At 33.8% G+C, this 103,020-nt stretch overlaps 8 protein-coding genes and 1 long non-coding RNA gene across 13 annotated transcripts; 5 read left to right on the top strand and 4 right to left on the bottom strand.

Moving 5' to 3' along the window:
• Positions 1-11,287: 11,287 nt before the first annotated feature.
• On the bottom strand, positions 11,288-57,196 carry LOC144851101 (centromere protein L-like). Of its 3 annotated transcripts, none has more exons than XM_078708629.1 (11): positions 56,840-57,196; positions 55,571-55,727; positions 54,898-55,076; positions 54,403-54,493; positions 53,560-53,759; positions 52,936-53,023; positions 52,703-52,814; positions 52,480-52,582; positions 52,140-52,202; positions 51,630-51,719; positions 11,288-11,332 (listed from the first exon to the last, which is right to left on the bottom strand). In XM_078708629.1, exons 2-10 carry the CDS (start codon positions 55,725-55,727, stop codon positions 51,645-51,647), a joined length of 1,068 nt encoding a protein of 355 aa, XP_078564755.1. In that variant the 5' UTR covers positions 56,840-57,196; the 3' UTR covers positions 11,288-11,332; positions 51,630-51,644. The 3 variants fall into 3 exon arrangements, with proteins under 3 accessions (XP_078564755.1, XP_078564756.1, XP_078564754.1); XM_078708630.1 differs by lacking the exon at positions 11,288-11,332 and adding an exon at positions 49,057-49,310; XM_078708628.1 differs by lacking the exon at positions 11,288-11,332 and having other exon boundaries at positions 50,300-51,719.
• Positions 14,822-33,062, top strand: LOC144851092 (uncharacterized). Its single transcript, XM_078708616.1, has 20 exons — positions 14,822-15,187; positions 16,042-16,127; positions 16,825-16,868; positions 17,635-17,668; positions 18,275-18,298; positions 19,660-19,966; positions 20,338-20,730; positions 21,804-22,058; positions 22,305-22,436; positions 22,792-22,935; positions 23,228-23,359; positions 23,770-23,928; positions 25,383-25,691; positions 26,096-26,407; positions 26,618-26,875; positions 27,328-27,441; positions 27,806-28,036; positions 28,607-29,170; positions 29,504-29,576; positions 29,722-33,062. Exons 6-18 carry the CDS (start codon positions 19,738-19,740, stop codon positions 28,801-28,803), a joined length of 2,865 nt encoding a protein of 954 aa, XP_078564742.1. The 5' UTR covers positions 14,822-15,187; positions 16,042-16,127; positions 16,825-16,868; positions 17,635-17,668; positions 18,275-18,298; positions 19,660-19,737; the 3' UTR covers positions 28,804-29,170; positions 29,504-29,576; positions 29,722-33,062.
• On the top strand, positions 33,882-48,839 carry LOC144850296 (uncharacterized). Its single transcript, XM_078707544.1, has 22 exons — positions 33,882-33,927; positions 34,279-34,315; positions 34,602-35,018; positions 35,336-35,584; positions 37,506-37,640; positions 37,968-38,111; positions 38,750-38,881; positions 39,344-39,493; positions 39,809-40,120; positions 40,547-40,870; positions 41,168-41,539; positions 41,737-41,994; positions 42,259-42,390; positions 42,836-42,979; positions 44,424-44,564; positions 44,678-44,836; positions 45,087-45,395; positions 45,531-45,842; positions 46,008-46,259; positions 46,576-46,695; positions 47,341-47,577; positions 48,413-48,839. Exons 1-22 carry the CDS (start codon positions 33,913-33,915, stop codon positions 48,607-48,609), a joined length of 4,548 nt encoding a protein of 1,515 aa, XP_078563670.1. The 5' UTR covers positions 33,882-33,912; the 3' UTR covers positions 48,610-48,839.
• A 17-nt stretch (positions 57,197-57,213) lies between the features above and the next one.
• On the top strand, positions 57,214-62,229 carry LOC144851097 (RNA polymerase II subunit A C-terminal domain phosphatase-like). Of its 2 annotated transcripts, none has more exons than XM_078708625.1 (6): positions 57,214-57,438; positions 57,907-57,990; positions 58,276-58,366; positions 58,701-58,826; positions 59,834-60,084; positions 60,260-62,229. In XM_078708625.1, exons 2-6 carry the CDS (start codon positions 57,950-57,952, stop codon positions 61,929-61,931), a joined length of 2,181 nt encoding a protein of 726 aa, XP_078564751.1. In that variant the 5' UTR covers positions 57,214-57,438; positions 57,907-57,949; the 3' UTR covers positions 61,932-62,229. The 2 variants fall into 2 exon arrangements, with proteins under 2 accessions (XP_078564751.1, XP_078564750.1); XM_078708624.1 differs by lacking the exon at positions 57,214-57,438 and adding an exon at positions 57,555-57,589.
• Positions 62,230-64,208: 1,979 nt separating this feature from the next.
• Positions 64,209-67,310, bottom strand: LOC144851108 (small ribosomal subunit protein uS17m-like). Its single transcript, XM_078708640.1, has 2 exons — positions 67,170-67,310; positions 64,209-64,859 (listed from the first exon to the last, which is right to left on the bottom strand). Exons 1-2 carry the CDS (start codon positions 67,275-67,277, stop codon positions 64,602-64,604), a joined length of 366 nt encoding a protein of 121 aa, XP_078564766.1. The 5' UTR covers positions 67,278-67,310; the 3' UTR covers positions 64,209-64,601.
• Positions 67,311-67,913: 603 nt separating this feature from the next.
• Positions 67,914-70,976, top strand: LOC144850289 (uncharacterized). Its single transcript, XR_013614067.1, has 3 exons — positions 67,914-68,026; positions 69,599-69,736; positions 70,248-70,976. It is a non-coding gene; the product is annotated as an uncharacterized LOC144850289 (long non-coding RNA).
• LOC144849521 (sphingomyelin phosphodiesterase 3-like) lies at positions 70,975-81,844 on the bottom strand. Its single transcript, XM_078706454.1, has 8 exons — positions 81,627-81,844; positions 79,413-80,788; positions 76,955-77,030; positions 75,615-75,752; positions 73,751-73,904; positions 73,256-73,430; positions 72,180-72,355; positions 70,975-71,912 (listed from the first exon to the last, which is right to left on the bottom strand). Exons 2-8 carry the CDS (start codon positions 80,742-80,744, stop codon positions 71,858-71,860), a joined length of 2,106 nt encoding a protein of 701 aa, XP_078562580.1. The 5' UTR covers positions 80,745-80,788; positions 81,627-81,844; the 3' UTR covers positions 70,975-71,857.
• Positions 81,845-82,255: 411 nt separating this feature from the next.
• On the bottom strand, positions 82,256-87,931 carry LOC144851106 (derlin-1-like). Its single transcript, XM_078708637.1, has 7 exons — positions 87,428-87,931; positions 86,564-86,675; positions 86,369-86,433; positions 85,213-85,239; positions 84,837-84,985; positions 84,209-84,319; positions 82,256-83,664 (listed from the first exon to the last, which is right to left on the bottom strand). The coding sequence occupies exons 1-7, from the start codon at positions 87,584-87,586 to the stop codon at positions 83,532-83,534; spliced, it is 756 nt and encodes a 251-aa protein (XP_078564763.1). The 5' UTR covers positions 87,587-87,931; the 3' UTR covers positions 82,256-83,531.
• Positions 87,932-88,091: 160 nt separating this feature from the next.
• Positions 88,092-102,276, top strand: LOC144850758 (TBC1 domain family member 31-like). 2 transcript variants are annotated; one of them, XM_078708167.1, is made up of 22 exons: positions 88,092-88,223; positions 88,885-89,040; positions 89,761-89,876; positions 90,171-90,349; positions 91,031-91,179; positions 91,612-91,771; positions 92,101-92,301; positions 93,007-93,171; positions 93,348-93,430; positions 93,722-93,868; positions 94,278-94,411; positions 94,900-95,033; positions 95,809-95,988; positions 96,549-96,728; positions 97,343-97,548; positions 98,624-98,759; positions 99,201-99,293; positions 99,676-99,816; positions 100,363-100,479; positions 100,888-100,965; positions 101,195-101,306; positions 101,919-102,276. In XM_078708167.1, the coding sequence occupies exons 1-22, from the start codon at positions 88,147-88,149 to the stop codon at positions 102,026-102,028; spliced, it is 3,054 nt and encodes a 1,017-aa protein (XP_078564293.1). In that variant the 5' UTR covers positions 88,092-88,146; the 3' UTR covers positions 102,029-102,276. The 2 variants fall into 2 exon arrangements, with proteins under 2 accessions (XP_078564293.1, XP_078564294.1); XM_078708168.1 differs by having other exon boundaries at positions 101,195-101,310.
• The last annotated feature ends 744 nt before the right edge of the window (positions 102,277-103,020 follow it).

The following is a 103,020-nucleotide window of genomic DNA, read 5'->3' as shown; positions in this document are numbered from 1 at the left end:
CTGTTTTTTCTAAAGATTATTTATTAACACAACGTTTTTACAACGTCATAATAATCAAATTAATCATTAGCTTTGATGGATGAACACACTTCATATTGTTTTCAAAATATATCATAAACGTGCACAATGTCTTCCAGATGTTATAATTCACAACAACGCTTCACATACAATTTCTTTCAACGAATTGTTGGTCATTTCTCCTGTTAAGACGAGTGGAGATGTTTGTTGCAAAATGGATTTCACACAGGTAAGATGTATTTTACTCTTTTGTAAATTAGTTCAACTGAATGATCGCATTGTTCTCTCTAATTTAATACAACTCAATAAACTCAATATTTCGACAGTTTTAGCTTAAAATTATATTGTCTCACAAAATTAATCTCTACATTTTAGATCTCAATTAGACAACACTAAATATATAATGCAAGTTTTTATAGGAACAACCTCGAATGTTTCATTAATGTAAGCGTATTGAAGTATCAAACTAATTCGTATCTAACTTCTATAGTAACGAAACTGGTAAATTATAAATAAACCATAACGTGTTTACATTATTAACAGAATACTACTATAACTTGGAATGTTTCTTATCAATATCTCTTCAAGCACACTAACATGACGTAGTTTGGTCAATAGTCGTTGCAAATAGAAATCCCCCTAATAAAAACGGTTGTAATTATCTTTTTTGTTTCTATTTTAAAAATGCGTGTACGAAAGGAAATACATGCTTATCCTCTAAAAAAATGTAAATACCTGTTTCGAATTAACGTATATTTTTGGGTAATTACACTAAACCGATAGGAAAAAAGTACCCATAACAATCTAGAAAAATAACGGACAGTATGATAATCTAAGTAAATGCAGGCACTAAAACGTGGTTTCTACATAAGTGATTTGATCCATCACAACCGATGGTTTATTTGAACTGTCGCGTGTCAACTCACCTGTGTTCCGCTTCTACGTATTTACATTGCGTCACTAGTGGGAACTACGCTTAAAGATGTATTGTCCCCCAAAAACATGAAAATGAAGATTAATTAAATCAGACTTTGAATATGCTATTTTGTAGTTTTTATAAAGTTAATCACTTCCATAGAAAAAAAAAAAAATAAAATAATGTTTTCACCTATAAATTGACAAAATAAATGGTTAAATTCAACAAAAACTCTACTGGCTGGCAGCCAATCTGGCCATTTTTTGCTTTTAATTACAGTTTTACAGGTAACATTTTTTTTCGATCCAATTTTTGGTCAAAGTGGATAACTATTACGTTACATTAAAATGGCAGATTCAACAAAAAAATTGTTAAGAATTACTTTTTCAGGGGGACAATACATCTTTAATATTTCGCCATTGCCATTGCGGTAACTCGACAAGCGCAAAAAGAATACAAGCAATGTGTTTCTGATTTTTTTTCAGGTGTTGATTGCTGTACTACTTTTGAACAGTATTGGTAAGATCCTTTATATTGCCTTTTTATATGAAATGTGAACATTCCTACAAAATATAGATTCCTAAAGCAACAACTTAAGAACAATTCCCCCCATGATACGTCCAATCAAAACAGATGAATTTCGAACTATCGCTTTTGATTGATGAATTCGCTTGCGTTGCGGTTTAGCTCCAATGGGAATGGAAACGAATCTTTAGAAATAAGTCAGGGTACAACACGACAAGACACACCATATTGGGAGGGCACTTTTCCTACGTAAAGTTGCGTGCGTTGCAGCATATTGTATTCTGAAGCTTGGTTCCCACTGTAGGATACAACGCAAGGACATAAGCGCAACGTAAAGTGATTTAACCAATCACAATCAATGGATTATTCGAACCTCGTATTTTAATAATTCGCTTTCGTTTCGGCTTACGTCCTTGCGTTGCGTCCTAGTGGGAACCAAGCTTTGAAATTCTGTAATTTCATGAGAGCCGCATGATTGCCATCACCAATACGCTTCATCGTCGTTAGACATAGCGCGTTCTACTACTGCCATTTGTTCCTGTCGTGGGCCGGATGTGTCTGAAGTGGCCAGTGTAACTGTTTTTCAAATCATCCCGTATCTTTATTGTCTAGTATATCCGGTCTTCTAACGGGTTTCTTTACTTTCTTCTTTATTTGGCGCTAGTTTAACGAGTGTATTATTTGAGAGTCTTATTATTATTATTATTATTATTATTAGAAGACCGTACAAGTTTTAGTCTTCTTTTATTTATCTTTCAACTGCATTTTTTAAGATTTACTGTATTCTATAAATGTCTTTCTTTATTTGTAGCCAATGCCTATTTATATTTATTTTTATTATTTATTATTATTCTTTCATTCATTCATGTATTTTTAAATTTCTTTTTAAATTCTTAACTTGTTATTGTTAACTACATCAACAGTCATTTTTGTCTTGTTTAAAATACACAAGTAAACGTAAACAGAGCTGTATATGTGTTTCAATACATTTTTGTTATCAACAATTAACATACCTAGTGCAATTTGTATTTTATACAGTATGTATTTTTTTCTGAGATTACCAAGACATTTTCTCAATTACTTTGTTTATACAATTTTACTGTTGGTTTTTTTTGTAAAGGTACATCTGTTACCCAAACTGTTGGTAAGTACACGTCAGTTACTAATGCTATTTTGCTAAAACCTTGTTCGCACTGGACTTGAAAAATGGTAAATTTAACCACAGTAGCTTTAGCCAATGTCATCGAAAGATTTGACCATCGTTCGCACTATTTTCACAAAGTTAATTTCACAAAATTTAACCGTGATGTTAAAAACAACGATTGACTCAAATGTGTTAAACATGAGTAGGGCGTTCGCATTCGACTTTCTAGCCGCGTGGTTAGTTTTATCGAGAACATGGTAAGTTTTACTGTACTTGGTTTTAGGTCGTGTCCACAGATGGTTCTCGAATACACAATAATTTCAGCGTAATAAAAATGGCGATTTCAATGTACGTATCGCAGGAATATAATACTTAATAATAAATAGACACAATGATTTATGTAGTCAACAAAAATTAGCACCTTGGGAATTAGGCCTACTTCTGAAAAAGAAACTTGTCACAAAATGAGTCCAAATGTTAGATTTGGACTCATTTAAAAACAAACCCAATTTGTGTTTTGTATGTAACATTAGGTTTGAGGGATGGGGAAGAGGATGGGTACAAAGAGGAACAATTTTAAAATATATTCCTTATCCACTCAGTAATGAAATATTGTTTCATGTATGCCTATAAATAATATACCACTAAATACAGTAAAACATTTGCGATTTAATACTTTGTTAAAACTGTCCCTTAGTCGATTAAAAAAGTACATGTAACGATACACCACTACAACGTTTATTTTTTTATAAAATTTTTCATTAATACAACTGTTGATAAGCAACTGTCGGTAATAAAGTTTATTTGTATTAGTCACAGTATTAAACTGTATTTGTATAATGTGTTTATATATCTAACAGTACCCACACACACAGTAAGAAATTTACTGAATTTTACGGGTTTTTTGTGTTTTTATTCAACTTCAACTCCCACTAACATTTTTTACGCACTTTTTTCATTTTCTTGGGAGTAATTTTTCGCCAGATATGGTAACATTAGGATTTAAGTAAATACTTGATTTTGACCACTTTATTTTTTTGCCGAGATTGATTGGTGTCCATTTAACTAGAACTTCTTTACAATACACCCAGTCTAGCAATACTGTATAATATTAAAACTTGTTTATATATTTTAACAGGACCATCGTACTCGTATAATCCATGCGACTACACTCGCCATTCAAATTGGTATGTAAACCTAACTTGTGTGAAAGGCGAAGCACACGATGATGACGTTGTTATAAAAGGTTACACAATTGAGTATTGGCTCACCAAGTTACCAAGTCGCGTTTACAACATCACTGTCAACAAACCTATCTCGTCGCAATATACGGTCTTACTACATGTTAGCTATTACTACTCACATCAAGTCACAGTGTTGGTGAACTATGAATCTAACGGAACTGATGTGGTTGGATCAAGGAGCCCTCTACTGAATATATTGAAAGGTTTTCTGTTTATTTATTGCTATATTCATGCTTTCCTTTCACATGTACGTTCTTTATTAAAACATTATTTACTTTAAACTGTGTACATGTGCACACAATTTATATTTGATTGATTGATTTGACGTAACATGGATTTTTTTAAATAACGTGTATCTATATATAAATTATGGTTAATTCTGACATAGGCGAGCACAATGCAAAAACTTCGGTACAAATCTCCGACTTGGATATACCTTATCTATCTCAGATGTACCGCGAAACGTAGATTTGATAACATTAGTTTTCACATCGACGCTATTGTTCCACTTTTGTCTTTTATAACGACACAATTTAGCGTTACCTATCGAAATTTGTGGATATCACAGGGTTATTTTCACACACTCGCGCTGTTGTTCAACTTGCTTCCGGGTACGTCACTTCCGGCAAAATGGCCGTTGGTGGCGCCATTCAATATAAATAAAAAAATATTTTAGTGGTTCAAGGTATCGTGAACTACTGAAATTAATTTGTTTTAGATATTCAACTAATCAATTATATTGATTAAAGGCATTTACTTTACGTGAACTACAATTTGTTTTAGTAATTTAACTTTTATTGAAGACCTTTACTTTTATGTGAACTACAATGTGATTTTAGTGATTCAACTGAATCGTGAACTACAATTTATTTGTTTTAGATATTCAAATATCAATTATAAAGGCCTTTACTTTACGTGAAATACAATTTGTTTTAGTAATTTTACTAATTCCTAACCACCGATTGCTGTCAAGTGTCCATACATCATTACTGACAGGGGACGTAATCAATCATAATTGGTATACATTTCGCATCTTATCAAACTTATTTTCAGTACAGGTTCAAATCTCACACACACAAGACCGAATATAATAATTAGCCTATATTGTTCTCTATTCGTACATTTTTTAAACTCTAATTTGCTATATTACCCTGGAAGCGATATTTTTGGCGTATCTAATTTATGGACCACCATGAAACATCACAAAATAAACATACATTACTCATCAGTCATATTATGCATAGGTGTCACCCGGGCTTCAATTTCCAGAGGCGTTGGTCATGTTTTCGAGGACCATTCGGGTACACCCACTAGAGGGTGTGCGAGCGAAGCGAGCGAACCCTCTAGTATATAAAATATGTCCAATTTTGTTATTAGTATGTGTTATTATGTTTTATTATTTCTATTATACCTTTTCCCCAAGCTGTTCGTCTAAACAAATAAAAATATTTTCTATTATAGCACTTATTATTTGTCATAGCGCCCTCAATTAGACGCATTTTGCCATGATGCTCACCACCAACCCAAAATGATTAATTAATTAACTAGCAGCCCCCCGTGCTCCGCATGTTCTTTTTCTGCCTTCATGTGGTTATACTAATTCGCATGGGATGAGTGTAAGTATAATAAAAGCGCACTCTTCCCAGATAAAAGTACTGACAAATTAATTTTAAAAAAAAGAAATTGTCAAGAATGAAATTGTGTAGGCCTACTAATTACGGCCATTGATTTTGTTATACACTTCACTTTGAAATATAAGCTACAAAATTAAAGCATTATTGGATATGATACTTTTGATACTGAAAAATTGTGAATATTAATCTAGGGTGCGCGTCAGAAAGTGACAACGTGCAGGAGGGTCTGTCAATCAGTTGGCATTTTAAAACATTTCAATGATAACATACGAATTGGTAATTTATAGAATTGAGATGTATTGAAATAATATAACTGCACCTGCTTACGGACTTGAAATCAAAACAAAAGTGAAATTAGATGATGGACACTTATAACGAAAGAATAAATACCAGACTATATTGTTGAACATGAAAACAACTTACCTTCACAATTACGGAAAACATTAATCAATAATGTGTTTATGTTGTGTTTCTGCATGTATTTTTCATTCGATTTATGTCGACTTTTGTTTTATCTATATGTATCAAAATAATACACCACGAAAAACATCCACACTATATAGTTTGGTATCTTATACTTTCGTTAGTGTATGCGGGCATCAACTAATTTTGACTACCACCACCACCATGTGCCCTTTTTTGTGTTTATTTCAAGTCCGTAAGCAGCTTTAGTTTTATTATTCCAATACATCTTAATTCTATAAATTACCAATTCATATTTTATCATTGAAATGTTTAAAACTGCCGACTGAATAACAAAGTTCAACGTGCATGTCCTTTCTGATGCGCACCCATCATCATAACATTCACACAGCACAATTTTTCTTTAGCATCTTTTATTTTCGTAAAGTCTGAACAGTCTAAAGCAAAGTCTAAAGTTTCATATGCAGTATTGCCTTTATTTTTACAGATATTTAAAAGTGAAGGGATAGTATATAACAATGGCCGTAAATAGTTTCTTGATACAATTTGTTTTTATTTTAATAATTTGTACAGAGTACATTTGTCAGAGTGCGCTTTTATTATACTTACTCCTCCCATGCGAAGTATAACCACATATTAAGGCAGAAAAAGACTGTGCGGAGCACGGGTTACTGCTAGCCTATTAATACTACTAAATTAATCGCGTAATTTTACGTATTTTCCGAAACCGCTGAATGGTACGTGCTCACATTTTTTGGCACACTCATGTTTCTTGATGGGCCGCACACGATAGGCTATTATTACATTCCTGATCCTGAATTTTAAGGATAAACACTAAAAAAGGCAAAAAAATAACAGTAATTTTACGTCACATCGGCCATGTTTCGCGAGTTGTTACGTCACTTATCAATTACGCAACCTCTTATGTTATGTACCGTAATGGCCGGATCTACAAATAACACCCTGCCGAGCCACCAAATAAAACAGTGTTTAGTCTCATCAACAGTGATCCAACTCAGCTCTTAAACATTTATTTGTATGTTATTCTATGTTTTATTGTTAATTGATTTACATTTTCTTTAGAAAATACACCAGATATCACTGCGTTTAGCCCAGCTGATTCTTACGTGGTAAAAGAGGGAAAGAAAACTACGATGTCGTCGTACACACCCAAACATGAACAATTAAACGTCAATTATGGAGTCGGCTTATGGGTAGATGATAAAGGAACACATTTTGGGGAAAATGAATTGAATAACAAAAAAGCAACCACCACAGGAGTAGATAATTCTATTTTCACTACCGGTACAAAATTTTCGAAACCCAATCGTAACGATGATAATGTTGCATACGTTTTGAAATTTCCCGCTGATAATGTTCGTATTCGGAGAATCGGAGTAAAGTACATGTGGACAGAATTATATGGAATCAATGCGTCAATATCAATGGTATTTGTAGCACAACACGGTAAGTGCAGTTTACTTAATGGACTTATTTCAGGATACAGAGTCTAGTTAATGGCGTAGATAATGTGATATGTTAACATCTAAGCATTTAGTTAAAATTTATCTGATTTGAAGTAGGCCCTACTTGGAGTAAATTACCAAATGTGTCACTAACTGAATTTGGCCTCACCTATTCTGAATTATCTAGCCAGTAGGCCTATTGAAGCAACTAAATAATGAATTATTTAAATAAAACTATCAAGTACGTTCATATAAGTAGGCCTGTGTTTAAGATAAAAGACATTTTCGATTGTTATTTTCTAATTCGTAGCTCCGATCGTACAAGAGCACCGAACTATATCGACCAGTATTGGTGAATCTATTAAATTGGCTGTAACACTTGTTAGCATTGACAATACTATGTTACGATGGAAAAAAGATGGCAATATTGATATATCAGAATGGAACGGTATGAGTCACGTGACTATTGAGAATGTTCGAAGGAAGGATGATGGGATTTACGAATGTTACCTAGAGGGTAATCGAAACGAAGGAAAACACGCAATAATCCGAGTCATCGTTCGAGGTAAATCTTGTTTTTTTTAGAATGGTGTCGATTGACTGGTTTATTGCACCACAAAACGTTACAAATGAAGTCATAATCTTAAACAATCAACATTGTATTTGTATAAGATTTTGAAATAAAATAAACATCTTGCGAGATACCAGAAAATATTAAACATGACTCTAAAATTATATTTAAACGGAAATTAAAGCAATTCTTACTTTAGTTATATAATTATTTATTTTATTTATCTTATTTATGAAAAAGTGTAGTAATATTTAAATTTTAAAATATATAAATGGGATTGTTTTAACTTATTAAGTTCTTATTTTTAGGCCTGTGTTTAAGAAATTATTGCCCATAGTTGTAAAAAAAAATAGTTAATTATAATTTATGAAAAAGGGGCTGGACTTGATTAGTGTTTACACTATTTTCTAGCTCCTTCCTTATGTTTTAAAATTTAATATTATTTATCATATACAGTTGAAGTTGAAGTTGAAAGTGTTAACAACAAATTATTTCAGAGTGCCCGCACGGAAAGTGGTTCCCTCCAGACTGTGAGTTAGACTGCCCTGTATGTTACAATGGTGGTGTGTGTTCTGAATTTGGATCATGCGTCTGTCCTCCAGGATTTAAAGGCGATAACTGTGAACAAGGTAATGCAACAAAATGTACACACTTTACGTCCTTGCGTATTTTTCAGAAGTAAAGGACAAAATGTTTCAAAATACACGCTTTACATGATGGCCGTATGTTTTATGGGATAAACCAGTGAAATATTAAGAAAGAAAAGTCTTCTTTAATTATATTGAATTTGCGCAGAGAACAGCGAGATTAACACTATAACATAACATCGTACTTTTAGAACAAACAAAAACGAATGTGGTGTTGACATTTGAATCAAAAACCTGAATGACTATAATATACTCTTAACCATGAAAACAATAACTTTAAACAACTCCATAAAATAATAAAATGTGAGGTTGTCTGAAGCCAAACACCAATAAGTCCATTAGTTTGCCTACCATGCTGCTCGCTCTGCAAGTAATACATTTGGTGTAGATCTTTCTTGCTCAGTGAAAGTGTAATGTAGGCCTATTCCTGTTTTTGTTAAATAGCGTGTGGAATAGATTTATGGGGACAAGACTGTACAATTCATTGCAGTGAGCACAGCCCTGGATGCCAAAGTAACTTATACTGCCTGCCTGATCCATATGGATGCTCATGCTTCACGGGATATGACGGAATAGAGTGTGATCACGGTAATGTACTTTTACAAGGATATATTTTCATAAAATCACTAATATAAAGAAGTTTAGGCTTACTACTATTTAATTATGATAAAACAGGAAAATTATGATTAAAAACCAGCCTTATTGGCTAATATTTAATAGCAATACATACAAATAATAATGACTATGTATGAGCTGGATAGTGGGAATGAAAGACGGACTGCTTTGTTTAACTCGTCTTTCTCTCGTTAAACCGAATTCAAAACATCCATTTGTTAACCAAAATATTGAAATATTGAAATTCATTGAATGAAATGTTGAAATTCATTATTCTCTCCATCCAACGAATACAAAACATTTATTATTATTATTCACCTACTTTTATGCAATTTATCCATCGTAAATCATTGACGAACGCTAGGCCGGAAGCGATTTTTTTTTTTCGTACATACGTTGGGGGTTAGTTAATGATAGCCGAACTACTTCCTAAATATAACTTAAACTAATCCTCTAAATAATCTCTCTCAATATAAAGTAAAAAGAAGTTGCTCATGGGATTCGAACCCCACACATCGACATGTAAAGTCCATAGTTGTGTTATATATTATTTATATTTTATTTTTTTGTTTTGAGGAGCCTATTCACCACAAGCTTTGCTTTTTTTAGGCTCCTCCACTTTATATTTATATAGTTGTAAAGTGAAATAAATAACATTATGCTACACGCATACTATAATGGTTAAGGTTATGTCAAAGTGATAAATGACTTTAATGTTATAGAATTTACTATAGTTTTATCATAATTATGTACAATGGGTCAGCACATCAAAATAGAAGATCTTGATCCCTGGGTTCCATATACATTGATGACTATAGTAGAATTACATTAATCAAAATAGTCCGAAACATTGAATACTGAATTCGTGATGCTTATGGATGTAGGCCTACCAAGTAATAATGGTTTAGATAGGTCACATGTAAAGTAGACATATTATGTGAAATGTATGACATAATACAACATACTATTCATTTTAAGTACACCGGTCCTATACATAAATAAGTAGACTTTGATAGTTTAATTCATTCGACTACAAAAACGGCTCGACGGAAAGCGTTTGCATTAGATCAATTCTTACGTCACATCTCATCGATATGACTAATGAATATTCATGTTTATTTTGTGACGTTTCATGAGGGGTCCCTAACTTATTTACGAAAAGAAATAATATCGCGGCAGGGAAGCCAGGCCATTCTAAAAGGCACTGTTCCATAGGCGCAGAGTACAACAGTTGTAGTCAACAAGCTGATTTCGAACGCGGATTAGTCAACCAGTTCGCGCGGCAAAATTCTCAAAATGTTTTCCAAAAAAGCTGAAACGTGCATTAGTGTGCGTTAATTATCACCATTAGATATCACTTTTTTAGAGTTAATGCGTAAAATTATCCATTCATTTGTTAGAATAAAATCAAGTGTGCTGTAAAAGCATCTCAAGTTTCCGAACTCAACAATGGTTATTATTTTTTAATATTTTTGTTTAATCTTAGGATGCGACGCTGGTATGTATGGACCGGACTGCTTGCTTGAATGTCACTGTAACGAAACAAGCTGTAACCGAACAATTGGTTGTGATGACAATACAACATGTCACAGTGGATACACTGGAGAAAGTTGTTTGTGTAAGTAACACTGATAAACAAAATAGATGGACCTTGCCGGTGGGCCATGGGAAACACATTCATGTGACACATTTTTAAGCCTATACAATGTAATTCATCAATATACAAAATAGTTACATACAATATTTTTATGTTTTCTTTTCATAGATAGAGATCGGTACGAGGATTGCCCTGAGGGGTTCTATGACATAGAAAGAGAATGCACCAAAAGATGTCATTGCAAACATTCGTCAACTTGTAATCGTACCAGTGGAAGTTGCCCAGACGATGATCATTGCGCAGAAGGTTGGGCTGGCTTAGGTTGTCAACAGGGTAGGATATAGTTAAATATTGTCCTAAAATACTATTTATTTATTTACAACGTGTTAGGTGGTCTTAATACTTTTTAGTGAAGCTCAGCTTTGTCCAAAACAACATTTAAACAATCTACGGGTATCTCAAATACTGTGTTCCCCATATTGAGATGGTTAAGATACACGCTGGAAACGTTTACTTGTGTCGTTTACAAATACTGGAAGAAAATCAGGTATTTAAAACATTTAAGTATTACGTTATATAGTACGATTTTAAAATAGGAAAATATCATTTTAAACTAATATACAAACTATGTTCTAATATTAGTTTTATTTTATAAGATGGACAGCTTAACAATACTTGATTTTCAAACCCATGGCTTTATCTATTTCAGCCCTTCCAGCCCTAAGTGTTGCCCCATTTGTCGAAACGTCTAATAATAGCATCAACGTCTACTGGTTAAACTGGGCATTCAATAATGATTATGGCCGTGGAGTCGTTAATAGTTATCAATTACTGTTTTGGTCAAACAATACCAGTGATTTAAATGTTTTAAACATTACAAACGGTGTTGAAGCAATCGTATCTTGGACTCAAGTGGACTACTACATGGAATATTCCTTTGCGGTTAAAGTAGTTACAGAGATAGAACAACAATTATTTCTAGGAAAGGCAAGTCCTACGACAGATCACAAAATATGTAAGTAGTCCTAACTATAATAATAGTGAATACTTACATATGCTAAAAAGCTGTTAAGTGTTAAATATTAAACATAGTATACATGTAATAGTTATTTGAGTTACATTAAACTTTACAACTCTGGAAAACTGACATAAAGCGAATCCTATAAATTTAAATACTACAAAAGGTCCGCTTTCTGAATTAATATTTTGTATGCGAGTGTAATAATCTCTCGCTATTTAACGTGATGTTATTTCAATAGTGGGACGGTGGTTTTACGATTCCATGTAAATATCCTTTAATTTTAAAATCCATTCTCGAAATGTCATATGAATTTCTTTGAAACAACCAACAACCTCTAACAACCAGTTAATCATTCATATCTAGACCCACCGTCTTTACTCCGTCCACCATCGCTGCAGTCACGTGGCTCCTTGGGCGTCAACATTACTTGGGATGAATGGACGTACGCCTTTGACAAGGGCATTGGCAATGTAACAGCCTACGTCATTGAATGGTGGGATGCAGTGTCTGCAGCTGACGTCAGTGCCATCAGGTATACCGGTGATCCCTCAAAAGGAATACTTATTCCAAATATAACGTATGATTATATCTTGGTTGTCACCATCAGGACAGTGTATGCAGATGGCAGTGGCGAGAAAAAAGGAGAACCCAGTCCAGTTCTGGTCATTTTAAAAGGTTGGTAAAACGTTTTAGAATGCCTACAGAATGCTAATGCCTAATATTTTATTTTACTATGCTACATCTTTTAGATATTCTAACCACTGATTTATTCATTAGCAGAAAGTGATTAATTACAAAGAATACCTACAGTAATCCAATAAGTAATATATAGTACATAACTGTACGCAAATACAACATTACATAAAAACACTATTTGAATGATACAACATACAATCAATTTCTTTTCAGATAAATGCCCCTACGATTGGAAACTTTTTGAAGATACTTGTTATTTGTTAGATGGCAGTTTACTTAACTGGAATGACGCTAACGAATTCTGTCAAAAACAAAATGCATCTTTGGTGTCTATAACATCACAAAGCGAAAATGCATACATTAAACAGATGGCACAGGACAAATCGAATGATTGTATTTGGATTGGCCTGAATTTTCAGATCTTTTCTAGGAACTGGTATTGGACAACGGAAGAGATACTTGTGTATCAAAGTATGGAGATAATATTGTTTGTATAACAACTCGATGGAGCTTCATACATTAGATCACCTATTAAGGGACACTTTTCCGTGAAATGAATAAACGCCGATGTTTAATCTATATCGAGGTTACTTTTTTGGGTCCGAAGGTCTGATCTTAATAGAGGCTCTACTACAGACATATAATAATATAAATATTTACATTTTTATTGTGTAATCAGTAATTATTTTCCCCAGAAATTTCGGTCGAAATTACAGCTTATGTAAATATTACCTACTGTTCACGATAATGTAATTTTTTTTTAAACCTAGATTGGCAAGGAACACCAGACATCGCTTTGGGAGACTGCGCATATTTCAATACATCGAATGGCTTATGGTCAAATATGCTTTGTCAATCAAATAACACACTAATTTGCCAGAAAGGTAAATGTTACAGTTACTGCCCTTACTACTGCCGTAAGCGAACATATTATGTAAGCCTAGTTAGTTCGTACGAAGCACGCAACGACAGGATGTGCAGTACTGTAGGCGCAACGCAAGACACGGATTAACTGAACACTTGCTTTAGGTGCGCTTAAGTCCTTGCGTTACGTCCTGGTGGGAACCAAGCTGTAAACAAACACCTGCATTGCATAGTACCTTACATTCTTTTATTTACCTGAATTGTACAAGGTGATACTTTTCTTCCAAATATTTTGGATAGAGTAGTTATAATTATAGTACTTTGTTCTATTTCTAAATAGGTGTACAACATTTTGGCTGAGTAAGCTTTCCTTGACAAGGAATAACGTTTCTATAAGAATGATTAGTAGTTATAATACTTTGTTTATTTCTGAACTCTGCAAACTTATCTTTAAAAATAATATTTCTAGGTGTTCAACAATTTGGTTGCCTTGACGAAAGTTGGTATGGTTATAAAGACGAATGTTACAAGTACTTCAACAATCGTAAAACACATAATGAAGCCGCACAAAGCTGTCAAAGTTTCCGAAATGCTGACCTAGCTAGTATCAATTCTTTAGATGAAGATGAGTTTGTACAAACAATCATTCGAAACTTCTGCACGCACACGTGGCTTGGCCTGAACTACTCAAAAGAATTTGGTAAAATTTGAATATTTATATAGTCGATTGTATATTTTAGTTACTAGATTACAGTTAAATATACTTTCATCGCTATAATGCGTCGGGTAACAAGTGTGCATAAAAATTAATAAAAATGATTTGTAAAATTGAATAAAAAATTCTCAGTACTGTATCTCCACCTATGACTGTGTCTAGTGTCAAAAATCCGTAATACAGGTTCTCATGTGTTACACACATGCCTGTATCATAACATGTATAGGCTAATATCCAATGACCATACAGGTTTTATGTGTAATTGTTGTGATGATGATTTATCACAAAATGAGGTACTGGGCAAAATTAGATGCACTCCTGAGAATTATGTATTGATAGACTAATGTACACATGATTTACGGTGGAATTATTCTACAATTTTCTGGAAAATAAACGTTTACTCACATGCGTGTGTAATTATATTTTTCTACGGACCAGACGGATCATATATTACCATAAATAATCGTGTTAACAGATGTTATCAATAACGATATTATATAATATTTATTTTATGTATATTTCTGTACAGGTCTTCAATGGACTGATGGCACCGTTGTTGAGTATTTGATTAACGGACTTAATCAAACTGATATAGATGGCAAATGTGCAGCATACAGTCAGGATGGTCACATTTTTTCTTGGAATTTCATGAATTGTTCAACAGAAAATGCATATGTGTGTAAGGATATAAGAGGTAACAAACACATAACAAATCTCGCGTTCTGAACTATTTCTATCAAATGGGTAAACAATAGCCAACCTTGTTTAAATATAAAATTTATGTGTGTGTTTTTTTTTTCTTTCCACAGTTTAACTACCTATCTTTTTTCCAGCATTAACCATTTACTTCCACAGCAATTAACAAATGTCTCCCCACAGAATATCAACCTGTTATTACTAACTTCCAATTTTAATTTAATAAAGTAAGTATAAGTGTAAAGAATATAGGCTAAACAAGAATACACACAATTGAGGAATCGCATGGAAATATTAATAAGATGATCTTGGAAGTTATACCAGAATGCAATACCAGTTACAACATCGTGAAAATCATTAAGTGTGTTCGGTGGTATGCAATCCACATCGATTAGGTAAGCCTAGTTCATCCGATTATCGATACTGCAATTTATTTGTTCACATTATATGACGCATGGTAGATCCTACCTAGAACCTAACCTTCCCTTCCATGATACATACGTAACATGTTGAATTAGGGGATTTCCTATGATACTGCACATTGTACAATATTGAAAAAACAGAGACCGAGAATGAAAAAAAAAGAGGACTTAACGTTATATATGTGTACGGTATATATTGTGTTAAGGTTTGCATGGCGAAATCAAAGGTTGATATAAAGTTTGCGGTACACCACCAATATGCTTTGATCGTCCTCAGGAGTGGGAACGATCAAAGCATGATCGGAACGTCGAGAAACTATACAGTTCTTTTCAGAACTAATATACGTGGTGTACCGCAAACTTTATATATTAACTAAATGTATGGTATACAAACTAAAATTAAACTACTGTTAATACCTACAACATATACTAATAGTGTTACTAGTAAAACATTAGCGTAAATATCCACTAACAGTGCTCAAGGAACAAAACATCTATGCAAATAATATCAAAAAACTAAAAGCAGTGATTAAAATAACTAGTGTAATATTAAACAATGTTGTGTTACGCTAGTTGTTATCGGTCATTTTATCTCAGGATCACAGAGTTTTTTCTTACTGCAAACCTGTGCTAGTAGTATTTTGTAGTTTCACCAAGAGCTCACACGATAGGATACAGCGATAGAACAACGTAGAATGTTGATATAAAAAAAATACGTAGCCTATATACGTAAAATATGTTGTTCTTATTTTTTCCTTTAGGCCTACATTTAACTTTTAGCTGTTACATCAATGTATTTAATTATTGTTTGTTTCTTATCTTTTCAGTTGGTTTATGCTTGCAGTCAATATTGGTGCGATTCTATTTAAATCTACTGATGTAATTTCAATAATTCACCCTACCGATATAAAAGGTATTATTATCATTATTATCAAAAAAATCCCATACTGTATAAAAGAAAATGATAAAATATTGCAATGTATTCGTAATTTACGTGCAAAAAAGTGGAACATTGGATTTATAATAATAAATGGATATTTATTGCTGTGATAAAACCGAATGTACATAACATCGAAATGTAAAGAACAATATTGATTTGTTTTGCTAATAGTTATCGTGCTAGTATAGTTATCGTCCTAGTTACTTACTAATAATTTATTATTTATGAGTAGGCCTATACGAATACCAAATATAATGGCGTACTGCCAAGAACTGTCGAGATGCCCATTGCATGTTTACACAGTTCAAATTATATTTTTTGCGAATAATATTATTAAGTCCATGGCAACAGCACGTGCATTGCCTCATGTTTAGTTCAAATTAATATAATAATAATGATTATTAATTAAATTGGCTCTATTTTGGGTCACATGATTCTACATTATTCTTTTCCAAACAAAATCCATGGCAACAGCGCGTATTTATTGATACGGCAAAACCTAAAGATTAGTTTTGACATTGTGACCCGCCTTTACAAAATGATGTTGAAACAAAACATTATTAAAGTTGAACAATAGTTTCCAGATGTTACGATTCACAAGAAATGTTCGTATATAAAAGTTATTATTTCCAACAAATTATCAGATATTTTCTTTTTGGCAACATATGAGGAGTCTAGACGTTAATGCGGGGTTCCAATATGGACTTGGCACAGGTAAGATTTATGTTATTCAATTCAATTTCAATTTCTTTTATTTCGGAAATATCATCCATAATAATAAACTTATAAACAGAAAAAGAAAAATCGTAAACTTTAAACTTAAGTATATAGAATGCTTCTCCATCTACAATACATTTTGGAGTTATGGAGCATATGTTTGCAAACACAAGCAACAAGGATATTACCACTATTCAACATACGTTGCATGAAATAGGTAGATTATGTAGGCCTACTGTTTATCAGTAAAATTGAATAAAAGTTAATAAACATATTCTTTTCCAATTAAATACCACTTATGGGACCAAATTTGGTTCTTTGATTTTCTATAACCATTTTTTATAGTACTTAGTAATTGTAGTAATAATAGTAGGCCTTACTTTTAAGGGGGTCTTCAATTAGACAAGACCGTACTAGAAACAGTAGTATATCAATTTCATGGACAAGTAATGTTAGTTTACCTTTTAATGATGACGTAATCTAAATGTCTATATTGAGTTGTACAAATTAAATTATTTAGATTTTATTAAAATGCTTAAATCGTTTTGTTCAATAAATATACGACTATGTAAAGCAGAAAAAACTATTTACATTTTTATTACCTGAACACTAGCCTAGCGGTGTCACCACTCTATCAGACAGTGTATTAAAATTAGGCAAATATAACCGAGGAATGAGAGATTACTTATCTATAACACAAATTTACAAACTGACTGCAAGATGATTGATCTATTCATAGAATATATTTATTTTGTTTTGTTAGGTGTTGATTGTTATATTAATTTGGAAAAGTATTGGTAAGTTCCGTTGTTGTTTTATTGAATGAGCTACTGTACATGGAGCAATGATCCATGTTACTTTTGTTTAAACAATTTCCTATAAAGTGTAGGTCTCATGAATTAGATTTTCGGTGAGGCCTCTGAAATTTAAAGTAGGCAATAATTCTCACTTGATCCATCTGGGTTTGTTTGTTTGTATTTATTGCTATCCATAATATCCACAATACAATACATTATAATTTGAAATTAACAAATTATAAATTTATGGTATAGCAGAGGATAACCTTTTAAACTGGGAAGCTTGTTTCAGAAGGGGTCCTAAAACTATTTTCAGAATTGAATACCGTATCGTGTATTTTCATACGTTTACAATTTATACAAGTAGTTTTAACTATTAAAATAGTATATTTATATATCAACTGTTTCCGAGTTCGAATCTCGGTTGGGAGGCTTTTTTTTTATTCTCACAGATTTCCTTATCTTTATCGTTTAAAAATAAATACATTTTTCCATATATCACCGAGTGATTGTAGTGGAAAAAAGAAAGGTAGCGCAATTTTTTTCCTAAGACTGCGAAATGTGGCAACTTTCAATTTACGTACAAAATCTTTTTTTTTATGTAAGGTATATCTGCTTACCAGTCTAGTGGTAAGTTTACTTATATTATTTTAGTTTATTATTATTAAATGTCATAACTATTTACTAATTTATATTTTAAATATGTACCCGTATTGTCCCCATAAATATAATTATTAGAACATAATAATAAAATCAGACTTTATTCACTTACGTAGACAAAATTAATAATTATTTTACTTATAAAAACAAAGTTAAATTTAAACTAAAAACCCATTGTCTGAAAGACAATTTCACTTTTTTTCCGTTAAATTGGTTTTTTTGGTTAAATAATTGCTTTGATCAAATTTTTGGTCAGAAAAATGACTATCATGTGACATTAAAATAGCATTATTCAACAAGTTTAGTTTTATTAAACATATACAGTATATTTTTTTAGGGGAACAATATCTTTCAAATATTGGTAATTCAATATTGATCATTCCTTTATTTTGGATCTAGAAAATTTAGATCTCAGATATATCTGAGTTTTCTAGATCTGGAACACTCATATATAAAGATCTGAGTTTTTAGTTCAATTCTTCAACTAGAAAACTCAGATCATCAAATGGGTCGTTCTATTTATTTGAAATACTACAGTATTGTACGTTTTCTTACTAATAGTGTAACTTGCGACTTATTACCGTTATTAAATAATAACTTTTTATTTTTATTATTATAAATTACCGTTAAAATGTGTGCTTAGTATTTAGGCTTAGCCTAGCTGCTAAGCAAACTGAATTCAATTAGGCTCATCGTGTGGTCCGCGATCGCGATGTATCGGGAAGAGTTGACTTAGCCCTACTAGGCTAGAGGGATGCTGGTCAACTCGTACTGAAACTAACTGGTACCCAAGCCAACTCGTACCTAACTTAAATATTAATTAGAAAACGTATAATCAATATTAATACAATAATAGTGTAGTATTTCCAAATAATCTACCCTCTGATTAATAATGGAACGATCCAAATATCCATTTTCTGATCAGAGTTGAAGAATGGAACTAGAAAACTCAGATATATCTGATATCTGAGTTTTCTAGACACCCTAGTGAATACAAAATGTAAATTGTTTGGGTTACCCTGGGTAAAGAAATATTATTATTATAATAATAGGCCTACATAATAAATTATAAAATAAATGATAATAATAGTAGTAATAGTAGTAGTAATAGTAGTAGTAATAATAGTAGTAATAGTAGTAGTAATAATAGTAGTAATAGTATAGTATAGTGGTAGTATTAATAATAACTACTACACAATTAATGAGAGCATATTGTATGGAATTATGATTTTTTTTTTTTTTTTTCTTAATCAAAGACGTAGAAGCATCGCATGTCGCGATAGAATTTCTCAAATATGTAGTTTATTTATTGATTTCTTTTCATAAAACAGAACCATCGTACTCGTATAATCCATGCAACTACACTCGCTATTCAAATTGGTATGTAAACCTTACTTGTGACACTTGGAATGGTGAAGCACACGATGATAACGTTGAAGGTTACACAATTGAGTATTGGCTCACCAAGTTACCAAGTCGCGTTTACAACATCACTGTCAACAAACCTATCTCGTCACAATACGGTCTCACTGCATGTTAGCTATTACTACTCACATCAAGTCACAGTGTTGGTGAACTATGAATCTAACGGAACTGATGTGGTTGGATCAAGGAGCCCTCTACTGAATATATCGAAAGGTTTTCTGTTTATTTATTGCTATATTTGTGCTTTCCTCACTGTTCATATGTACGTTCAACATAAACAAAATTTGTTTACTTTATACATTTGATTGGTTGATTTTATGTAACCTGGATTTTGCATGTATATTCAAAAAATATGTCTAATTTTGTTATTTGTATTTGTTATTATGTCGTAAGTTTTATTATTTATATTTTTCCCAAGCTGTTCGTCTAAACAAATATTTTTTTATGCTTTAATTATCACCTATTATTTGTCCTATTTTAATAAAGCATAGCGCCATCAATTTGACGTATTTTGCCCAATTTTTCCGTATTATTATTGTATGTTATTCAATGTTGTATTGTTAATTGGCTTACATTTTCTTTAGAAAAAACACCAGATATCACTGCGTTTAGCGATAATGCATACGTGGTAAATCAGGTACACGACATTTGGGTGCGTTCGTATACACCCAAAGATGACAAATTAAACGTCTCTTATGGAGTAGGATTATGGGTAGACGATAACGGAACACATTTTGGAGAAAATGAACTTAACAACAGATATGTGGACCAGTTTAAAAAAGATGTTGTTGATGTTCCAGTAGACTCCATTTTCACCGAAGGTACAACACTTTTGAAATACGACCACGGCGTTGCCGATTCATACGGTTTAGCATTCCCCGACAGTGTTGGTGTTCGCAGAGTCGGAGTAAAATACATGAGGACAGAATTTAATGAAATTGTTGCGTCAACATCAATGGTATTTATAGCACAAAGTCGTAAGTGTACTTGTTTATTCAATTACCGTAGTACTAAACTTAACGGGTGAAATTAAATATTAATTTACATGATTGACATTATATCATGATGAAACCTTTCATTATTCACCTCATTCCATTATTTGTACCATTACACGAATATAAAACATTCATTATTTGTTTTATATAACATGTAAATAGATTCATTCAAATAAAAGGTAGGCCTAGGCCTAGCCAAGGCTTACATTTGATTTACATTGATTAAAGCAGTAACATTTGGTTTTTAATAATATTATATTAAATGGTATATTTATATGGACTTTATAAACACACCTACTGTAGTGTTAATTATGTCAACAAACGACCAAAAAATTCTAGGCCTAGCAAGGCAAAAACGCCTATGCTAGGCCTAGCCCAATACTAACAGGCCTAGGCCTAGTAGGCCTACTAGCTAGACTTAAAGGCAAAACTTCGACAGGAAGCTGGAACTCAACTAGGCTAATTGTTTTTTCAACGATTCCACGTCTTGTAGAGATGTTTCCATTAATAAATCAACATCCTACAAACGATCTAAAGCTAATTGAAATGCCTTTATGATCTAAATTAATACATACATATCTCTCCATAAATGTACTTCCATCGCGAAAAGCCAGTCATAAACATTCAAATCGCGGCGAAAGTACAAAATAGGTGGCACTGTTGTATTTCAAAAGCAATAGTATAAAACAAAATATTTTCCAAACGCGAAAAGATTTGTTTTTTCGTACACGAAAAAAAGGTACTATTAAACGATCGTTTAATAGTGCGTACTATTGCACGCCATGTGATCCACAATCGTCCAATCAAAAAATGACAGGAATTTATTTAGATGTTATATAAAATGCGATATGTTAAATGTAATTTGAGGTAGTAGCAGATATCGCCAAAACTATTAACTCGCCACGTCTGTTTATTATTCAACTTTGTATCATGAATTTTATAGCGGAAAATATTTAATTGACCTAAATTAATTAAATAAAACTATCAAGTACGTTCATATAAGTAGGCCTGTGTTTAAGATAAGACATTTTCGATTGTTATTTTCTAATTCGTAGCTCCGATCGTACAAGAGCACCGAACTATATCGACCAGTATTGGTGAATCTATTAAATTGGCTGTAACACTTGTTAGCATTGACAATACTATGTTACGATGGAAAAAAGATGGCAATATTGATATATCAGAATGGAACGGTATGAGTCACGTGACTATTGAGAATGTTCGAAGGAAGGATGACGGGATTTACGAATGTTACCGAGAGGGTAATCGAAACGAAGGAAAACATGCAATAATCCGAGTCATCGTTCGAGGTAAGTCTTTTTAGAGAATTGTCTATCGGAACTTAATTTACCAGGTGCGCCATACAATCATTACAAGATGTGTTACAAGCAATTCGGAAACATGGTCATATTCTTGAACAGGAAAGTGGAGTTTAAAAGTTAATTTTTTATTGTTATTGTAATTCTTTAACAAAATAACATTTCTTTGTAAAAGCAATCAGTATTGGTAATATAAAGTGCTTAGAAAGAAATAAACATTTGCATAACATATTTCAGAGTGTCCACGGGGAAAGTGGTTCCCTCCGGACTGTGAGTTAGACTGCCCTGTATGTTACAATGGTGGTGTGTGTTCTGAATTTGGATCATGCGTCTGTCCTCCAGGATTTAAAGGCGATAACTGTGAACAAGGTAATGAACTTTTATCAAATTTACTTTGAACCAAAATACTATTATTTCTAAAAGCAATTTGCGTCGATACGTTGTATCTGCGTTCTTGCGTTGCGTCCTTAGCGGGGGAAGCAAGCTTAAATGGCTACACAATTAAGAACTGCAACCTGTTCGGTAAGCTATGTTTCATGTAGATTTTAATTGCTCAGTAGATGTATAACTGCATGTTTTGTTTTATGAAGCATGTGGATATAATAATTGGGGACGAGACTGTACAATTGTTTGTAGCTCTACTTAGCCAAGAATTTTAATAACGAACTGGTAAACATTACATTGTATTGTTCAGAATGTAATACATTTCATACTATATGTATAGCATGTGGAATCAATAATTGGGGACGAGATTGTACAATTCTTTGTAGCACTGGCTCCCCTGGATGCCCACGTAAATTATACTGCCTGCCTGATCCATATGGATGCTCATGCTTCACGGGATATGAAGGGATAGAATGCAATAATGGTAATGTTACACTTCTTATAATTATATACTTTTTCAGATATGCCTACTAAAATATTTTACCCAAACGAGGCTCGACATTTTTATTTTAATTCAAACTTTATGTAACAATAAAAAAAAGGATAATTATAAATACATGTTTTATTTCCTAACAAACAATTAATATTCGTCACTGTGGTAGCTTAACATATTATAAAACAACACGTATTGTGTTGTTCAGAAGCATCTAAGAGAAGGCACGAAACTACAATAAAACTGGTTGTATTATTTCATTGTGACTCTTGTTCAAATTTAGAATGCGACGCTGGTATGTATGGACCAAACTGCTTGCTTAAATGTCACTGTGACGAAAATAGCTGTGACCGGTCACGTGGTTGTAATGTAGCTGCAACATGCCACAGTGGATACACTGGAGAAAGGTGTTTATGTAAGTCTGTTAGCGTAATTTTACTAACTGTAGAAAGGCAATAATTGATGAATCCTTGGCCTTCCATAGAATTATAACGTTTTTGATCTTCGGAGGGCTAACCACATGATGCCATTTTAACCAGTAACGTTCTTGTATTTGCATAGGCTATGTAATAATATATACTATACTAAAATATGTTTGTAGGTATGAATACTGTATTATAAACAACAAGGCCATATACATGGCTGCAGTTAGTGTTTACCGACCAACCGACCGACCGATCAACCGACCGAGATAGTGAGCTGTAGAGACTAAATAATGAAAACTTAATAGAAAAAACTCATTTAGTGCTGGGTTTGTTGGGCTAAAATAGTATAATTCATAAATACACACATGTATGTTTTATAATGTTTTTTTTTTGTTCTCAGATAGAAGTGAGGATGTTGATTGCCCTGATGGGTTCTATGGGCCAGAATGCACCAAAGTATGTCATTGTAAACATTCGTCAACTTGTAATCGTACCAGTGGAAGTTGCCCAGACGGTGATCATTGCGCAGAAGGTTGGGCTGGCTTAGGCTGTCAACAGGGTAGGACTTCGTATTCTTTTAAAATAAACATTGGTTTCTTTATCATATATGTCATGCCGACACAGCATAATGTTTTAAAGAAGATAAGCTTCTCTGTCCTAAAATGTAAACTTTTGTCTTTAAACTATAAAACAATCTACGAGTACTAAAAGTATTACTCAAAATGTATGAAGGTATTGAGAGGGTTTAAATATAAAGGCTGGAAACCTTAACACTTAATACATATTATGGTAGATACCTTCAGGTATTTCAAACGTTTAATATCATAAAAATACTGAATGTTTATAGGAGTGCGATGGTACACACAATTGCATGAGGCAAAAGATGAAATTCTATTTTTAAGAGGCGAAGCCGAGTAAAAATGTAATTTAATATGTCACCGAATGAAAGTATTTGTATCGTTGCACGATTACAAAACATTCACACACCTCTGTTATTTATGTCAATAACCGAAACACAATTCTAGACCTAGCCTGGGCCTTGTGTAGGAAGATTAGCAATACTTAAAAATCTTCAGGAAACTGAAACTGATCTAGGCTAATTCTGTTTTTTCCAACGATTCCACGTCTTATTTAATTATCAAAATCATACAAACGATCTAAAGGTAATTAAAGTGCTGTTTTTTGTTTAAAATAACATATATCGCTTTCTAAAAATGTTAGTTTCGATCGAGTGAACCGTTATTTTTTCGTACAAACAAAACTAAAAAGTTACACACGATCGCCAAATGACAAATATATCTAGGTGTGTTATAATAACAGTTTATTGCGGAAAACTATGTTAGGTACAGTAATTATCATGAATTAATTAAAGATGTATTGTCCCTTTGTCAAATTCCAAAAAAAAAAAAAAAAAGGATTTCGAAAAAAAGTGGGTCATTTTGAAGTATCATAATAGTTATTAACTTTCACCAAAAATTAGTCGAAAAAAAAATCATTTAACTGAAATACAGACGTTTTTTGGTTCAAAAAATAACTTTGACTTCCAGTCAAAGTTTTCGATCAAAACATATCTCATAATGCAACGCGCTTATTTGGCTACTCTGTATGCATAATCATAAAACTTCCTCGCGATCTGTGTAAAAACACCTTCTCAACCGTGACGAGTTGTAATTAATCCTAATTAGCATCATGCATAATGTATACTCATGGTTTGAAATCTTTGTTTACTTTCGCTCGCGACGATTTTCCAGACGAAATGTAATCAAATTAATTTAGCTGTTAATTACGTAAAATTGTTGTTTTTGGCTCGAATTTTCGACTTAATGTGAATAACTTTAATATTACTTTGATATGGCCAATTTAAATTTTGAATATTTTGACCTTCATTTTTTTGTGTTTCAAGGGACAATACATCTTTAAACGTTCATTCATTAAAATACAAACTTAGGCTGGTCAGCCTAGGCCAAAAAATAATTTATTTCCAAACCCATCACATGACTTTATCTATTTCAGCCCTTCCAGCTCTAAGTGATGCTCCATTTATCGAAACGTCTGGTAATAACATAAAAGCTTACTGGTCAAACTGGACACTAAATAATGATTATGGCCGAGGAATGGTTAAAAGTTATCAATTACTGTTTTGGTCAAACAACAATATCAGTGATTTAAGTATGCTAAACATTACAAACGGTGTTGAAGCAATCGTATCTTGGACTCAAATGAAGTACTATATAACATATAGTTTTGCGGTTAAAGTATTTACGGAAATAGATCAACAAAAATTCCTAGGAGAGGCAAGTCCTACGAAAGATCACAAAATATGTAAGTAATCTAACAATAACGACATCGTCAGTTAACAAGGCCATATGTTTACCGACCAACCAACCGACATAGTGAGCTGTAGAGTTATGTTGCACGCGACTAAAAATCTAAAATGATTTTTTAAAAGACGTATAGTATATAATTATTAGAGTTTAAGCATATAACTTTAGAACTGTGAATCCTATTTTGATTGATGTATCCTAAAAAAAATCCACTTTCGAAAATAATAATGTATGGAAGTGCTATATGCTAGTGCTAATGTATATAAATACAGTACCTCGCTGTTTAAAGTGACACTATGTCGTCACTGATGGGGGTGAGGTTATAAGTTTTTCCATTTTCGACATGTTATCTAAATTGTTTTGAAACATACATTTTACGACCAGTTAATTATTTATATTTAGATCCACCGTCTTTACTCCGTCCACCATCGCTGCAGTCACGTGGCTCCTTGGGCGTCAACATTACTTGGAATGAATGGACGTACGCCTTTGACAAGGGCATTGGCAATGTAACAGCCTACGTCGTTGAATGGTGGAATGCAGTGTCTGGCTATAACATCAGTACCATCACGTATACAGGTAATCCCTCAGAAGGAATACTTGTTCCAAATATACCGTATGATACTATCATGGTTGTCACCATCAGGACAGTGTATGCAAATGGCAGTGGTGAGCAAAAAGGAGAACCCAGTCCAGTTCTGGTCATTTTAAAAGGTTGGTCTAACTATTTTACTGTGCTCTCTTCTAACCACTCCAGTGGATTTACTCATCAGCAGAAAGTTATTATTACAAAGATTACTTAAAATAATTCAATGATAATATAAAATACTGTTGTACGTACGTAACTACATTACATTTGACACAATATTTAAAGAATGCAATACGATCAATTTAAAAGTAGGCCCACATTTAATTTCTTTTTAGATAACTGCCCCTACGATTGGAAACTATTCGAAGATACTTGTTATTTTGTAGATGGCAGTTTACTCAACTGGAATGGCGCTAACGCATTCTGTCAAAAACAAAATGCATCTTTGGTGTCTATAACATCGCAAAGCGAAAATGAATACATTAAACAGTTGGCACAGGACAAATCCTATGATTATATTTGGATTGGCCTGAGTTTCCAGAACTTTTCTAGGAACTGGTATTGGACTACGGAAGAGATACTTTTTTATCAAAGTATGTACAGTAGATTATATCATTTATATAGCTCGATGAAAATGAGCTTTATACTTTAGATCACCTATTAAGGGGACACTTTGAATTCTTTTCCGGTTAGTTATAAATAGGAACTTTAAAGTGCTGGAGAACGAAGCGATGTAAATGGTTTTTGTTTGGTTATCTCTTTATCTTATCATTTTTTGTGTAAAGCACTTATAAAACATTGTATTTAAGCGCTGCATAAGACTACCATTGTTATTATTATTATTATTTTCCGTTAAACGAAGAAGCGCCGATGTTTAATCTCTATCTAGGTCACTTTTGTAGACCCCTTAATATAGGCTCTACTACAGATCTATATAAAAAAATATTTATATTTGTATTGCGTAATCAAAATAGTTGTAATTATGTTTTTACAATTACAGTATTACGTAATGTTCACGAGAATGTAATTTATTTTTTCTACCTAGATTGGCAAGGAACACCAGACATCGCTTCGGGAGAGTGTGCATATTTTTACACATCGAATGGTTTTTGGTCAAATAGGCCTTGTCAATCAATTAACAGAGTAATGTGCGAGAAAGGTAAATGTTTTAGTTACTGCTCTTACTTACTACTGTGCCGTAAGCGAACACTTTCTGTAAGGCCTAGTTCCTATTTAGGACGCAACAAAATGCCATAGACGCAACGCAAATAATTGGCAATTACAAGCAACGGATTAATTAACCACTCGATAGCCATTGGTCAACTCTCTGCGTTAGGAGCGCGTACGTCCTTGCGTTGGTAACCAAGCTGTAGGCACCTGCATTTTATAGTAATCCCTTCTTTTATTTTACTTTACGTCACCTGAACAGTTTTTTTATTTTTTTTTTCGACAAGAAATAACGTTTCTATTTACTGAACTGTACAATGTGTAATTGTACAATGTACAATTTTATTTCTGAATAGGTGTTCAAAAATTTGGTTGCCTTGACGAAAGTTGGAATGGTTATAAAGACGAATGTTACAAATACTTCAACAATCGTACAACACATGATGAAGCCGCACAAAGTTGTCGACATTTCCGAAATGCTGACCTAGCTAGTATCCATTCTTTAGATGAAGATGAGTTTGTTGAAAGCATCATTCGAAACTTCAACAAGGACACATGGCTTGGCCTAACCTACTCAAAAGAATCTAGTAAAATGTGTATTATATTGATTAAGTTGTAATTGAATGTATTTTTAGTTACTATGTAGATTGCAGTTATTAGATTACAATGTAATAATTGCACGTTTACTCAACTGGATACTTCCATCGTTATACTCCGTTGGAGGGTAGTACTGTATCTCTACACATCACAATATTGTCTGTTATAGACGAAATCTACAATACATGTGTTTCACACACATACCTGTATCATATGAGGTTAGTTTATGGTTCAATGATGCAGATTGTATGTGTGATGCTTTATCACAAAATGAGCCACATACTAGACAAATTTAGATAAACTACTGAGAATTAGAGTTCACGGTAATTATATATTAACAAAAGGTGGAGTGACGTACACATATTTACGGTGGAATTATTCTATTTGTTTTTTTCAAAGTTCACTCACGTGCGTGCGTAAAATTTTATTTTCTGCGGACCAGACTAATGGGCCCATATATCACCATACATAATGGTATACTAGCCTAATAGATGGTATATCAATAGAATGTTATCAATAACGATATTCACATTATTTATGTTATGTATATTTGTTTACAGATCTTCAATGGACTGATGGCACCGTTGCTGGGTATTTGATTAACGGACTTAATCAAACTGATATAGATGGCAAATGTGCAGCATACAGTCAGGATGATCACATTTTGTCTTGGAAATTCATGGATTGTTCAACAAAAAATGCATATGTGTGTAAGGATATAAGAGGTAACAAACACATAACAAATCTCGCGTTCTGAACTATTTCTATCAAATGGGTAAACAATAGCCAACTTTTTAATATAACATGTATATGTTTTCCTTCCACAGTTTAACTACCTATCCTTTTTTCAGCATTAACAATATTTATTCCCACAGCATTAACTAAGAAAATTTCTCCCCACAGATCAACATGTTATTACTAATTTTCAATTTTAATTTAATAAACTAAGTATAAGTGTACAGAATATAGGCTAAACAAGATTACAAAAAGTAATGAGTAGTAGTAGTGAGTCGCATGGAAACAATAATATAACCTAGAGGAATTGGAAGTTACAGCACAATGCATGCAACAGGAAGAAAATCAGTAACTACAGTGGTCTTCATTATAATTCTCACAATGATTGGGTAAGCCTTTAAATAGCATTGGTTTAGTTTTTAGAGCCAATTTACACAGACGAGTGGTAACGTTAATACAAATATAGAATCCATGTTATTCCTTATGACCATTTACACACAACGCAACAAGAAATGTTCACTGAACACATTCTGAAATTTGGCAGTTGGCGTGCCAGTCGACTTGTACATATCAGTCGACATATAGTGGACGTGCAAGTCGAAAGTCCATATAAAGTGATTTTAGTTTACTTGTTGATATTGCTGCTATCACTGCTGCTTAAATCTACCAAGGAATCGTACTGATTTTTACAATGAAAATAACTTTACATTTTCCTTTTGTAGAATGGTCAACTAATGAAGAGGACATAACATTTGACTGATGGTATACACATCAAAATCCAAATGCTATTATGAGGTTAGTAATACTGTAGTTGCAACATCTAACGAGAAACTCACAAAACCTGCTTTCTTGCTTATTTATTATCTGTCATCCATCCAATATTGGTTGGTTAATGCTTTGCTATTTTATCTTACATTTGATCTCACTTTTATAATTGAAGGAATAATTGAAGCAAAGGAATAATTGAAAGTAGCTACTGAAAAATGACTATTAAAAGATGGATGCAATACTATTACTGATGTTCTAAACAGACCTGATCCTGACACACTGCACAAGAATATCTGGAAATAAATACCGACCGACAACAAAGGACTAGGTCATGGAAGCTACCAAGAATCTAAAACATTGAAAAGCTAAAGGAATTGACGCAATGTATGCAGATTTGTTGAAAGATGATGTGGTTACTTTGTCAAAGGTATTAACAAACATTCCACTTGCGTCAGACTGGACAAAAGGCCTCACTGTTAGGCTAGAAAGAACTTTGAAAAGGTGACAAATGGCAAGAAATAACTCTTCTTTTTATCACTAGTCAAGTATTCAGTTAACTACGTCCTGAATAAGTTAAAACAGACATGAAGAAAGAAAGACTTTTGGAAAATGCTCTGTATGAAGAGGATAGAGAAAAGTCTACTCAGATTGTAAATAATTCACAAAAATGACATTTTATGAATTTGTGGCATGAAACAATTGGAGAATGACCTTGGCGACCGATATCCAATATCTCAACACGTTAGCAAATTAAAAATGAATACAGTGAATCGAATTCAAAATATCTGGAGTATTCTAGGTGCTGGAATGTGTTTCGACTCAAAATAGTTTGGCACGCTGTTACATACTATAATACTTGAGCTCGAAAAGTTTACAGACAAAAATCGAAACGCCGAATTGATGATTAATTTTAAAAAAACACAATATAACTACAGATTTGTATTGAGCTCGTAGCCAACCTTTAATGATCTGGTTAAAAGCATACGTTATATAATGAAAGTAACGTAATTCTTAAGCGGTTGAATATTTGTGTACTAAACAGCGATATCAGTAATCGCTCCAACCTGCGTCCAGAATGCTCAACACACAAACATTATAGAATATTATTTCATTATAAGCAGAAGTGTAAACACTTAATTGTATTGTACAGTACTTGTTACATTTCTAACGGAGCATTTCTTACAAAATAAAAATAAAACACCGACAGTTAGCTTATTGTGATATTAAATTGTGGAACAAAAGACGATCTTACTAGTCAGATTTTACTAAATAATTTACTTTCAGGATATATTTCCCCTGAACAAAATAATTGTAAGATTTTTTTGATGTTCAATTTTAATATAATTATTTACTTTGACCAAAAATTGGATCGAAAAATCAAATAAACCGGAAGAGTTGTATTACATTACAATGCAATGAATATACTCTGGAAGACAAACTACAAAATGGCCTAGACAAAGTTTGTTTTTAATCTTTATATTGGGGGGGGGGGGGGGGGGGGTCGCCCGGTTGTAGCCAAATGTGTTCATTTGCGCTGCGCATCACACAAAGTTAGTTCAAATGCTATATATTCATTGCATTGTAATACAGTATATACAACTCTTAATAAGACAGGATCTAATTTCATAAGTCAACAGTAATGTAGCTTATTCTAATATTGAATCGTATTGGCAAATTATTCATACTCTTGCTCTGAGAAAGAGGTGTTACACAAAAGTTCTGTAATTTCTTATTAGCTGTTTTACTACTATACCATTTTAAATTAGTCTGTTGCTTTTTTCTCCATTAAGATACAGCAACTGATAACATAGCATGTTCATTTATTTCAGTAATTTGACTATACAAAATCCGCTGGTGAATATTGTAAGTCCTATTGACAATTTAGCTTTAACTTCTCGTCATTTATTATTTATAAGTACAAGACCAATATATTATAAGTAAACAAACGTATTGTATTGTGTTCAGCTGTTTATTTAAATCGGTTACCTTAGTTGTTTACTTAGTTTAAATTAATTTTGCAACGATCATTGTTCATGAAATCGATTATTGTATACGTGGTGTAACTTTCTTTTGTAAACAATGTCCATAGCAACAGCGTATCCGAAAATAAATAAGATAGCCTATTTCCAGTATAGAAACTGGTATTGAAAAAAATGTTTCAAAACAACTGATAAGCAACCTAATAAGTGTAATGTTTAAAAAATTATCACATTTGTACATTGCACTTGAATATAAAATCTAAACAGTGCAGCTCAACTAATGGTTCTTCTATTTGTAGAGAGACATGTGAAGGTTATACTATATATAACTTCAAATGTTTTATTAATAATAAAAAAAAAAAAAAAGGTTAGCTTGGTAGAAATATAAACAATTTTTTTTTTAGATAAAATAATGTTGCAAACAACAAACTATACTAGATAAAACTATGAATTATAATATGAATTTATGTAGAAGATAATGTTACATAAGAATCTAAGCATGATTAAAGTAGAAATATACATTCATAAAGGAATTATATGTGTATATTAACAATTTACACTTAAATTTATTGTGTATAAAATATAATACCATAAGAAAATTATAATTATTTTCATGTAAAAAGAAAGTGTTAAAGAAATGCTATGAGCATGTTTAAAGTATAACATATTGGTAATTGGTATTAATTAAAAATTATAATTATTTTGTTATGGATATTTGAGTTGAAATACTTGTATATCAACTGAAAATATAATTTTGTTTTATAATTATAATTATTATTATATCTTAATGTATGTATAAGAAAAACTTACATCTGTATTAATTGAGAGTAGAGAAACAAATATTAATGAAAATTGTGCATATTATATAAAGATAAATATTATTTACAAAAATATGAATTTTTATAAGAAATAAAAGTGGGTAAAATCTCCACAAAAGAGAAAAAAAAAAGTGTAATGTTTAAAAAATGCATCACATTTGTACATTGCACTTGAATATAAAATCTAAACAGTGCAGCAATTATTTACGAAAATATCAATTGATTGGTTTTAGATAAATTTAAAAAAGCTCCAAATAAAGACACGAGTGTTTCGATCTAATTCCATTGAAAATGATAATCATGGTGGTATGCTATAATTATTATCATAGTTGATGTATCTATGTATCATGTACTGTAGGCCTAATTCATTTATTGAGTAATATAACTTGATTTGACTTATGATAGAGAAGCCATAGATTACTATTTCATTGGAATAAGTTATGCTATATAATTATCTTTGAATAAAGTATAACATTATTGTTAATAAAATCAGGCAAGAATCACATTTGACGGTTAAAACGAAATGGTACTGCGCATGTGCGGTATATCCTATCGCGATATCTATGTATTACTTGAACTGTAAATAAATTACTTTAATTTCTTTAGGTTCGTTATGTAATATTTATAACGGTCTATTAAGTAATGTGCCAATGCTACAACAGTGATACTTTGTACACAGAGAATGAAATACATTAAACATACAGACAAGCACTGTTCATTGTAATGTATGTTGTTTCATTTTTTACAATGCTATTAAAGAATGGAATAATTTACCAATTAACATTAAGGAATCGCAAACTGTTTGTTGTTTTAAAAGTAAAGTTAAAAAGTATCTACAGGAACGGACACTTGCATTAGAAACTATTAAAAAAGCGCTACTTCTATATTTGATAGTCTTATTGTTAGTATTTTTATGCTGTTCTTTCAAAGGACCTCATTGGAAACAAGTCCGTAGAGGACTTTTATGAGTTATCCTTGGCATCCTTCTTGTTTTATTCATGGTTTTTTATATATGCTATTTTTTAATTGTACTATTTATGTACTGATGCCGAAATAAATCAAATCAAATTCATCGTTTTTTTTAACATTATGTCTCACATTGTTCAGGAAATAGATCATTAACTAGAGACAATATAACATAAACCCAGTTATATGAAGTGTGTGACCTTTGACCCTACGCTTTCAACACTCCATGAATTATACTAAGAAAGAAAAGAAGAAATATTCTTTAGAAAAACAGAACCCAGTCAGAAGAGGCTGACTAGGTAAAGAAAGAAAGAAAGATTTGTTTGAAAAACATAAGCCAGTCAGCAGAGGCTGACTGCTGGGTAACAAGTGTCCATAACAACGGTCTATCATTAAGATATGACAATGCAACAAAATTGATATTTTGTGCAATATATTGTTAGCGCTCACGATATGACACTAAACAAATAATAAAGTTGCACAATATTTTCCAGATGTTAAGATTCACAAGAAATTTCCAATATATATAAACGAGATCGTTTTCAACAACATTCTCATTAGACAAGATGTATGTAAACTTTTAAACACGGGTTTTGAAACATGGACTTTATACAGGTAAGATGTAGTTGCAAGTACTGTAGAGATATTCTCAAACTAAACTACCACAACATATGAATGAAATAAATAAAATCTTAATAATTTAGTAAAATAGAACTTCAAGAAACGTGATAACTTAAATATTTGTTAGTGGAAGTGTAAAACTTATTTAAAACGCTGGTACAACAGAACTCCTATTAAGGGGACAAGTTTAGAAGACAACAGCATGTTTCCATAATATGGTGTCCATGTGGGGTTAGGTGTTTACTTAATTTAAAAACAGCTGCGACTCTACATTACCTGTTATTGATTCGCATACAGTATTATTTTGTCAAAACGTGATTGTTATCATTATTTCTTTTAATATAGATCTTACGTGTTATACTAATACTTTGGAGCATTACGGGTAAGAAATGTCTGTATCTTTATATAACTAATACATGTTATAATACAAAATGCGTTTCTACAATTACAGAAACTACAAGGGAAGAATAAACCACAGACTTTAACTAAATAAACTACGTTATTTAGAGTACAAACTAATATTGACAAAATTAAAACGCTTCGTGTACATGTATTTCACGTGAAACAAATTTTAAAAACCTGATACTCTCGCATACAGACACACAGTTTGGTAAATTAATAGTGATAAGTATCATGTAGTTTAAGTAATCATGTTTATTCGTAAACAGGTACATCTGGTAACCAGCAACCTTTGCTCGATTTCATCTCTTACACAAACAGGGCCAGTGCTACAGACACTGGTGAAAATGATGCTGGGTATATCTTGGTTGGTTTTTCGATCGTTCCCAATATTACAGAGGACTTGTTTATTGGCTTAGCACTGTCACCGTTACTAGACGGAACGCATTACGACGTTGAACCAGAGGTTCGATCTGCATCAACCAGCAGTAGTAACGGTGATATTTCCACACTTTTTGATAGCGGTACCACAGTGTACTATACAGATAAAGATACATACAGTTCATTTCGTGTTGACTTCACAAGCGACCGGGAACTTCCAGATCGTGTTGGTGTTTTTTATCTCGGAGCCCAAAAGGACGGATTTCGAACAGCAGTAATAAATATGCCAATGCAAAGTCAAAATGGTAAACCAATAAATATCATTCTTTTTCTTTAGTCTTTTTTTTCTTCCTCTCAGAGATCACAGTAGCAAATAATGTTTCTACATTTTCTCATTTCCGTCGCTACAAATGTATGCATTCCTTCGCACCTAGTTTTCCTTCTCTGTCATACATCTCCATTATAACTAAGTAATCAACTGTCCAACACGCATTATCTTGTAGGGCCTATATGAACACTCGTTTATTAATTTGGTCAAGATCATTGTCAACAATAGTATATGAATACAAGACAATCATATTTAGCTTTATATAATATTTATTTACAAAATAATATATTTAAGCTAATGTACGACCTATTAGAAGTGTAATGACGGCCAGTGTCGGTGATGCGACCTTGACAATATCCGTCGAAACTGATGAATCAAGTTTGAGATGGAGAAAAGATGGAGGAGCAGAAATAACGGATTGGAACGACATTGCTACAGTGACGATTACTAATGTCCGATTAGCCGACGCAGGAATATACGAGTGCTACGTAACTGGAACTAGATCTGAAGGAATGCATGCGTTTATCGTTATCCATGTGAGAGGTAAGAGAACAGTGAAACCACTAGATTAATTTACGTTGATAACCAAACTGAAACTTCTACGTCTGAATTCTCATTTTTTTACCAGTATACATTGACTGCTTTGAAAATCATATTTGTATTTTCTTGCATATCTGGTTCTTCATTACACAGTTGCTTATGATTGGCTGCCTCTTTTTTACTTATTTTTTTTTTTGCATGTCTGCTCTTATCGATGATCTTCAATTATTTCTTCCTTACACAATATTTTGGCACACCTTTAGTACGCTATATGGTTCCTTATATGAACCCACTGCATATATGACTGTTCCTTCCTTGTATGTCTTGCTGCGCCTTCCTTGCGTATCTTGCTTCTCTTTGTTTGCATATCGTGTTGGTTCTTCCTTGCATATCGTGCAGCTCCTTCCTTTCATATCGTGCTGTTCCTTCATTGCATATTGTGCTGCTCCTTCCTTTGTGTATTTTGCTGCTCCTTCATTGCACATCTTGCTTCTCTTTGTCTGCATATCGTGCTGCTCCTTCATTGTATATCGTGCTGCTCCTTCCTTGCATATCTTGCTGCTCCTTCCTTGCATATCTTGCTGCTCCTTCATTGCACATCTTGCTTCTCTTTGTCTGCATATCGTGCTGCTCCTTCATTGTATATCGTGCTGCTCCTTCCTTGCATATCTTGCTGCTCCTTCTTGGCATATCTTGCTGCTCCTTCATTGCACATCTTGCTTCTCTGTGTTTGCATATCGTGCTGCTCCTTCATTGCACATCTTGCTTCTCTGTGTTTGCATATCTTGCTGCTCCTTCATTGTACATCTTGCTTCTCTTTGTTTGCATGTCGTGCTGCTCCTTCCTTGCTTATCTTGCTGCTCCTTCCTTGCATGTCCTGCTGCTCCTTCCTCGCATATCTTGCTGCTCCTTCCTTGCATATCTTGCTGCTCCTTCCTTGCATATCTTGCTGCTCCTTCCTTGCATATCGTAGTGCTCCTTCCTTGCATATCTTGCTGCTCCTTCCTTGCATATCTTGCTGCTCCTTCCTTGCATATCGTAGTGCTCCTTCCTTGCATATCTTGCTGCTCCTACACTGCATATCGTGCTGCTCCTTCATTGCATGTTGTGCTGCTCCTTCACTGCACATCGTGCTGCTCCTTCCTTGCATGTTGTGCTGCTCCTTCACTGCATATAGTGCTGCTCCTTCCTTGCATAGCTTGCTGTTCCGTCCTTGCATATCTTGCTGTTCCTTCCTTGTATATCTTACTGATCCTTCCTTGCATATCTTGCTGCTCCTTCCTTGCATATCTTGCTGCTCCTTCCTTACATATCTTGCTGCTCCTTCCTTGCATATCGTAGTGCTCCTTCCTTGCATATCTTGCTGCTCCTACACTGCATATCGTGCTGCTCCTTCATTGCATGTTGTGCTGCTCCTTCACTGCACATCGTGCTGCTCCTTCCTTGCATGTTGTGCTGCTCCTTCACTGCATATAGTACTGCTCCTTCCTTGCATAGCTTGCTGTTCCGTCCTTGCATATCTTGCTGTTTCTTCCTTGTATATCTTACTGATCCTTCCTTACATATCTTGCTGCTCCTTCCTAGCATATCTTGCTGCCCCTTCCTTGCATATCGTGCACCTCCTTCCTTGAATATTGCTTCTCCTTGTTTGCATATCTCGTTTTCGCTTCGTCTTGTGTATCTAACTGCTGATTTCTTGTATACCTTGCTTCTCATTGTTCGCATATCTCGTTGCTCTATCTTGTGTATCTCACTACTCTTTCTTTGCATACCTTGCTTTTCCTTGTCTAAATTTCGCTCCTCCTTGTTTGCATAATATCATATTACCGCCCATATACACCCTTACAAATATTCGTGTCATGAGCTATAATGCCAAAACTGATACTGTACAATCGAAAATAGAATCGTCATTTCTCCTTTGCAGAGTGTCCTGCTTCTAAATGGTCTCCACCATTTTGTCAATCATCATGTCCGGTATGCTATAACGGCGGTATTTGTGACGTGTACCTAGGATCATGCCTATGCCTTACTGGATTCACAGGAGACAATTGCGAGACGCGTAAGTATACTCTTATATTACTATAGAATTCAAGCAGAATATTGTTGAATCACCTTTGTTTAACAAAAAACATTACGAAACTTATTATTAATTATTAACCATGACATATTTAGATCTGTTAAAGTAATATAATTATTATTACTATCATTTGATTTTAATTAGCAAGTCAAGGTCAGAAAACGTGGCTTAGAACAGAAAAGGAAGTCACAAATATACGTCTAATACGTTTAAGTCATTTGTTTCATAACGCGAGTGATATATTTTGGAAATATAATTATATTTCCATGGATATATTATTAACAAATACAGTAACAATTTTATGTTAAGCTTATGGAGGTAACCACTTTGGTTTCAACGGCTATGTTAAATGCACAGCAAAGGTGGAGAAGTGCAGTGGGAAGCTATTCTGTGGACAAGATCCCATTGGTTGTGGGTGCGCAAGTGGATGGAAAGATGTAGACTGCAGCACCGGTATGTGATATAATATATTAAACCTTTTCTAGACATGTTTTCTAACTTAGTTAACTAAGTTGAATGAAACAACCTTCCAAATTAAGAAACTATTCCAATATTTGCTTTATCTTGTATATACATAAACTGTACAATAAGAGTTCTAAAATGACACAAAAAAATAAAAAACTCACAAAAGGAAGATTGTTATTTCTGTGTAAAATATTTTAAAATGAGATAGATGATAATGATGATGTATAAGGAAATGGTATATGTTATAACGATGTTTGGAAACCAAAAGGTTAACGATAGAAAATTTATGAAAAAAGAGGTAATATGGAATACAAAGTGAATTTACAAGATTTAAAAATGCTACTGATGAAGTTGATCAAATTGTAATGACATTAGAAATTAACAAAAATGTGATAATAATGAAAATAATATGATGATAATTTACGGTGATGATATGAAAGATGATATTTAAAAGTGGTGTTTACGCCACAAAAGAGAAAAAAAACTATTACACATGTAAAAAGTAGACGCATCTAATCACATATTGTTTACATATGTTATAGTTGAAGAAATCACAAATTCCGTGTGATACCACAAAATAAAAATAAAAACCAATCTAACCAACTAATTTTAACATTTGTCTGTAGAATGTGAAAGTGGAAAGTACGGTCCTGGCTGTATGTTTGATTGCCATTGCGCAGACAGTGATTGCGATCATTCGTCTGGTTGCAATGTCACTTCTGTATGTGATGAAGGATTCGAAGGGGAGAGATGTCTAAGTAAGTACAGTATTATTGAATACTACATTGTTTAATTTAATTTTCATGTTTAATACATGTTTTCACTGTTGAAATATGCAATTATAAGATTCGCTAAGCAATTACATTAATTTGTGAGTAGCGGTAGTAAAGTGGATATAACAGCAAGACCCGGATTCGATCAATTTCTGATAAAAACTCTCAGTTCACAAAGTTGTGGGTACACCTGGTTGGAAAAATAAGGCGGCGTGGACAGGAACTGGCCACCCTACCCTATAATACGGAGGCTTAGTAAAATTAGCTCCAAACAGCAGTACGTTCAAAGTCAATATGAGACTCACTTCACTTACCTATACAGTACTTTATTGGTTATTAACAATGTTCTTCGAACTTTATGTAGGCCTACAACGGTTAATTCTTGTAATGTAAGCTAAAAACCACAACTATCAAAAGGTAACATAAACATCGTTTGATTTACAACAGCTCCTACGGGACTGCAATGTAACGATGGATTCCATGGTGTATTTTGTGATTTATCATGTCACTGTGCCAATTCAGAAGCTTGTAATAAAACCGATGGAAGCTGCCCAGGAAATTGCGAAGACGGCTGGGCTGGTAGTGACTGTCTTCTAGGTAAGTTAAAGAATGACTTTATCTCTTGCAAGAACACATACACGTCTATGTCAAAATGGTATATAACATCTTGTAATTACCAGCTGCTAGGTCTATTACGTGTATTCGCTTGAAATTTCACCGGCGAATAATATAAAACACTTTTGTTTATATTAATCAATGCATGCATCTGAAGACTAGACTTGCATCAAGTATCTAGTCATTTTGTTTATGATGTTAGTAAACCAGTCGGTGTTTCTGTGGCTAACTCTGCTACTCCTGTCACTAACTGGGATCTTGAATCAAAGACTAATTTGTATGGATTTTCCATTACAGCACTTCCAGCATTGTACAATGCCCCCTCTATTGAATTAAGGGATTCGAGCGTGTTGATAGTATGGACGGCTTGGAATCAAACTTATGATATTGGTAGTGCGGAAGTCAACAGTTACGTCCTCAAATACTGGAAACTGTCTGCGAAGGATGATGCGATCACCATTAACAATATCACAGAACTTCAGATAGAATTCAATATTTCATCAATTGAATACAACCAAACTTACAAAGCAACAGTTTCCGTAAATACTGACGTTCTGGGTGTGATAACACAAGGCATTCCTAGTCCTGTATTGGAATTTGGACCAATTGGTAAGAATTATTATTTAGAAAATAATTGTCAATATTATATAATATATAATTGAAATTGTATATATTTATATATCTTGTATCATAAATTGTGTATGTTTTTAATGAGATGCAAATAAATAAATCAACATTTTAAAAAATGATGATGATATGTAGACCTACTAAATGCTTTAAAATATTCTAAAATGTCTTCCTTAGCTTCAATCAACATAGTTTACCGGTGTGCACTTTAAAGAACCTAGTTCACGGTAAAGTAGAGAGATTCACAAAACATACAATGTTAGCCTTAAGAAATTGTCATTATATATCTGTACGCTTGTAAAGCTAGACAATTCAGCTATTAAAAGGTGTGTATGTGTTACTAAATATCAGTGTATCTGATTATTGAAAGCATTACCATTGTCATTGTGTATTACTTTTAATTTTCAGAACCTCCTTCGTTTGTGTTTCATCCTTGTAATTACGCTCGCAGTTCAAATCGCTCAACGATCTTAACGTGTGCTACTTGGAATCACGAAGTACACAATGGTATGGGTGTGGTGAGAGGTTACACATTTGAGTACTGGATCACAGATGTTCCACAAGACGTTTACAGCATCGTGGTAACCGAGCCTATCGCCTCACAACATTACACGATCTTACTACCTGAAGTCGCTAATTACTACTCATATCAAGTCACCGTGTTGGTGAACTATGAGTACAATGGAAGTGATATTGTTGGACCACGGAGCCCTGTGATGAATATCTCAAAAGGTTATCCATTTACTTAGAACTGTTTAATAATATCGTTACCAAATCAGGCATGTTATCCTCTCCACCCCGTTCTCAATTGCATGCTGTAAAATGGCAGTTAACGCACGTAAAAATATGTTTGTTTATGCGATTCTTTTACTTTGTGCCATGGGTAGGGAGCAGGGCGTGACAATTGCAGGAAACCACCTACAAAACTTTAAACTTTTACCGTTTGTAGAAATGATTAAATATTAGGTAAATGATGTGGTAAATGTAGCTATGTTTACCGTGTATTTGTTTGTTTTTTATTCTTTTTAGAAAATATACCAGACATTACAGGATTTAGTGCGTCATTTATTGTTAGCAATGGCAAGCAGACCGACATGCGTTCATACACAGGCACAGAGGACGGTGTAAACTTAAATGTCAATTTTGGAGTCGGCTTATGGGTAGATGATAACGGAACACACTTTGGGGAGAATGAATTTCAAAGCCAAGATGGTGATGTTGCTAATTCTATTTTTACTACCGCCACGGTGTTTACGCCATGTCTCGAAAGTACTATTGCAGTGAGATGCTGGTTAAAGTTTCCTAATAGTGTTGGTGTGCGCCGAATTGGAGTAAAGTACATGTCGACAGAATTTAATGGAATCGTTGTGTCGACATCGATGGTGTTTCTAGCACAAGGTGGTAAGTGTTAGCGTAATCCATTTCCGTCCATTTTCTTTATTATCTCTTGCCATTGTTGTTTTTTGGTTACTTTTTGTCTTTTGGACATTAATAAATGTTTTTTGCATGTACTTTGAATGAATGAATCGTTCTATTCTATCGTACTATATAGCGGACAGGAAAATAGTAACATGCATGGCTTAATTTCTAAATCATAGCTCCAATTGTAGCAGAGCACCGCACTATATCAACCAGTATTGGTGAATCCGTTGAATTAGTGTTAACACTTGATGGCATTGACGATACTACATTACGATGGAAAAAAGATGGTGATACGGCGGATATATCTGAATGGGACAGTCTGAGTCACGTGACACTTGGAAATGTTCGGAGGAAGGATGACGGTATTTACGAATGCTACCAGGAGGGTCATCGGGACGAAGGACAGCACGCAATAGTACGAGTAATTGTAAGAGGTAAGTCTCGAAAAATGGTCTTCTATTGCGAGGAAAGTTGGTATTTAGCTTAGTTGGCGATATTGTAGTCGTTGTGTATGAGCGCTGATCCCTTAAACGGCCAATTCAAAAGCCATTGGTTCCGTGTGCACGTAACGGATTGCTCACATGTTGTACTGCAAAATTCACCACATACACATACTTAAATGTAATCTGCATAAAGTCCAAAAGTACATCGGAACGCTACAAAGCTACAATATTTGTTTTATCTTTAATATATTTCAGAGTGCCCTCGTGGGAAGTGGTTACCTCCAAACTGTGAATTAGACTGTCCTGTATGTTACAATGGTGGCGTGTGTACTGAATTCGGATCATGTATCTGTTCTCCTGGCTTCAAAGGCGACAACTGTGAAGAAGGTACTACATTAATCGAATTTTATCAAATGTTATGCTGTATATGTTTAAGTGGATGATAGTACAATAGCAAAATTGCCTTGATTCTACGTGAATAGCTCAAATGTGTTGTCAAAAAGCTTTCATTTGTGAAGATCGCTAAGCACTGAACATAAAAAAGTTTTTTAGGCCTAATATGAAGTCAAAAAAAGGAGGACTTTTTTGTAGACTTTACTTTGTGATAGTCATTACGAACTTCGTCCTCAGTCATCGTCCCTCTGTAAATTCGATTTAGATTGTGTATATTGACGACCATAAATGTTCAACTTCGTGAACAGGTACGTCGCCAAAATTGTGACGTCATAATGTCCTAGGTCGTCACAAAATTAAAATCTAATTATCATTAGCCAAGATTTAATAAGGAACTGGTAAACATTACATTGTATTACATTTCATACTATATGTATAGCATGTGGAATCAATAATTGGGGACGAGATTGTACAATTCTTTGTAGCAGTGACTCCCCTGGATGCCCACGTATATTATACAGCCTGCCTGATCCATATGGATGCTCGTGTTTTTCAGGATATGAGGGAATGGAATGTAACAATGGTAATATTATACATTTTGTTTTTGTAACATTTAATTTGATAAAAACTGAAGTGGCCCCCAAAATTAAAAGGCACAAAATAACGAAGATATAACCTATGGCTTACTTTTAAGATAGTTTGACCAGAAATAAACACAATGCTGAAATCAAAGGGTATCGAAAAGAAGAGTAAATTCCAAATGTAACCCACATAACGTATGCAAATTAAAGATAACTAGAGGGTACTCCGAGAGTACAAACCTTCGCCTACTGTAAAATTCCCCTACATAAAATGTCCCCGGAAAAAATATATATATTTTTGTTACATTTTTTTTATTAGTTCTAAGTGTAAATAGGCTAAATGCACACTACAAAGTTGTGGATGAGAGTTTGGTGTAATGGTTATGTATCCAGCCTCTCACAGTTGAGATCGCTGGTTTTTTTGTTTATTATTTTTTTATTTCTTTTTTTTTTGTGGACCTTGATCTTTGACCCTGACCCTTCAAAATTTAACCACAATTATATGATGAATTATTGATCATTGTGGCTAAGTTTGGTGAGAATCGGATAAAAACTGTGGTCTCTAGGCAGTACAATAGTTTTTTGTTAGTTGTGACCTTGACCTATGACCTTTTCCCCTCAAAGTCGAACTCGTCTGAGCTTTTGGGGCATAGATCATTGTGGCCAAATTTGGTGAGAATTGGATAAAAACTGTGGCCTCCAGGCTGGTCACAGACAGACACACAAACATACAGGGGTGAAAATATAACCTCCTTGGCGGAGGTAATAAAGACAAATATAGCTAATAGACACCACTATTTATACAAATAGGCATCAACTAATATAATCGTTACATTTTCCTATTATAATATATACATTTCATTCTATGGAACAACGTTCTCTAATCGAGGCAATATTATAAAATAAAAACTTGAAAAATGACGTTAATTTAAAGGGAAAAAACAATTATAAAAATAAATACTCCAGCTAATTATCAACAAAGCCTTATACATGGTTGCAGTCGCGTGCTCAAGTTAGTGTTTACCGACCAACCGACCGACAGACCAACCGACCGACATAGTGCGCTGTAGAGTCGCGTTGCATGGGACTAAAAACTATGCAAGAAATAATAGACGGTGAAACGAACAAATCCAATTAGCCAAACTTAATTATGAAATGCAATATAATCTGACTAACTACTGGGTTTGAAGAATTGTTAACAATGCGAAATCATGCGACTGGTATTCTTCTTCTGGTATAATTTCTGGTTGTAGACGTCAGGGATGACCTTGTTCTTCAGAGTTCCTAGTTATATGCAATTTTAATAATTGTTGTTGTTGGTGAGCCGAGTTTTATTGATTGTAGAGAAATTACCTGTATGTCAAACGTTGACGACCATGACTTCTTCTTCCTTCTACCTTTCCGGCATTCTATTGTAATATTAAATATCTTTGTTTCGTTATATAGCATGCGATACGGCAACAACTGGTATGTATGGACCAAACTGCTTGATAGAATGTCATTGTGACAGTAGTGATTGCGACCGGACAGAGGGCTGTGGGGAAGGTGTCACGTGTCACAGCGGTTATACTGGAATAACGTGTTTAGGTACTGTACAGTACATTGTGTAGAAATACGTCTAAAGCTCTGTCTAGCTATCAAACTTTATGTGACAACAAACCATGACGTCATACCACCACCATATTTTGTTTTCCTTTCAGAGAGAGACCCGAATGCTGATTGTCCGGAAGGTTTATATGGCCAACAATGCACCAAAATATGCCATTGTGGGAACTCGTCAGTTTGTGATCGTGAGACTGGAAGTTGCCCGAACGGTGACCATTGCGCAGAAGCATGGGCTGGCCTTGGTTGTCAGCAAGGTAACCCATTTTAACGTTATTCCTAAACTGTGCCTTTCGTCCTCACAATAATAAAGAAAATAATTGCTTTTAGATATTTTAAAGAATTAAAAGTCTGTGATTATATTTACAAATAAATTATTTAAAGCAATCATTATTTAAAATAGACAGTTTGTAATAACTTAATTTATCAGTAATTAGTATTGAAAATCACTTCACACTTGTATTAAAAATTACAAATGGCTATTCACGGACTTCACTCTTGTTTCAGCTCTTCCCGCCCTAAGCGAAGCACCAGTTGTCACCACTATTGGGAATCTTGTCAATGCATACTGGTCAACCTGGACGCTAAATAATGACTATGGCCGGGGAAGTGTTAACAGTTATCAACTAGTTTTTTGGCCAACAAATATTACCAGTGATGTAAGCGTTCTGAATGTAACAAATGGTGTCGAAACAAACATATCTTGGAGCAAAATGAACTACTCCACACAGTATAGCTTTGCAGTGAAAGTTGTCACAGAAATAGATGAACAATTAGTCATTGGAGAGTCAAGTCCTACGACAAATCACGAAATATGTAAGTAATTCCTTTAAAATAAATCACATAAAGTAGGTACACGTAGGTTGCACAAAACATTTCAATAAAACAAAGTCAATTAAATAAATATCAAAGCATCCTATACACCTAAATCCCAAAATATTCTTTACTTAGATCCACCGTCTCTACTCCGGCCACCATCGTTAATGTCACGCGGCTCCTTGGGCGTCAACATTACTTGGGATGAATGGACGTACGCCTTTGACAAGGGCATTGGCAATGTAACAGTCTACATCGTTGAATGGTGGGATGCAGTGTCTGCAGCTGACGTCAGTACCATCAGGTATACCGGTGATCCCTCAGAAGGAATACTCATTCCAAATATACCGTATGATACAAATGTGGTTGTTAGAATAGCAACAGTTTACATTAATGGTGAAAGTGAAAAAAACGGAATACCAAGCCCGGTTCTAGTCGTGCTAAAAGGTTGGTTAAACATCAACATATTACATTGTCTCGAATTGTGTTCCTGCGTAGATCAACAGTATTCAAATTTCAGATAAATTATTTAATTAGATCTTGAACATGAAATATATCTATCGCTTGAAATAAGTAGTCAATAACAACCACAATGTTGTCATCTCTTTACAGATAATATTTGTCCGTATGATTGGAAAGTTTTCGAAGACACTTGCTATCTGTTAGATGATAGTTTACTCAACTGGGATAACGCTAGTTCATTCTGTCAGGAACAATCTGCACATTTGGTATCTATAACATCCCAAAGCGAAAATGACTTTGTCGTAGCACAAGGGAAAGCATATGATCATTGGATTGGTCTTAGGTTCCAACGCAGTTCTATGAATTGGTACTGGAATACAGGAGAGATACTTGCGTATCAAAGTATGTTGGATAACTATATCAACCAAATGCTATACCCGTTCTTTCTTACAGGATTATTACTGTGTGTGGAAATAACTCCTTCTGTGAATAACATGACATAATTTTCCAAAATTAAATATAAAATTCTATGTTTTTCCATTACAAATAACCAACTCAGCCTCAGCCTTTATTAGTTCAACAAAATGTTTTTACGAGATCCACAAACATTGGAGTCCGTCTACAATAGCTATTACGTATTTAACCACCATATATAATTATTAATTTAGGCTACTACAGTATTATATTAACGCTAACCTAAGGGTTTTTTTTTTATTAGATTGGCAAGGAACAATAGACGCCTCTTCAGGAGCGTGCGCACAGATCGACTCAGTGAGTGGTTTTTGGTCAAATATGCCTTGTCAATCAATTACTGGGAATAGAGCCATTTGTAAGAAAGGTAAAGTTTGCAATTGTCTCTTTAAGATGAAAATAAGCAGATATCTAACGGTTGTTTAGAGTGTGATTTTGGTGTTTGTATGTCTTGTGCTTGTTCTTCTCAAAAGATATTAATACAGCAACAATTAATAGATTTCGAAACCAGAATAAGGCACAGAAAAAGTATTATTATCCATTAACCATTACACATTGGGACTAAGAGCCATAGCAATTAGATGCTTCTACAAATTTCAAATAAAAATCTTTACAAAAGATGGAACACAAAACTTTCATCGTTCAATGTGCTACAAGCAAAATGATGAATACAACATACAGAAATCTCGATAATCATCAGTCATACTTTACAAGTTTTACTAAATTCAGATACCAACTCTATCATACAAATTGACACAAAAACCAAAATTCATAACATTTGCAATATACTTAGCGTATAGAAAAAAACATTCCGACATACACTGTGGAGTAACTTCAACACAGAACAGAGAACAGAACAGAGACTATTTAGAGGAACGGCGTAAATAAACCAATGTCTACCATTTATATCTAAAGCACATGAATGTTTACAAGAATGAATTTTGAAATGCAGTAGTGTAATTATAAAGCAAAACTTATCATTCAATTTACGTTGCTGTTATTATTATTCTAGGTGTTCAGAAATTTGGCTGTCTTGACGAAAGTTGGCATGGTTATAAAGACGAATGTTACAAATACTTTAACAATCGTACAACACGAGAAGAAGCGGCGCAAAGTTGTCGAAATTTTCGAACTGCTGAATTAACTAGTATCCATTCTTTAAATGAAGATGAATTTGTTCAAACCATCATTCGGAACTTCAGCGGAGACACGTGGATCGGGTTAAAATATAGAAACAATGAAGTAACTGGTAATACCAAATATAACAATAATATGTATATTTAAAAAACTACTACAAACTCAATACCTTCTAATCAAGGAGCACTGAGTTTAATTTTGCCACTGGTAGACTATGGGTTCAATTCTGCTTCTGGTATAGCATCAGACCATGGGTTCACTTCGGCCTCTGGTATAACACCAGGCCATGCGTTCAATTTGTCCTCTGGTATAGCACCAGACCATGGGTTCAATTCGTCCTCTGGTATAACACCAGACCATGGGTTCAATTCGTCCTCTGGTATAGCACCAGACCATGGGTTCAATTCGTCCTCTGGTATAGCACCAGACCATGGGTTCAATTAGGTCTCTGCTATAGCACCAGACCATGGGTTTAATTCTGCCTCTGGCATACCAAACCATGGGTTCAATTCGACCTCTGGCATAACACCAGACCATGGGTTCAATTCGTCCTCTGGCATAACACCATAACATGGGTTCAATTCGGCATCTAGTATAGCACCAGACAATGGGTTCAATTCGGCCTCTGGCATAGTACCAGACCATGGGTTCAATTCTGCTTCTGGCATAGTACCAGACCATGGGTTCAATTCTGCTTCTGGTATAGCACCAGAACATGGGTTCAATTCGGCCTCTGGTATAGCACCAGAACATGGATTCAATTCGGCCTCTGATAACACCAGACAATGGGTTCAATTCGTCCTCTGGCATAGAATCATACCACGGGTTCAATTGGTCCTCTGGTATAACACCAGACCATGAGTTCAATTATGCCTCAGTATCAGTCAAGATAATGCGACGAAATCTATACGGCATTTAAGACAAAAATAATATTTCTTTTTTTGCAGGCCTTCATTGGATAGATGGAACTGATGTTGAGTATTTGATTTACGGAATTAATCAAACTGATATAGATAGCAAATGTGCAGCATACAGTCAGGATGATAACATTTTCTCTTGGAAATTCATGGATTGTTCAACAGAAAATGCATATGTGTGTAAGGATATGAGAGGTAACAAACACATAACAAATTTAGCGTTTTGAATTATTTCTATCAAATGGGTAAAAATAATAGCCAAATATAAAATGTATGTGTGGTGTTTTTCCTTCTACAGTTTAACTATCTATCATTTTCAGCATTAACCATTTACTTTCACAGCATTAACAGATAGTTTGTACCCACAGATTGACATGTTATTACTAACTTTCAATTTCACATTAATTAATTAATTAAACCAAGTGTAAGTGTACAGAATATGGATAGGGTTTACAAGTATATACTGTATTCAAGAATTTGAACGACTAATAGTTGGAAAGTATACAATACAAATATCAAAGAAGACGGAAGAAAAGAATATTAAATAAGTGAATAGGTAGGTTACTGATTAGATTACTACTAATACACAACAAAATCACTACCTGTCACTATTGAAACTGCTGCAGTTCAATTAGGATTGTACATTTCTCTTTCGTTTCATTCACTTTAAATCTCTCTCAGTAGATATCATAATGAAATATCATAGTGACTTTGAATTGTCAGAAGTAGTGGTATGACCAAAGCAAAGATATAATCGTTGGATCAATTTTCGGCTGGAGAAACACATTTTCCGATGTCTGAATTACAAAACAATTAACAAATATACATTTCCATTTCTTTTAAAAGGCTGTAAATATGCGGGTATATAGATTATGGTTGTATTGCAGTACAGACATGATGATGAGACACAATCTACAATCTCTATGTGCTATGAGGTAAACAAAATAATACTGTATCTTATTCTTAAACCTGTTTTTTCACTAAGCGAATTAATTCGTGCAAACTAAAAGTAATGCTTGCTTATAAAAAAGGGTAAAGATAAAGATCCGCTGCACACCGGGTGACGATCCCCTACGCTTTTTGAATATTGTACGAAGTTCTTTAACATGCACTATAAGTACACGGAACCAACAGCTTTACATTCCATTCAAAGAACGAGGCAATGAGAGTAAAGCATTTTGCATATGGATGTAATCAGTATGGTATAGATAGGCTCGAACACATGCAAATCACATGCTGGTCCCATATTACCATTGCACCATCACTCTCCGATCTATACAGCATCCGACGTGATTCCCGATGGTCTTCGGTCCAGAATACAATCGGGCCCAACGTTGCTTAACTCACTGATCTTACAAGAAACATTGTTTCACACAGTATGGCCGTATTCGTATAAGCATGCGTATTAACATTTCCATCTACATTGTGATGCGAAAAGAAGCAGCAAGCAATTAGAATAGAGTGATACGAATAAGCCTAGGTGAAAACAGATTTGAAACAACAAATATAAATTGGTAGTTATTGCAATAATAAGTGGAATGAATACAATGTTAAAACAAAGACATTTTGTGAGATTTAGGTTTACTAATTAAACCAGACAATATAATTGTTTATTTCAGCAACCCGTACATCACTGCATTGTGGAAGACGGAAAGTGTTCATTTCATTTTGAAGGAAACCAAGACAATACAAAGCTTTTAGAAACTGTCAAGACATGATTTAATTACAACGTTCAAAATAATATTATGTACAAAATATATATTAATATTTACAGTATTACATCCTGTCTAGAGTACAGTATAATAGTAGTAACGAGTAAGTGTAAACACAGTGTAAACACACATTATACAAGACTGTACTATGCTTCACATTCAAATTCTTCTTAAGCTCTGTGTACAATATCAAACTTTATGTGACAAATAAATGTGATATGGCAATGACGATGTCGTATCACTACCACCATATATGGGCATGTCACCACCATATTTGGGTAGTTTGATAGTGCAGACAGAGCTTTAAACATGATACTACACGGTACCTTTAACATTGAAATATTTCAACCACTATTTTCATTAGAAATACTAAAGAAATATTATCATAAACTGCACACCTCTGTATGAAGTTCAAATATTTAGCTTATAATGCCACGTGTTTGACCATTTCTATTCTGCTCTATATTTGTATCGAGCACTTTCACTTTACATGATCAAGTAAAATATACGATCAATAAAACAAGTTTATTTGCCGAACTACGATTTCTGTAAACCTTTGCATGCCAATGTAAAGCATCTATCTCATAATAAAAATATTCTAACACTGTGGATTTTGCGAAGTTTTTTTTTTTTGGTATACACACAAGTAGGACCACTGTTTAGTGATCACATGAAGCATATGATAGGCTTCATTTTACTCTTTACTTATGTGTCTTGATGATACCACCAAGGAGTATTAAAAGTGTTCACGCAAAACCCAAACTTCTCGTAATTCACTACGATTTTTGTGAATCTAAATACTGTGGTGACGCACGCTGTACTCTCGCTTATACGTTTTATGATAGTTGAAAAATGTTCTCGCTCAACATTTTGGAATTCATGCTATACTATCTATACAGTATATGCGAACGCGCCTATGACGAAGTACTTTCGTTTAATGTTTCTTATGATAAAACTCTGTAATGTAGTGTTTAAAAAACCTTATAAAACCTTTACACTTTGCTATTATTACATACGCAACAAAATTGCTTATGTAAATATGTATAACATAGAAAACACTGTACTGTTTTTATGCCGCATTTATAATAGGCTTATAGCTTATTATTTTGAAATAACAGTCAGGGTAAAGAAAATTATATGAGAACATCTTTTAAAGATGCCTATTTCAATAAACAATATATATAAATTTACCCAGTGTTTTGCTATGTGGAACCGAATACTAGACCTGGCAGTACTATGTAGTTTGTTGCAAGACAGGCCTAGGCATAGTAATAGAATAACACTATTCTATGGTTTCATCTAGGCCCATGACAAGTTACCACTACTGTACTGACATCCACCATATGTTCAACAAGCGAGCTTTAAAATCGCTTGATTTCAAAATGTTAGTTTACTTTGACAGCAGTTTCCTATCACGATTAGTTTTTAATTAACATTACAGCCAAATGATAGTGTCATCATTGACTTATTTAATATTATTATCAATACATTGCAAATGTTACTTTTATATGAACAAATCCGTTTGGAAAACTTACGATTTGTTTTTCATCCTAGACAATAGTGTTTGTCAGAGCCAAGTCTGTTAGGTAGGCCAGAACATGAATAACTTGATTTTCAGAAAGAATCTAAGAAAAAAAATTGTAATATATTAGTAAAGGTTACTCAGTGAGTGAGTGGCCTAGCAGACAGTATACCTTGTAATCCTTAGCATTTATGGTAAGAGTTCAAGGCTCACTCTCACAAGATAGTAACTTGTATAATAATTTATTTAAATATTTATCACTTTGTATTATTTAAATGATTCTACTAAGGTACAAAACATCTCAAAATTGTAATATTTTGCTATTATTACTATTTCGCTCATATAGTATAGAAAAAGCGCCACAGTTGGCAGCACTGACTATAGGGGAGAAGAATGTTGTTGAAAAGGTGTAACATCCACAGTCCTGCTATTGTTGCGGATAGTACTATATCAATCTCCATCATTATTTGTTTGAGTGTATTGATGTGTTATGTCTGTATTCTGGTTTATTAGACAATGTTACCTTTAGTCTTCCCTCTTGACCTACATAAGCTACACCCGTTCCAATTCTTGTTATTGTCATGGCCTGAAAATAGTAATATAACAAAAAAATAGTATTAATTTATAAATATCTCTAACACAATAGAACATTCTTTAATCAGAATATATATAAAGCTTTGTCTAGACTATCAAACTAGTTTGAAAAAAGTGTGATGTGCCAAAATATGGCAGTGATATGATGTAATCGTGTATGGACACATCACACTTTTTTGTCAAATTAGTTTGATAGTGTAGACATCTCCCACATCTTGTTTCCTTGTTTACAATACAATCAAAATCTCCACTACACGAAAAATACTTACATCTAAATGGACTTTAAAATGTCGATAGAAATGTCGTTCAAGACTTTTGATAAATGCAGCTACTTCCTCACCAGTGACCTCATTTGACCCTTCTTCATGAACACTATCCAAGAAATAAAAATTAAGATAATAGAACACAGTTCTAGCTTGATAAAATATTAGATTGAACAATTAGCAAATGTAAGCATAATTATTAAGTAAGTACTGAATACAGATTACTAACCTATCCCAAAGAGCTTTAGCGTCGTCTGCTTCAATAGTTAGAGTGATTCTTTGAAGACCTTTGACCTCATCAGGAACTTTGTAAAACAATTCAGTCGGTTTCTTACTACCATCTGTTTAAAATAATAACTTCTTTATTTAAAGATATTGAAAACAATACAAACATTATAGAATACTATATAACAAAAGGGAATACAAAAAAGAAATGATATGCTAAGATTATTGTTGTCTAACCTTCTGTGAAACCAGTCCACACTGTAACCATCCATGCTAGCTCCATTGGACAAAATTTTAATGGATTGATAACACAGTCGAATCCAGTCTGAAATAGATAAAGGTAGAATTAGGGAGTCAAGTATGAATGTCCAAAATAAAAGAAAAGTTTAGCATTTATCAAGCATATTCAGGAAGAACTGTTGAGTCTACAGAGAGTGGAATATGTCTTAAAGCAGAACTTCGACATTTATTTTAGGGAAATACATGATTTTTTTAAATATGTACCCTAAACTATGGAAACCCAATCCTCAAAACTAAAAATACCTGGGCTAAATGCTTACTACTAAAATTAGTGTTACAAAAAAGTGTCTTGTCCAAAATAGCAATAAATATAGAGTTTAAAATTTGTTTTTTTTTCCTTTTTCTGGAATTGAATTAAATAAGCTATGTCTACTTGCAGACAAAATATCCCAAAAGAAAAAACTAACTCTTTTTTATATAGCTCATTGGCAGGGCTTAATCTCAGTTTCCAATTATAAATCTATGCCATTACGTAAAACAAGTCAATAAAGACATTTTTGTTTAACTTTCTGCCATTAAGACCACACTCAGCTACCCCAATAAATTAATGTACATACTCACCTGAAGGAAATCAACCACTGTTCTTGATATAGCCATAGGTCCCTTGACTAGGAGCAGAGGCAGATTTGTGAAGTTGTGATTAGCTATTTGCATCTGATCACCAACCTGTGCTTCTACACTGATGAGCATAGCACTAAAGATAGTCTTTGATATACCTGCCTTCTTTGAGGTTACTGTGATATCGACAGCTTCACAGTCATCTTAAAGTAGATAAAACAGATTTGACTTTTAAACTCGATTTAATAATATATTTTTTTTGTGATTTGGCTATGTTTTTTTAACTTTAATAAGAACCCTATTGAAAGCTTTATGGGTTATTCTGGTATCTTGTTTGAGTACCGAATAAAACAAATAATAGGCTCTCATATCAATGGAAAGAACAAAAACCTTTTAGGAGTGTTCAGTTTATAAGATTTATAAATTACTTTTAAACTTGTGCACCAGCTCTACAATAATAATAATCTCTAATTGTAATTTTCTTATCTGAAGTATGTTAAAGATAAGTACTGTAAGTCATGGACAAAACAGTAAATCTTTATGGATAACAAATTATTTTGGAGTCCAAAATTGTACTGCATTTTTTACTCTTTAAAACTAGATAATGCAATTATTTAAAGAGATTTTTTGGGCAATCATACACACTGTTTATTGCGGTAAACTGCTCACAGTAAACTGAATTGAAATCAATTAAATTATGTACATTACTACAGTATTGTATTTAATGTATCTGCAGTTAAATAAGATTCCTTTCAATCCAGCAAGGTGGGTGGTTGGGTTGTACATCAATTGGATTTTATTAATTTTTAAAACATTTAGAAAGAGTAACAGAAATACTATACTAACCAGCACCTATTGCCAAGCCTTTTAAAACACGAAATACAGCACGGTCTGCAAATGATTCATCACAACTAACTCCTGTGCCTTTGTTTGCCTCCTACAGTTATTAATACAATGTAATACATGATTGTTGGATATTTATCACAAATCAAGAGTGCTGGACTGACTTGTTTCTGCAGCCATTAGACAAAATTATTGGTTAATTTTTATTTTTTTTTAAATAAGTGTGCATGATCAGACAGTGCCCAATTACAAAGCAATAATTTGTCATTCAGGTCAAAGGTGAAAAATTATTGCATTTATCCAATAATTATCTGATTTGAATGAGATAATTATCAGTTAATTTTTCTCGAGCATAAAAACAGGTTCCACAGGAATTTTACTGGTTAATTTTCATTGGTCAATTTTTGGCCTCAGAAACACAGCCATAAGCAGAGTAAAACAAATCAAAAAAGAATTCAAAACAGATCTGGTTTTGTTTGATTTATACACTGTACCTACCGACTTTAGCTGAGCTGATAAATGCTGTGAATACTTCTTCATTTGGTCAGCTTCGTAACTGAATTGATACATCGGTGTCACACAATATGTATGCCACGTTTTATTAATCAGTTGCTTCCAGTCACTTATTTGTGACTCGTTTGGTGGCGTTCTTGTTAAGCGTCCAGACTTTTGTCCCACTGGAAAAAAAAGTTTAAGTTCGAACCTCTTGTTACGAGATTGTTCCTCCATTTTAAAGGAGAGTAACCAATAAATATTATATTTAGAGTTCAACTGAAAAGCCTGATTATTTATTATTACACTAAATGAACATGGGTAATAATATTTTCATTTACTTTTTGTGATGCAAAAAATGCACATTCATCCAATCAGAACTCGGGAATGTTTGTTTGATTTGCGCAAAAATATGTGTTGTAACTCTCCAGTCCCTAAGGCTCAAATGAGATTATTACTTTCTTTTAACTCTACTATGCTTTTAGTTGGATTAAATGTAGAAGTTTATGGTAGTCACCAAACAGTGTATGATTTTGTTTTACTTAAAAAATGCATGATGAATAATAGTGCAAGTGTCAACAAAATATAGTTACTACAGTAAATACAGTAGAATAATTTTTGCATGGTCCCAAAATACTGTAGAGTTGAACTTGTGGAATTATCGGTCTAAAATGAATACCTTGGATTCTCCTTGACTGTGGTGTCTTGGCAAAAGGTGTGTGTCTTCTCATTGGCCATGGTGATTTGTGAAAATTGTCAGCAGTTGAATTTAATGTCGATGATACACTTTCACTAAATCGCACACCTTGTGTATCTGGTGTTTTTGTAGCAGACATCTGGATAAAAACACATTAACTTATCAAATAAGTTTCATTGATGATGTACAGTACTGTTTTGTTAAATAATTAAGATAGCGAGGTTGTCTTTGAAGACCTATTTAGTAATTATATATATAGCTTACGAGATCCGCCAAAAATACTCTTCAGTAGTATAGGGGGCAGTAAAAAACAACCTACTTGGACTACTGTCATAGGCCTAAATGCTAGTATAATATTACAGCAGTTCTATATACAGTAATTACTGCCCTGTTACCCTACAGGATTGTCTTATAATTAAATTCAGCCGTCAATCACTACATACTACAGTACAACCAGTTTTAACTACATTCACCGCACAGATAGTAAACTGTGCAGTGATCGACTATTCTACTGTATCTGTGCCCAGTCATTGACTATGCTTTTGGGTAGGCCTAATTTAATATTCTGGTATAACGAGAAACATAGACCCAGCTAGGCCTACTACAGTATGTCTTTTTCAAGGGGAGGTAGTAGTAGAGTAGTAGAATGCTAAGTACATAGTAAGCTCTTTATTTATATTTATTAGGAGTAGTAGCAGCGGTTCATTAATCATATGCCTACTAGGATAGTGTAGAATCAAAATAAAATGCAACCAATGTCGTCACAAAATTATTAATGATATACTAGCCTAGGCCTAATAATAATTAGGCCTATAATAAATATAGGCCTATCTAGCTAGGCCAAATGGTGCTGGGCCTAATAATTCACTAGCTAGGCTAGGCCTACTTTCACACCAGACTCTCTCCTCGTCTCGAGCTTACCGAATTTAAAAACATTCGCGGCGGTGATGGTGAGTAACCGTGGTGAACTCTAATGCCCAGTTTAAGGTGCGAAACTGCAGTAGCCTACCAGTAGGCAATGCTAGATAAATCCTATATAATAGAGGCCTAGGCTTATAGTAATCAATAGAGGGACCATGGGCCAGCAGGCCGAACCTACTCAAGTCAACTGACTGCGAAAAATCAGTTTTTAAATTCACTAGCCTAGCCTAAACTAAGGCTAGGCTAGGCCTAGCTAGTTTAGCTAGGCCTATGCTTAAAATACACATCATAATCTTGCAATATATATACGCCTGTGTCATCTGTGATTACCTTTATATATTAAATCACATATTTTTAACATAATAACACAGTCACAGGCTAAAAAAACTATAAAAGTAAAATGTTTTGACATCCGTCGATCACGTCCTCCATATTTAATTTCAAGTTCACGCGCCTAATACACCGCCCCCTAGAGTCTTGAGAAATCTTCTTCACGTCACGTGACAAAATTTAATGTTATTCTTTAATTTTGTTAACGTCAAGAGCATTTTATTTGTTATCGAATTGATAAGTTACAGCTAAAAATATACCAACAAGTAAATAATAATATTTTAGAATACAAATATAATTTTTAAGCAACGTTACTGATTATAAAAAACAAAAATATATATTACTTTTGAAATTCATTATTTCAAGATGGCGGCTTTTGACAACATCGTTACGTTTTGCGGAAATAAACGGAGCAAAATTGTGAATTTGAAAGTAAAAATAGGAACAAGAGTATCAAAAGGTTCTACTATTGGACTGTTCAAAGTAATTGATGCTAACACAGATGATGGATTATCTAAAAATACTGAAAAAATACGATCTGAAACAGTGGGAACTGTAAAAGAGCTACTTGTTTCAGAGGGCGACACCATCGATCCCAGGTCAGTCAAAAATGATGATGACTCAATCCATCAATACTATAGTAAACAGAGTATAATAAACAACAGGTACCTGGATGGCCATGATCTGTACTGTGCTGGTATCGTGGCTGCTGATTCTGCTTAGTTTGGCGTGCAATTTAAAAACATTACTGTATTTTTGAATATTATGATTATAAATATTAAATAAATGATAAAATAAGTTTTGCATGCAAATATTTAGCAACATTATTTTATTAATAGATGCCTAGGCCCTGGTAGTAGGCTAGGCCTTATATTATTATTTATAGGCCTATATATTAAAAATTATATTTTATTGTCTATTATTGATGATTTTGTTTGAATGAAGAATGTCCTCTTTACTACTATGTTATACTAACTGTTCATTTTTATGTTGTAAAAAAATATAAACCACTCGTTTTTTTTAAACAAATGCTATGTGTTGTGATGTATTCTTTATTATATTTGCAGCACACCTTTGTTTGCAGTCTTAGGATGTCAACATCCAACAGTAATGAAGGACATGTGTGCAGAGTGTGGCGCAGACCTAAGAACGTACGATAACTTTCTTTTGTGTCATTAACATTATTAATCAGCAATGTTTCAGTTCAGTTTTTCTATTTACCAAATATCATTACCAATTATAATTTGAAATTACTGTAAATGCAAACTTGTGTAAATTTGTTTGTTTATCTGTTAATTTAATTGGCAGCGAATAATTCATTATATAATTGATATACAGTAGTAAGTAATTAAAATGGACAAGTTTACTTATAATAAAATAGAAGTCTCCAATACAATGGTGTAGAATGACAAGTTTTTATACCTCTGTCTCTGTAGAGCTCAAGGCCAACCTGGCGAGAGGCGTCAATCCAGCTCAGCGTCTGTAGCTATGGTACACAGCATCCCAGAGCTTCATGTCAGCAAAGAGGTAACAATCAAGTTTATAAACTTGTTTGTGTGTTAATAAAACTCTAAAACCTGTGTGGGAATGGGATTGAAAATCACACTAATTATATACACAGCCAGACATTTGTGAAAAAATAAAAAATGCATTGACTAGCGCATTATAATATCAACAGTATAACTTTCAAAATTGATCATGTTGTATTGGAATCAATAAATGTTTTAAAGGTTTCAACTAATTAACTCTGTTGGTTAAATTTCTATATTCTTTCCCAATTATTTAACTTGATAAAATTACCAAACGTATTGACTAGGATGAATCCTAGTGGAATGAGTTAACAGAATTCATTAATTTTTAGGAGGCATTAAGCTTGGCCAAAAATGATGAGGAACGGCTTTTGAAACATCATAAGCTGGTGTTAGTGGTGGACTTGGATCAAACCTTGATTCATACAACGATGGAAGCAGTTTCTGCAACACTGAAGGTAAGTTTGTGATCAATTATTGCATCATCTACAACAAATTTTGTTCTCTTATCTTATTTTTCTGTATATGTTATAACTTTTCTTTACTTTTAAACCATGTAACTGGACCATTTTGAAAAGCAGTTACTGAAAAATGCAATCCAGTAAAAAGAAAGAATATATAAAGCTGCTTTCACATCGCGGCCGGATTTGCTCCAATGCCCTGAGAAAAATATCGTGAAAAATTTGTTCAGTGGTAAAGCATAAGATCGTTCACATCGAATTCGTACGTTTTGAATGTGTACCTGATCCGGACCACGAATTCGAAGCCATTTGTTTGCTGAAATCGTACAATTTTTTTCTTTTGTTCAATCAGCAGTGAATGACCTCACTTGACAACGGATTATCAAATTCATGCTCAATGTGAAAGCGTGCTCAACGCTCACGATATTTTCCTCAGGGCGCCGGACCGAATCCGAGCGCGATGTGAAAGTAGATTTAGACTCGACAATGTATATGTTATTATGAGGAGGAACTTTTTTTCTTCCAAAGCACCCCATTGGAAACATATGTTTCCTTTATATTCATTGTATTTTATTTTTAATTGCTTTTATGATGCTGAAATAAATTAATCAACAATAGTATACTAAACCCGGGAAACCATGACCCCACTCCTTAATCTCTTTGCTTTTCTTCCTTATATCTATACTCTTTTTATAATATAAAATTAGTTATACTAACACATAATTAAACATTGTATACTCTATTTCAAATAAAACATTTCAAACTTCTACAGTATAAACTATAATGACCATGGATAGACTTTCTTATCAGTGCTTCTATGAATAGAAGACTGATGAGAGCAGGACCGTTTTGATTTCACAATCATTTGGGAAATTTCCTCATGACGTTATTTCTACCTAGAACATTAAGAAGAGCTCTTAATTTTTTTGCTGCCCTTTTTCCCAACCTTTGAAACCCATCAAAACAAAAACATATTATAAAATTCCATTTGCATTTGATCCTAGGATGTACATCATTTCCAGTTATGGAACTGTGGTCCTCAATCTCTCTGGTATCACACTCGAATCAGGCCAGGATGTAAAGATTTTCTTGAGGAGGTTTCCAAGTATTATGAACTACACATCTTCACAATGGGGGCCAGGATGTATGCACATACGATTGCTTCGTTTCTTGATCCAAACCAGAAGTATTTCTCGCATCGTATTCTCTCAAGGGATGAATGCTTTGATCGCAACCTTAAAACTGCAAATTTAGGGTAATTTTGTTTTGCTAACTTTTGGTTTATGCACTAGGAATTTCGATTCATGGGTGATTATAAAAAATCATAAAACAATTTAATTTATTGTAACATATGGAATAACAATGTGCATTATCTATCTATAAAGTATAATATGCCTTGACAACTAGATGTTTTTTTTTGTTTCTTTTAGTTCAATTTTCCCATGCGGTGACTCTATGGTATGCATTATTGATGACCGTGAAGATGTCTGGAGCAATGCACCTAATTTGATACATGTGAAACCATACTGCTATTTTAGAGGAACAGGAGACATTAATACACCCCCACTGTACCAGAAACCAACTAAGGGTGACAATCCTTCAGCTACCAGTTCGCCTGTGTCAAACACAGACGCAATCAAGCTATCAGTCAAAGGGTCAATTAATACAGCTGGTGAAACATCGGTTGATGCTTCAGGTGAAGCAAACGTTGAGACATCTCCAACCACTGAGATCTCTGGCAAGACAAATGTTGAGACATCTCCAACCACTGAGATCTCTGGCAAGACAACTGTTGAGACATCTCCAACCACTGAGATCTCTGGCAAGACAACTGTTGAGATATCACCAACCACTGAGGGCTCCGACAAGACAACTATTGAGACTACTGGTGAGTCTAAAGAGTCGTGTGAAAAATCAAATACAAATGGAAATAAAACTTTGCAGCAAAATAATAATTCAACAGAACTTAAAAATGGAACATTACAAGAGCTGAAAAACCGTGATACTACTGATAGCAAGGAAAAGAAAGAAACAGAGAACATTGAAAAAGACAAAGAAAACAGTAAAATAAGTGAAGATAGGGAAGTAACAGTCCAAGAAGCAAAAGTTGAAAAAGTGGAAGAAAACAATGATGATGATCATGACGATTACTTGCTGTACCTAAAAGAGAATTTGATAAAAGTACATAAAAAGTTTTATGAAATTTATGACCACTATAAAAGCAAATCAACAGACAATACTTGTTCAGTCCCAGATCTGAAAGCAGTTGTGCCTTCAATACGCAAATCAACACTTGCAGGTGCCAACATTGTGTTCAGTGGTGTCTTTCCAACTGACATGCCACCAGAGAAAAGCCGTGCATGGAAGGTTGCTAAGGAACTAGGTGCTACTGTCTCACCTTCATTGATTGCTTGTTTTACAGATAATGCTGGACCAGTAAATGCGACAACTCATTTAGTGGCAGCAAAGCCTGGTACAGAGAAAGTTCGACAAGCACGACGAATGAAAGGCATCAAAGTTGTAACAGTTGATTGGTTATGGTGCTGTCAAGAGCGTTGGGAACACGTTGATGAACGTGTATTTCTCCTGCATTCCAGCAAAAAGCCTGGACGTGGCTCAAGAAGTCGGAGCAGCACACCAGCATCTGCATTCACAGATTCTGAGAAGGATCAAGAAGTTGCAAAAAAAAGACGTGAAAAGAACAATCCACAAGCTCGACGTTTGACGAGACTCAGCAGTGACTATAACCCTTTATACAGCTTCTCAAGTGAAGATTTGAAGTGTATGGATATGGAAGTTGAGGATATCTTCAATGAGAGCAGCGATGATAGTAAATCAGATGACTGCAGTGGAGATAACTCGCTTGGTAGCGTAACTATTGCTCCTTCATCGTCAAGTGAGGATAGCCTTGATCCAGAAGAACCTCATGGGTGGAAACGAAAGCGACCTCCAGTTGAGTCTGATGATGAAGAGCGTGTAAAAAAAGTAGAAAAAGATGACAGTAGTTCAAGCCCAGGCTTAAGTGATGAAGATTGTAGCGAGGATGAAGACGAAATGGCTGCTGCTATTGATGACCTTTTGACATATAGTAAAGTTTTGTGACTGAATATTACTTGATTTGTAATTAAAAGGCTTATTATTAGTACATTATTCTAAGGCAATTTTATACAATTATTGTACTAGAAATAAAATAATTGGCCAACTTCTTGTCAATTTTTTACCGAATAATTATTTAACACTAATAATGTAAATCACATTTTCTGTCATCATTGGATTGTATATATTCAGTTTTACAGTCTGTTTAATAATAATGAATAAAAGCATGTACAGTTATAGTAGAATCTTTTTTTAGTATAGTCTTGTTAGTACTGTATTTGATTCTTGCTTACACTTTACATAACAATTCTCAATGCGACTAAATGTATTGGTTTTTAAACAAACGGTTTAACATTATGTGATATTGATAATAATTTTTTTATAGAAACTTTGTTATTTTATGACACTTAACCGCAATAGTTTATATTATTTTATGACACAGCGTTCTTTGGTTGGAGTAGGTAAAAAATGTAGTGTTTTTATATCCTTTTTTACCATGCCAAACAGGAACAAATCCCCTAACCATCTACTTTCTTGCAGAAAAACTTCTAGCTTCTAAAAAATCAACTCCACTCACAGGCACGTACAGTACCAATTTGAAAATGATCTAGTACGACAGTGGATGTGGAAATTATGAAAATATGCTTAAGGATATATTGTCCCGTTGAAAAAATATTGTTTTGATGTCATATAGTTATTCGCTTTTAGCAAAAATTGGTTTGAAAAACAAATTATTTAAAGCAAAAAATAGTCAAATTGGCTGCCAGCCAATGGGTTTTTGGTTGGATTTAACCGTTTGTTTGTCTTTTTATAAGTGAACATTTTTTTTTCTACAAAAGTGAATAACTTTATTAAAATTGCAAAATGGCCTATTCAAAGTCCAATTTATTAATCTTCGCTTTTTATGTTTTTGGAGGACAATACATCTTTAAAACATCATATTAATTAACCGATTTCATGTTCGCCTTGTGTTCATGACAATAAATATTTATCTTATCTTAATTACAATTGTGATGTATTACAGAACAGTATTTGAAAATGTTTTCTTAATACAAATTACGAAAAATTACAAAATTTCTCCAGTTGCAAATACCGGTTGTAGAAGTTCTTCTTCCCAAACAAATATTTAAAAATAATGCTGCTTAGTGAAAAAAAAAATATGTAAAATAAAACTTTCCACAACTCTTAAATTATAGTACTACAGTAGTTACAAAACCCTGACCCCTAAGAAAATAATGTTAATTGTATTGATAACTGTAAACCCCATAATTGATTATGTATCAAGTAGTTATTTAAATTGTTTAGATTTCAGGGATAAAGATTTATACAGTATAATTATTTGGACACAAATTAATGTTTGGTATGTATAGATGAATGTGTTGTAAATAGTGTATGTTATGTATAAAATAGTTTTTCTTTTTGTAATAAAAATGTTTCCTGTAAAAACACATTTCCTTCTCTCTTCTTAAGCTCTGTCCTCACTACCATATTTAAGCATATCACTACCATATTTGGGCCTCACACTTTTTTGTCAAACTACTAGTTTGATAGTGTAGACAGAGCTTTAATAAACTGAAAGCATCTCAATTGAAAGGAACTACAGTAGTTCCACCAGAGTGCTTATGTTGAAACGAACTAGAGTTCGAGCGCAATGTCAGCAATGGAACGGATTGTAACCAGTTGCGCTAATCTTACCGTCCGCACATGATTCGTAGTTGTATAAACCAGTGTAATGTTGAACCGATCAATTCCAAGTTTCCAGTTGGTAAGCGAGAAAATCAATATAAATGCTTTTCACCACGCAGTGCAGCGTGAGCAAAAAATAAAGCTTGGTTCTCAATTGAACGAAACACAAGGATGTAACCGCACCACAAGTGTTTTATATTATTGCATTGATCAATTCATAAACTTTAATATTTCAAAATCATGTTAATGAAATAAAAAATGTAGTTACCATTAGTTGTCAACTTTCTAGATGCAAGTACATCAGGGCCAGCTTGTATATTACTGACTACTTTGTGTATTGCTGTGGTACAGTATGTCACTCTCAAAAAAACAAATATTGTGTACACTTAAAAGTAGCATTAATCTAAATATGCCAACTTAATGTCAATGGCTACCAGATGTCTGTATGTAGACGGTTACCTGAACCAGTACTGCAGTCTGTATTATATATAATCCTTAATCCTTGTAATTTAATGTAATGTAATTGTTATTTATTTAAAATCTTGTTTTAATAACACCTTTTGATTACAAGAAATAACTCTTCAACAAAACCTTGAATGTGATTCTACTAAACTCAGTAGATTTTACATTCTTGAATTGAAGTACATACCAAATGCAGTTACAACCAGTGGCGGATACAGTGAATTAGGGGGGAGGGCCTTAAAATGGCAAAATTAAGTGCTGAACTTAAACCACTGTCCTGTCTTTTGCATTGTAATTTGCAAAATTTAGGGGGCCTGGACAATGAATCCGTCTATGACAACATTGAAGTATTATAAAATAGGCTTGCATGTCACTCTTTGCATGTAATTTTATAACATCACCCTTTAATGTCATATTTTGTCTATATCTGTATTCAGATTTATATCTGCATTGTCACAGTTGAGCAGAGCTAATACTGCAATTTTATTGATTTTAAACATTGTTGGTTTTACTGTACACCACTTATTTTCAAACAGCACTCTCATTAAATACGTCTTGTTTAGATTCTTCCACAAGTAATTCATCTTCTTTCCAATATGAATGCAAATCACATTTTCTCCCACTAAATGGATCCACTACATTGCCAAGTCTGTGTATCACTCTATCTACCTTGAAGTTGACAAACTTTGAACGCTTCAGTGGAAGTTCTTGAATGAGTACAATGTCACCTTCTTTAGCGTCTTCGTTCGGGTCGTGGGCAAATTCAGTCTTGGATTTTGGAAAATACTGAGAGAAGAAATTATGTACAGTTAATACAACTAATCTATTTTTCTCCTTAAAAAATTGGCCTTTCTACAGTTAGTAGTAGTACTGTAGTAGGCTAGTATTCAACACAATACCGAAATTATAGTAACTTCATTAATATTCGGTATTCGCTGTGGCTAAATATAGTACAGTACTCTCCATGAACGCTTTTGGCTACTAAACGTATGGTGAATTGCTGCAGCTTACCCATTCATCTAGGAAAATGTGCATAAAGCTAGCCAAAAATGATGATGAGTAAAAACAAAACCCACTCACACTAATCACCAGTCAGTCAAAGGAGTTGGTGTTATATTTTGTTTGCATACAAAGTGGACGTCATGTCATATACCATACCTTTATCCCTAGACAAGATTACTAGCCAAGATTAAATATAAAAGCATGACAAATCAACCCGCGTCTCCAGATTCATCATCTCTGATATTGCTAAAATGTTAATGATAATACTGTACCTTGATGGGTTTAATGAAAATTCCCAAAATTTCAGTTTAAATTTCAAATTAGTTTAAAAGTTACGGCTGTTTAAAAATGTGGCACGCCCACCTCTGTTATAGTTATTCATTTTTGGCCACAAAGTTTTCATTTAAATAGTTTATGAAGTTGGATATCTGAATGGACTGAAAAATGATGTCCAAGCTAATTGAAATTGTGATAAGCTAAACGACGCTGCTGCACACACCTACTACTAATGTACACACTACTAGGTTTGTACTACTAGGCTAAGATAATAGTAGTAGTAGTAGTAGTAGCAGTAGTAGGGCCTAGGCACTAATAGTAGGCCTAGTGGTGACAGATGAAATCAGTCGCACTTGAAATTGGTTGCATTTATTTTGGCCGCTATAAAAATCAACATCCGTTTTTTTGTATGGTGCGCCACTAGAGCTATAATTTTGATGATATTTGTCGCGTTTTATTTATTACTATATATATAAATAATTTTTTTTAATTTTTTTTACAGGTTTCAATGAAGTACAGTGTGTGTTTCAATGTGTGTTTTTGAAAATCATTTCTTGTTGTTAAAGTTTCTGAAAAGATGGCACTGTTTTTAAAGTTTCGAAAATGTTTAATAATAAATTTTAAAATTAGTTATGAGATAGACACATCTTCCACATATTTTTAACCACAATACACGGTTTACAAAACTCTTATTATCAAAGTAGACAAGTGGAGTCACGCATGCTGTAAGTGAGCATATAGTTTTAGAATATAATAATATGTACTGTAGATTATTTTTGATGATGAGATTATTTATAAATGAAGAAATAAAAAACACATTACGTAAGCCTACATTTTGGAACGTTCAATTATTTTTGTAAATAAGAAGACGTCACCATTTGGCCATGGAAAAACTTACGTACGTATCATTTTTTCACCACGATTTGACACGCTAAAAAGTGCATGTTTTAGAGGAAACATGCCATAGATTGCGCAGGTGAACTCTGATGGTTTCAGAAATGTTTACTTATTTTAATCAATCGCATAATTTGATCGTTTTACTGAAAATATATCATTTAAAAAAAACATGCATGATATAAATATACAACATAGGAGCATAGATTGAAATATCGGGGAGAATAAAAATGGGTATGTTTGCTTACTTTATCCGGACTCAAATTTAATTTAGTTTTTATTTTGTAGGCCTAAACTACTAAAATACTGTAAATTAAAGTTTATTAATAAACTGTTATACATAATTTCATATAAAATAATATAACATACATATAGGCCTATATTAATATTCTTTGTACAAATATTTTAAATACATTTAAATAGTGTTACTAACATATTTTAATCATTTTAAACGATGTTTACAAATCATATGGGCATTTTCAAAGACATCCTTCTTCGAGACCTGTAAATTAAGCAATTTAATTATTATTAATAATGATTAATTCAACAATTAAAAAATATTCACACAGAAAATAAGGGTGAAGGCTCCTTAAGAATAAGATATCACTAAAAATAAAACGTGACCGATTTAAAAAACGACCGATATCATCAACATTATTAATTTATAGATCTAGCGGCGCACCATACAAAATGCCGAAATTCGATTTCAAACGCGACCGATATCATCACCGGTGTAGCCTACATAGGCTAGGCCTATTAACTAGCCTAGAGAGGCCTCGCCTAGTTAGGCTGCTAGGCTAGGTTATAAGCCTATATTTTATAATAATAATAGGTAGGCTAGGCCTGTAGAGTAGTAGTTAGTTTAACTATAAATCTACCGCCACTGCCAGTAAGACTAGGCTAGTAATAGTCAATATTACATACCTGCAATAAATAGTTATCAAGTACTAACTTTTGAACTGACACCTTGGCGGTTTTACGCATTTTTGTACCAACAACTTGACCGACATATACACGCAACTTACTTGCCATGTTTATTTTTTATATGAACACGTTTTTTCTTTTGTAGCCGCCAGTTGAGGGCGCTATATAAATGAATTTCTAAACAAAATGAATGTGTCCACGAGGCAGGGCCGAATCGTCCCTAATAAGCTAACGGGTAGCGAAAACCAATTTGACTTAACTCCATCCTATGCGGAATACAGAATATTATTTTTTTAAAGAGCCTTCTATCACCGGTCATGAAATGAAGAACGAATTTGGAAAAAAGAAAACACTACTTTCACTTAAAATGATGAAAAAAAAGACTAATTTTTGTTGGTGCGTTTTAAACATTTGAAAGTTACATTTATATTTACATTAATATTCAATGACATTTGATTTTTGTTTTATCAATAGATACAGTTTTGAATAAAAAGAAATGAGAATTAATTTATATTCAATGACATTTTATTTTTGTTTTTATTAATAGTTCTACTGTTTTGAATAAAAAGAATGACGAGAATTAATTTATGATTCAATGACATTTGATTTTTGTTTTATTAATAGTTCTACTGTTTTGAATAAAAGAATAATGAAAAGTAATTTATATTCAATGACATTTGATATTTGTTTCATGGATATTTTTTTGAATAAAAAGAACAATATGAAATGTGATTGTGCAGTTCGTGAAAGCAAAAGGATAATATAGTTCACTATAATGGGTTGGTCGTCGTCAACGTTCGTAGTCGTTCTGTTATTTCATGTATTAGTCTGTGTGAAAGCTGAAACCTTCACCGAAGGTAAGTTCTTATGTCTATATCGAATATCAGACTTATCTACATTATAAAGTATATTAAAACATCATGATCAAAACATCTGACCAATTACTCAACACCCTGACGCAAAGTTACTCCACATTAGTTACAAACAATTACAATCCTGTTGGTGCAGTACCCGCTTTTTATTTGGGCTCGAATCTAACCCCTAGCCATCAGCGCAAGCTTGGTGGTCTAAAGGTATGAACGCCAGGATAGTGATCTGAAGGTCGTGGGTTCGAGTCTCATCCGAGAATTACTTGCGTATTTTTTCTCAATGTACTTAGTATAAAGTACAAATTACGTCAGCGAAGGGCAAAACATCTGACCAATTACTCAACACCCTGACGCAAAGTAAATAAAAATATTATACCTTAAAAATACCTTGCTATACAATTATGAAGGCATAAACTTCTTATTGGGTACGAACATGATGTATCGTTCCATGATGTTCATGAATTAGTATACTGTATATATTTTATTGTGCAAATCGTAAAATCAACGCAAAATAAATTTTAAAAAAACATTTGAAAAATATATGTCTTGAAAAAAATATATTTCATCATAAAATTAATTCTGTGTTTTTCTTTTATTTATTCGTTGATATTTTACGTTGATATACGAGATTTCCGGCTTTACAATTCAGTATGATTCTTCTCTACCTTCAGATGTCTGTGGAACTTTTACCTTTAATAGTGTTTGAAATACACGTGATAATGTTATCAATAAATAGACTGATAGTAAACATTTTTAAATGGGAAGATGTTACAGTTTATATTGTCAATAGAAAACCACTATTACGACAGTGCTTCTCAATTTAGTAAGACAGTTTTTGATCAAGAACTATTTCTTACAAAAAACGCCGCTCGACTTTTGTTGTTCGATTTTCTATTATGCTTTTTTCTCATTGATATTCTCAGTTAATAATTTAATAAATAATGATTTATTATCAACTATTACATTTTTCTCACGCAAAATAGTCTAAATGAATAAAATTGTAATTCTAAATTAAACTGTAGTACTTACATATTCCGCCTGGAAATGGGATCCCAACGTCGTAGTGACCCATGCACCCAACCATCTAGCAAACAAAATTCCTAAATTTCCCAGCCGCCGACAAACGTACTCACTAATCTGCAAACAATTCTTCATCATTCTATACTATACATTTATTTATCGTAGAGGAAAGATATTATTTTGACCATTATTCATTGATAAATTGATTGTATTACTATTAGACCTATTATATACCCAGCCTGCGTTGACAGCTAAAACGAAAACATTATTTATTGATCAGGTCTTACAGACTATTGCTAGCTGCATACATCTCATATACTCTCTTCTTACAGACTTATTTTGGAGTTTGCGCTCAGTTTTTAAGCCTTATAAATCATAAACCTCTTCCGTGTGATAAGTTTTCCAATGCTTCCGTCCTCTGTAACTGCCTAAATAATAGACTCGATGCGAAAAAAAAAATGTGTACAGAAGAGATGGTTTCTTCAACGATGGAGCATTGTGTATTCTAATGACGTAGCTTATTTCTTTTCTTTTTACTAGAATGCTACATTCAACCTCAAGAGTGCGAAAATGATGGAACGTGTTTGGTTACCTGGGATGATCTTACATGGGATGTCGAATTCCATTGCCAATGTACAGAAGAGTATACAGGATTCACTTGCGATCTTTTGAGAATTTGTAAGATAATTGTTTGAAATTATTCTCCTTCACTTTTGAATTAGGCCTAATACTGTAAAGCTTGAATCAATAGTTATATATTCAATTTTATTTTTAAAAAGATTAACTTTCGATAAATTCACTAGGTATATTTCACTATTTCAATTGATAACGAAATTAACTATTCGTAAAGTGTAACGATGACATGAAAGTCTATTTTGTGTAGTATGCCTTATCTTAGTATGGTGTATCATACTGCTTTGCAGTAGTTAAACATTATTCGGTTGGTACAATGCCCGCTGCCTTAGTTCCTTAGGCTCGAATCTAACTCTAGTCATCAGCACAGCTCGGTGGTTGTATGAAAGTCAGGCTAGTAATCTGGAAGTTGAGTACGCTATATAAATCGAAAAACATTACATTACATTATTGCGTATTGTTTTCTGAATAATAATGTACTTGGCATAAAGTAGAATTACGAGAAGGGCATATCTGACCAAATTTATGGTATTATATATATTTTTTTCTTTTATAGATGCTGAGGATGATAGAGGGTTCTTTTCACGAGATGGGTGAACAGCTAATAATATAACTGATTAGAATCAAATAATAGGGCTAAATTTAAAAAAAAGAAAGTATGTCGTTGATTAGTAAAAGTTTTCTTGTAACACACTGCATGTCTATTGTTTATGTTGTATTGAAGTTTATAACAGAAAAAAAGAACTACTAGTACTACCATTGAGGAAATACCGTAGGCCTATTTCTTATGTAATGGTATTCTACTTGTCAGGAATTCCATGCATTAAATGGTGAATTTGCTTAGAAAAATGTTTTATCGGTGATTCCAAAATGGCGGAAATTCGTATATTATGTCATTTTTTCATCACATTTTGTTTGCAGCCGTTCTCATTGATGGGCGATATTCCGCTTCTTTCCAGGTAAATACGTAGGCCTACAATACCTGTTGTTGTTGAGCGTGAAGCGTACTTTTATTTTTGATGATTATTGAGTCACTTTACATCATTTTACAAACATTCTGACAAGATCATCCAGATCTAGCTAGGCCATGAAAACAGACCTATGACTTTGGAAAGAACTTGTTGACACCCGCCCGTAAAAAGCTCCTATTTTAACAATATCGTACTAATGTATCATAAACGGAATACTCATTATAACAAGGTGAAGCCCTTATCATATATGTACAGATTTCACCAACCCTAATGATTTTTGTGGTCTAATGCTTAAAAGTATTTAATATCAGCTCTCTGATTTGTATATGGAAATACAATTTCTTTCCAAGTGAACCAAGAAAAGTCATTTTGCTATAAAGGTAATTTAATTGATGAATGTCACAAATAAATACACAACTCTAATCTAAAAGTTTTAAAGTTTATTTAAGTTTTTATACCGAAATTATCTAGGCTAGACTGTAGACCCACACTGGGCCTATAAAATACAAAATTAAAACATTTAACCCTACTGCCGTAATGAAACGATGTGCCTATTTGTTCCAAATAAAACTTGTTTCTCAGCTGTGCTTTAGGCCTATCTCCACATAATAAAATATTTGCCCAATATCATAAGAATATGTGTTAATACAGCATATCATTTGTATTACATGCGGTGCCTGGGTACGAAAGCCTAGGTTAAGGTTTGGTTATGATGATACAAGGAGATCATGTGAAGCACCTGTAATGCTCTATTATCGAATATTCCTATATGGTACTTGAGAAATCTAGACACTGTACCGAGAATCGGGTGAATATTATATTACATTGTATGTATGCATAAATTAGGTATAAGAGTAACTTGAAAAACATTTAAAGTAAGCGCAGCTGTACCACTTTTAACAAAAACAGCTTTCTTCATGTGACCTATGACGTATACGAGTTGTAATTTGCATTTTACTATAAACGTTATGGTTTTATTAGCATTACGTCCCGCATTACGTTGTCATAATCTGTCCACATTTAATATTATTGCAGACTTAAATTGCAATCATGATCGTCATTTCCTATTGCCGAGCACTGGTCTGAAGATAGAATTAAACTCTTATCATTTATTATACTTATTAGGCCTACCGTACTGCCACGCTCAATCACAAGCGGTTGACGTTGCATAAACACTGAGTAAATCCAGGAGATTTTATGACCACGAATCATGACTGCTGCCTGCATCACTTACAGCAACCTCTAAATCGCTGAGATAAAAAATGAAAAAATTTAAATCTGTCATTATACATATAGTAAGCGAGACGTAAGTCTCATAAGATGACAAAGACAAAATACAGGATAGTTTCGAGTTAATTTCGAGTGATATTTGATTAGATGTAAATCACACCTGACGTATTATCTTACATTGTGAACACGTGACGAATTCCAGTGTAATTCTGTGTAAGGAGGCATGTCAATTTCAATTATTGTATGTGTGTATAACACGGACAGTTTTATAGCAGAAAAAAGCTTACATAGACGATTCATAAAATATAAGTTGGTCTTTGCTTTGCCTGGTATCACCATCTTGCTGAGAATCGAGCTGAGACCACGTTGCCGGGCGTTGTGTGCCAGACGAGAAGACCATACTTAAAGGTATGTGGTCCGTCAGTGAAGTTAATTGGGTGACAAAATGAAACTCCTCACACATCTGTAAATTATACAAAATAAACATTAATATGAAACAGTATATGATTCTAGACTGTTCTAGACGGAGTGTTTACTTAATATTAGTAAAAAGATAAATATGTTGGAACATATGGCGTTTCATCGCTCGTATACTGTATTTTCAGACAAAAATTGACTAACATAAAAAAAAGTACTACAGACTTTGGGCAAGTCTAGCATAACACGTCAGAGTTGGGTGTATTCATTAACCATAGGTAACAATACGGTTTGTGGGCAAATTATGGCGACGTCATAATATATGATATAAAATATATCTCCATTTCATTTTTATCATCTTATCGTCATCTATATTCTGTGAAATTAGGTTTTTTAGGATCATCTCCCTTTTCCTATGTTATGCATACGTTATTGTAACATCTTTATATAAACATTATTGAATTTAATTGAATATCATCGTCCGGCCTCCGACCCGCTCATCGTCGTCGTGTCATTAACAACGCTTCATCTATAATTATCCTTCTCCTTTGTATCAATAACATCATCCTAAATAATATCACCATGATAATAAATGACGTCATCATATGCAGTAATAATCATTTTAATGCAAAATACTTTAGAGCGTTGAAGTCAGGTGTTTCACGTTAAACGATAATTGATTAAGCGATTAAAAGTGTTGTTTTATTTTTCATGAATAAAGTTAAGCCAGGTTTTCACTTCTTGGAAGAGACGCATCGCGTCGCGATCGGTCGGATTACATACAGTGTTCTTACGTTGCATCCATGTGGGAACTTGTCTTTACATTGGTCTTGAGCTACACAGCCATATTCAATGATAGTGTTGCAATTACAAAAGTTGAATATGCTTTTCGATGGGGTGGAAAGAAAGAGAACTGCATTTATTTACCCTTATCATGACTACTAACCTGTTGATAATACGCATTGTCGTTATTATACAGAATCAAGTCAACTCTTCTACGACCATTGCCTTTAAAACGTTGGCAATCTTTTAAGGTTGATGGATTCCCTCCACTTGCTGACGTCAGAAACACTTCAAGATCTTCCACATATTTGCCTCGCAGCTGTACGTCTTCAAGGATTCTAATAAATGAATTAAAATTGTAATCATCATCATCAGTACAACCAAGGCAATCTAATAACTCAAGAGATCAAAGGGTTTATTTCTGGCTGCGACACGATCAATTCCAAGTCCTAACAGACACAGATATTCTTTCGACATTTCAGAATTTGGTGTATTCACGGAAGCTATCACCACACCGAGCTATGCGAGGGATGAGTATATCATGGACCGGATATACTACGATTATGTTTCGTCGAATAAAAAATCCGTATTGACAACGTGTATATTTCATCTGATGATCAATTCAGTAAACAAATTGGGAAATGTTGTGTTTGATTACCTTTGTAGGCCTTCAGGGGTGCTAGCTTCCCTATCGTGTAGTTTACTACTTTTAAGGACGGTCCCCACTGTCCATGAATGGTCCAAACCTGGCATCTGCCGACAAGGGTCCTGGTAAACTGAAAACAAAGGGTGCTTGAAGTCTGTGATATCCTCTGTAAAAACAAAAAACAACAATCTCAACACAGGTTACATAGGTAGGAAGATATTACTACACTACTGCTGGTATTAAGTTTGCGGTACACCACGTATATTAGTTCTGGAAAGAACTGTTGAGTTTCAGAACTAATATACGTGGTGTACCGTAAACTTTATACCAACATTTGATTTCGCCATGCAAACCTTCAAACAATATATTACACTACTGCTCTTGATGAATGTATTTATATTCGCATTATTAAATTTAACATTATAGTAATTATTGAATTTCCAAAGTATGTATACAGAGACCATCTAACATGACGATAAATGACCAATAAAATGAGGGGAAACAAATTTGCATCAGCAAAATAAAAAACAATATTTTCGTATGGATTTTAAACTCATATTCTATTTTTAACGATTTACTTTTGATCCGCTAATAAGTAAGGGCTTATTCGGAGTACGTTATAGAAATTAGTGATAGGTTAAGTAGCGTACTGTACATCCTATAATTGCATCGTTTGTGACTGGTGATGTTGTGATAGTGTGAGATTGATGTATTGAAACTGTAAACCGTAGAGCATGTGTTTTGGAAACGGCTGCTTCATTTTTGACAGAAAATTTTATCAATTAGGCCTACAATTATTAGTTGACAGGGGCTGGTCAAGCACATCACAAGATGACAGTTTTATACTTTTGCTTTTCCGCTACTCCCCTGTTATACTTATATTATGTTTGTTTTTTTGCTATGTAGAAAGATTGAAAATAAATAAAAAAATTGTGTGTCATTAGTCATCAGCCATTTAAAGATGTATTGTCACCCAAAAATAAAGATAATTTAAATCAGACTTTGAATAGACCATATTGTAATTTTAATAAAGGTAATCACTTCCGTAGAAAAAGACTACACTTTTAACAAGCCAAAATAAACGGTTGAATTCAACCAAAACCCCATTGACTTCCAGTCAATTTGATCCTTTTTCATTTTCCAATTTTTGGTCAAAGTGGATAACTATTATGTGACATTAAAATAGCATATTACATCTTTAAATGGATAAACGTTTGGTAACCTGCGTAATTTGCATAATTCAATGATCAATTTGTCTCTGCTACAGCATTGCATGTAATTCAAATAATGTTCCCCAGATAATAAAAGTCAATTAGTTGATGACATTAAACAATGTGTAAAAAATGATTCTGTATACGGTAGGCATACTACTAGAACACTGGTGGAAGGCTAAGTAGTTTCTAAGGTGCAAATATGTCTGTACCCTTTATTCATTGACGGATAACTACTCAAAAAAACGGAGCACGCTATATAAAAGAGCCCAGATCTTGGAAGCAGCATGGGATAATGAATGCAACAACTGAGAAAGATGAGTTTCACTTTATTTGTTGAGCTCATAAACGGTAAAATGCCTAATTTTCCAAAATGTATACTCGTTTATTTTGATGTGTAAAGACATGTTTAAAGCTTAATAATATTGAAATAAAATCATCGAAAGATGAGTAAATGAAAACCTCTATTGCCATGGGATAACAGTTTGTGTTGTTTTTATTGAGTTAAGCTCTGTCTACACTATCAAACTAGTTTAACACAACAAAAATTCGATGTGCTCAAAAATGGTAGTGATATCGGGTTCATATAATTATGGGCACGTCACATCTTTAATGTTGTGTCACATAAAGAGTGGACAAAATATCTATTTGAAAACTATTATTACTTGGAGACATGTTGTCAAAGTTAAAGTTTCCTGTAAGAACATCTAGTACTATACGTTCGTCTTCGTTTTCGACTGTGTTTCGAAATGTTTCCAGCCATGACATAATCTCTGTCATCTGTAGTGATCTGGTTTCATGATCTGAAAACAAAATAATTGAAAAAAATAAGTATAATTAAGTATATACAATTTTAAATGGTAGCTTTTTTTTCTCTTTTTTAAAAGTACAGTATATTCCTTCTTCAAAGACATTAGCAATTTTGTCGAAATTGTGTAACCTATACAATATTATATGTTGTAGAACAAAGTTTATCTGCATATTTTTATTTTAGTTCATGAATTTCGAGGATTTGCAAAAAATACAGTAATATATCCCCGCCAAATTAACTAAATTCTCTTTATCTGTCTTATGTAATATTTTAACCTGTGAAATGTAGTTTCAGCAGATTATTATTTTTTTCCTCCAGTTAGTAATTTGTGATGGGTCCCAGTGATGTTATAAGGTATAAGTATACAAGTAGGCCTACTTCTAAAGTCCCAGAATGATAATGCTCTCTTTTTTTCATTTGTATTTGTAATGCTAGGGAAAATTATACTAAGTGCTAATGCCACCAGACTGAAAATTACTTATGATAAATTGCGAAATAAAATTATTAATAAATAACCACTTAGCATGAATTGGTGTGGACGAGGTAAGCCAATTTAAATGTTACTATATGCATTTTCTTATCCAATAACATGAATTTATGTGGGAGATTAATGTGTATTAACGCCCATGTAATTGTATTGCCATTATTGGCAGTCGTCCCTGGATGGTGGATAGATGCCATGTCTCAAAATCTTCTTCTGCAATGTGTAACAACCCCGCCCAATCTATTTCATTTTTTTTCGGATGCTTTAGCAGGGAATTAATATCACACTTCCCTGCTTAGAAATGTATACTATATTTTATTATATATATAATAATATATATAATATTTAAGAGACAGTACGTTCGGAGCCAAAAAAAATGCCTTCTTAATGGTGGTGTCTCTTGAATAGGGTACCTCTATTCAGGGGACATTAACAAAAAACGAAATTTGTCCTCTTTTCGTTTGGGAAAAAACAAGTATTTCAAAATGAACAATAATTGTTTTGGACTCAGGAAATTGAGAAGAATTTGAAATTTAGCATTCACATTTTCACCAAAGAAAACTGTCAAGTAATAATTTAATATTATTATGACATCAATTTTTGTAATAATAACTAATAATTAATGAATAAAATTATTTGGTTATTTTTGTAAAACTTCAGATTTCATATGAAATAATTGCATCGTGTGAGAATCTACTGCATTGGTATACCTTGTGTTGATTGAAGCTGTGTTGTTGCTATGTATCCGACAAGTCTTTGCCCTTCTGATGTTGTACCAATATGTACCTAGAAAAGAAATTCAAATTATTATTTTCTAATGCTCTGTCTACACTATCACACTTTATGTGCAAAAAAAGGGACAATTATGTGTAATGTAATTATGTGTTAATTCTACATGTGATGCATGTACCATGGAAGTTGAGCGCTGACTTTGTATTAACAGCGGATATCTAGTAATAGGCCTTCTAGTCTCTGGTAGGCCTATTTACATGGAACACATGGATAAAGTCTACGCATAGGCCTGAACTCGATTTAAGCCAAGAACTACCGGGCCGTATCTTTTTATATGCTAGCTGACATATGTAGGCCCCTATACTTCTAAACTTTAAATGTAATGGTCATTTGCTATTTAAAATATTCATAGAAAAGAATGAGCCAACAATCTATCATACACATCAATGCTAACGGAATTATTGTGTTCATTACTTATATTAAGCGATGTTTGATTCCAATCCATTTAGTTTCTTGTGTTGATTAACATAATAGACAATCTCATTGTTGATACTTTATCATTATCATTTCTATGATTTCAAATATAGGCTACATTTTAGTACTGTCGATCGATATGCATATTGGGTATACGCCCACTTCCGTTCCATTTTCAATCGTGACCTTTTCCCACCCAAGACTTTTAATTACCCAGAACAGTTGGTTCTACTAATACTCCAACGTTTTTGAGACCCTCATTCTAGCCCACACCACCAACCCGTAACGTTTTGAGACCCTCATCCTAGCCCACACCACCAACCCGTAACGTTTTGAGATCCCCATTCCAGCCCACACCACCCCGTTCGGTAACGCTAATGTCGAGTTTGGAGCCCCACTTGGCAATTTGTTATTAGCCTTGTGTGTTGATGGGTTAAATCAATCTAATCCCACCGTTTGACTAGTCCTCGTGATTTATAATTATTATCCCTTTCTCAGGCAAATTAAACTGTGCTTTTTCCGACACAACGTTAAACCTCAATTTACTTGACTAATTGTATGATTTTACTAATTTAGTAATTACAAATTCCGAATTGCAGTAATGTCATTTATTAAAGTAGATGAACGATTATTTTCTTAGATTAGATCGATTTTTCCGATTCACTGCATGTTGGATAGTACACAAACATAACTCTTGTCAATGAGCGCATGCATATTAAAGTCATAGAGTCTGTAGGTAATATTTTGATCATTCACTTTTATGTTAAACCAATTGATTTGCAATTATTTGGCACAACATAAGAGAAAACAAAACAATTTTAATGTAAATGCTGAACAATTTGTATTCATAATCCTAAATATGATTTATTCAAAGGTAGGCTGGGAAGATTGTCAATTCAAGGCAATTTCCTTAGTCAAACTCGCTATCTTGATTCCCACTAAGACGCAACGCAAGAACGTAAACGCAACGTAAGTAATTTGACCAATCATGACGCAGTGGATCATCCGAACTGTCATTTGTGATTGGTCAATTCACTTGCGTTGCGCGTACGTCATTCCGTTGCGTCAAAGAGGGAAGCAATATTTACGATAGCGTAAGTAGCTTACATGGACATAAATTATTCTATATCTTACCAAATAAAACAATTTTCTGCCATCAATGGGACAAATGTTACCAGATCAAAGTTTACAAAAACAAAACATTAGAGTATATACAAGTAAAATATGATATTGAGACATAATATTATTACCAGATTTGTCAATTAGTAGAAATAAATGTTGTTAAGTGGTGGTTCTATAATTATTGTTTGTGTTACCGTAATAATTAAAAAAAGTAATGTTTCAGCCAGGGAATATGGTGATGACTTGTTATGTTAAGTGTTTTATATACGTCACGGTTACATGTATGTTAGACGAGCAAAAAAAAAGCCCAGAAGCCCATTTCTTGTCCGTTTTACAAATTGCTTCTTTATGCAGTATGACGTCGTGTATTAACTGCCTGCTTATTAACTCCTACTAACCTAGAATGAATTTACTTGTTAATTATTTTGTGCATAACTGGCACTTTAATAAATTTGTTTTATCTGGTGTCCATCAATAAAATGTCTAGGAAGGATTCTCCGGAAATAGTGACCTGAACAAATAAGAAACGAGGCCTATGGGAAATAATAATACAGTACCGAGAATTGACTGAAATAACTGGACATAAGCCTTTGGAACCGAAATTGGTAGAGCAACGATAAATGGATTGGTACGTCACACACTGAGGAAAAAAACACATTACTGGCGCGCCCTGATATGGAATCCAAGGGAAAAAGATAACCGCCCAAAAAACACCTTACTTTGTTTACTTCAGCACACGCTCTTTGCTAATTTAAACTGCCGCGATAAACATCTGAATCATACAAATCACATCTAATAGGTAAATTATGTCAATGAATAATTAAAATAAATAAGTATTACCTTTGCCATCAGAAGCCCCTTGCAGATGGCTTTATCTTCTTTTTCTTTACCAGTAAAGTTTTTAAATTCAGCATCAATTATTGGGTAACGGCTAGCAATAAGAAGCCCACTCGATAACATGAACTTGTTTGCCGACCAGCTGCAGATACCAGCATCGGTCAAAATGTGGCTAAACCACACTTGCAGACCTCTAACCAGATGTTTAGAGGCACAAGTATCAAATACTTCTTGAAGACAAAGGAAATCCATTTCTGGTGGAAAATTGATGCTTAAAGAATGTTCAAAATCTGTGATGATTTCGTGACTGACGTCGTGAAGGTGACTCGTGTCGAAGGAAAAGAACACGGGACTGCTCGTTGAGACAGGTTCACTGACTGTCACTCCGTGATCACGCAGACAAACGCTAGGATTTGAGTCAAAGTAACCAGTTGTAGACATGCTAGATGGTTGTGGTTTTCGTGGTCGTTGATCGGGTTCAACATACCGGTTCACAGACGTACGGTATCCAGAACCCCTGCGCATGTCAACTGAACTAAATGATAATCCTTCATTAATACGCGATAGTTGGGTAAATCCTGCAGCTGCTACATCACCAGTTTGATCCTGCGCGTAACGACTCTTTACTAACGTTGCTGAATCGCTGAGTATACGATCACGCTGTATTCGACTACACGACGGATACGACACCTGAGCGACGAACACGTCGTCAAACATATCGTCACCACTAAACGTTCTTTGCGACTGATTATTCGCTAGTGACGTAAACTGTTCGTCAGTACTGCACACTGATAGAATTTTCAAATCCGTAGCTGTTGGTGATTGCACAAATATTCTAGGATTCGGTCTTACCTGAGAATTCACAACATAGGCTGCAATTGTCTGCGCGCGCTTTTCAACTTTACGTAGATTGTTGATTCTTGACAGTGCTTCTGGTAATAGACATGTATTAAAAGAACTAACGTGGAAAAATGGAAGTCGATTTCCATCTTCGAGACCAAGATACCCATGCGGATTCTTCTCATATTTATTCAATTTATAATAATAAGCGTACGGGCAACGATATTTCTGTAGAATTATTTTTAGTATGAAAGCAAACAATGCCAATGGAAACCATATTGCAATTATTCCTAAACACACAATGATTTTAATTAGTTTTGCGAAAAGTCGTACACAGCATAGTTCTTCTGTGTGTTCTTTGACTTCATCAGATGTGGTGATGAAGTTTGACAGCAGTTGGTTCACGCACCATATCCATACGTAGCAGGCTTGACATGCCAACCAATAGCTTATTGAGAGACACTTACTCGGGAACTCCGTCAGGTGCAACATCATTCAAGGAGTCTCTCAAGTAACATCACAGAAAACTACAACACTGTCTGAAATATGAAACTGTAAATTAGTACCCGTATGGTAACAAAATAGTCTGATTGATTTCACCTATTTAACAGTCTAATAAAGTGGCTGAATTTTGCCGTAAGATATCATACAAGCCAGATACACTGACGGGCCCCTAAATAAAAGAGATAGAGAATGTGTACACATCTTTACATTTTCAATTCCAGAGCCGGTGTACATCTCTTCCAATTATGATAATACACATAGGCCTAAAGAACATGATAATTATGTTGAATTTGATGCATGTTATTGACGACGAAAAAAATCATAAAGCCTTACGTGGGTGTGTAGGCTACCGATGGTAGGCCTACTGGTGACGATAATGATGGTGATAATTATAATGATGTAGGTAGGGTCGCATAATATAATAGTCACCTAATGAGAATGAAAAATTACACAAATTCCGTAGCAATTTTTAAATATTGGTGACGTATTAGAATACAATTATAATTAAAAAGCATCCATGACATCTATATATCAATTTACGTAAGAATTAAAAAAAATTATATAGAACATTTGCTTATAATATCAATTGAAAAATCTGTTGATCAATATTTACATAAATAACCGTTTTGTATGAAATGAATATTTATATTACCACAGCGCTTGTAAACGACGAATTGACTAACATTATTACTGGTGGTAGTATGGTAGTGGTGGTCTCAACGTATGCCTAATAAAATAACTTGTGAGCCTATGAATAATGATTTTTTAACATTTGTTTTTGTTTTGCGATATAAATTCAAGAAGACATTTCACAGTATTTATGATAAATGAGAATATTTTACTATCTATAATTTAATAAATAAAAATACCTACATATACAGTAGTCTATTTGTTATAGATGAGATGATGCTTTTCTACCGTCCATAACAGCCATTAGATAGATGTTGGGATACCATTATCTGTGGATGTCACACCGCAACTTCACACTTCTCAGTGGACGAAGGCCACGCTTGAAATACTTTTGACACCTGACTGATAAAAAATCTTATCGATCAACAACCCATCAATTAGCCAAACATCGATTACAAAATCTGAGTGCGGTGTGCCTCTATAGCGGGCGACATACAATGTGATAATTTGAATGACAGGAGGCTCAGGACCGTTTAAAATGTGGCATAATTTTATTTTTACACAATCTAGCATAATTTGGCCGAAAACCTGAAGACATTTTTTTTTTGCTTCCCACCTTTGTGGTACATAAAACATAAACATACACCGCCCTCTAATACATTGCTTTTGTGCTATTTTGGCCGTAATTGTAATAAATGTTGTGCTGTCATCTAGCATAATTTAATTTCGATTGCTGGCCAAACTCTTACAGTCAGTGTTTTGGATTAATTAGAAAAAATAGAAAAGAAACATTTTACAAGGATGTGTGAATTGTTTTAATGATTTGCTGCGGATGTATTCCTGTGCGAAAACTTCAATTACAACAAAATACATAAATTTATAACTTTTATTGTCGAAAGTAAACTTAAGTTGAGATTTAAAAAACAGAATACAGTAGTCCACTAACGGAATTTCGATAACATGTCTTTTACTGTTATCAGAGGGCATTAACATTGACAATTATAAAACAAAAGGTAATGACAAATAACAAATAGTTAAATGTGAAACAATTCCACTTGTTTACAATGTAGTAATAGGTTCATGAATATACTGTATAAACCAGTATGAATTCACTTAAAGGCAGTTTCGTATGGGAACCAAGCATGACTTCGTCAGTTGACTCGTTAACTACAACAGATCAACTGACTAAGTTAAGCTGCCAAGCTAGACAAAAAATCTTGACGAAACTTTACCTATCAATATATGATAGAGATTTCAATTGCTTTAAATTAAATAACTAATTACTGTACACATTTTACAAAATGTATGTAGTGTTTTTCTTGGGTGCCTTTCAGATGCACGCTGTTTTCTGGCCGATTCTTGTACAGTATCATGTCTAGTGATGTATAACATCCTACAGTATCGTGTCTGCTGCACATAACATAACATGTAACTAATAAATATTAATCAAAACCTCTTAATAATTTCTCTGTAAAGTACAGTATCCCATGGGATGACGGTAGCCGTTAGAAGACGCGATACCGCAGATGTTTAACGTCGCTAGACGTGATACCGCTCGAGTATTGGATATGCTTTTAATGTACCAAAGTATTAAATAAAATAATATTACTTACTGAAAAGAACAATGGGGTAATTAATTTAAATCATCAAATACATGTATTAACATAACATATTTTCACTATAATAAAAAATTGAATATAAACTTATTTGTTATATCATGGAACTATAATATTATATTATAGTTCCATGGTTATATCAATTTGAAAATAGACATTTTAACTAAAAATTAAACAATTGTATCTAAAATTAACATTTTGTTCTAGAAGTTTATTTTGGAATGGCAATCTAATAAATTAACAAATGATCTTATGTCTGGCTGTGACAAATAGCAACAGTATTGTACTATAATATACAGTACATATTCTCCCAGCAGCGTGGTGTCTGTTAACCAAACATTTGATAAAAGCCAATTGGGCCATCAAAAATCAGTCAAAATCCTTTGATCTCCAGAGCTCAGCATCCTGTTGCTAAATTGCCTTGCTTGTGGTCAGTACAGGCAGTCAAATCAGTTTTCCGAACTACAATATGTGATGTGCCGCAAACTTTACTCCAGCAGAAACGAAATTTAAGTTAACACTGTATGCTTGACTAGTTTCCACCCAATTGATTGCCCTGGCCCCATCGATGCCTTCCACCTTGATCAGGTTGTGGTTGTCGTCTGCCTTGTGGTGCCATTCCAAACCCTGCCACTCCTCCTTGGCGATTTGGAAAATATTTATACCTGCAAAAAAAAAATCAAATGATTTGTGATTTTTATTCAAATTAATATTATTAAGTAATTTATTCATAACTGTATGATTTGTTTTTACAATCAGAACAAACCTCATTGACAACAATTCCCTCCAGCATTTGTCATATTTATGATATACACTGTACTGTATGTATACCATGCAATATTATACGCAATGAAATGAATAGTCACTTTGACGTTAGAAATTCAAATATGTAGCAGGAAAATCACATAAAATAAATACCAAAAAAAGAAACAAACAGAACTGCTGTTTAAATAAGATATGAGGCATCTAATGATGCTTGGATTAGAAACAACAAATGAGTTATAATCAAGGTAATCTAACAACAGGACACTGAGCTTGCCTTGCCAAGATATGTCCTTTGATCTTATGTCTGGCTGCAACAGTACTGTACTATGTACATAGTCTGTAAGTGGCGTGGAACTGATCGCCCACGTTGCAGCTACTTTGATCTCCGGAGCTCAGCATCCTGTTGTTAGATTGCCTTGGTATAATCAACAATTTTTTACTCACAGAAAGGTTGGTGTAGTTAGGAACTGCCGGCCACCAAAATCTTGTGGATATTTAAACATCAAAAAGAAGTAAAGGTGTCCAACCACAATTCCTATCAGCTCACTGAATCCGCTGAAAGAAAAAGAACAAATTATAGGTAATAGAATTTTTCAAGAATGAGCACCAGATTCTTTATCTGTATCGCCACAAATTTACCCACAAGTTATTCTTTACAGCTTTAAGTCCAGTTAGATTTAAGAAAATATCAGCTATCTAGAAATCGGATTTACAGGGAAATTCTTTGGGAAAATAGGTCAAAAACATAGGCAAATTCTATAGTGTCAGATTGTACAAATTATACATTATTGAGCATTGGCTAGAATGAGACAAACTGATGTTTCTGTTATAAGGCAAAATGCTTTCTTTTCCCGCAACTATTTTTGTACAATATATAAACTAGATGTTCCAGATTTCTGTTTAAACATTTTGAGAATTTCTGTGATGCGACGGATCGTGTTTGAAAATCAACTTGTTCTGCACATTGTCCATAACTGCTCCGTCTCATTAAATATACAGTAGTCAATTTTTCAACTCATGAAATATTCTCATCATTCAACTCATAATCATTCATTATTTGTATACTACTTACGCTCCTCTGATGATCATGTTAAATGCTACCAGTACCCATGGTAAATACATCGCCTTGAATCTTGTACCAAACCAAAATGATACAATAGTGTCTCGGTTTAACTGACACCATACATACAACACACTGAGAACCATCGGGTCCAAAAGTAACTAAAATGAAAATAAAAACCTAATGAACAACTTTAAAAAAATGTAATTAGAACTATAAATAACATCATTTTTGATAAACGGAAATTGATAAATTAATTATATATATATACTTTTTTAATATTAATTAAATAAATTAATTATTAATTATATTAATACTAATCTAATCAAAGTATTTCTGTATTGCAACACCTATCTAAAGTATACAATTTGGTGTATAAAATACTTACATATAATGGAACCATAAATCCTATGATCTAGAAAATATGTTAGGAAGACAAAAACTAACAAAGGTATTTGCAAAGTAAAAAAAGAGGCCGCTTTTATGGGGAAGGACCTACATACCCTACCCACTGTACACACTTTCTTTCTTTTTAAAGACATTTATGTTTAGTGCTTGCAATATAGAAGTACACATCAAGATAGACATTTTTTTTAATGTATAATTTCTGTTTAAGGTCTTAGATATTGTACACACAGGCATTTATAGCTAAAATACTGTACATGCTTCATTGCACATGTTATACAACTACCTACAACACATAAGATTAGAGAGTTTTCTATTGTGTAACCTCTTATATCATAGAGATATTCTATGCTTATACGTATTCATAAGGATCCATTCATAAGTATACTGTAATATAATGAGTGAGGTATTACTGTATTAAAGACTTGATTGAATATCAGTTGTTTATTCAATAATACGTTATAATACTCAATACAATACAATTATACAGAAACAGGAACAAAGTATAAGTGATGCTGTAAGTGAGGTGTTGCTGTAGATGTGCTTCTGAAGAAGTGTCGGTAAGGTGTGTTTGGCCGATTCTCAACTTGGGGGTATATCGGCCTCAGTTTATTAGCATACGTGATTACATCATCTGTGCGGTTAATGATTGGTCCTGTCTGTCTGTCCAGGTGGTACGTTTGGAGGGGACTGATTGATCTTATCTGGGGGGGGGGGGGGGGGTTACAATGATGAATTGGCCCATTGAAACTCTGCTTAAAACTGTCAATATCTAATAGTTTTACGATGTGAACGGTTAGAGGTCAAATCACCTGTTTTCTTTTGGGATCTAATTATGGACTAAATGGACATTTAAACATCTGGACAATCTCTTCACTGAACCTTTCTGGGGCAAATTGGTGAACCCAATTGAATTGATTTCTCAATTATAAATCTATATCATTACATTACACTATGACTACACTCTAATCTGAAAAGGGGATTTGCATTGGGAATTAAGTGGTTATTACTACTGTATACCTTTAATTTTGTGAAGACTAGCAGGTTTTAGTTTATAGATTGTCATTGTACTAAATAGAGAAGTTCTTTAACTGTTAAGTGTTACACACGTTTTTTAAATATCACAAAAGAAAGGATACTACAAGAATTATCCAATTGAAGAGAAGCATAAAAAAATAATCTGCAGGCCTGCCATCAAATGTCCCTGTAAAAATATAAAAATTAATTTAATTACTAACAAAATATGAAGCAATGAGACCAATTACTGTATGAGTCTGAGTGAGTGAGTGGCCGACCCTGATGCCCCCACTATAGCATCACACAACAGTACTTACCAGATTCTAATCTCACTGAGTAACTGTATAAAAAATACAACATTATAAGATAATGAAAACCAGTCATTGGTGTTATTGGATAGAAGAATAAGGCAGTTACAGGACGCCATATCTGTTGAAAAAAGTAAACAATTGTCAGTGTATTCATTAACATATGAAAACATGAGTGCATGTGTAATAAACAATAAATGAATAAATTGTTGTCTCTCTTTTAAAATTGTACACAGGTATTAATAATTGTGTGTATTATTACAGTAACTTTTATACAGTACTACATAATAATATTCAGCAACTGATTTGAATAATTGATGGTAAACTAATCAGGGGTCCTACCAATCAGTACAGTATCAAGTTCTACAAAGCCCTGTCAGCGCTACCAGTATACGAAATAGGACATGCTATAAATTAGAGTGCCAATTCCATTTTCATCAATCCTACTGTTAGAATAATATTCTCCAAGACTGTTGATGTTGAAAATGCAATAGTTACTGTCTGTAGACTGTAGTAAATCCTATTTCGTATGGTAATAGCATTTGTCAGAACTTGGTATTTAGTATGACTTGTAATCAGAACGTGGTTGTACTCTTGCTTCCCTTCATCCAAACACATTCTCAGAATTTGTTATACTAAACGTCACAGGTGTTGGAATGCATATGAGCTAATTCAATGGTGATCAGGAGTGTTCTGTGAGCACCATAAACATTTTTATTCGTGGTGGTTACAGTTCTGACGGGAAATGAATGCAGCGGCGGTCTTTACTCTTACTTACACACTTCTAACTATTTAATAATTAAACCAATCCTCCAGCCTTCAAAACTAACTAGTTAGTCTGGAAATAATTGTTTAGAATTGTTTATATTTTACCTGAAATCTGTGAAATACAAGAGCATAATCTAAAACAAGATGCATTCCATTCACAATACCAAACTTCGCAATCAAAGGTAATGCAATGGATCCTGTGAACCAATACCTCGTAATCTGAGGTATGCCACGATACCAATCTCCTATGTCGTTAGAAGCCATCTTCTTTGGTTTTTGCTTCTACTGTTGCTACAGCCTCGATATACTAGGCTAGGCCTATAGGCTCTAGTGTCCTACTCTCTGATGTGTTCCAGTCACGGGGACTTTTTCCACTCTCTTCCCCGACTGTTTTCGCAAACCGTACGGCCTAATAATAAGCTAGCTTACGCAAGCCTGTACTAATTGTTCTAAATAATTTTCAACTTTTGCTAATATGTTATGAACTATGAAATAATATTCTATGATATGATCATAACATAAGCTAGTTTATTCGTATTATTACTAAAAAACAGTAGGCCTAGGCCTATATCATTGTCTTCCAATGCGACGTATGCAATAATCACGAAAGTCGACGTAGACTAGCAAAAGGTCAAGTCAAAGGTTAGAAATTGTCATGGGTGACTGAACACAGAACTCTAAGTGTGATCACGTGGTATTAAAAGGCTGCCATGATTGGGCATCATCTAGATGGCGGTGAGAGGGCGCTAAATTCAAAAACAAAAAAAATTCCAGATTTGTTATGTTTGCTGTTTGTAATATTTGCTAATTTTTCGTCACATAAAATGCAAAACCTTGACATTACAAAAAAGGAATCTGGAAAAATATGGCACAGAAAACCTTCTGCCTCTTATGAAGATGGGTATGGAATATTTAGATGAACTAAGTTGGTTATTGTTGTGTGCACCAATAATAATTAATAATTTTTAGGCCTAGCCTAGGCCTAGGCCCTAGCCTACTAGGTAGGGCCTAGTAGTAGCCTAGGTAGGCCTAGGGCCTAGGCCTACTAGGCCAGGGGCCTAGGCTAGCTATAGCTAACCTTAAACTTAAAGGCCTACTTCTTAGTAGAGGCTTTAGGTCTGGCCCTAGATAGAGTAGTAGAGTAGGCTTCTCTACAGTAGGTAGTAGCTAGCCTCTCCAATCAATGAATGGAGCATGTATGTAGCCTAGGCTATATCATATATGTATGGCAAGGCTGGCCCTACCTAGAGGCTAGGCCTCAGTAGTGGCACCAGCCTAGATTAGATTGGCTAGGAATATATTCGCAGGCCTAACTAGGGCCTAGTCTAGATGAATATAATATTATAGAAGAGGTAGCCTAGCTAGTAGTAGAGAAGAACGACGGCTGACTGTTTAGTTTTTAATTATTAATTAACAAACTTGACAACAACTTAACAAAAATAGCCGCTAGAATAACATCATTTGGCTGTAATTTAACCAACTGCACATACATTGCAAAACATTAACATTTAATTATTAAATTTTCCAACAGGATTTATTTACAAAAACCCATTTCTTTTCAGAGTGATTGTCAAGATTAGTCATGGCTCTCCTGGACCCTTTCTGTCACATACCCATAACATTCGCTTTCTACATGCGACATTTGACACCTCCGGAGACCGATTTGTGGCTGGTGATCACCAAGGAAATCTGATAGTCTTTGACCTCACAAGAAACAGGTACTGTAGCACGGTCGCTCATACAGTATGTCAGTAGTTTTTGGGTGACAAGGTATTAATATGAATGGTACCATCTACAGTATCACCACATAATGACGTATTTATTCGGGCGTTTATTGTTCAGGAGAGTTTTTAGGGGACGTTTATTCGAGGGATATCAAAATGTTTGGTAAATTATAGTAAATGTCATTCTACTACAAATAGAAATGTGTCCAATACAATATTATATATGCATGTGATGGAGCGTTTATTCAAGTAAAATAAAAAGAGGCCCTTTGGGCATTTATTTGAGGGGGAGGAAGCAAATTTAATTGGATGTTTGGAAATGGTACTCTCGTACATAGAATTTGTGATAAAGGCACCTCTAGTTGGCCGAAATGACTGTCCCACCATGTTGGACTGTACTACAGTAGCAATCAGCAAAACGATCAAACCTTTTCTGCGAGTAAACACAGGTTTTGGTATGTTAAATTGTCTGATTGGTTACAGAGCTTGATGTTTTTATTTGCGTTGAGGTTGCATTTTTAATGCGATCGTCTACAATTAATGCGCTTAATTATATAGTATTTACATATTGTTAAGGAAAAAAATTTAATTTATTTCCGATAACGTAACAATTTATTTGAGTACGATATTTAACTAAACTAATCGTTCCTAATGTCTTGTATGACTCTCTAGAATAAATAGCTTTAGTTTGTTTATCGATAATTTTCTTTACAGGTTTCAATTAGTTCAGAAAACTGGAAAATCATGTACATCATTAGCATTCAAGTTGCGAAGAAAAACAGAAGTACTTGCTACGTTCGCAGACTACTCTATTAAATGCTATGATACTGGTCAGTGTGCATTCACTTGAGAAGTTTAAAGCCAATTAATAAAATGCAAACACCTCGGCCTGTATCTTATAAAGTGTATCTTAAAGAACTATGATTGGTCAATTTAGTATCACATGCTGTGCATTATTCATTTTTAAAATGTTTTGATGGTGAAATATGCTAATTTTTATATTCTAAAGTATTGAAGTGGAATTATTTTATTGGTATCCTAAGTGTTCATAGAATTTGGTATGTAAGATAGCATTTTTGCACCTTAAACATATTGGTTTTTTAAAAATGTGTACTGTCATTCAGATACCAAAGAATTGGTAAGCTGGATGAAAGGTCACAGGACCGCCGTGCATTCGATTTCTGTTCATGGATCTGGACGTTATGCAATCACTACCTCTGCAGATGCGGCATTGCTTTGGGATCTTGATACGTTTACAAGGAAGAGAAAGCTAAATGTTAAAGATAATGTTGATATTGTGAAGGTAAGGTATTAAACTTTGTCAACTATCATCTTAAAAGTGGCTATCTGAATCTGACAGCAACTCAACTTATTTCAACATGTTTGTCACTACTTTGAGTTTCTGACATAAACCACCTTTAGTGAGCTAGAGACAGTCTTGCCCAACATTGTCCCTTTTTTTTTACATCATAAAATTCTATCTAAATTAACAAAATATTCAAAACTTCTATCAACAAAAAGAGTCAAAGAAAGTCTGGTACATTCTACAGTTGCCACAGATGCTAGTACTGTTTCAATCCTTCAGGAAAACACCTCTAGACTTTTTTCAGTTTTATTGTGGTTATACAGTAGGGAGCCACAGCTACACAAAATGTGCCTTCTGTCATATTTAGCTAGGGGCCTAGAGAATATATACATAGTATAGATAGCCTACTCTAGTTAGTAGTAGTAGGCTACTAGTAGTAGATTTGTAGTAGCTAGCCTCAGGCACTAGTTGGGAAAACCCAGACTGTTAACAATCCTTCAGGAAAACACCTCATGACTTTTTCATTTATTAAAGTGCATAATATACAGTACAGAGCCACAGCTACACAAAATGTTTCTTCTGCCGTACTTGTCATCATCCAGTACTTGATTGACATTGTGTGTCCTTTAATTGCTTAAATTGATTGATTCCATTAATTGATGTTACACCTTCTTGCAGGTCTTCTTTCTACCACTCAGTAACACCATCATTACGTGTTTTAAAGATGATTCCATTTTTGCATGGGAATCAGACACACTCAAATGTAAATATCAGCTACCATTACCAGAAGGTCAACGGCCTCAATACAAGGCTTTTGCAACAACTAGGTATGTTGTCTAGGTTCTATGTCAATACAGTATAACCTCTAGTAAGGTGAGACATTTAAGACCCAACAAAGTGTCCCCTTAATAGTGGTGTCTCCTGAATAAAGGTTCGCCGTAGTGTTAATGTATATTACTCATCATTCATTTCATGAGAAAGTGTCCCCTTAATAGAGGTGTGTCCCATTAATATGTGTGCTGTGTCTCAAAGCAGGGGTTCTACTGTATTTAAAAAACATTTTGAGAAGAATGGTAATGGTATGTCATACCTATACTTTATACTAAAATCGTTATAAAAAACGAAACGCCTCCTTGTGGCGCTACATGAGATAAAATAATAACTAGAGACTCTTGACAAGTCTATCAACTATAATTAGAGAACATGTATATGTGGTTATATATTGTATGTATTTTACGTTTTTATTTGATTTTAAAAAGAGATGGCAGATTATTAGTAGCAGGAGGTAAATCCAGATTTCTACATGTTTGGTGTCTGGATACACACAGTCTAATGAGGGTAATAGAGCTTCCTACCAAAGTGCATGTTGTCAAACAGCTGCAGTTTTTACCAGAGAGTTTTGATGGAGGCTCAGGCCAGGTTGGTTTTAAATGTTATGAATCATGTTTTCTGCTTTCTCAATTTCCACCGAGTGAGTGGCCGAGCGGTTAAGACAGTGGAACTGTAATACATAGCTATAACATTGGCAGCTCACTCGCTCCATAATTCTGGTGGTAGAAGGAGTCTGATAAGGATTATAAACTGTAGGTCAAGTGTACACATTCTGGATCTTGTGCACTTTAAAGAACCTACACGTAGTACATCTTTTCGAGACAAGTAGGTGGACATAGAGGGCCAAATCCAGATTTACGCTGAGGATCATTGAAAATATACATTTAATATCTAGTTTTTTACTTTGCTTTTTGTAGGTTGTCGGAGTACTAAGCCAAGATGGTATAATGCGTTTCATGAACATATTTAGTTGCCGACTTGATTTTGACATTGGAACACTAGAGGATCGAATACTAAATGTAGACATTAGCCCAACTGGGCGCCATATTGTAGCCATTGTTGAAAGTGGTTGTATTAAACTGTATTGTGTGTCTGCACTTACAGCTGAACGAAACAAGGCAAGAAAAAACTATTTAATTTAAGAAAGTAAGGTGTAATATAGATTACATTAAAAAAAAACCAGTAGGAAACAAAATTGGCATGTTGGCTTACAGTATTCTGAAAAAAATCAATGTAATAACCTTTGACACCATACTGTACCTCATCTTTTATTCATCCATAAGAAAATATAGTAAAAAGCATAAAAACATCAATATAGCAGTGGAATATTATGGGCAAAAAGGAAGGAGAGAAAGGCCTATCGAGCTCAACTTCTATTTCTTTTAGAAGATATCAAGCAAATCATGTAAAACATTATTAATCAAATACCTACATCAATGGGTTGTTTTGTATAATTTGTCTCATATTATTCTGTGTATATCACAATACTTTTAATTGTTATCTTTTATTGTATATATCACAATGATATCTTATGATGTCATCATCACATTGTACAGATTATTTTAATATTATTCAATATTGGTAATGACATCATTTAATTATTAAGCTTGTGAAAATGATCCATTAAAGACAGTAAAATGATTATTCTATAGTTTTATGATGAAACCTTAAATTTCTTTTCGATTTTGTAGAAAATAAATATTATCTATTTATCATCAATCATTTTGATACATAGTGTAAACGGTCCTTTAAAATACTTTTTTTTAAACAATTTGTTTAGTGGATCTAGAATAAACAGGCCTTTATTGTTTTTTCAACTTTAGCCACCACCTCCACTTGTGAAAATGGCAACTCAAAAAAGTCAGAAGCCTCAGGTTAGATCATACACCAAATCCCAAGCAGAAGGAATGAGAAGAAGTAAGACAATCAAAACAGAAGAGCCTAGGCTGCCAATGCATGTGGCATCCATTAAAGATACAGACACAGAAGTAAGTAAAATATTAATAAAATCCAATTTGTTTAAAGTTTGCATGGCGAAATTAATAATGGTTGATATACTCTAAAGTTTGCAGTACACCATGTATAGTTTTGAAAAGGTTTCGATTGTTTATCATTAAATAAAACTTTGATGAACAAGGATTTTATCTATATTTTGCCTTTCCAGGTGTCAGGTCTACCAGAAGGACTGGATATGAATCGCTTAAAAGCTATTCTGAAAGGTTATGGAGAGTATCCAGCTAAATATAGGTAAACAATTAATATTATTAATTTTTTTAGAAGAATATGGATTGTGGGAAAAAAACAAAAACAGCAAGAAACCTAAACTATTTTTATTGTTTTTACTTTGCAACAACTATTTTATAAGGCTTATTCTTTATATCTCATGTATATTTGTTATGTTTAATCTTATTTTCTGTTATATTTATATTTACTTTAACTGTCGTTTGAGCCCTGAAAGTCTTTAGCTATTTCACAATTTTTTTTTATTTCTAAAAAAGGTACATATAATATGTGTTTGTACATGAAAATCATTTTCAGAATGTTTATCTGGCGGTCTGTTCTTCGACTTCCTGAAAATCATGCAGCATTTAGCAGCCTTGTGGATAAAGGCACTCATATGGCATGGTCAAAGGTGCATCAGGATTATCCCATTAAAAGCAGGAAACTTCTTAGAGTATTACAAAGGTAATTTATATTCTGAACAGCAATCTTACATCCCGTCACGCTTCATTGCTTGTCAGATCCAAAAGTTCATGGTTTGTCTACAAAACGTTGGCCTAAGACGACCTAGGCTAAGTTTACAGCTTTTGCTTTCTGCTAGTGAAATCATTTATTGCAGGACACAGTTTTAGACTGCATGGTCAATAGGGGGTTGTTATCCAATGAGAAGCGTTCTAATATAGACATTCAGTTTGTGTCTTTTATGTTATGATAGGCATTATAGGTCATCACTCTGCACTTTTTGAATACAGTTCTATCATATGTGGCATATTTTTATATTATCTTGAAATTTAATTTAACTTCCCCTGTTAAAAATCTATCCTAAATACGATAAATATGATTGTTTTTTAAAATTTCATTTTCTCTCTGCCAGAACGCTATCAGCCTTGGCGCATTGGACTGTTGTGTTTGGAGAGACCAACTATCTTCCAGTTCTTGCATTTCCATTTATCAAGTTGTTTCAAAACAACCAGTTGGTTTGCTTTGAAATTATTGCTACTGTTTTGAGTATGTGAATTGTTTAGTCTTGTTTTTCATTATACTCACTTTTATAGTAGAGCTTTAGCTTGGTGGTTAACATGCTTGCCTTCCAATCTCAAGGTCCAGGGTTCAATCATGACCTAGTACCAGGGTTCTAACTCATGATTTACTCCCACCACTACCTAAGCCTCATATAAGACTTAGTTTAGAAGCACGATTTTAATTATAAAATTGTTTATCCATCCTGTAATTGGTGAGTTTGTTCACGGTGTTAGATGAGTATGAAATGATAATCTGTAAATTAGGATTGGTTTACATTCAGTTCAGTACACTATTAGGACAACGTTTTTTAAATTTTTTTACAGTAAAAGCATGACATTTAAAAATTCTTTTCTGCATCTGTCATGCTTTTACTGTAGGCCCCTGTATAGTGTTTGTTATTATTTATCTCTTTGCGTTGACAATTTCTTCAACTCTATAGCTCTTTAATTGTTTTTTTTTTCTCTTTCTTTTAGTAAATTGGTGTCAACATTGGTTTGAGTTCTTTCCAAACCCACCTATCAATATCTTGTCTGTAGTTGAGAATCTTTTGGCTCATCACGATAAAGCACTCTTGCAACACTTTGTAAAACATGGCATCACAACGCAGGTGAGGTATTGATTTATTGTAAAAATAATTAAAACTGTTTCTTCAAACTTTGCAGACACTTATAAAACACTTATTAGATTAACGAGTATGTATCAACCTGATATTATTGTAATTGATATCACCATGGCGATATTCATGAAATTGGGTAAACGGTATGCATATGGAATACATTGGGTTTTTAAAAATAGGCTGTAACAAGAACATTTTTTGATCCAAAAAGATAAATAATTATGGTAAAATAGGCCTACATATGTTTTACATTTTAGCTGCTTTAAAATTTACTCTAGTTTAATACATTTTATTGTAATAATAGACTTGCTTACTATTTGTTAATGTCAAAAGCTCTGTCTACACTATCAAACTAGTTTGACCAAAAAAGTGTGATGTCGTGCCCAAAATGGTGGTGATATGAGTACATCATATTCATATTCATTTATTTTCCAGAAGACATATATAATACATATAATACAATCAAAATACAAACATAAGAAAACTAACACCAGTCTGGCGGATTGTAGAAAAGTGACGAAGTCACTATGTTAGTACTATCCATATACATGGGCACATCACATTATTTTAGATTTTAGTCATATGGCTTAAGCTAAAAAGTATATAAGTTGAAAGATAAATCAATTTTACATTAGAAAATACTATTTTTAATACCAGGTTGTCAGTATTTCATTCAAAATCATTATTTTCTTCCTCTGTTTAAGTGTTTTTAAATTGTATTATATACTTTATATGTTCAATTGTGTTGTATTTGTAATAAATAAAGGTGTATGCTTGGCCAATGATGGAGACACTGTTCTCGGAGATTGTAACTAGAGATGAATGGTTAAAGCTATGGGACAACATCTTCACCAATCATCCATCATTTATGATGTACATTGTAGCTGCTTACCTGATCTGCTCAAGACAACCTCTCATAAATTGTGTTGAACTATCAGATTTTGAAGTAAGTACTCATTAGAATTATTGATTGAATTTAGCTTTAATCAAAGTTTGAATTGATCATACATTAAATTTCATTTAAGTAATTAGTATACAAATAGTAAATGTTTATGAGTTGGATGTTGAGAATATTTTATGAGTTAAAAAATTGACTGCTCTATTTTTAATGACGCGCCAGCCGATTTGAAAATAGAGCATTCAATATTATCTCCATTCAACAAATACAAAACAATTATTATTTATTTATAACACACCTACTTTTATTCAATTTATCCATTGTAAATCATAGACAAATGCTAGGCCGGGAAGCTAGGCCATTAAAAAAAGCAGTTCTCTAACTTTAGACACTTACATTTAGGTCTAGAACAGTTATTGACGGTGCGCAACAAGTTGATTTCCAAACCCGATCAGTCAACAACGACGCATGGCAAAAATTCTCAAAAAGCTGTACATGCAAAGAACCGTTCATTATCATCAGAGTAATTAACCAATCAAATTGTATGAATACAAATGTGTATGTATGTGTATATATGATGGACAATCAATCTATTATTTTTTTCACAGTATTTCTTCCACCACCGTAACCCTGTCGATATCACTGCAGTAATAAAGTGTGCATATGAACTCCAAAATACCACGCCCAATGAAATCAATCCTGTGAAGGCCATAGAAGACTTTAATCCTTTAACACGTGGCCAGTATCCAGTGTTCAATAAATACCCAAAGTTTATTGTCGATTACCAGGTAAGTGACAGCATTTTTCATTTTATACCATTCTCCCAAAAAGTAACAACTTGTAACTAGTTGTAACCAGATTTGCGTAGTGTAAGGAAATTTTGTGAAAAGGGGGAATCCTGTGAAATCTCAGAAAACACACCAGTATGAGGCTGCATGTTCTTTTGTTCCAAGATGTCCGAGTTTGTACTGCACATGTGGGCTTTGTCCTGACTGACCTATCGCAGTACACCTGTTTGAAAGTATTGGATGATTGGCGCCCCCAACTATACACTGACAATACTGTATTCTGATATTTCATAAGATTCACAAATGCGGGTGTAGAAACATGTAATAAGTTGGGAGATCAATTTATGTTTACCACTTATTAAAATCTATACAGATGTGATACGGTATACTAATTACAATTCTTGTACGTTTTATATAAAATTAAAATACATCACATACTTACAGTACTGGCTCCCATGTAGGTTTTTTCCTGTCAGTAGTGCTAGCCTCTTTCTCTACTTTAGTCTATTCATCATCGCCTTTTTGTTTTTTAGATAGTACATCACAACAAAAATGAATACAAACATCTATAGGTTTTGTTTACTTCTATGTTTTTTCTTTTGTATCTGTTACAGGCTCAGGAACGAGAACAGATTAGACAAGATGAAATGGACTATCTGCACCAGAGAGAAGTGGCAAATGAGATTAAAGAGCAGACAGAACTGAGAAAGAAGAAAGAGGAGGCTTGGTATCACCAGCAAGAGCTGCTACAAGAGGCAGAAGAAGAAAGAAGAAGGAACTTGATGACAGAGGAACAGAAGCTTGCGGATCAAAGACTTAGGTGAACTTTCATTCATTCATCAGTGTGGAAAATTACTTTTCATATAAAATATACATAGAAATTATGTTCTGAGCTCTGAGATATAAAAAAACACATAAATGAAAAACTAACAAAAACAATTACAAAGTGTCACATCACTCTCGTACAGTATACTGACAAGCAAGCATTCAGTGCCTGAATGGCAGCTGTATAAAAACTGTTACGAAACCTATTTGTACGAGAGATGATGGACCAGTAATGTCTACCACTATCACCTCAAATACATTATGCATGGGATGAGTAGAATCTTGCAATATAGAGTGTATTTTCTTAATTAATCGATTTGAAGATATTTCTTGCTGTGGTAATCCATTTGCAGCTCAAAGGAAGCTATACTGTGATACACCAATATGATTGAGAGGGTTTATATGCCACAACTCTACAGATCATACATAAACCGATGTAAAGCGAATAATGAATTATAACTTATTACCACTACATGGGAATCATCATTGTCATCCTAGTGTATCCTGTTAGAAACAGTAGGCCCCATAACTACTGTAACATAAACCGGGACTGAATTTCTACTTTAGTCAGCAAACAGTAGTAGGAATGAGAGAAGAGTCAACTGTTATTAATGAGTGGCCAAGCGGTTAAGACATTGGAACCTAACCATACCTAACCATACTCACTCGCTCCATGGGTTAGAACTAGTCTTCTCGGACAAGGACTATAAACCATAGGTCCAGTGTACACATCTGACTCATGTGTACTTTAAAGAACCTAGTACATCTTTCGAGTAGAGACGAGTAGAGGGTTATCCCGGTGTACTAGTGTACTAGACACTTATCATAACTCATCATGACTCACCTTGATTGTCAGCATACGCTGTTAAGGGTCACCCTCTATACATAAGGTTAAATAAAAAAACAAATAAAAATGAATGTGTGTACAGATTGCATCTACACTGCATACCCATAAATGCATACAATAAAGTTAGCGTTACTACTAGTAAAATATTGATAATTAATTAACATTTTTTATGATTATTTATTTGTATTATTTTTTTTTATATATACTGTTAATATTTGTTTAGGTTGCAAGCTATGAAACGTGAGCTTTGTATGCGGGAAATGCAGGTACTGGATGCTACACGGATGCGTTTCATGGAACATCAAGGTAACCAGAGAGAAACACAATTGAGGAGACTTGACGATGAGCTGACGAGAAAGGTCAGTAGTAGAATAGGTGTTCAAAAACAAGAGGCACCGGCTTATTCCCTTGAAAAATGTTGTACTGATGATCACTGGGACTGGATAGTCAGGCATCATAACTAACAACCAACTTCTCTCCCAGTACCTTGTCTAAATGTTCAGTGAATTGCATTGGTTTTTTTGTATTGAATTTAATTGAATCTTTTATGATGAAAAGGAAAAAAAAATTGAATCTACCATACTATCATTCAGTTCAAAATATTAAACTCAGTGGCGCAATGGTTATGAGCGCTCACTGGCTAAACCAAGAGGCCTCGGAGCCTATAGGCCTGGAGGGGAAAATGGCTTTAAAATATGTTGAAGGGCCACTTAGGGTTCCTAAAACCAGGGCCTCAGACGTCACTGATTAAGCTACTATATTGTCTTAAAGTTCACGATAGCTACCATATTTTCTTGCAGTCCCTTCTTCGTGAACAAGAAACACAATCAGCTGTAGCAGATGTTGAAATCAAAAGCATGGAATTAGAAATACAGAAAGAACGGCTACAACAGGTATTCTACTCATTCAAATCATAAACAATACTGTTTTAAGGGTCTTTCCCACCTGTTCCGGCACAGTTACAGTCTGTTGCCGGAAAACCAAATTGAATGTCAATGTTTTGTTTTCACACGGCTATGCAAATATAGATTTGGTGCATAACCGCCTAGAGCATCTTGAAAACATTGATTCGGCGACGGACCGGAACCGTGCTGGAACAAGTGTGAAGACCCTTTAATGGAGTAGTGAATCTTTACTATGATTTGGCTTAGAAAATTACTCTAAATGTGATATGAAATATTAAGTTTGATTGTTGGTAGCATATCTAGTTTCCCCTTAATTTTCAGTGTCAATAGTTTCTAATCAATTCTTTATCATTTAATGTATTTTTTATAGGAGTTGGCGAAGGAATCAAGTACTGTGGAGTTTAAGGAAAAGCTAGACCAAGACTCTCACAGACGGCAAACTGACCTTGCAGAAAGGGTCAGCAGGAAAGCCTGGCAGAGTAACCAGCTTGACCATCAACAAGATAGTACGGTCAGTTATTTTAAACTAAAATAAAAATTCATTCACTCGCAACTCAGTATATATTTATAATGCTACCTTTGACCGATGATTCCAGGTGCAATGTATAATGTTTTAACTTTTTTGATTTTTTGTTTGTTTTTACCATCTCCATAATATATTGTTTTACTTTTAGCATCAGGAAAAAGAATTTTACGTTTTAATTTATTTTTTAAAATTTTATTTTTAGAGATGAAAACCTCCACTAAATAGTTGATAAACATGAAACAGTAATATATACTGTAATAATATATACAAAAATGACAACATATTTAAAACGTTTAGAAAAGTGAAAATAAATATCGTGTATCTTGTTTAGTTAAGGGAAAACAAAATACATTTTTAAATTGTGGGTCTTTGAAATATGAATCCTCTTTGGTTTATATTTCGCCTTCAAATAATCATTGTCACAAAAGGTTCAACAACAAAGGTCTACATTACAGCATTGATAATGTTTCCATTTAATTGTTTTAATTAATTAATCCATGAATGTTATTTACTTTTGATTAACTTTTATAGAATGCTCAATGGAGGTTGGCTTTAGCTGATCAACGTAAAACAGACTTAGAATACCAGAATGAAGTAAAACATCGTCAAAGGTTGGATGACATCGACAGGAAGATACATCAGTTACAAGTAAATAATAATAGTAATAGTTATATAGCGTAATTCCTATATAGCACAAATAAGCAAGCTCTCAATGCACTGTACATTAATTAAAATAGACGAGAAGTGGCAATAAGTTAAATTAGTGAAAAACTTGCTTGAAAAGGAAAGACTTCAACTGGATCTTGAAAGAGTTTAGAGTAGTACACTGTATGATTGAAATTGGTAGGGAATTCCACAGAGTTGGCGCTGCCATTGGAAACGCTTTTCCACCATATGTAGATGTCCTGTCCTGTTGCATTGGTTTTGTCATAATTGGTGTGCCATATGAGTTTTTTGACGCTTTCACATGTTTCACTAGGATTTGTCTTTGCATATTGTTTATAGAGTAATTGAGATACAACAGACAGTAAAGTTTTCTTTGATGTTTCTTTGTAGATAAGTACTCTGCAAACCAAATCAACCAATGAAGAGGAAGCTATCTGGGATACGATAGAAGAACTTAAAAGAGAAAAGGTTTTTCATTTCCCTGTTTTCCTATTTCGCAATAAAAATACCACTCTGTATAAAGATCTGTCTACACTATCAAACTTGTCTATAGTACTACCATGTTTGGGCATATCACTACTATATTTGGGCATATCACATTTGTTTTGTCAAACTAGTTTGATAGTGTAGACAGAGCTTTAGGTTTCTCAAAACTGTAAACATGTAAGCCTAAATATGTTTACCTTTTGGTTTGTAGGATATAATTTGGGAAATGTTGATTAAACAAAAAGAGAGAGAAGGCAATGCTGATGTAATTCAACCTGTCATTCAAATCCAATCTGACAATTCACCCCAACAGACAAATGAATGTAGGTATGATGGTTTTACATACTTTCTAGTTCAAGAAAGATGTTGAATTATACACACCCCTGAAACTTGAATGGAAGAGTCTGCATTTATTGCTCATTGTGTTTTTTGACATGAAGTTTGCGGTACACCACGTATATATAGTTCTGAAAAGAAAGCTAAACAATAGCAATGTTCACACCAGTCTAACCTAATCTCCTGGACTTTCTGCATTCTCACTCCTGCAGGAACAATCAAAGTATATTGAACGAAATGTCGAGAAACTCATCAGCTCTTATATACGTGGTGTACCGCAAACTTTATATCAACATGTGATTTCGCCATGCAAACCTTCGAACAATATATCCCTGTGTTTTATAACTAGCTGCATTCTGTATACAAAAAAATTGGTAATTATATAACGTAAGGCGTACCATTGACGTCACGTTTGTATTCTTAGGCAAGAGGCTTTAATTTCGTTACTTTAACTCATATCGTATATACTATTGCAAAAGAAGAATTTAGGCGATACTCTCTGAAGCTGCCATGGACCAGATGAAGACGCTATCTAAACCATTCTGATGGATTCTGTGCCACAATATTACTCTTCTTTTTTTGTGTTTTTGTTTTGATAGTTTCGTTGGATAGAGGAAGACTTGTATTTCCAGAACGTGAAAAAGAGCTGCTTCAACATGTTCGTGAATTAAGAGCCAAAATAGCATCGGACAAGAGTCATCGACCATGATATCATTGTACTATACTTTGCCAACGGAATATTGATATGCGTGGTTAACTAAAGTGATAGTCAAACAAATACCCCACAATAATTTATAAAACTTTCAGATAAAATATTTATTTGTGTATAATAATGATAATATAGAAATTGTACATTGTCACAATATTATCATTTAAGTAAAGAGCATACATTTTGAGACAGAGACAAAATATTAGTTTTGGTTCTTTGTGAAATTAAACAATTCGTATTCAATGTGATCAATTAATTCTTCGATGGCTGGTCTTTGGTCTGGTCTGGAATGAAGGCAGGGTCCGCTGATATCCATTAGCGGCATCAATGCTTTGTTGGCGGCAATGCCTTCAATTATGACACCAAAACTGTAGATGTCTGAGGCAAAGGTCGGCGGTGTATTGATGTTGTACAGCTCTGGCGCATGTTCCGGGTGATCTTGCATAAGGTCGAAGACATCGGCTTTGTCGGTATCGTTCAATTGGAAGAAATCAAATGGTGCTTCCGCAGTGCAAACTGAGCCAAAGTCGACAATTTTTGCGGAGATACGTGGACCCTTGTTGTAAAGGAGAATATTCCGGGTTGCCAGATCATTGTGCATCAAACCATTCATCTGAAGTACCTCGATTCCTTCTGCGATGTCCAAAATAATGTGAAAGCAACCAATCGTGGTAATATGTGGTGAACCAGTTGCTAAAGCTTTCAGCAATGATGTTGATTTGAATGATGTTGAGTCGCCAACAAATTCCATAACAATGGCCCATTGTGTGTCGGAGGTTACTGCTTCACAAACACCATACACCCGTGGAAACACGTCACTTTCTTGGGATAACACCTTCATTATTCTAGCTTCAAGGGAAACGGCCAGCTTGTCGACGAACCGATTGAATTTGTTAGACGTGTTGGTTGTTGTGATAGCCTTAACGGCCACAAGTTTGCCATTACAATCTCCAAGGCGATTTAGAAAAACTTGGCCATACGACCCAGAGCCA

The sequence above is a fragment of the Antedon bifida genome, chromosome 8, assembly GCF_963402885.1.
Source record: "Antedon bifida chromosome 8, ecAntBifi1.1, whole genome shotgun sequence".
Classification (NCBI taxonomy): domain Eukaryota; kingdom Metazoa; phylum Echinodermata; class Crinoidea; order Comatulida; family Antedonidae; genus Antedon; species Antedon bifida.
This window is presented reverse-complemented; position numbering and strand designations above follow the sequence as displayed.

Bases quoted from the DNA above. Each gene is read 5' to 3' on its own strand.
- LOC144851092 (XM_078708616.1), top strand. From the start codon at position 19,738: ATGGTGAAGCACACGATGATAACGTTGAAGGTTACACAATTGAGTATT. The intron at 23,360-23,769 runs GTAAGTCTGTTA...TTTTGTTCTCAG, and splicing joins CACTGGAGAAAGGTGTTTAT to ATAGAAGTGAGGATGTTGAT. The intron at 27,442-27,805 runs GTAAATGTTTTA...ATTTCTGAATAG, and splicing joins CAGAGTAATGTGCGAGAAAG to GTGTTCAAAAATTTGGTTGC.
- LOC144850296 (XM_078707544.1), top strand. The intron at 35,019-35,335 runs GTAAACCAATAA...AATATATTTAAG, and splicing joins GCCAATGCAAAGTCAAAATG to CTAATGTACGACCTATTAGA. The intron at 46,696-47,340 runs GTAAAGTTTGCA...TTATTATTCTAG, and splicing joins TAGAGCCATTTGTAAGAAAG to GTGTTCAGAAATTTGGCTGT.
- LOC144851101 (XM_078708629.1), bottom strand. From the start codon at position 55,727: ATGTCTGCTACAAAAACACCAGATACACAAGGTGTGCGATTTAGTGAA. The intron at 53,760-54,402 runs GTTAGTATAGTA...ATCTACTTTAAG, and splicing joins AGGCTTGGCAATAGGTGCTG to ATGACTGTGAAGCTGTCGAT. The intron at 52,203-52,479 runs GTAAGTATTTTT...TACTATTTTCAG, and splicing joins ATTTTAAAGTCCATTTAGAT to GCCATGACAATAACAAGAAT.
- LOC144851097 (XM_078708625.1), top strand. From the start codon at position 57,950: ATGAAGGACATGTGTGCAGAGTGTGGCGCAGACCTAAGAAC. The intron at 57,991-58,275 runs GTACGATAACTT...CTGTCTCTGTAG, and splicing joins TGTGGCGCAGACCTAAGAAC to AGCTCAAGGCCAACCTGGCG. The intron at 60,085-60,259 runs GTAATTTTGTTT...TGTTTCTTTTAG, and splicing joins CTTAAAACTGCAAATTTAGG to TTCAATTTTCCCATGCGGTG.
- LOC144851108 (XM_078708640.1), bottom strand. From the start codon at position 67,277: ATGGCAAGTAAGTTGCGTGTATATGTCGGTCAAGTTGTTGGTACAAAA. The intron at 64,860-67,169 runs GTATGTAATATT...TTCTTCTCTCAG, and splicing joins TTGATAACTATTTATTGCAG to TATTTTCCAAAATCCAAGAC.
- LOC144849521 (XM_078706454.1), bottom strand. From the start codon at position 80,744: ATGATGTTGCACCTGACGGAGTTCCCGAGTAAGTGTCTCTCAATAAGC. The intron at 75,753-76,954 runs GTATACCAATGC...TTTTGTTTTCAG, and splicing joins ACAGCTTCAATCAACACAAG to ATCATGAAACCAGATCACTA. The intron at 71,913-72,179 runs GTAAGCTTTTTT...TTTTTATCTCAG, and splicing joins ATATTTTATGAATCGTCTAT to CGATTTAGAGGTTGCTGTAA.
- LOC144851106 (XM_078708637.1), bottom strand. From the start codon at position 87,586: ATGGCTTCTAACGACATAGGAGATTGGTATCGTGGCATACCTCAGATT. The intron at 84,986-85,212 runs GTAAGTATTTTA...TTTTCATTTTAG, and splicing joins GATTTATGGTTCCATTATAT to TTACTTTTGGACCCGATGGT. The intron at 84,320-84,836 runs GTAAGTAGTATA...TTTTTCTTTCAG, and splicing joins AACATGATCATCAGAGGAGC to CGGATTCAGTGAGCTGATAG.
- LOC144850758 (XM_078708167.1), top strand. From the start codon at position 88,147: ATGCAAAACCTTGACATTACAAAAAAGGAATCTGGAAAAATATGGCAC. The intron at 98,760-99,200 runs GTCAGTAGTAGA...ATTTTCTTGCAG, and splicing joins ACGATGAGCTGACGAGAAAG to TCCCTTCTTCGTGAACAAGA. The intron at 101,307-101,918 runs GTAGGTATGATG...TTGTTTTGATAG, and splicing joins ACCCCAACAGACAAATGAAT to TTTCGTTGGATAGAGGAAGA.